Source organism: Aquila chrysaetos, chromosome 14, assembly GCF_900496995.4.
Source record: "Aquila chrysaetos chrysaetos chromosome 14, bAquChr1.4, whole genome shotgun sequence".
Lineage (NCBI taxonomy): Eukaryota > Metazoa > Chordata > Aves > Accipitriformes > Accipitridae > Aquila > Aquila chrysaetos.
In genome coordinates this window covers 28,499,712-28,621,231 of record NC_044017.1, presented here as the reverse complement: position 1 = coordinate 28,621,231, position 121,520 = coordinate 28,499,712, and the positions used below count along the sequence as shown (strand labels likewise).

The 121,520-nt window shown below is 41.9% G+C and overlaps 2 protein-coding genes across 4 annotated transcripts; one reads left to right on the top strand and one right to left on the bottom strand.

Moving 5' to 3' along the window:
• Positions 1-3,422: 3,422 nt before the first annotated feature.
• Positions 3,423-27,945, bottom strand: WBP4 (WW domain binding protein 4). Its single transcript, XM_030036403.2, has 10 exons — positions 27,884-27,945; positions 21,393-21,465; positions 19,822-19,884; positions 19,600-19,723; positions 18,590-18,811; positions 17,679-17,734; positions 14,526-14,592; positions 12,389-12,549; positions 11,110-11,336; positions 3,423-8,655 (listed from the first exon to the last, which is right to left on the bottom strand). Coding segments are annotated over exons 1-10 (1,203 nt in total). The 5' UTR covers positions 27,886-27,945; the 3' UTR covers positions 3,423-8,447.
• Positions 27,946-28,042: 97 nt separating this feature from the next.
• ELF1 (E74 like ETS transcription factor 1) lies at positions 28,043-120,566 on the top strand. 3 transcript variants are annotated; one of them, XM_041128654.1, is made up of 11 exons: positions 28,043-28,154; positions 33,568-33,664; positions 80,266-80,575; positions 88,290-88,388; positions 88,753-88,927; positions 96,677-96,784; positions 97,398-97,562; positions 102,319-102,402; positions 105,489-105,681; positions 107,338-107,805; positions 119,917-120,566. In XM_041128654.1, the coding sequence occupies exons 3-11, from the start codon at positions 80,504-80,506 to the stop codon at positions 120,542-120,544; spliced, it is 1,992 nt and encodes a 663-aa protein (XP_040984588.1). In that variant the 5' UTR covers positions 28,043-28,154; positions 33,568-33,664; positions 80,266-80,503; the 3' UTR covers positions 120,545-120,566. The 3 variants fall into 3 exon arrangements, with proteins under 3 accessions (XP_040984588.1, XP_040984589.1, XP_040984587.1); XM_041128655.1 differs by lacking the exons at positions 28,043-28,154; positions 33,568-33,664; positions 88,290-88,388 and adding an exon at positions 79,133-79,877 and having other exon boundaries at positions 119,926-120,566; XM_041128653.1 differs by lacking the exons at positions 28,043-28,154; positions 33,568-33,664; positions 80,266-80,575; positions 88,290-88,388 and adding an exon at positions 83,966-84,477 and having other exon boundaries at positions 119,926-120,566.
• The last annotated feature ends 954 nt before the right edge of the window (positions 120,567-121,520 follow it).

Here is a 121,520-nt window from a genome sequence, read left to right as displayed (position 1 = left end):
TTTGTTTTGGGGGTGGGAAATGTTCCTCTCCAGGTGAAAGAACCTAAGCTCCCCAAACACAGTTGAGAATCTGGCCTCACGAACACTACTTATTTTTATCCATTGGTCAGGTGAGCTTCCTAAATGTAGTCCCTCAAAAATAAGTCTGTGTTATGATGCTTTATTTTTTAGGGTGAATATACAAAAGCAAAGGGAGCGATCTCAGGCAAGGGGCCGGAATCTTAAGGGAGAAGCCTGTCAGCTTTCTTCCAGCTATTCTTGGGTCAGCTTAGGGTGGGTCTGGACCACATGCTGCAGTGGCCTGTAAAAGTGTTTTGAGTTTCAAATTAAGTTGATGAGATCCTGGAAGGAGTTCAGCAGTGATAACAGGCAGCTCCCTGCTTCTTGGCAGAGAAAACAAGTTCATAGTGTAGATGCATTTTAGCAAATGGCGTAGCTGTGGAATTCAGCGTCTGCCTTGATGTCTTCGGGAGGGCGATCCAGGTATCTACAGAGCACACTCGGCTTTAACAGGACTCGCGTTTGCGTTTTCGCCGAAGCGCGTGCTGTGCAGTACGCTGACAGGCACACGTGCGTAGGCGGTCAGTAGTCGTAGGCAGCGATTCAGGGATGCTCGCCTGTTCAACGTTACACAAAACACGCGAGTGCTCTGCTGAACTGGGCGACTTGCTAGACCACAGTGTTCTCTTTTTTATCCTGCTGCTTCCCAGGGTGTGCTATAAAGCTGCTCTGCACAATCTTTTGCATGTGAAGAATCAATTCATTGCTGCAATTTACGCCTTGTTGTTGATTTATATTTGCACGTTTATTTCGTAATCACAAATGTTGAGAAAAATGTCAGTTATTTTAAGAAAAATAATTATTTCAATATGGAGTTCTTCTAAATGGTGTAGTTTTTACTACTGTACATATAACAAACAACAGTTTTAACCTTATTCAGCTATATTAAGAAAGACAGAATTTGTGCCAGGAAGAAAGCAGCAAAACTATACTCAGTTTCTCAATTCTGGAATTGTTTTTCAATTCTTCTCTGTGTTTGCACATTATTATCAGCAAGCTTCATCTGACAATTTTTTACTTGCTTCCAACACTTTAATTACAAAAGCTTTTGGGTTTTGGTTGGGTTTTTTTTAATTTATAGCTCTATAAGTCAATCAGGAAGCATATTACCATGCAATTTAAGAGTCATTTGCACACTTGAACTTTGACTTCTTGCAGTAAGCGGTTCAGAAAAAAAAACCACCTCCAGGAAGATGGGCAACTCAGCTTGTGCTTAGGCAGTGCTGACAGACTGGCAATAACTGATATGATCAGCTGTAGGAGAGTATCCAGTTAACACGCTTATCCAATTACCATGCTCACTTCTGTGATGCAAACCAACGTATTTTATTAATTATATATCTTGAACAGTATCTTAGACACTTCTCTTACAGAGTTTGCATTTTAAATAATCAGATTCTACTTCTAGGATTAGTTAATGCTTATGAAGTTCTTTACTAAGAAAAACTATTGAAACACTTAAAAATGAGCCTCATTTATTTTACTGGAAGAAAGATAGTCACGTTTTCACTGCTGGACCTTGGGGATATTTGCAATCAATTAATTTTCTGTAGTCCTTCTTTGTTGTTGGTTTTGTGCAGCGTGGTGAGAAAGGGGAAAGCAGAAGGCGGCTCCCCTCTACTCCTAGATTTTGGATGTCCCCAGTGCAAGCATTGAAATTGAGCAGCTAAATCCTTTCTCCCAGCCTGGTCCAGTGCATTCTGAAGGACCTTTGTCTTGTTAAGCTCATCCTGCAGTCGCTCACAGCTGGGTAGGACAGCAAAGTACGGCTATGCTCGGTTATGACGGAGAATTCGATACAGAGCAGACCCGCTTCTACAGGGCATTGCCTGCACCGCTCTGCTTCGCTAAAAGCAGATAGATTTGCTTCTCCTCATTGAGAAAGCATTATCTGAACCTATGTTCTCTCCTAACTTCCAAAATAATATTTGAAGCTGTATTTTCTTCGAAGTTCTTCCACCCCAGCCTTTCTGTGGGACGCAAGAGCTGAGAGATTGCGATGGGGTTTGGCTGTGGGAGGGATGCGGGGTATAACGATGCCGTCTCTGAGGCATTTTCAGGATGGAGTACTCTGAACTTGGGCTCTTCCGTTCCTACAAGCAACCGTGACTCCCAGCAGTGACATCACTAGCAGAAAAAATTACGATTAACAAAGCCCAGGGAGGAAAAGGAAAGGGAAGGCAGCGAACGGCCGCTGGGGACAGCACAACTGGTTGTGGGAGGGCAGAGCAAGAGCAGGTTCATCGGGTAGAAAGAGCCTTCTCCTGCAGCTTCCCAGTTCGTTGCCGAATAGCGTTACAACAAAGAGAACAAAATGCCACCCGTCCGTGCTCGTCATCGTCAACACGCCTAACGGAGCGCCGACGCACGGGCGCGATGTTGCAGCTGGTGCAAAGCACCAACTTCATCTCTCCTCAGCTCCTGTTGACTGACGTGACACAAAGTTCTTGGATCTCTTTCATTCCCCCGCTGGTCTCGAGCGGCAGCGCCTCGCCCAGCAACGAAGGAAACCGGACAAAAGCCGCGCCTGGAAGTAGCCCTTTTTATGACAGTGGAAAGATGGACGCTTACTTAGAGATGGAAAGAACAGCCCTGGTACCTTACCTTCGTCAACAGAACGTACGAGGGAATGCCTCAGAAATCCTGGAACTACAAATGGATTTGTTCACTTGAAGTAGCAAGCTGCTTGTTCTCCTTTAGCTAAAAGGAAGAAATAGCCAAACGCTGTTAGCAACAAAATTTCATAGTCTGGCAGAACTGTTTGCCTGCATCATACCCGATTTTTTTCTAGCTGCTTAGTATAGCTGAATAGTTTTTTCACTTTCTGTAAAAAAAGTTGCCAAAAGATCACGTTGACAAAAAGATTTTTTTCAGTAAAAGAAATGCTATGAAATAATTTACATGCATTCCCCACCTTTTGAAAGTGTGTATCTTTAACTCACAGGGCATTGCTCATCGTTCTTAAGACCAGCAGATACGAAGACTACTGAATCACAATCTGTTATCATCAGAATGTTTATATATTCAGCTACATTCTGAATGTCGCTAAATAGTAACTACAACGAACCTTACCTGAACTCTGTTAAAAATTTTAAAACTAACAATTTTAACCCAGGTCATTTGTTACTCATAATCGATGCACAGAATGAAACAATTTCCAGTAACTGCTTAATGCGCTACTGGAGGGCACCCAGGCACTACAGTGGTGATGACAAAATAAACGTATTTCTTTTACAAAGCATTTCCATATTTACATACCGATTTTGGTTTATATTTACCCCAGACCCCATTTTTAACAGGATACGCACCCGTAGTTCTCTCAGGTTGTCCTAAAACCCTTGAATAGATGAACAACAGTAATATAGATTGTTCAAATGAAAGCTTTATTCAGTATTTTCAGATAAACTCCACTTCAAGAGCTTGCGATATTTTGTAATTGCAACTGAGAAGCTGTTAAAGACAAACCAGATGTTTAACTTTGCAGACAATACTTATGAACTAACACAAGTGCTTTTCAATCACCCCACTGTTCTTCACTGTATCTTCAGTTAAGCAAGCCATTAAAGTCCACTGCCTTCAGCCCATGGCCTGTATAATGCTGTTGTCTGGTTTTCAACATAGACTATTTCTACTTTTACAGGTAAAATCAAACCTGCATTTGCTGACACTCTCTGGGAATCCTCTTGGGCAAATTTAGCCTTTTTCGGATTATTATTTGCAACACTTTTTGCTTTGTACAGAAAGTTTTGTTCAAGCTATATCCCGAAACATTTCACAAAGCTACATTTCTTAATCACACAAACGGTTAACACAATTTCTAAGTTAAATAATTTAGCAGGTAGAAGGTAAGAGGACTTAAGAGGTAGATACAAGAGAGACTGAAGAGGTATGGCTGTCAGCACAGAACCAAAGGGTTGCCGCAGCGGATAGCAGAAGGCATACAGACAGCTTTTGTACCAACAAGCGAAAGGATTTAAGGGCTGCAAACCCCGTAGGAGCAATGGAATGAAATCTGTCTCAGGAAAACGAATTATCAAGGAAAATCAAAAGAGCACATGTAGTCGGTCTTGAAATAGCTTGTACGTTGTTTGAAAATAGGTAAGGCTGTACTTCTTCAGGGCGCGATGCACAGAGGCAGCAGAAGCGCTCGGAACAAGCGGGGATCTGGAGACGCGGTGGCCTACATCAGACGACGTGAAGCTTTCCGAAGATCTCGGTAGAGCAGGGGATAAGGTGAAGGCGGACGCTAGAAACGCGGCACAGCGGTGATATCTAGATTTGCATATATAGGAATACTGGAGGAAGACGGTTTGAGGAAGACAGCAATAATAATAAAAAGTACTAAAAAGGGGAAACACAACTCGAAAAGCAAATCAAGGAAACCAAGCAGCATGAAATAGTTTTTTACTCCCTTTCTGAGATGCCAAAACTTGCACTGAAATAACATCTTTGGGGGGGGGGGGGGGTAGAAAAAAAAGGAGAAATGTGTATATACACGTACGGGTTAGTGAATTTAACTGGGACCCACATCATGACCAGCTGCCCCACCTTCTAAATCTGAATATTGGGACTGGATGATGCTGCAGCACAGATTTTGTCTGAGGGTCAAACAAAAAGCAAATTTTACCCTATTGGGAAAGTCTGGATTTCAATCTACAAATTCCCAGGTGAAGCGTTAAAATTTGGCTTAGCCTAAACACGAACAAGGATTATTCTATAACCTGAGTCAAATCGAGCAGGTCTCTGCACAGCTCCTGGCATAAAAAATGCCCAACAAAATAATTTTCTTTTTTAGTATATGCAATGTGTTTGCCTCTAAAAGCATCACCAACTTCAGGCAGGCCCTACTGTAAAAACACACAAACCAAAGCTAAGCGTCCTGCATGGCGAAGCTGTCTTTCTAAACAGACGAGACAGGTGAAAGATGAGGCAAGGAAAGAAAAACACAGAGCACTGAATTGACTTGCTCAAAACCACACCAAAGGAATCATCAGAAATTGCAATGACTCCCCCTTTCTCTCCGACACTCCTTCTCATATTGCTAATAACGTCTACGACAGCCTATAGAGCCAAGGATGTAGTCCTCACTCCAGGAGCTTGCAATAAAAGCAGGCAAGCAGATAAAAACACGCTGCATGATAGAAAATGGATTAGTCAGAAAACAAAACACTGTTCTTCTGAAAACACTGTTCTTCTGAAACAGTAAAAGGAACATTCCTTTGTCAAAAGCCAGCGCAGCCCAAGGAAGGATTAGCAGATGAGGAGCGTAACTGTGCTAATACCTAGAGGATTCCTACCGCAAATTCCAAAGGCAGAAGATTTTGCAGGGAGATAGCACAGAAGGGAGAGAGATCTGTGCAGAACAGATGTCCTGAAAAAGCAGCGTCTGCCTTAAATCTCACACAAGACAGTATTTTTGTATAGAAGAGAAAATATTTGGATTAGATACACAATAAGGAAATTGAGTGACAGCATGGTGCAAAATTAAACAGTGGCTTTGGATATATCAAATTTGATTCAACTGGCCCGTGTTATAATTTACACTTACAGACAAAGAATAGACTGGTCTCTCCTCAAACTGACTTTCAGAGGTAGTGGGGAGCAAAGCACTGTATTTATTTGTGAAATGCAGGCTTTAGAAGTCACATCAGCAAAAGCAAGCGTATGATATTGACACCAACCTTACTAGCAGTGAACAAAGATACATTTAATCTTTTTTCCTAATGTTTTGGTTTGTCTGTTTAACACAGTACTTGACAAAGACCTTTGGTTCATATTACAACAGCAGCTCCTCAAGGAAACAAGTTTCGAACACTTTTATTTTCAGATGTTTTTAAACATCTGCTCGAGCAATTTAGTTACAGGTACCTTAATTCACTGCCTATGACTACTTCAATGTGACAAAACATTTTTAAGGAAAGACGCTAGTATTTTGGGAACCTCACTAGAAAAGGAAAGATGTCCTCCTCAGAGGATATTAAAAGCAGAGCCTACAAAAGAACTATACTACTGTGTAAAACTGTACTAATAAACAATAAAATCATTTTACAGAGATCGTAAAGAAATGTATCTACTTTAGGCTTGGCGTGACAGAAGCAGGATGAGTACAGCAGTACAAAACAAATCTGTAAGAAAAAAACCCTGGGCTTGAACGGAAAGCGGGATCAGCTGTTAACTCAGCAGTTGGCAATGGCAAAGGAGTAGAAAGGGCTAGTTGTACTGGGAAATCACAGGGCACCCATGGCAGACAGCATGATGCAGTCATGTGAAAGGCAAATGTGGTTTAGGGATGTATCAAGAGTTATTTCCAATACACTAAGGAAGTATTATTAGTGACATCACGCGTGGCCTTAATCTTCCTTGAACATAGAGTCAAGGCAAACTCGGGCTGGAATGGATGAAGAGAAGTGCTGGCGGAGCACTGAAGGTCCTGTGATTTCAAAGAGAAAAGACACAATGGATTCAAGGGGAAGAAAAGCTACTTAGCTGAAGGGTAATATTTGTGTAAATTGGGAGGAAATGAGTGTAAACTGGTCACAAACACAGCGAGGCTTCAAGTTAGAACAGGCTCCTAGCTGCTGGAGTAGTGTTCAACTAAGAGTAAGAACAAAACCTGAAAAACCTGTTTTTTAAGAAACCCGACAACCTCTCCACAGCACAAAGGACATTTCTCTTCTAGCCTTGCATGTGAGGTCTTTCATGTGGAGTACAGGTTGCACATTCCTGCATCTATGACCGTGAGAGCATCCAGCACACTATCCTGCATCTCTAAATGATAATCCAGAGCTAGGTATTACAGGAAACTTTCAAATTTCTCAAAACAAACATCAGAAGAAATACAACCCCGATGAAGCCAAAGAAACACATGGGATTAAATACAATACTTAACTCTCTTCTTAACACAGAGAAAAAGTCACAGAATGGAAAAACAGACTTCAGTTTCCTTTGTAATGCATGATAAACCAGATTCCCTGTCTTGCACTCCTTTTGCCACTGATCTGACAGATTAACAGTCATTTTCTCAATAAAGTTCAAACTCAGCAGTTACCAACTCTGTTTTGCTGTAGCTGCACTCTGACAACTGTCTTAACTGCACCCTCTGTTTTTGACTGAGACTCTCTCCTGAACAAAACACTGTGAACTTTAGGAACAGAGACATATTTTTTAACGGAGTCATGATTTGAACCTTTATGGTCCACTGTTTGATACCTAGAGAAGCAAGGAGCGTAGCTATGTTCTTACGCAGCCAAAGAATCTTGATGATGCTGAATGCAGACCAATCCCACCAAGTGAAGAAATCAAATCTACAATCCTTAAGAAAATGTCCAAGCCATCTTGGACAGTACAGCCATCAGCTCTACTTGTCCCTCTTTTGTTTTCCTCTCCTATGGTACTTCAATACACTTAGCCCCTCTCAGCTTAGTGAACACTGCAACTACTCAATACACTCCTATAATCAACAGACAGAACCCATCAACCTCAAAAAGCGTGCTGTATGCTGTAGCAGGGCCAGGTCTTTGGAATATTTTTTCATGAAAACATCAGGCAACTGCTTTTTTACAGGGAAAGAGACAAAAAGAAAACAAAACCAAAAAAAAAACCAAGCAAACCCCTGACACGTAAAAAGAAGGAAAAATTCAAGTAGAGAAACAATAAAGCATAATCGAACAGGAAGACACCATAGAAAGATCTACTCCAACAGGGGGTGGCTCTGGTGCTGTTATTAAAAGTTAAAATTCATCAGGTTTAAAAATTCTGCAGGGGTTTAATACATTTATCATGCATGTACACAAATAATTTTCAGAACGTCATTTGGACTGAGTGGCACTGATGTGACTAACTCCTCTAAAAACAGCTTTCAAATTGAAATGTTGGCAGTCTCACCACCTACTCTTTTGCAAGCGATTAGCCAAGGGTTAGTAAGCACAGTATTTTTACTCATTAGTTGGGAAACTACTCCACATAAACAATCTTGGGGGATGATTTTACTCTCTAGTACATGCCACTGATCCAGTTCCTCTGTAAAAATAAAAGGTCTGCATCATTTTTGCCGGATTAAGGATTACGACATTCTCCCATACTTAGAAAAGGAGTAAAAAACCTTATGCAATGTATTTGAAACAGCATACACAGAGCAAATCGAACTTAGATGGCATGGTTAAAATAAAAAATAAATGTATTTACAATATTGCATAAGTAATATAACACAAACTTCCATTCCACAATCAATCACATCAAAATAAAATAAAAAAATATTACAACTCACATATTTTAATACCTATAAATCCTTAATTTCTATCCAACATTTTCTTTATAAAAGCCTGTTTAAAATATTAAACTTTTGATTCACTCTAGCTTAAACAGAATCTAAAATGATTTGTTAAGTATTACTGATCACTTAGTCTTTGTCTTAGGTTTCTAGATTTTCCATTTTCAAATTTCCTCTTTTTAAATGTTGGCACCCCTTCTGTCAGGTCTCCAAGGGAGGTGACTGTCTTCTCTTTAAATATCACTGTTGCATCTTCTGGAACCTCTAGCACCGGCGGCGGTAGATTGTCACTCTCTGTACTAGGAAGCTCCAGGTCCACTTTTTCACTGAGAAGAGAGGAAAACATAAAAGGGTTAATCTACATGGAGAAAACAACACGGTGTACTGCAGACAGTAACATCCATATTTAATTGTCAAAGCAGCTTTGAGCTAGATGCAGTCTTCTAGCCAAGATCATTATCGTGACAGCGATCAAGAAAAAAAAAAAACCATGTTCTTTGTTTCTTCTGTGTGGGCTGCCGTAAAAAGTAAAAAACTAAGACCCCATTCTGTACAGAGCTTATAGCGTGGCCCTGGCACTCATCATGTAAATAGTCCTGCAAAAGACAACAGGGCTGCATGTGTGTAAATTTATGAATGTTGAAAGACAGTAGTCAGTGAGTAATTAGCAATGGTTCACTGCCCAAAAGCTATTGAGTAGTTTTCCACTAGCGTCCATCCTTGAGGGTCTGCACAACAGAACAGAGAACAGGCTTACTGAATCAGCCAGTGACCCCAAGTTGGGAGTACAGGACCACAGCTAATACTGATCTGAACAAATCAAAGACATCGTCTCAAAGTGACCAATCGGTTTTAAGGGGTCAACAGCAAAACACTGTGTTCTACAAGAATAACCTGTGGCACAAACATGCAATGGAGGAGAACCGAACAGTTCGCAGAAAATGATCTAAACCACAACTCCATCAGGAACCCAACCAGCATAACACTGCTGCAAAGAGATACACTTTGTATTCCTGGCCAATCCGTACAAGAAATCTTGCAGTACTACTGAGTGTGAGTCTGACGTCAGCTCGTGTACTATACCTAGTTTCAGGTCCTGTGCTTCAAGGAAGATGTCGATCAGCTCAAGCACACAAACAAGAGTCACGAGAATTATTCCAAGTCAAGCAAGTCAAGAAAATGTGACTGTTGCAGTATCCCGAAACCGTAAACTTCCTGAAAGCAGTTGGCACTGTGCCTAGTCTCAATTTAAAGTAAATAATGAACAACTGCATTTGTCTTATTTACATGTGTGTTTATCTCAAGCCTGTATATTAATGTACACACTGATAAATAAGGTTCAGTAGCTGAAAGCACTTTTTGTTGGACAGTGCTTTCCAAAAACCTGAAAGAATTTATCAGCTCTGGAGTCAAGGAGTGGTTAGCTGGTCCAATACAGGAGGCGTTATGTGAACATCATCATCTCCAAGGAAGTATATCAGTGCTTAATTTAGTCGAACAGTGTCAAAACTCTATCTCCTGAATAATTTAGAACTGAAATGCTGGAGAATGGGGTGAGTATGCGGGAGAAGACTGTTTTCATTCTCTGAAACCTAATTTCTCCAGACTCCTAGAGGGCCCCACAACAAGAAACTGGCCATAAAAGACAGCATGCTTCACAAAAAAATGAGCCATCTCAGGCATTATGCAGCAAAACAAAACAAAACAAACTTCCTGATCAAATGCATGTCATGAAAACATCTGCAGTACATCAGTTGGACGTGGGAGAGAGAGATGGCTTCCAGATTTAAAATTGGCATTAACTAGATTACATGTTTTGTCTTTCATCTCCTTAGTTAAATCATTACAGAAGGTGTCTCCCGCCACATTGTAAGAGCCTCCAGGACTTACCCGTAGTGACAGCAGAAAAGGTTGTAGTAGATTTTGTTTTGGTTTTGCTTGACTTTGTTTTGAAATGAGGGAAATTAGGGAACAAGAAAAACAGTTGAACCAGAAGTCTTTTACTGCAATACTGGATGAAAGCAAGACAAAAAATTTGAAGTGTCTTCTAGGCTGCATCCTTCAAGCGAACAGTTAGAGTTAGTACAACACCACAAAGTGCGAAATAACTCACTGTTTGTGGAAGTAACTCAGCCAAACATACCAGGCTTAGGTAGAAATTGCTCAGAGTCTAAAAAAGCATACTCATTATGTCAGCAACTACTGATTAATTCAAAGCAATGCTAACGCAGTACGATCAAGATAAGGTTGCTGGTGGTCCTAGAAGATCAAGATAGATCTTGAACTCCAGGCAGACTTAGCCCAACTGATTACTCATCAGAAAGAAACAGAATTTAGCCTGGAAGCTGGAGGCTCTGAGAAAGCTGCCTGTGCCATTCCAAGACTGGAAGCAGTTCAAAAAAGAGTCACAAGAGCTCCAGAGGCAGCTGAACCAGGTTGTTGAAGGAGACAATGTTAAGAAACATAAGCTTAGAGTAACTACATTTAAATAGTTGATACTCAGGCTCTGAGAAAAATGACGGATGACAACGATCCTTTAAATCACCTAATTTACTTTGTACTCATGGTGAACTTCCACACTAAAACCAAAACGCCACCACTATCCGCCATGGAGAGCTATTACTTAAAATAGTCACTGTTGAAAGAACTGTATTTGGGCTACGTTTCCATGCACTGCTGTGCTAATTCTGCCAGAATTCAGAAGCAAAAGCTTGAGCTCTTGAAAACAAGTATTCTGGAAACAAGTATTATGAAACTAACTATGATAAAAAGATCCTCACCATGGTTCTTCATCTTCTTCTTCTTCTTCTTTAACTGCTTTCCATTTTCCATAAGGGTTGGTCTTGTTAGGTGCATCACTAGAGGTTTCTTGGGAAGCTGATGTACTGTCCTCTTTATCAACAGTTTCTGCTGGCTTAACTTCTCGCCATTTCCCATAAGGACTTAACTTTTTAGCTCTGGGAGATTTTTTCCCTTCCTCTGATTCTTCACCATTATCTCCTTTCCTCTAAAGAGGAAAAAACCCACCTTAAGCAAAAATGCCTAAATAAAAACACAATGTAGCTTTATTTTACATCTTTTATTTACTCTTATCTACTATTCATACTTTTCAACCAAGAGTAACTTGAAGCAATAAAGTCATATTGTAATAAAATCTTTAAATTTTTCTCCTTGAGCTTTCACCACATACAGAGTTGAAAAAAAATCTTAAACGTTACAAAAAATTAAAGTTCGAAAATCCCATCTATCAAGGCTGAAGTTAGCAAGGAGTAGCCAATACAAACTTACTTAAAAACAAAGCTTAGCATGTCTTAAAGAAAAAAAAAAGGCAGGGAGAGCAAAAATTCACATACGGCTTTCTGTGCATGCAGATACACACACTTTACAGCTAATACCTGGTAGTAGTTTATAATGATGCACAGTGATACAAAAATATATATTTTAGAATTAACACCTGTCCATTAATACATTTTATATTTAAACTCCCTCTGCCTGTTCTGAACTACCAGTTTCAGAAAAACCATCTGACCCAACCACAGCCATAATCACACCCTTTATCTTAAGTTTTAAATCTGAAGACAAAAATATATAATCAATGCAGATTTTGTACCATGTGCTGCCAATGTTTTTCTCAATTAATAAGGAAACTACAACCATGTCATATTCAGTCAAAAGCATTCCCTAAAGGTCTCTTGGCAGTTACATTTACCAATGAAGGTTTGAAGTCGTCCTCACACTGAAATCCAGACCATTTTGTGGGTTATTTCAGCAAGATGACAGTGACTTTTCTCAGAGAACATGACATTTCGTGGAGAATTCAAGCTACTTCTGGTGGGCTGAAGGAAAGATCATGCTTTCTATTCTGGAACAGTGCCACTAATGGGCTAAATAACTAAATAAAGATTCATTTTACTTTCAAACAAGTGCAAACTTCTACTTTCAGTCATACAGTTTAACCTCATTACAATGAGTACAGCCTATCACAAGAGATAAAAGACAAATCATCTTACGCTAGAAAATTAATACTGTATGTAAAATAAATCTGAAGAGAAAACTTACCTTGAAATTTGTTTCTGAACTCTGTGCTTCATTTTCGCTGTCTTCTGATTCTGATTCAGACGCTTTGGAATCCGTTTCTGCAAGCTCTTCAGAATGCTTGTCACGTTGACTCTTCTCGTTTGAAGATGAAACAAAACCATCCGGTTTCTCCCATGTGGATACTGTCCAAGATATTTGAACAACCACATTATTTATGTTTCCAATTCTGATCTGTTATTGCTTTGACAACATTACCTTTCAGGAGCAGTGCTGCCTTATGCAAAAATACAGCAAATAATTTAGCACAAGGCTTTTGCCTTTGGTACATTTCTAATAATAAACATAAACAGAAAGATAACATTTCACTTCCTAGCAGAGATAGTCATGACAGCTGAGTTCACTGTTGAGAAAGCTTGTCTTAATTAGCGCTTTAAGAAAAATATCACGCACAGCAAACTGCGGTCCACAAGACTGTGGTCCCTCTCATCCTCACACAGGACAGACAAATTGCCCTCTCGAGGTGTCCACTTGATTTGGGTTGCCCATTGATTACAAAGACAGGATAACGTAAAGAACAATAACTGCAAGCCTCAGCAGTCCAGGCAGATAAACCCCTTCCCCGTGCTACTTGGCTTGGTAACATTAGGTCTCTAATTGAAGAGCTGTCACGCAAACAAGGAAATACAAACATCAATCTGAAAAGACCTGAGAGTATGTACAGGATATGACCTCATTTTCAATTAAAAGGTAGTATTTCAGTAAATATACTGAGAAGAAATATTTAAGTAAAAGTTGACTCAATGGTCTTAAAACTGATTTTAGTAACACTAAGGCAAAAGTACACCAACTTTCAATCTATAATTTTATATAAGCTTTCAAATGTAATAAAACTACTATTTTTCCAATTATTTTGCCTACTGCCAAAGAAATCCCTAACTGAAAACAACACTTAACAGGTATGTGCCTAAATGTATCTTGAAGAAGTAAAGGTGTAAGAAACTGGCAATGACTGACTTTGCATGAACAGAACAGTCTCTTAAGGGTACTGCTGTCACCTAGCTTTAGACCAGGAACAGAGAAGGTTCACTTTCCTAGGTGCCACACACAGCCAGTGGAGTAAGGTGCAGCCTTCCAAAGCATGACTCGCAGGGCTAAGCCTGGACATATCCGTCTCCTAAGTTACGTGCCTGAGGTGAGACACTACGACTATTTCCCTCGGTTAAAAATTTGTCTTGCCTTCAGAGGATGGGATTAGCGTTACAGAACTGACAAGTAATTTTCAAGCATTTCCAAGACACTTACAGTTCTATAAAAGTAAGGGATCACTTTAAAATCTCACAAGCCAAAATTTTACCAAATATGATGATTACAAAGACATTCTTCATGTGTCCATGAAGAACTTTAAAAAACACCACAACCAAAGGCATAAAATGTATCTGAACTTAGAAGGCAATGGTTAAAAATAACCAGCGTCTCCTCTCCCTTTCAAAAGAAGAAATCACAAATCATTTGGGCAGGGGAGCGGCATGTCAAAAAACTGAAAGGTTTTGGGTTTTTTTCTATTCTTGGCATCGTTAGGAATGCCACTTCATACCCAACAGCAGAAGGAAAACTAATAGCCAGCATAAAATCACCTCTCTCCAGAGAGGCATCATTGACCTTAAAATGATTCAAACAGATTTAGAAAACAGATGTCTGTTCTGAGGGACTTACCACAAAGTTCCCCATCTAGGGAAAAAAAAGGAGTAAAAGAAGTAGGAGGTAAAATTCTGCACTCTCTTATCAATGCTATGTTAGCAAGAGGCAAAGTTTAGGACATTCTCATACAGTCCTACATACCTGTCAAAACAAAGTCCTGCCCCTTTCTGGTTTCCAAACTATAATTTCAATATATATGTAGAAAAGAAGAACCCATAGTTTAGAGTTGTAAGTTGAATGTGTAAAAAAACCTATCAAGCTCAAATGTATACACACTGACAATACAGCTATAAAGCCAGCACTGACTTAAGCAGCAAGTATATTTCAACTAAGCTAGCAGCTTAAAAAAATACAAAACTTAGTAATGGCCTTAAAATGCAGTTATTTGCAAAACAAAATGCTTCTCTGAAAACCCTCTCTTCTGAAACAAGAGCTTAACTGGAAAACAAGCTCTCCTTACCTCCTGTTTGCGTGTTATAGTAATAGGTATGACCATCTTCAGTGACACCTTCTACCCACTCTGCTGCCTAAGAAAAAGATACAGGAGCTAATTAAAAAAAGTTTTAAGGATCAGTCAAAGCATCACTTATAAGACTATTCAACCCTTGAGTATTTTTTGTTTGTGATAATTTTACTCTTTTAAAGCTTGAACCCCTAAAGTTGTTAGAAAACATTCCCTTCGACTCAAATGAGACTGAATTGCTTAACTTAAAATGTTGCAAATGCACATACACAATTTTTTTCAAAAAGTGGGTAATTAGTATGAGGCAGTATAGTAAATGCTGCCACATGGTTCAAATTATTATATAGGCCATTATTTTACACGTTTTTTATTTTCCAAAAGTAATCACCCCTGAGGTTGTAATTTCCTGTTTGTGTCACTGTCTTTAGTAGAGATTGATAAAAAATTCCTCTGGAAGACTCAGGGTTTTGTGAGGGCTACAGAAAACTCATACCAATAAATACTATCACAAATTAAACATAAACAAACAAAAAAACCCTTCTAAAATTTATCGCAAAATGGATTTTCACCCAAAATAATTGAAGAATCAAACTTTGCAGGAAAGCATGCCAATGAATTTACTTCTTTAGTAAAGCATCAATTTCAACAAAGCACCGTTCGTCCCTCCTGATTAATAAATACATATGAAATGTGGCAGAAGTTGCTGGTATGTCTTTGTGGATGTGTAATTAAACTAAAGATGTTTTGCAGAATCAGCCACAGCTAGATAATCAGTCATTACCCACAACTTAACATCTTAAGAATCTGATTTTCATCAACACTTACACATAGAACTACTTCACTGCTCCTTAAGTGAACAAATACTGCCTGCTCCCCTGTATTAGGCAGAAGATCTATGCAGATTCACCATACATTATTTTTGCATTAATAAATGTCTGTGTGTGTGTATACAGACACATACACATATAGATAGGCTTTTGCACACATACCTATACGTTTGCTTAATACTCTATTAAAACTTTGTTGTTTTTTTAAAAAACACAACAAAATCAGAAGTTAAAGTTCTCACACTCGCTCTGTAAACAGGAAAAATTCTAACAGTAGGTTCAGAGCAGACAAAGGCAAGAAAGCCTTCAATGAGCAAGTTTCCTCAAGGTTTAGCTCTCAAAAGTTTCAGTGTGCTACTGTCAACAAAAGAAGCAAAAGGAATATTTATTTTATGTAAGCAGAAAAAGGACAAAATCCTAGTCTTAAGTAGAACCTAACCTTTTTGTTAGAGTTAGATCCGGAGCATTTTATATCTGGTTCTTAGAGGTTTTCAGCAGGTATTTGATGCTAGGCACACTGAGTATCCTACTAGATAAATGCTAACAACCATGATGTCAATCTAACTAAAGTTATAGGTAGTCTTCAACATGCCTTTTCGTTACTCTGTTATCTCCACCTCTTCGGAAGTCTGAGCAGCAAGCTAACGTGCTGTAAAACAAGGAGGGCCTGTGAATTCACTCACGCTTGCACTACATATTGCAAGCACGCCCTTTAATTTCTGGGCAGTGAGTCCTCGTTAAGAGATCTGGAATGTTCCCAATATCTTTAGTTCAGACTAAATAAGGGAGCAATCAAATGCTTGTTTATAGCAATAGCGAAAATAACTCAAGACACCACAAAGTCACCGAGCAGGGTGAGGGAGGAATGGCAAAATATGGCTATGTGGCATCAGAGAGATATCCATGGCTGAAGGTCTGCGTTTATCATATAGCTGAGATGAGCTAACTTCAAATTGTTGCCAAGAAGGGAGCTCCTTCTCTCCTCCAACTGTTCTCTCTGCACCAGCATTTCTCTGATTAGCCAGAGAGCTGACAGCAAGGAAATAAGCCTACAAAACACTAACCTAAACTCTGATGTCTTCACTCCCTGAACTAGTTCACTGTCAGGGCAAATATGCACCAAGGACCATGAAGATTAGTCACAGGACCATCTCCTTCAGTGGAAGGCTACAGTAAGACTGGCTTATAAATATTGCAAAGCTACGCCTTGACTGAAAAGATAAAGTTGAAGTGCTGGTTAACAAGTTGTGCAAAACCACAGGATAAAGGAATCAGAAAGCCAGAGTAGCATGTGATGGGCAGCTCTGACATGAAGTGTGCAGTCTCTCAGGAATGAGCACTGGATGGAAAAAGACTGCATTTTGGAGATAAAACACTGCCTTAACAAGAGATGGAATACAGGCAACACTTCACGTACACTTTGTGAATTAATTCAATTGCCTAAAAATATGCACAATTATAACCACTTCCTCCTCTGACTGTATAAGTAAACCAGTACCAAGCATAGGCTACCTTCTGAGATGCAACAACATAGAGCTACAGGATGTTAAACACTCTGGAAAAGCCAGTTATTTTTGATCTCTAACATAAAATCCAACATTAGCATGCAAAACTGACTTTAAATCATACTGTACATATGACACCTATCGTGAAAATGGGAAAACATAACATCACTTCACAGGAGTGTTGTAAAAATCCTATTTTTAATGTTGTGAAGCACAAAAATCCTGGAGTGGTAAGTATCAGGTGAAAGCCCATTAATAATAAGAAGAAAGCTTTCTGTCTTTGGACTATAGTGCAAGTTTTCCCGTGCCTTAAATAAGAAAGTAAAGTAATATGCTAAAAGGTTGCTTGCACATCGGTTCCATGACCTTAAGAAACACAGGAAAAAGACAAATTATCACATAACTGTATCTTAAAGCAAACACAAAAAATAGGCACTCTTTTTTAACTATCTGACAATGCAATCTCAATGTTTCCTAAGATAAAGGAGTCTTAACTATTTCAAATGTATAAGATTTAATTTTTTTAATTACATTTCATTCACAAAAGGTTTCAATTTTATGTGCTGAAGTATAAAAACACAACCACCACTATCACTTCTCTACCCTTGATAAACAAATTAGCCAAAAAAGATTTGTAAAGTAAAATTTCAGGTTTCATCAAGTCTATCATAAAACATTCTATATATTCAAATTATGTTTTCCTAAGTTTACTAAGAGCAATTTATCTTCTGCAATCAGAAGACTTGCAAATTGCCTAGCTTATTTCTGATAAATGTTTACAAGGACAAAGAAAAGTATGAACAACATTATTTGATTACCGTTTGTGAGTTTTGAGAGTTGCCTTGGAATCCTTTAGGTTTCTCCCACTGTGATTCTTAAAAAACAAAAACATATTTCACCCATCATTCAATCCTGTTTATGTTTAATAATCTTTAGAAAAAACAGATCTAAAGGGTTATGACACTGGTGTGTGCACACATGAAAACAACTAATATAGATACACCTCAAAGGAATATAAATCATCCTCGATCAAACTATGGTATGAACAATAAACCAAAGTATCATAATTACAGTTGGCTTTACCAGGACTAACCACCTTCCAGACTCCATTAAACTATGGCTGATACACAGATACTGGACTTTTGGTACAAAAAAGGTGTTGGTTGCTTTTTTTTAAAGGGTAGCATAGGCCAGAAGAAACTAAACACACACAAGATTTTTACCTGTTGGAAGTTATCTTGTATGAGGAAAGACTATGGTAAATACTAATGTAAATCCTTAAATTTATAAGAAACAGTTTGTAATATTCTCATTAATCATAAAAGAGGGTTGCTTTTATGCTCTGAAGTAGATCATAACACATCGTTCCTGAACAGAAGTCAGTCATTTAGGTAAATCTGGTAAATGTGGAAAGAAACAATCAGACACCAATCCATAACTGCTCTTATTTACTTGGACACAATCAATTTATTTCACATTCCTGATCAGAAAGCTTCTTTAGGAAGAACACAGCTATCTTTTGTATACTTAACCTTTGAAAGGCTAAACATTTCCAGAAACTGTGGAATTACTGCATTCTTCCATTATTAACAAACAGCAAGACCCCTCTGAAGTTCTGGATTCCTAAGTCTTGAATGTTAAACATCAAAACTCCATCTAATTGTTCCCAGTTTAATAATTTTCATGTATACACAATTTATATCTGTATTTGCTCCTCACTAGGTTTTACCTCCTGTTCTTGTGTTGTAGTAATATGTATAGCCTTCGGGAGAAAATCCTTGCACCCACTCCTTCGTTTCAATTTTTGGTGGCATTGAGGTGTCCTGAGGTGTCTTTTTTTTCTTTTCTTTCTTTTCCTTCTTTTCCTTCTTCTCTTTCTTTTCTTTCTTTCCTTTAGTTTCCACTGTGTTACTCTGAGTTTTACTCTGTGTCGAACTGGGACCTACATCATCTTAAAGAAAATAATACTCCCTTTTTAAAAAAGAGTAATAACCTGAGTTTAAATATTAGTCACTCTTGAGCAATAGCAAATAGGAAATTTTGCTCCTATGAGTATTTTCACTCATTAGTATTACACTCGTAGCAGGTAAACTTAAAAGATTATATTCAAAGCATCTTGCATTGTAGCAATACTATATTGTCCTAAGAAAGGCTAAATATCAAAAGATGAGTAACATAAAGAGAAAAACTGGAAGGACCAACGAGCTCTAACTAAACAACAACAAAAACTAAAAGAGTTATGAAAAAGATAGCTTCTACAGGAGCTTGAAACTACAAACTTTTTTTAAAGGATAATATGTCTTCATGTGGACAGAACAAAGGTACTTGCTGAACCGCAAGCTGCGTAGGAGATTCTCATCTCCACTGTTTGACACCAGTGGGAACCCAAACTCTCCTACTCAATAGGTACTTTTGTCTCCAACTGGCAAAAATGAAACATAAACTAAGGGAAGCTGCACTGCTGATTCAAAGCACCATGTGTTACCACATTGTTTAATTTTTCTACTCCAAATTGTATTGTTCCATGGACCAGAGGACAGCGTAGCCGAAAACATTCTGTACTGCAACTTCCTACTACAGGCAATTTGCAGACTCCTTTTTTTTGTTTCTTTTTTTAAATGAGCAAACACAATCCTGGAGGCCTCCTCTCATGTTCCTAAAACCTAATTTAAGAAAAAACTTTCCTACTCAATATTCTTTCAATTCTGTCTTTAATCTTTTGGCAGCTATATGAACTACCTGGCTTAATTCCAAGCCTTTTCAAATCCTCTTGATAGGCTTTCATTGCAGCCTCCTCCATTGCTGCAAATTCTTTTGACATGTTTTCTTCTTCTTTTGCTTTTTCCAAACTTTTCTTTTTAATCTAAAACAAAACAAAAAACCCAAGAGAATAAATTAAACAAGTCTGATAATGAAAGAGATTAAAAATAAGCATTCATGCAAATAAGATATTTGAGTTACCTCACTAATTCTTTTTGCCACATTTTCTTTATGATTCTTTCCTCTTTCATGAAACTCAATGCTCTTCAAAGCGAGAAAAAACCAAGAAAAATAATACGTATTATACAATTTTAATTCAGTTAATTTTAGCTAGTTAAAATCTAGTTAGACTAAACTTAGCTGAACAAGCCTAAATGTAACCTGTTCTGAAAACACTTACAGCAAACACTACAGCTATAAAATGGCTATAGGAATTCAGGGACACTGAGAAACATTCAACATCAAAATTATGAAAAATCAGTAACACTCCAAAATGGTATCATAAAATTTCATAGTCTGTATTTGTAAGATTTAAAATTTTCAAATAATACTGTCCAGCACACATATTAGAGACAAGTAACAGGGAATCTGGGCTCCCTCTCCATGCTATCCTTCCAAGTATCATCCCTTGATTTTTTTTTTTTACCCTCTCTGTTTTCATGCAAACTTTTAAAAACCATATGGCTTATTTAGTGTTCCAAATATTAGCTATGGTCCTTAATTAGATTATGCTATGCTCCACAAATATCCCATGAACTTAAACTAGTATGCAGGTCCACAGATCTGAGAGAGAGAGAAAGAGAGAGGAAAAAGCAAAGTGGGAGAGTTGGGTAACTAAGGACGACAGAACAGTCCCCAAGCCAAAAAGCTGCCAGAAAGAGTGAAGCTAGTAGGAACTGGAAGGAGTTCAGAAGCTCCACAGGTACAACAGTGGAAGTCCTCATGTGGTTCTCACAAAAAACATCTGAACTCGTTTAGGTGTGCAGATGTTAGGTCACTAAGCCTGATGTAGTAACCCTAGAATTTCCTTGCATGAACCGATGTGCAGAGGATGCACATCCAGGGGATGATTCATCTCATTTAAAGACAGACTTTATAATTTACCCAAATCCCCGCCTTTAACGTGTATTTCTCTTCACTGACTACAAGAAACCTAAACCAATTAGCTCACACGTGTCATTCCGAACTGCAGGTATCTAACCGTAAGCCAGATGAAACACAGCTCCAGGAGCTCCCCTGGCATTGAGTCAGGAATGCAAAACTTCTTTCTAAGTAAGAAACCAATGGGTCTAGTAGTCTGCAAAAGGCATCTGCAAGTCAGAAACACCTTTCTGTAACCCACTAACGTTTCTGTGGGCTGTGTGAAATGAAAGAAACCTGCTTTAAATGCTTATAGTGCTGGCTGTACCAGGCCTACCATATATAAACAGTATGTATGCCAGGTTTTGCTTTCTACTTGTGTATGAAGGCTAGGAACAGGCACAGACAAAGTTTCAAGACAGATCAAATGTTAAGTTACAGAACCTGAAGAAAAAGCAGGGTCAGGTATTTCAGTTCTTATCTGTACTGCCAAATAGAACAGCACACACCATCTTGTACGCAGGTATGTGGCTCTCACATAATATATTTTAAATATCACAAGTATTACAAAGGCATTTTTTAAAAGCAAATTTCATGCATCAATAGATTATTATCAAAAGTGATGTTAAAAGCCTGTAATTCAAATTCCTAGTACTTCAAAATCATTGACATAGTATGGTAGACCATCGTACAGGTCTGTTGTCTGCTATCCAGCACTTGCAGTAATCGCAGAATTTTTTTGGCTGAGATTTCCAGTAATCGGCCCTGGGGAGAGAAAAAAAAAAGATGTATAATCTGAAACAATAGTCAAAGCCACAGGTTTTTTTATACATATATAGCTTCAGAAACTAAATTTAGTCTTCTTTGGGAGATTGAGTCCTAAGAGTTTGGTTTTCTTTTTCTTTTTTTTTTTTTAAAACAAAGTATGGGGAGCAAGCAAGAGTAGCTATATTAACTACTGTGTCCCATAAAGCACAGTCCAGTATTGGGACTGTGCCCATCTGACCCCCAAAGACTGCAAAATTTTTACAATGGAGGTGATGCTACAAGAACCAGAAATAAAAGACAAAGCAAGCCAGAGATAAACAAGTAGCTCTAGATACCCTACTTAAACACAGAACTGTCAGACACATGCAACTTGCACTATTTTTCATAAAAATGCATACAATAAATGTTTCTAAGTGTAAAACTTTAGATTTAATGTCGAATTCCACTTTGGATACTGTACACAGTGAGCTTAGCAACACAAAGGTGCCATTCTGGACAACATGAGCTACTGTGGGGAACCCTAGAACAGACTCTGACCTGCGGGGTCACAGACACAGCAGTAAATTGCTTGGATGTTTCAGCGTAAAAAAGTATTTCTGAACCATGCAATTTTGGGAAGTTGCATATGTGTGAGGAAACTTGGGGAAAACTCTTCAGAGCCAAAAAGTTGGTACATAAGTGTATTTAACAATAAGACAAACAACCTCTCTAATGGCTGTTTCCTCATCAAAACCCGCTTTCTAATGCCAGATGAGGCTTGTGCAGAAATAATTTCCTTTCTCATTGGCTTGCAGCTACAGAAGCAATGCTTTGGTTCAACAGAACACATTCCGGCAACAGACTTCTATGTTTTTAAGTTAAAATGAAAAAGAATGAGGGGCGAAAACAAAAACAATTCAAGATTAGACCGAGAATATTAAAAAAGATCAGTCAAAAAATGAATCTGTGCCTTCCATCTGAAGGTCAATGTACAGAGTTCAAGGAAAATACTTCCTGACATTTTTAGTCAATAAAAACAATTCTTCCATGTACGATAGCACCCTCAAACCTTATAATATGTGTAAGCAGAACTCTAGTAACAGCAACAGACCTCATCGACTCAACTCCTAAAATTTAAGCAGATCTCAAAATACGTTCTCCTACCAGTGTTTAATGTAAAAACACAATTTCTAAGAGGCTACGATTGTTTAAAAGTGTAAGTAAGGATATGCTCTGCAAAAATATATCAACCTATAAGCAGTGCTGGGTTAGCAACACGCAGCTTTTCAAGCAACTTTCTGGAAAGCTAGAAAGAAGCAGCTGGGCTTCTCCCAATTTAAACAGAAATCCACTCATCCCTAAATGGTGTACTTTAGAACTGGGTGATTACTTAGTCACACATTTAATTAAAAGGCTTTTTAGATTTATATATCAAAACATACTAGGGCCAAAGCCTGGAAAATTGAACACTCTGGATGGAAAACTAGCTGAGTGGGAGGGAGAAACTCAGAGCTCAGAAATACCTCAAGGCCCTTTTTCCTATTTGAGCTATAGCTCCTAAATTGTTTCTAAATCCTTCGACATCATTTAAGATAAATTTCCAGCTAAAAGCTGGGTTAACCTTCCTAAGGCAATGGACCAATTCTGACAGAAAACATGGAAATTGTAAAAGAGCCTCACTGCATGTTTCAGATGTGCAAGAACGTCTGCATATTTCCAAGTTTAACCTAACGGAGCTAGCTCTTTCTCTTCAACAGAACCAAGCGTAAGTGCTAAAATTAAGACTGTACAGCTGCACCCACCAAAAGTCAAGACCTGAGAGTGTGATGAGCAGTATTTTCACAGCTGTATTTTCCACCAATTTCTTTCCTAAATGCTACCGGACATCACACCTGTCGCAAACCACTGTAGCTACACATAGAGTGATCGTGCTGGAGAACCTGAGGGCACACCTGGGGCTTAAGTACAAATCCAGGTCTTGATGACAGAAGCCTTTTGTCTTCATCTTCTGTTGGTTCTGATAAAGAGTGGATCTGGCTCTCTGTCGTTACATACAAAATAAATGTAAGTGATACTCTGTGCAGAAGACCTGATATCCCGGGAACCTTAAATCCTGCATTTCATGATTAATGAAGTTAATTGTGTAAATTATGGTCCCAATTCTGCAACTTATGACCATGAGGAGTGTTATATGCTGAGTAATTCTCTTAAGGATTTTCCACTTGAGTTCATACCACTCGAAAAAAGAGCAACCTCAGCTGAAATATCCACCGAATAACATCTGCCATTGTAACAACGGTGGAGCCTGCAAAGCACCAACAGTGCTGCAATGAGGGCAAACCAAACCAAAGAGGAGTGTTTGGAAAGGAGCAGCAACTGAAGCGAGACCCCACTCCAGTGACATGCTACAAGTGCTTCACAGGCTCCGGTCACAAACCTGAAAGTTAATCCAGATCGATGACAATGTTTAAGTATGTGTTTATTTTATTAATCTGCCAAACACAGGCTTGAGAGTAGATGCTGTTGAAGTGGTACAGAGGTCTCTTATACTTGAATAAATGCATACAAATCAATGGGAAACAGAGTTATTTTAAAATGTCATTGCAGTCAAAACAGTACAGCTTTTAAGACTCCTCATCTTCTGCCTGCACTTACATCAGTAGAGTTGATTCTTGTTTTCAGCTTTACAGCTGGGCCAACCTGCTAAGGACCAGAAAGCTGACCAGCTAGCCATCGCCACCACAAGTATCTTTTTCCCTTTCACGAAAGCGAAGAGACAGTCCAGAGTGCATCAAGCCTGGCTTATCCAGGTTCGCAGGGTTGAGGTTCAGCACTGTACACATTTACCCAGGTGTGGCTCCCAAACGAGAGCCTGGTGACACGGACCGGGAGAGGTGTGCGAGTTTCACTGCGAAGCTCTACCTCCTGGGAAGGGTTCTGACAAACTCGGCTCAGAGCCTGATTGTCCAGAGCTGGCTGAGCAAGTGAGCTTGGCAACCCGCTAATGGACACCCAGGGAGCAGAGTAGTGCCGATACAGATGGCTATTGAGCAACTTCTGGATAAACTGCTGTAAGGTTTCATCCAGAGTTGGAAATCCTGTACTAACTTGCAAGAAAGTTGTGTCTCCTGAAGAACAGTTATTTTCTTTCAGCTTTTACTGGTCAAACCACTCGGGGCAGAATGTGCAGCAGTTCAGAGGGCTAAAGGGGAAGGAGGGAAAAAGAGGGCATGAACATCAAATTGTTTTCTTGAAACTTTAGTGAAATGACAAACTCTTTGCTGGAAACAGCTGCAGACTGCAAATAATGTCAATGTTAAAACCATTTTCAGATTTTTGAAAGTCATCTAAAACTTCAGAGCGAGTGAGAAGATGGGGAGGAAGAAGTAGCAACTCTGCATTAACAACGCCTGCCACGTTGGCCATTTCAAAAGATATGAAAATGCTGAAACTCAGAGAGAAAACTCCTGAAACTCAGGTATTTTTAGTTTGCATAATTCATTTCTTGAGCCACGAGAATCATGCAGCCTACACTGCAATGACCAGGTTACGAACTCCAGCACTTGAACCCCATATCTGGGAGCACACAAACAAACGGGACAGGTTCTGTCAACGACGTTCAGAAAATAACCTGCAGAGTAACTCCAGCAGTACTGGGGTCCAGGGCCCCAAACTGTCAACCTGTGAGCTGCTTTTTGTCACAACTTACAATATTACTGATGTTTTAACAGGTGGTGCAATCAGCTTTCCTCATATAGAGAAGCTTAAGAAACCCTCACAAAGAAGCTATCTTCAGCTGAGACAGCTTTGCCAAGCTTTACTTTGAGACTGGGCTGGAGGTGTTTGTTCCTAACACATACCAGCCAAAATTAAAAGGGTGGTGGGGTGGTGGTGGTGGAAACAACACAACTGTTTCAGGTGGATCTGAACACAAGAAAAAAAAAAAAAAGAATTTGGCTGTGCAAACAAAATTTAGAAGCATTTGCTTTGAATAGCTCTGTTCTAAAACATCAGACTTGAAATTTGGCAGGGATGCAGGGGGTTTTGTATCAGGGATGTATCTGTCCAAATTATAAGCCTTTGGGGTTAAAAAATATCATACGCATGCTCAGCAGTCTTCTTTGATTCTAATATCTACAACTTCTGAAGACTTGACACAAAGTTAGTATCTTACAGCTTTCTGCAGGTTTGGGCACTGAACAGCTTGCACGTGCATCATCTTCTTGAATACAGGTGTGTGAAGTAAGTAATATATAGACTGAAGTTCTTGACTACACAAGAAAATGAATTCAGAGTAGCTACTGTGTCTGCTCTGTATCAGCCACTCAATAGGACACAGTATTCAGAAATAGTAACAAATTCTATTTGGGAATAGTGTGTACTTCTAAGAAAAGTAATAGGTCTGTAATGGAAAGTAGAAAGAAGAAAAGAAAACAAAAAAAACCACGTATATTTCACAATAGACCCTCCTCCACATGGGAAGCCATTCCAGAACAGCTAATTCTAATTCAAATATCCCAGTATTGCTAAGACCCAAGAAAGCAATGCTAAAATCAGCAGGGAAGAAGGCCAAAAAGGAAAAGGTTTTTTTTGTACCGTGAAGTAGGTCCCAGTGCCATGGCCCTAACAACCCATGCTCCCAAATAATTCACAGCAATTCCATTCATTCATAGTGCACTAATCCTACCCTAATAACTCTTCTTAGATACATAACCTTAATTTTTATTTAAAAAAAAAAGGTATTTAAAAATAAGGACTCAAGGAAACAGCATCCCTGACACACCGAGTACACGGGCCTGTCCTTCTACTTAACCTTAGCTTCTTGGCCTTCTAATATCACACAGAATATACGTCTATATGCGGGCTCCTACAGAGCAGTACTGGATGGGAGTTTCATCCACATGAAACAAGGCAGTTCTCTGAAGGGTTTCATTCTTCTGGCCTTCAAGTCCATTATATTTTTGGCCATCCTTCTGTAAATTCTAATTTACAGCCCGCGTGGCTGCTTCTTTTTATTACTATATTAGCCCCCTCTGAACAACATACCAATCATAATATCCCACAAGACAATCTGAGCAGAGAGCAGAGTCTGCAGAAGCTGCTCAGTCTGACCTGTACTGGTGCTGAAGATCATTTGCGTGTATCTGCTTTGCCAGATCTCTTTTCTGAATTATAAATTATGTAACTTGAAAGGTAATGCTACAAATATTTTTAACAACATACAAGAATGCACAAGACTATCAGGGCAGGCAGCCTTCTGCACGTATGGAGCTCCAATGGACCTCATCTCCCCTAAGTTCAGTTGTCTAAATGGCGAGATATCGAGTTGTCCAAGTTCTCCATGTCAATAGACAGAGACTGTCATCTCTAGTCACTGAGAGAACGCCACTCTTTCCATCCTAAATAGGTATCTGAGTAGGAAATAGGACTCGATAGGTGCGCGTTTCTTCCTTATACAGGGAACCTAAAGCGAACTGCCTGAGTCAGCCTTCTAAAGTTAAATATCTGAAGTCAGGGTATCTACTGAGAGCAGAGGTCTGCTGCTGTAGATGCAGAAGGAGGATATGGGCTATGTCAGGAAGAGCATGATAAGAATTAGAAGAGAGGAAAAAAACCAGCAACATAAATTGGGTCAGGAGACTGTTCAGCTATAATTTTAGCAATAACTAAAATTAAGAACACTGCTGTATGCAGTATCAGTCTGCAAGACAGGCTCACACAACCTAACCATCAAATACTTCCCCACAGAAAGATCTCTAGAGAAATTTTTGATCCGGTTAAGATTTTTTTTTTTTTTTTCAGCACGGAAGTTCGGTTATCTTGAAAAGTAACAGAAACGGGCAAACGCCCCTTAATAGAGAGCAACGCTTGGATTTTTACCCCCCCAAACGTGGTCAGGTACTAACGCAAATTCTCTAATTAAACACTTAAAAGAGGTCGCGACGGCCGGCAAAACCAAGGCTTTTCTTCCGCACCCAGAACCAGAGGCCGCGGTTCGAGGGGGCAGGACGGGACGGACGGACAGACAGACAGACACACACCACCCCCCCCGCGCTGCAGGAGCGAAGCCGCCCGGCGTGTCTGAGAGAGATAAGGGGCGCAAAGCGCAGCAGAAACAAACAACCGGGAGGTTGGGGGGGGGGGGGGACAGGGACACGGGGACACAAGGCCGGGAGCAGAAGGACCGGAGCGAGAGGGAAATAACTCGGTCAGCGAGGGGGGGGTCGCCGGCCGCAGCCCGGCTGCCCCAAGGCCTCCTCACGGCCTGCGGGCATCGGGGCCGGGCCCGTCCCGGCCGCCGGTGTGTCCGTCCCCCCCCCCTCCGCCTTTGCCGGCCCTCCCCGACCCCGGCCCCCAGGGCGAGGCGGGGGGGGGGGGGGCTGTTCGCGGAGCTGCGGCCGGCGCTGCCCGCTCCCTCCCAGCCCCCGGCACTCACATCGCCGCTTCCCCGGCGGCAGCAGCAGCAGCAGCACCGCCGAGCCGAGCCGAGCCGAGCCGCTCCCCGCCAGCCGCGCCGCGCCGCTGGGGCGGGCCGGGGCGGGGAGAGGGAGAGCGGCGACGGGAACCGGGAGGGCTCAATCCGCGCTCTCCTCCTCCCCCGCCCTTCCCCACCTCCTGCCTTCCCCCGCCCCCGGGAGAAGGCGAGCGCTCTGCGGGGAGCCGCTCCGAGAGGGAGAGGAGGGAGAGGAGGCAGCCGCCGCCGCTCGGTGAGTGCCGCTGCCCGCAGGTTGCGGCGAGCCCCGCGCTCGGCGGGGACGGGGAGGCTCCCCGTCGGCGGGGGGGGGGGGGGGTGGTGGTGGTGGGCGAGAGTCCGCGGGTTCGAGCCCCGCCGCCGGCAGCACCCCCGTGCCGGGCTGTTCCTGCCCCGCCGCTGCTGTGGGAGACGGGAGGTGGCGGTGTGTGTGAAGGGGCTCTGCGGGAGGCGGCGGCGGGCCCCGGTGCGCGCCTTCGGGCCGCGGCCAGCGGCGCCTCGTCCCGCCGGACACGCCTGCCAACTTTCTGAAGGAGTTCAGGCAGCGCGTGTGTCGGGGGTGTGTGTGGGGGGGGGTGCGCGGGTGGTGGTGGGGTCCTGCGTGCCGACTTCGTGTCTTCCTCCTCCTCCTCCCTCACCTTCTCCTCCTCACCGTCGTGGTGGTGGGACAGCGGCGGCTCCGCGTTACCGGACCGGACCGGGGCGGGGGGGGGGGGGGGGGGGGAAGCGAGCGCGAGCGCGCGCGGGACGGTTGGCGGCGCGCCCCCCCTGCGCGGGGAGGCCGCGGCGCGTGCGCGCGCTCGCTCCCTCGCTCGCCTGAGGCGGCGGCGGCGGGGGGGGGGCCGGGGCCAAGGGCCAAGGGCCGGCGCCGCTGCGGGACGTGGCGGCGGAGCGGGCCGGGGAGGGGGGGAAAGAAGAAGAGAGGACGGGGACACACACGACAGGGTCGCAGACCGGCGGGCCCGACACGACACGTTGTCGCCCCCGGGGGGGTTGTTCGTGCCTCCGCGTGGCCGGTGAAACCCTTCCTCGGCTGCTTCCACACCCCCCCCCCCCCTCAATAAAACTCGTACCGGGTTTGTATTCCACACGCGCACCCCTCCCGCCACAGCGCTGTGTGACTTCTGTCCCGACGGTGCCGCGAAAAAAAAAAAAAATAATGTTAATTCGCCGACTACAGCTGGCAACCTTTTCGCTGTAGTCACGCACAAGGGTGGAGGAGAAGCCTGCGGAGTGAGTCATGGATTTAAGAGGCCCTCTGGTTGTTTATGGCAAAAACGGGGGGGGGGGGGGCTCGTTCAGCGTGTGGGAAATAAGTGGAATAAGAAGAGCTTAAATCCATAATAAAAGGGTAAGACAGAGGTACCCGTACGTACCAGGCACCCCTGGCCCCAGCTTGCTATCGGGCGGACTTAAAAAGGAGGGGGGGGGGAGTTAATGTTGCTTTTTCCTGAAGGAGGAGTTGTGGTCAGACTGTCATAGCTAACTGCAGTAGTTATGCATTTGTCAGCATTTCCATTATAAGTGTAGTTTTTATGTAGTTTACAACTTGGTTATAAAAATATGCGCTGGGTTGAAGTTTGGTCGACGGCCTCTTCTACAGAAACATCTTCTAAGCAAATTTTGAAATGTTTCTGCTTAGATGCTAAGTGGAAATCCGTGGAAAAGACTGGCTTTTTATGTTTCTCTGAACTTGAAAACTTAGCTGCTTACGCACATGGGCACATTTACAGCTGTTAAGTCCAACTCCCCCCCCCCCCCTTTTGTTAAATTGGGGAAGAGTTTAAAGGCTTGGTCTCTGCAGGCATTGTTCTTTACAAGTTAATTAGTGCAGCAGAGACTCTCTGAAGACTCTCACAAGGTCCCTGCCACCTCGCGTTAGGGCACCCACCTACAGAAGTGACGTGGGGCACCGTGTCTGACCCTCGAGTGCCAGGACAGTTTGAACGCCTCAGCCCTGCGGACAAGAAGCCAGTATATGTTAACTTTGCTCTGTGGGATTTTTTAATTTTTTTTTTTTCCACTGTGTCTGTTCAATTGCTGCTTCTGAGACGGGGAACAAGCACAGTGTTTAAGATAGGTTTCGTTTGTATACCTCTGTATGTTCCCGTATCTGGGTCCTGCGAAACATGCCTGCCACCCAGTGGATGTAGCTGATCTCTATATGCTCTATATTCTATACATTTACTACCTCTCTGCCCAGCCTGACCCTGTCGGTAAGTTTGCAAAGCAAACTGCTCGGGAGCTGTAAAAATGCCGGGCTCATCTGGCCGCCCTGGGCCTGTGTGCAGTGATGGTGTCTGTCGTGATGTGATCAGTGATGGTGTCTGTCGTGACATGATCCGCCACCGTCCTTCCTGGCCAGCTCGGGGGATGAACCAGAGGTGCATCCACCAAGGTGTAGCAGCTCCCCGGCTGGGCAGCAGTGAGAAGAGGTAACGTGAATGAGGCAGACGATTGTATGCAGAGGGAGAGGCAGTTTCATGCCCGAGACGGCTGGAGAATTGGATTTTGCAGCCCCTGCCTTGGCCATGGGATTTCCATGTAAACGTAAAAGTTTTCACACATGAGCTCTTGAGTTTGCTGGGTGCCTGGCCTGAGTCTCTGGGATCTGCCCTGTAGTTATCCTGAACTTGTCCATCTGGAACAAAAGCCAAGGGCTGTTTGCTCTTGACATACAGAAGATGTTTTGTAGGTCTAAGCGTGCCAGAAATACAAGTCTTGAGTGTCAGAATTGCTCTATCACTGTCCGTAGCTTTTTGCTTTAGTCTTTTCATATCTTAGTTTCCCATCCTTAAGAAAACGTGGATAACAGTATCCTTTAACTTATGGATTACTGTAGTGATGAGAACCATAAAAGAACCTGGAAGAAAAGAAATAATTCCCTCTGTGGTTGAAAGTGTGTAGTGATGCTCTAGAGAACAAGGGCAAAAAGAGGAATTTGTGTGTTAATTATAGTAAAGCTTCTATGGGGAAAAAAATGTGACCAGGTCAGTTGCAATTAGAGACTGACCTCCATGCATATAAGCACTAGGAGATGGTTTTAATTACCGTAGGCCACTTAGTTCTAATAATTCCTAAATTCTGCTGTGTTAATCACATTTTTACTACTGCTTTTTGTGTGTAATTTCCTAAGTTTTCTTCCCCTTAGGAAAAGATACGAAAAGCAGATAGGCAGCCTAGGGTAGCGTACTCGTGTCACCATCCTTCATCAGCTGGATTCCTAATGTAATACCTGGGACTCTGCTGTTTGAGCTCACTGTTGAAGATAACCAGCGGTGGGAGGTCGTGGCTGTGGTCTGTGTCGCTGTGAAGACCGGTAGGATGGGGCAGGGAAAGGGCGAGGAGGAGCAGGACTCCTGCTCCTGTCCCAAGTACCTGGTGCCGTCGTGGCCTCCACCAGCCCTTACGTGGACAGCCTGGAGCCTCCTGCCCTACCCTGGCTTAGAGCACGGTTATTTAAGCTGCAGCCCTGTCCTGCACGGGTGCTGGGGGAGAAGTTGCTTATTGCCTTGGGGTTGGCCTGTGTCGTCTGATCAGCATGAGGAGTTGAGAAGAATGTGGACGTGGCCTAGTAAATACCTACTGAAAATGCACAAAGTGCAATTCATCTTTGGACGTTTGACCAAATGCAGGTGGATTTTTCATGGGGGTAGCAAAAGGGGCACCTCCAGTATAGCGTCTCATGGCAGATTTCAGATCTGTCACCGAGAGCTGGAAGGGCACTATACCCTTCCAAGTTTGCCAGAGATTTCTGTTAACACTGAAAAACAGCATTTTCCCTGATCTTGTTCTGAAAGGAGTTGAAGTATTTTGGCTGAGTTCTTCTAATCGCAGTCTGCTTCTTTCTGCACCCATTGCTCAGAGGTAACCTCTACAACACATGGAACAAAATTTAGCCTGAGGCAGACATTGAACTTGGAAAATTTCAACCCAAACAGTCAAAGTCTGGCCAAGTTACAAGCAGCTGGAAGCAGCATCTTGCATTGGAAGTGTTCAGCAACTGCCTAACAGGCAGTGCTACGAGCTTCATCAATACTGTGTATACGTTTATGTACATGGAAATACACTGCTGAATTATAATATTAATTAATAGGTTACCCAGTCGACTAATTGGCAATTACTTTTTTCTGATTTTTTTTTTTTTTTTTAAATAGAGAATCGAACCTAAAACTCTTTGGTTAATCGTGAATGCTTTTCCTTACTCACATTATTCATTGTTGTTTTCCTGGCTGAAAAATTGAAAACTTTAAAGTGGAGCCTCTGAAATAAATGACAAGCCAGGGCCTACTTGTTCTGAGTCTTTCAGAATGACTTAACAATTGTTGAAGACCAATTTACAGTAGAACTAGAGCAAATTGCTTCCCAGCGTTTTGAGTTGTAAAAAACCACATCTCCCAAATTCCTCAGCTATTCATCAACTGTTCTATTGTAGGAGACTCACCCTATATTGTGTCCCTGATATATCTATTAACTCTGCAGTGAAGTGTGAGTTTAAAACAATTGTGCCATGGAGTCACTGTGGAATAAATACCACAAACATTGGCAAAGTTGCTTCATAAATCTTTCTTAGTTTAGAGAGGAACTTAGGCGTGCCTTTCTTCTATGGGAGTGCAGCTGTTTCTTGTGGGGTCCCCTGGGGGCTGGATCTTGGTGTAAGGCTGTTTAATATCATTACATTCACAGTTTTTGTGGTGGTATCTCGTTGTTACCAATAGATAACATGCAGGTTTGTGCGCGTGTGGAACAAGTTACTAGTACGGTGTACTCAATTTTTTTAAATGGTCAGTGTCCAGCAGAAGGCATTTTTCATGCAGCCACATACAAAGGAACCAGCAATGCAGTTGCGCCAGCAGGATAGGAGACTGTCTTCGAATTGGTGATTTGAAAGAAGGCTTAAGAATTTGTGTGGAGAATCATCTCAACAGGGGTTTTCATTGTAATGCAGTGACTGAAGCGCGGTCTTTGGCTGTATAGCAATATAAATATTGCACAGAAATAGGAACGTACGTGGCATTAGTAAGATCACGGGAATTCCGTGTCTGGTTTTGCTGCTCACGCGTGAGGAAGGATGTGAAATATTAGTAAGAGCACAGTGGCAAAAATGATCCAGGGTTTGGAAACCAAGCTTCACAATGCAGGGTGCACAGAGTTTATTCAGCTCTGAAGAGACTGAGGGGAAATGATGCCCATATATATTGTACGTATGTGTAAGGAAAATGCATGATATTTACTTGACCCTACTGAGACATCCAGTGTCCAGGGGATGAGGTTAGGTATGTTGTACCTTTAAATAGTAAGCAGCAACAAGGGCAATAACGCACTGTAACGGATTTGCTGTTGCTGGGAGTGTTCAAAGTGAGGTGGGGTTTCCTTCTCAAAGATGTGCTTTGGCTTGGTTCCAGTGCCTGTAGAAGGGAGAAGGATTGTGCTTCTGTTCACCTGCATTCTTCCCTAGATTGAGAAAACAAGATTATTTGTAGCGCGTTCTGTGTATTGTAGCACATGTTGCTACCTTGGACAAGATTATAATACAATGTCATGCTTCAGAACTTGGCTGGTTTTCTCTTGGGTCAGGAGGACCATTTTTTCTTGGTTCCTAATTTGACTTCTGGGATTATGACTAATTATTGTGTACTTTCCTCCAGAGCATCAACATCTGGTGGCAGCTGGAGATAGCATATTGGATACTCACCTTCTTCACTTGCTGCTCTCTATCAGTACAGAGTCCCCTCATATCCCCAGGTTGGTGTACTGTCTTTCTTTGCTCAGGATACTGACAGCTATATTCAGGGATGAGGAAATTTCCCCTGCCATTAGATAGGCAAGGATGTTGCTCGCCGTTCAGAAGTCAGCCGCTGAGGGCTTGCGGTACCTGCAAGCCTGTTCTCCCCTTAACCACCTCTCTGTCCTTTGGGCATGCCTCTCCTGCCGCCAGATCTCCTGCTGCGAGCAGACACCACAGACAGGGACGGGGGCACGTGTGCATATGGCTTGGCAGCATAGCACCCCTGGCAGTCACTAAAACAACAGAAGTTATGGCAGTGAAATGATTTTGTAACCTGAAACACATGACTGACTGCTCGAATCAAGTTGAAGCATTACCTGACTGACTGCTTGAATCAAGTTGAAGCATTACCTGCAGTGCACCTTTTCAGGCAGCTTTACAATAAAGCTGAAGGGTTAATTTGGCCTGGGAATGGCACTTGAGCCTAGATAGTTATGAGAAGATGTTTTAGAATTCCATAGTTCATTCTTTTTTTACGCGGTGTGCAAAAGAATGCCAGGGTCTGATGTTCAAGATTTCACACAGTGGTTTTGATTTGGGCTTTTCCATTCACACTTTAAAATATCCTATGAGTGTTTTAAGGTAACAAATTGCATTTTCTATACAGGATGACATTGCTGGACATTTTCGTGTTGAGAAGAACTGAAACTTGAGGAGCCTAAGTTCTTGTAAATCAGTATCTCTAGACTTCTCAAAAATATGCATATGAGTATTTCCGCTTACTTGGAAATACTTAAGCACTAAAGTACTCCTCTCAAACATGATTTCTAAAAACACTTACCTCAGCTGCCTTATTGAGATATGCATGTTTGAGAAAATAATGACAGTACAGCCTTCTGGGGTTTGGCCCATATGCCTATTGCTATGTTCATTGGAGTTAATGATAATGCGCTATTGATTTCTAGGAGGTACAGGATCCAACTAACTAACAAAGTACTAATTGCATTGGATGTTTTCAGTTTTTAAGAGCTTTAGTTAGGTTACTGAATAATTTCTTCTCAGAAAATGGCAAAATCAAAGAATCAACAGTAAATTTTGAATCCTATTTTAATGTTCCAGTAGTTAGATGAAACTTGGGTTGATATGGGGGTGCTAATGAGTATCGCCACATGATGTTTGCTTTGGAAGTGCAGTCAGGGGTTGTAGTTTGCCACCTCGTGACATCCTACTGTGTTCGTCATATTTAGTGAGTTTTATTCCTTGGCTGGCTGTGAAGTGAAACAGTGTTTTAGTCTGAGATTAAAATTTACAAAATTGTTAAGTGACCTATGTCCATCTCGGGGGCATATCAAATTTGAACATAGTACTATTAAATAGCTGAGCTATATAACTGACTGACTGTATGCCTAACAGCACAAATTGTGTGTTTGTAGGATAATTATGCACCCAGACAACCAAATTAACGAAGGCTAGAAATAGTAGTAGGACTGTGTTCTCTGCCAGGTTTAGTTTACCCTTCACCAGTGCCAAACGTAACTATAATCAGGATAGTCAAGAGTTAGGTGTTTTTATCGAATGTATTATTCTGTACCTGCTGTGTGTGTGCAAACTTCCCATGTAGTCCCTAATCCAGCACATCTGTGGCCAGTGAAAAGGTAATTTTGCCTGCTCCCCAGAATTAGTTTAATTTCCTTCTTTTATTTATGTGTGTATACAGAAGTATCTTTTTTCTTGTTAAAACCTGCTATTTCAGATTCATCCGCGTGCTCTAGGCAGTGAGATGTTCTGGTCTTTTTTCCTCCATTAACGTAATAGTGACGTTAAGCAGTTACAGTGTCTGAAGTACCTGGTGATACAGGCATCAGCGAAATTTAATGAGGTGTTTCAGCTTGCTTGACCTTGTTCTGTGACTCGTTTATGTGTCATGTATTCAGGTAGGAAACTGAGCACGCTCTAAGTCCTGGCAGAAGGTTGCTCACACAGTATCTGCTGCTGCAGCTTCTGTTTCAACATCTGCTGCTGCTCGGAGAGACACTGCCGCTGTGTCATTTCCAGCAGCTCAGCTCGTGCGTTAAGTGTGTATCGGATGCTTTTGGGGTCTGCTTAGGCTCTTCGGGTGGGGACGCGAGCTGGTAGTTGAGAAGTGGAACTGCTGGTGGGAAAGTTGTAGGATTCTGCAACTTGCTGCAGACCTTCAGAGACCTTTTTTGGGCAAGGGGGATTTAACAGCATCCTGGCATCTGTTCTCTGCTTTCTAATTTTGTTAAGAGGGGAAGTTCAGTGAGAAATTGCAGGGTCTCATATTGATCAAGGTCTGACATTGGTCAAGAGGATTACAGCAGATACGTTTGTTTTGAGGGAAACTGAAAGAGTGCACTTTGTCACCCGTTTAAACTGTTGAAGAGGTGAGGAGGTTATGCTGCCCTGAGGCACAGGATTTGATATTTTCTTTAAGATAACTGACAGGGGAAGTGGTATTGTGGGTAAAAGGACAGCAAGACTAGTCAGAAAAAGTATGGCGACAGTACTTAGTGTTCATATACTGCTGTAGGAACACTGACTGATCAACATGTCATGATAATAATGTGTTACCTAAGGAACAATAAATCTCTAGGAAAAGAGCATAGTCCAATGCATTTCAGAAACTTCATTATTTTGGGGGAGATCAACTGATTTATTAAACATAAAAAATGTGCAAACTGAGTAACTAAGTACAGATGACTGATTTAATTCATGCATTAAAATATGTTTCCCCTCGAGCCTAAGGAAGACTGTTCCTTGTCTTCATGCAGCCATTTGTGCTGAGTGAAATGACAGTGACAGACAGAGAGCTCCAACTTCTCGGCCTGGACCCTGGGCCTCCTCCTTCCCTTTGTGGTTCCTGGGTTGCAGATCAATGCAACAGAAATGAAGCTGCTACCAAGCTCCAGAAGAAAGTCCAGTGCTTGAATATTTCTAGCAGTAATTTCTCCAAACACCTTCAGGCAGTTCTTGCACAGTGCTTTTTCTTGCTCTCCCTGCATGTGCCCCCTTGCATGTGCCAGACAGCACCATCTAATGAAATGGCTGACATTTAATTGATATGGATCCCAACTGCAGACAATCATCTTCTAAGTAAAATGTTGGGCCTGAGGGACAGCTGTGCAGGTTAAAGGCATCAGCTTTTTCACACTGTCGCTGGAAGTGGCGGTTTGCACAGGCATCCCAAGGAGGAACAGGGCTGTGGCATGTGTAAGAAGTACAGGCTGCTTGGTCTCCATGCCCGTGGCTACTATGGCTGCCTCTCTTCTCCATCAGTCACCCCGCCACCCCAGCAGCTTGTCACTTACCTTATGCCACCATTTACTGTCCCCCTGACCTGCCAGCTGAACACAGGAACCCTTCTGTTTCTGCCAAAATGATTTTGCCTAACTTACGCGGTTTAAACAGTAGATTTATTTCAGTCAAAATGGACTGGGGAGCTTAGGTGGCAAAGCTGAGGCAGTTTCTGGTAACTGTACTGAGAAGCTGCTGGGGTGTGGGTTGAGGAAATTAGTGGCGTGTTAATGGAGATAATGGAAACGAGATGTGTCTGCAGTCTATTGAACTGTAAACCTTTCTCCAGCCTTGTGCTGGCAGACTTGTGCCAGCATTTTACTTTTATGTTTCCTCCTGGGAGAGGGGAATTATACCCACGTGTAATTGTGAGCAGAGAATAGGTCCCCAAGAACCTGTTTATCTCCACTGAAGTAGCAGTGCTGAGCATTTTTTCTTAGGTATTTGGGTATCTTTGTGCTCTGTGCAGCTCTCTTCCACTGGGTGTCTTTTCAAGTGAAACCTTCATCTTGAGCCATCCAAAACAAACCTTTGGGTTTTTTTTTTAGGTTTTCCTAGTTGAACAAATTTTATGAGTTAACAGATTTAGTCTTTAGGGTTTGTAAAAATTTTACTAAGGCTTTTTCAAATTCAGTTTTCAAATGTTAACACAGTCTAGTAAAACTTTTCAACCATTATAGGTGTAATATTTTAATGAACGAATGAACTGGTTTCTGATCATAAATGTACTGCAGCCAAGATGGTGAGAGCCAGAAATATACTTTTATATTCTTGGCAAATGACCGTTTGTGAAAATTTTCCAGGGCACATCTATTGATGTTAAATAGTTTTCATGTCCTTGTGATCAAATTTACTGGTATACTTTTATCATTATTGTACTCTTTCGGGAGGCAAGAGGGTGATTGTGTCATTATGAACCTCATCCGAGGTGAATTACTGCAAATACATTGAAGTCTGATCTAGCTACTTGCTTTTTGCCTCTGGACGTCGTTTCTGGAGTGGTCTGAAACAGAGGTCAGACAGCTGAATGGTCACAGCATGTTTTCAGGATGTTTTTTGCTTAAGAGATCTCTTGTGTGTTTTCTGTGAAAACCAATACGCTAACTTCTGTAGATGATGTGTTTTGTCCCTCTGAAATAAAAGCTGCATCAGAAATGGGGGTTTGTAGTCTCTGTTTTATCATTGCTGTGTGACTAGCAGCAACTCATTTCATGTTTTCCTGAAGAAAAAAAAGGTAGTTGTAGAGAGAATTGCCTTTATTGTGGAGAATTAGTGCTAAATACTGTGTACCTCTTCACATACTTTAAGACTTGGACTAGGTTTCCGGTCTTATGTATTTGCCTCAATACCTGTTGAGAATATTACTTATTTTTCTGAATTCTCTAATCCTCTAGGGCTCATGCATTCTCCCTTTTCTTGTTTCAGATTGATGTCAAGACATGTAGCAACATTAAATATAGTTAGAGACTGCATAGTTCATTGGAGCTTCTGGTTTATGACGTGGTGGACAACCATATCAACCCACCCCTTTTTTTTTCTTTTTTTTTTTTTTTTTTTTTTTTGGAGGTAGAGAAGGATCTGTTACATACATGTTTAGATTTAAGCTTCCATTCTGTATATTTTATTGTCAGTCGTCTTATTATAGGTGTTTCAATAGGCACAGTATTTGTGCAGGTGTGGTTTAAGGGAGAAAATGCATAATTGTGGTTCTTTTGTATAGCACTGCGTTCATGTTTGCAGAATGCCTTTTAGCAGAGGAAGCTATTCTAAATGGGAAGTATTAGGAAAACCACTGAATTTGGATACTGTGTTAAAGAAATTGGAGGACTGATGTGAGAAGATGGCTTTATGAACACTGTCACTTTTTTGTATGTGTGCTCCCTCTTTCTTATCCAGTCAGGTTTCTAAATCATGTCTTTCAATTTGTTAGCAAACTGAAGACAAGTAGAAATAAAAATCATAAAGGTGGTTTTTCACCATTCCAGGGAAAATCCTTCCTTGGGATTACTTGTTTTATCTGCCAGAAAAATATCTTACTTACCAGTTCCAGATAAGCAGGGGAGGAGATGACAATTGTACGTGGATTCTGACTGGAACATGGTCACAGCTTGGGTGGCTTAAAACCAGCTGTCTCCATGCTTTTGCTCTGTGGAGCCACTGCAATCAAATTGTTCCATCTTTATTCCAAATTGTATCTTGAATGTTCATTCATATGCCTGAAAAATAGGGAGTAGAGCTGGGAATGAAAGAAAATAAAGTAAAACAAATTAGAGAGGGAAGGAAATAGAAGAAGGTAGATCCAAAGTAGTTTTCTTCTAACTGTAAGGATATGAGCCAGGGAAATGAGATGCAGAAGAAATAGTCCCGCTGATAAAATTGCAATAATTTAAACTACTATAGGATAACTGGGAGCTAGATCAGTGCTTACAGAAGAATGTTGAGTTGAATTCATTACCCATAGTGGGAAATTTAAATTCCTCTCACCCAGCTTAGTGTGTGGACATTTGTTTACTGAAGAATTTTTTTGTGTCCTTTTTAAGAACAAAGTGTTAGATTTTACTAACTGTGAGAAAAATGGACTCAAGTCTGAACACTGCTACCAAATAATGTTGAGAGCAATCAAAAAACAAGATTTCTTTCCCCTCCTCTCCCAAACATTGTGATAGTGTGACATAGTTTTAAGGATATTAAGAGCATGAAGTGTGGACAGGCAGTTTTTTCACCTAATTAATGATCAGATTTTCTAAGTGAGCGGTAGCCATCAGTGAAGCACCAGAGCTTTCCCGGTTGGGTATGATCAAGAGCTCAAGCTCAAGATCTCCCAGTTCCTTTTAGACAGTCTGCGCTTACTTTCGCCGTGCTTTACAAACAGGGAGGAAGGTACAGAAAGCCCTGAGCAACTCTGTTGTGAGTCAAGTGCTGCTGTTAGCTTGGGATTGGTGCCAGTGATCAGACCCAAGGGGAAAGCGATGGGGAAACTGAGGCATCAAGGCCCAATCAGGGATGTGGGGGAAAAGAGTATATGAATGAGTAGCCTGCCACCAGCTCCATTTTATCTCACTAGTGACGTTTGTTTTTTTTCCCTGAGGATTTCAAGTCTTTATACCTTTGGTGTTTAATAAAAATGAAAATAAATGGATGATGAGGAGACATCTTTTCAGGGCTTGTACAAGCACAGCTAGCAGAAGCATATTTCTCCTCTGCTCAGAGTCGGAGAGATGGTGTGGATGAACAAGTGTTCAAGGTCAGGTTGGATGGGGCTTTGAGCAACCTGATCTAGTGCAGGATGTCCGTGCCCATGGCAGGGGGGTGGACTAGATGATCCTTGAAGGTCCCTTTCAACCTAGACCATTCTATGGTTCTGTGATGTTGGATGGCGTCTCAGAGAGGAGCTTCATAACAAAACTGAACCTGACTGCACCAAAATGCATAGGGGATGGAATACAGAAGTGAAAAGTGTCCAACTGTGGTGTTTCAGATTAACTGAGAGATGTCAGTCCGAGCTCCTCATAATTCCTTTGCAATGTTTTTCTGAATATGACTTCCCAGCACACCAGAAGCTGTGTAGTGTATGTGTAGCTATATAGTGTGTGTATGTATATATACACCATATATATATACACACTATATATATAAATACCATGATCTGGGGAAAAGCCTTGATACTTGGGAGTCAAAACGTTAACAAATTTATAATGGTGTATTTACATCTACCTTAACTATGTTCTGCTTATTTCTCTGTTTGCTTTGTAATAGCATATTTAAGTTATCTTGAGGGTATTGTTCTTCAGTTATGTTCTTGTTTTGGCTTTATTCTTTCAAGTGTCTCTTGGACTGACATTTGACAATATTTGCATAAAATCGAACCTTTGCGGGTCCAAGTCAGGAGAGAGAGGGAAGGATTTCACAGTGTATTTTGACCTTTCCCATAAAATGTATAGGAATTTAGTAACTTGACTTCGGGGATGTTTTGAATACAGCATCAAATGAAGTCATGAGTGGGACTGTCTTATCCTCTCCCCTCCCACTCAATGGATTAAACCTCGCCTAACTCAAGTCTTCTCATCCAGAAATACTGGCATCCAGATCCCATTAAGAGAACTGACTTGGCAGCATTTTTTTGACCATTTTGGATATAGGGGTAAGGGGAATGACCTCATGTTAGTAAATCTCATTCTCTTTCACTAAGACTTGTGTGATTATGCCAGTTATGATATTCTGCAAGGTGGATGGCTGATGGGCAAAGGGGTGAGAGCCTGGTTATAACTTTCTTTAGTTAAGTAGAACTAGGAGGAAGAAGGCCATATATTTACATGTTATATTACACACATGCACGCACACCCACCCCCCCCCCCCCCCCCAATTTTGAGGAATACAGAAGTGTGGAAGAAGACAATGCTTAAGCCAACACAACTACTCAATGGTTATATGCTGTTTTCCCCATTCCTCTGTTTTGTTTTGTCTATGTAGATTAAAAGGTCTTTGCTGTATTAACTTTGGCCTGCAGATTGTCAGCCTTTTCTTTTCTGCCTATAAACATGAATTGTTCCCTGGACATTGTAAGTAAAGAGCCAGGTTTCCTGTGGATTTGTATCCAAAGCATGGTGCTCCCTCCTCCCTGTTTTCATCCCTGTACGGTATCCAGCTGCCATTTCACCTCAAAAATGTAAATGTGCATCTCCTGATGATGCAGGTGGTGTCTTTCCTGTTTGCTGTCTGGTGGTGTTAGTTGCCATTTAATGGTACAAGAGATTTTTCCAATGTGCTGTGTAGTTTTGTTGCATATAATTCCTGCACCTCCAGATCTGACTTCTGCTGGAATGGTGCACAAATGATACAATTGTGTAGTTTTGAAAATGTTCACTGGATAATGTAATTTTCTTGAATAGAATGAAGGGAAATCAGTATATTTTCAGAAAGTAAGTAGAAATAATGTACCTAACCCTGTTAAAATCACCTGGGACCACAACCTGCAGATAGGTTATTTGGGATCTTCTGGGGAAGCAACAGCCTGCTGCATGCAGTTAAGGATTAGCAATAAAGGAATTAAAGGGCGCTTGTTTAGGGTAGGGGAGTTCATTTTCTCATAGAACAGAGAGTAGCAGGGAGTAAGCCGCTCCTAGCTTGTACAAAGCATCGAGGATTCATATCCTAAAACCAACAGGCCTGAGGGTGTGGGCAATTAATGAAGAAAAAAAAAAAGTACTTTTCTTTACTCTTTCTCCTTCCTGAGTGAGATCATTGACCACTGTCTTAAGAAAAGCTGTTTTAATTATTCTGAATATTAAAATTAAATTAGTTTGATGTTACTCTTCAGTAGTGGTTGAAATAAAGGAAGTTTTCTGTGACCACAGTCACAAGTAGTATATTTTTGCTTGATATGCAAAGCTGGAACACATTTCTAGTGTGTCTTGCTAAAAAGGGGGATTATTAAAAATAAAAGTTCAAGAAATAAAATTGGTTACAGAGAAGCAGTGGATGAAACACTCTGAATTTAGGTTACCATCCTAGAATGTGAGCACTCTACCCCAAATTTAGGTCTCTGTCCCTTGATGATAGAAGGAGTTGAAATCATTCCACTCTGGCTAGTGGGATGTTTTCCAGAGCACAGATATCTTTAAAGCTGATGGGCCCTCAGTAAATGCAGGACAAAATGGGTTATAAGGTTAAACATATATACTGACATGCTAAATTGACAATATTAGACTAAAATAATAAACATAAATGTATATATAGTACTTTGAATGGAGCACTGAGAATACTAAGTCTTTATGACAGGTTACTTGAGGAGAATATTGAGCTCCCTCCATTAAATGCATGACCTCTGTTAGTGGAAAGCAGGAGAAAAATCACATCTGTGAAGCTGTGCCTGCCATAATATCCTCTTGTTCTCTTAGCCTCTGGTTCCCGATTCTGTTTTCAGAGCTCCCTAAACCACAGAGTCAAGAAAGATGATTCCTGGGAGGCTGTTGGAAAACATGTTGTAGTAGCAGCAATTCTCTCTGGAACTGAGCCTCTATGCGTGTGTGCAATGGTATCTTCTAGGATACTCCGACTGCCATACCTCGTTTTTATGGGCAAGTGACAATAGTAGAGGCAATGGTTTGGTTTCTTGGAGTGATCCACAGGATTGTAATCGTACAGGATTTGCTGGTAGGACTGCTCACCTGGCCGAAGATGAGCGTAAAGATGCAAGGCTGCTGTTTGTGCAACCTGAAATGTAGCTGAGAGATCAAAATGTCGGTGTTCCAGCAGCCAGTTCACCTTCCCTGCAGCGCCAAGCTCCCAGACACCCCTCCTTTTTGTGTCCTGCAGTCTTTATTTTTTTTCTCTCTTCATGATTTATGTATTTACCAGTTGATTAATGTAGTATGTATTTGGATAAGTAAGCCTGCTACTAAAAGTATTGATTGTTTCCTGAACAAGCAAGTAATCGGGTCGTGTTTCCAGCTAACTGTTCTTTAATAGCCAGTTCTCTATCTGAATGAGTTGTGATGGAAAATGGATTCATTCACATGAGCTTACTTTTTTGCACAACTCTTTTTTTTCTTTTCTTTTTTTTTTCCTCCTGCCTCTCCAAGTTAGCACTTTCATCTTTTCCCATTAATTAGAGCAGCTGGAAGAGCAGTAATAAACACACTTTCCTTTCCTTTGTGTTCACATCCTGAGCAGTGCAGAAATACCCTGTTGCATTCTCATAAGCTTGTAAAATATTTGTGGAACTCTAGCTCAACATTTTTCTAAAAATGATGTTTATGTGGATTTCCTTTAATTCCATAAATTTGGCCTGCATCCGTACAGGGAGTTGGCAGAAGTGTGCAAGGTAGCCAGTATGGCCTGCGTAGGGTGGCAGGATTGAAAGGACACCAAAACTGGAATAGAAGCGAAGAGTTTTTCATCTGGCTGGAGCAGTGGAAGACCTTGCAGCAACCACCCCAATGTGCATATGCTAGATGCCCTTTGTTACTCTCTGAAACACAAACGTGAATAAATAATTCCCTGGTACTTCTTCAAGATATCAACAATAATTTCCTGTAGCATGGCTGATTTTCTGGGACTGCGCAGTCTCTGTAACCTAACTCTCTAGCCTTTAAAAGAAAATTAATTAAAAAAAAAGCAGCTGCAGAAGTACAGCTTTGGGTCCAGAACTGTCTTGCTAAGGGCGGTGCCTAGCTGTTCTCCCTCAGGAGAGGGTTTGATGGGGAACATTATGATCCCTCCCCCTATCCTCCTGCTCTGTGCAAAGGCCAAACCATAATAGTAATACTAACATTGCTGTGCTGTAACTTCTGTGCATATCTGTGCGCTTGTCTCTGGCTGTACCAAATACTTTGTCTGTGATTAATAGCATTCCTTGCATAGAAACTTCTACAAATCTCAGCTTCATTCTTGATTTGATTTTTATACTGATAAATACAGACATTAAAAAATCCAGTGTGAACGCTGGGTATTTTTTTTCTTCTTCCCAGTATGCACTTATTATTCATGAATGTGTTGCAACATCCAAAAATGTAGTGAGTGACTCACAGAATGAGAAGAGGAAAAATATAGTTATAGCATTTTAATGAGGATTCCTCAGCGAACTACAGAGTGTCCCAGTTAAGAAACCACTGTTTGACTATCTAAAACCCACCCAGGCCTTGCTTTTATGTTCCTTCTGTGTGTATTTGCAACATAGGTTCCCTTGGTATATATTTCTATTAATTCATTTGCCCAATTTTTTTCTTTTTCTGTCTTGTATCGGGGATTACAACATTCCGACATCAAAACAAAACCCGCAGAACAACATGGTTACAAGTAGTTCTGGATTTTATGTTTGTTTTCGTGTGCATGTAAGAAAGGAAAAGAGCAAAGGCTAAGTTTACCGCTACTGGCATAGTAACTTCTCTAATAGTTTCAGATTGAGCTTGTATTCTTAAAAATTATCCTTGCAAGGACTCCAGAGCAAATACAACCATCCTGTTAAAGCAGCACAGCTCTGAAGGAGTATAATAGTGGGGATCCGAAGCTTACCTTGTGGAATGATGTCCAGTGCTGATCTACTTCAAGAATCAATAAAGACTTTCTTTCTGGAAAGACTGTTTCTTATTCTTGGAAAATCTAATCTTTTCTTTCATTTTCATTCATGTTTTTGAATTTTAGCAGTATTTATCAATTTCACTTCATGCCTAGTATTCCCTCACCTTTGTGTCTTTCTTGCACAGTAGGAGGAAACCGCTATTTGCTTAAAAGCTTTGTTTTGAGTACAAATCCATAGATAGGTGACCTAATACTTGACTTTCAACCCAGCTGTACACCCAGGTGATCATTTCCTTTGGAAAGCTAAGGATCCAGCATGATCTTACTGCAGTCAGGATTGTATAGCCTTGTACGGTACTAAAGTATATTGTACTATAAGCCTTGTACGGTAGTAAAGTATATTTTCAAAGAATTTTCAGGGCTGGTACACACACTGTGTGAGAATTTGGGATAAAAATATTGTATTGCTATGCCCCTGCTAGTTCTCTTGGGATATCCAGTAATTATTACCATACAAAAATGAGGTCATTTTGGCTTTGTTTGTTGCAAATATGTTGTAGTGAGGTGTTCTGTACATAAAATAACATTACCTTTACAGTGCATAGCTATCCTTGGGCATTAATTAGAACTACACTATCTTCTGCCTTGTTTCAGAAGCTGTTTCTGTCTTTTCAAGCAGTAAGCTCTTCTAGATGAAAAAAAATATTGAGATAGAGTTACCCATTTGTTGGTATGAAATACATTTCTCTGCCTGTTTACTTCCCATTAGCTGCCATATTTGTTGTAGGGCCCATGCTGGAACAGAGTCTAGAGACGGTATTTAAAGATGTAAGGGATGTTGGTCTTTTTGGATCGGTTTAGTGACTCTGAATGAAGAATTGGGAAGTAGCAAATTCTAAGTGAGTTGGGTTTCATGATGCAGGAGCCTTAACTGTCTGTCTGAATGTGGTTAGTGATAACGTTAGGTGAGGCATGATGATTTCTCCTGTCCGTCACCTGAGAAAACCGGGTAACATTGCATGTATTTTACAAATACTTGCAGATTGTGGTTTAATTCTTTCCATTTCGTGATTTTTGGGGGGTCTAAAGCTCACTGAGGGAAGAAGTATGGCGTATAAATTTGTCCCGTCTTTATTTTGATTTCTTTGTGTGACTGCCTCAGAGCTGTGGGTTTACAAGTGTGACTTCTGTCACACCTACCGGCAGGTGTATTTATAGGATGTTAAATGACTTTAAGTGCACTTTCCAAAACAAACGGGCAAGTAGCGTGCAGAGGGAGGGTGGAACAGAGCTAGCTCAGGTCTGAGATTCATGGGTTAAGCAGCACCTCTGTCCCTTCTCTCTGCCTGTAGCATCCCCCAAGTAAGGTGCCTCAAGGTTTGTTTTTTTTTTCAGCTGTTGTGCAATCATGTGAGTCTTGGAGTGAAAATTTACCATAGTGCTGGCCCAGTCTAATAGTTCATTACCACCCACAGAGGGACATCCTATGTCCTTTGTTGGCAGCACTCATCAGAGTCTTTCTGAGCTGATTCAAGAGCAGCCAGTGCTCCTTACCCACCCCAGTCAGCTTTCTGCCGCAGTCATGTGTTTAATTGGATCGGTGAAAGGCTTAACAGATATCGCATGGACCAGAACTGGTGCAAGGAGAGGATGGGGAGAGAAAAGTGTGGTTGGGGTTAGTAGAGAAGTGTCAGAGAGAAGCTGGAACCTGCAGCTTCTGGCTGAGAGTGGATTGAAGATAATCCTGTATCAGGGCTGTATTTACTACCTGGATTTTTGCAATTCTTTCCCTCTGAAGCTTGTTTGTCAGTAGAAGGGAGGATGTAACCACATTTTAAACCATTCTCAGAAGTACTGAGAAGCATTACTTCTCAGCAGAGGCAAACCCATAACAAAAGGAGGAAGGAAGGAACTTAAAAGAACGAGGAAAAGCAAACTACATAAGTACATTTTCCTAGAGGCTTGTCATCTCTGGGATGTGACCTAGGAATACCTTAGAGGTGATCCAAGAAGAGTTTGTGCAAGGCTGTACAAGGTCAGAGGTTTGTAGCTGTGCGGGATGTTGCTGTGCTGCTGGCAAAGGCAGCCACCTTGCCAAATCTGCCTTCACTAGGAAACACTGGAGGCAAACTTGGAAGCATAAAATGGATGAGGTTAAAGCTGCCTGGTGCTCGGTTGTGAATTCATTTCACTTCACACACCTCTCTTGCCCTTTCTGATACCAAGGCATAATTTCTGGAGGCTTGGGAGTGTCCTGACTGCAGAGTTGTGAAAGGCTCTCCTGTGTATTTTGAAAGAAGATGACATTTACTATCTGAAGGATTCCAATTAAACATAGGACAGGGTACCTTCCCTCCCAGCTTTTGGAAAGAATAGTGGCCTGTTCATATGTGCTTTGTTTACTACCACCTTTCCTTTCCTACAGTTCAACTGAAGTTCAGAAGACCAGCACAGTGAAAAAGTAGACTGTTTTCCCTCAAATTCATTGTGCTCTACTTTCAGCCTATACTCAGCGTGCACTAAAACATCATTGAACTGTACCTTTGAATTGCAAATTAAGAATTTATAGCTGCTTGGGCTGCGCTCCAGGTATCCGAAACCCTGGGTTCCACATTTCTCCTTTGAGATGCTTTTTTACTGAAATCTCTGAAAATGCAAGAGGTTTGTAGACGGCAAACAATTGTCTTAAAAATATCTGAATTGTGATTAAGTTGTTAAATAACACAGTGATGAGAACTTTTCTACACCTAATGTCCTGTAGCAGAGACTTTCTTTGGGGATAGGAGTAAGTTACCTTAAGATCTCCTGATGCAGTTTCTCCATGCATAAATATTTAGGTCATTATGCATCTGGTAGTGTTAGAAACCCACAATAGTTTCAGTCTGTGTTTTATGTGGCACCTACCACAGCGGGAGGTGCCAGTTCACAAATCCAAAGTACCAGGACAGTAACACCATGATAGATATACATTATATTAAAATGTTGTAGCAGTGCTACTACTGTTTCTTGGTGTTGTATACAAGGAGGAAGGAGGGTGCAGGAGTTTGGGTGCTAACTCAAGACTTGGGTGAAGGGAGGTTCAAGTGTTGTCCTTCCATGCACAAACGGCGTGATCTTGGGCACGTCCACTGCTCAGGTGTTCTTCCCTGCCATGCTTGTGAATGGGATTATAAGGATTTCCTTCCTACAGGCATGCCTGAGATTAAATATGTTGCAAAGCTTGAGATACTGGGATCCTAGAAAAACAAATACTAAACAGAAGTTCCTTAAATCAGATTTTTATCCAGTCTTGAGCCAGAGTTTGATGAGGCCCCGAGCCTGTGCGAGTTGACGGTATGTTCCTGAGCTGAGAGCAGGGTGGTGGGATCTCCTCTTGCAATAGTGGAGAGGAGTTACAGCATCTCTAGCTGCTTTAGGAATGGCACCACGGGTTCCCATGTAAATGGGGCCTTGCTAGGCTTCTCATGTGGTGACCTTGTATATAATATAGCCGGAAAATAAAAAACAAAGGGCTTTTAAATCTGAAGTTTCTGCTCTCTTTCCTCTGTCAAAATAATATTTTCTCCTCCCCAACCCCCATCCAAAAACGAAAGCTGATCACAGTCGCAAACCTCCCTTTCAGCCCATTTTTATGAGACTAAAATATATCTGTCCTTCAGGTGGGGCAGCATCCCTCCAGAGCGCATCTCTCCGGTCTGTCTTCAGGTGGCTTCAGAGCCTCATGCCCTCTCTTGTGCAGGCAGGCTGCTGTGGTCCCCTCCTGTGCCTCCTGGGGAAGCATCCCACCCCATCCCATCCCACCCCATCCCATCCCACTCTTGTAGACCTGTAGCTTTCAAAGCCAGTTGAGAAGGAGGGACAGCGATTACCAAACCAGGGTGTGAAAAGAGAAGCGGCTTCCTCGGGGTCCAGCGTGAGGCCAGCAGAAGTGGGAGCCGCATCCAGGCCTCTCCCACCCCAGCCGGTGTGCGGGCCGCTCGGCTGCACTGCTCCCCTCGGGGTGTAATTTGGTATGCGTTTCGCTGGGAGCTGGGGCCAACGGCAACGTGAAAATTGTATTATGCATTATTTATTTATTTGTGCAGCCTTAACTTTTCTGCTGATGGGTTCCACCCTCTGCCGCGCTGTGCGGCTGCACAAATATTTGCTCTGGGAAGCAGTGGGGGGAGTAGCTCGGTGTGAGGAATATGCAGCCAGAGTGGAGCAGAGGGCTAAAGCTGTTTAAATTGGCTTAAGCCATGCTGTTGGTCAGTGTCTAGCTATGTCTTTTGGGCAAACGGTGATCTAAGTTTCAGAGAGATACTCATCCCAGCAATGAGCAAGGTCACTTCTTCTTTAAGCCGAAAATATAATTAGCAAGAAACCTGATACAGTTCCAGGGATTATCATCCACCTGCATTCTCTCTTGCTAAATATGTTTACATTTTACATACGCTTTTAAAAAAATCCTGCTTTCAGATTTAGCTTAGAAACGGCAAAATGTTTGCATAGCTTGTGCTCATACTTCACTACAAAATGATTTTTCAATTTAGTTGATTGCCTGGATAAGACTGTGTTGGTTTTTTCCCCTGTAAAACATAACTGTTAGAGTTTCTTTAATAATTAAAATGGTACTCTCCCTGTGCCAATGTTAGAGTTTCCTTGTAACTGCTGTGCACCTGGGTCAGATTTCTCCCCTCAATGCCCCATGATTTCCAAAGGGTTTTGCAGCACAAGAAACAAATACTTTCGATGCAAGATTGGATTAGAATTAAGTTGTTGGAGAGAGGGAAAAGAGATCTGTTGCGAGAGGTGGAAAATATATAGTGACTAAAATAAATTGCAGTGTTTCCTCCACGTGGTCTTTTTTCAACTGAGCAATACAAATGAAGACATATTTTGATGAAGAGCTGTAGCGAAGCTACTTTAGTAGTGACTTAATTGATACCTTTATGCAGTACATAACAAAAAATGTGCTACTGCTGCTTTTTTCAGATCTTCCGCTAAAGCAGGCTGCAAAATAACATGATAAAATACAGCTAATAAAAATGTACCTGGATAACTGCTCTTTAAACAATAAACTGGGAGCCAATTTTGCCTGAGTGCCACGCAGGTATTATAGGGACTGAATTACTTGGAAGCAAACCCAAAGTTTCCTTCTCGGTTATTAAACATAATCAGCAGTTAGAGATATTAATGTCCATAAAACAATGAGTTTTGCTCAGAGACCAACTTGTGGGACTGCTGTTTAATTATTACTGGGGGGGTTAATGACAGCTGCACTTAATCATATTTGGAATTATTTCAATGTGTTTGCTAGAAGTAGCTTCAGGTTTTTACTCGCGTCTTCGGTGCTCATTGCAAGGTCGCCTCTGCTGCTTTCTTTGTGCCGTGCCTTCCCGTACGGCCAGCGTGCTGCTTCGGGCTCTGTCCTTCTGGAAGTCAGTGGCAAACGAATGCACGTGCCAGCCTGCAAACAGAGCGTGCGCTTACCCTTCCCATAAAACAAGGTGGAAGTAATTCTCTCCTCACCCTCTGTGCCATGTTTTTGAGCTTAAATTTCCGTCAGGCCTTTCGGTGTGCCCGCCGAGTCCGTAGAGCCCGTCCGAAGCGCTTACATTGCCTTCGGCTGTGCGCTGGGTGGCTTTTAGCATGTTGTTTATGAGGCACGACGGTTCGTTTAAAGAACACGCGGAGCGTATCGGAAATTTACTGGGGATCCTTGAGAGCCCCGCTTCCGAGATGCGTGTCCGCGCTTCATTGAACGCTGCACATTATCCCAATTTCCTTGAGCGATTTGGGCCTTCCCAAGTTTCGTGTTTTCCTGTGGTTTAGCATGAGCAAGTCGGCGTTGGGAGAAAACACCAGATGTTCCACAGAAACGCGTTTTGTGTACTTATTTATTCCTCACGGAGTGGGACGTCGCCTGAGGGCTCCTAGGTGCGGGCGCTCCGCCGCGGGCCTCCTCAGCGGCCGGGGCGATGGCGAGGGAGCCCGCCGCCGGCGTGAGCCGGGAGAGCAAAGCCACGCTGGGTCGGGCTCCGCGCACACGACGGGAGACGAAGCCGGGCGCGAAGCCGGCCGGGCGGCCGGCCCCTCTCCGGCCGCCGAGCCGCCCGTTCCCCCAGGCACCCCGTCAGCGCAGCCCGCCGAGCGCAGCGGGGCCGCCGCCACCTGCGGGCCGGGCCCGGCGGAGCGCTGGCCGCCGCCCGGGGCGTGTCGTGTCGTGTCGAGCCGAGCCGCGTCGAGCCGCCCGGCCCCGCGGTGACTCACCGGCCGGGACCGGGGCACCACTTCCCCCCCCCCCCCCCCCCCCCCCGCCCCTCGACAGGAGCCATTTTAGCTGCACGAAGCTGAGGGGCGGCCCGGGCGGCGCCGCAGGCCCCGCGGCGAGGCGGTACGTGCTCCCCGGAGAGGGAAGGGCGGGCGGCCGGGCCGGGCCGGGCCGGGCCGGGGGGGGGACGGCGGCTTTCCCGGGCTGCTGGCCTCTGCCGCCTCGACGTGCGCCTGGAGCAGCTCTCCTCAGCCGGCTGGGGAGGGCTGGGGTGGGGAGGGAACTTGTGGTAAAGTGCGGCACCGGGGCGCGATTGGGAAAAAAAAAACCAAAAAATAAATTGAGCCGCGAGTAAACGCGGCGTTTCGGGGCAGCAGCCCCGTGAGCTGCCTGTAGCTGAGCGCGAAGGGCAGTGCGGCCGCCACCGTGCTTCTCCGAACAGCGCGCTTCGTAGGTGTTACGGCTGATCGGTAATCGTGCTGCGTTTTATAATTTTGTCGCCTTTGAAGCGTGCGGAGGTGTCAGGCAGGCCGCTGCTCCGCTGACTGTACGATAAACCAATTTTATTTATTCCAAAGCTACATTTACCTGGACCCAGTTAGCACGTAGCAGAGCATGGTCCAAAGCGATTCGGGCAAAGTGTTAGCAATCGGGGCTGTGGCTTTGAGCACCTTTGCTCCGCCGTTGGCCCGGCGTGGTCCCGAGCGACTTTAAAATGGCAGGTTTGTTGTTTCAAAGATGGATCGCTCTCTACGCCCGTGACCTTAAATTGCCGTTCTCTTTCTGCCGAAACAAACTCGTTCAGCTGCAGGCACCGAGGTGTCATTTTAAAATAGAGGGAGCTAAGTTGTTTTGAAATGGGCAGGTACTCACCTTTTCCTGAAAATGATTAAGAAACGACAGTAATGGTGATGGTGTACATGGCAGAGGGACAGACCAATTATAAAATGGGCTTAGTGGTGGTTGTAATGGGAGAAGAAAATCCTGGAGGTAATTGCGGTGTGTCAAATTGCTTTTTAAACTTCCAGTGGATGAAAACCACCTTGATTCTCCTAATTATGTACTTCTGAACTCTAGCACAGCATTTTGGAAAAGAGTAAGTGTTTCCACCTTGTTTATAGTTGAACAGAAATGCAGGCTAATATCTTTAGAAGTTTTGTCTGTGTGTATAACTTTGGGCTCTCTATGTCAGTCTTTCAGTTGAGAAATAAAGTTGAATTTGTCTTCCTACTGAGCTCAAACCGGGGACTACTTCCCAGTTTCATTTACCGTATGGAGCCTATATCTGAGAAGTGTAATGGAGTCTTGCTTAATACTGTGATCGGTTGCAGGGGAGGGAGAGAGGGAGGCAACCATTAAGTAAATGGTCATGTTTTGGGTGAGGCTGTGTCTTGTCTTCAGCTCTGCCAGTGTTCACCCACATCTTCCTTCTGCGTCTTACGGTATGGTGTGTTATTTACCATCTTTTGATTGTATGTTTTGTCGTCTTTCTTTCTAAAAGCAACAGTTTTTGAAAGGGTTTGGGAGATATTTTTTTTTTGGTGCATTGTTTCATGTTGAAAAATTCACAGAGAAAATGATAAAACTACAGAGGAACCACTCAGAAAAAAATTGTTTTGAGTTACTGATAGCAGTTTTTTACTGAAAAATTCTTTAAGGTATTTGCACCTTCTTTTTTTTTGTCATGAGTTTTATTTTCAGATCTTAGGGCTGAGGCAACAACTGTCTGCTGTGCTTGCAACTGGCAGAGCGCAAGCTTCCCTTTCCTTACCTCTTTCCTTCCCTTCTTTCTGCTGTACCAGACCCTGTCGAGACATCCAGCCTTAAAAACTTGAGTTATCCTAAGTCGACTTCCAACCTGCAGCTGCTTATCTTGGGCAGAACACTTGTTGTATGCTGAAGGGTAAGTAGCTGCTGCTGCTTTCTCCCGAGCAGGGCTTTGCGGAGCAGCAGTTCCTCTTCGAAGTCAAAGCTGCCATGTTCAGGCTCTCCTGCTGGTGCGCAAGGACTACTCCAGGGCTACGGAAGTATCTGGGGTGCAGTGGTGGAGCTAGGAAAAAGTGATTTGAAAGTCCTCCAAGCCTTACAGATGACAGCTTGGACAGATCTTGTAGAAGGCAGAGAGGTAGATTAGAAGGGACAGAGAAATTGCATTAGTTTTTGTTGATTTTTATAGCTGAAACCTGTGTTTCTGTCCAAAAAAACCCCAACCTCCTGCTTCCCAACCCCTGCCTCCCCAACCCTAAGGCAGGGATCTTTCAGTTTGGATTGAGTTTGTGGTTGTTGAGAGATGAGCCATGGGAGTGGTATCATTAGATGCCAGTTAGCATGAACATTATTTCCAGACCCATGGTTTTACAGAAGTGCCTGTTTTCTAATATGCTCTTTTTTTCATCTGTTGAATATGAGAATTGCCAAATCTGTGATCTTGGCACTCAAATGAGAAAAAAAAAGAATTAAACGTCCAGATTTGAAGAATGTTGTTGGCCTAGTATAGCCTGATGTTTCAGTATTGCTGCAAACTCATACTTCAGTGGTGTGTGTTACTCTTTGGACGCTTCTGTGTATAAAAAAACCCCAGCCATGAGGTGTGTAAGCATACCTTTTTCTCTCTTTTCAGCACAGCTGTATTCAAGGGAGGGGACTACAGTAGGACTGCGTTCGGCAAGCTGATAGAAAAGACTTTGTAAGAAAAACGCAGGATTTCCCTCTATATCAGAGGAGAAGCTTTGATCTCCCAAACAACTTTCACTTATTGCAAGCATTAGCAAAAGTTTCTCAGCTTTAGCTGGCAGATTTTGTTGTTTTCACTGACAGTTTTGGTAACTCTCTGGAGTTCTGTTGGGTGTGCGAGGAGCAGCAAGGACTTTCCCCCGCCAGAGTGATTCTGCACAGGAGCATCAGGAGGTGGAGTTCATGTTTCCAGCCTGGGTTACAGTCCGCTCTGTAAGCGCTGAAACTTTGCTACCATACGCCAGTGATTTACTGTGCTTATCCTTTTAATGCTACCGATGTGCTTTAGAGATTATTTGCTTCCTTAAATCTTACTTAAATGTTGCTTTCTTAAATCTTCCTTAAACGTTCCTTCACAGATAAAGTAGTTGACAGAGACTGTACATACTGAAATTTGAAGTCTTTTGCTTATCAAAAGTCCGCAGCAGCCATGTGAAAGGCTCTAGACATTCTCCCTCTCCTGGCCTGACAAGGCTAATCTGTGTAGAGGTAAAAACGATTTATTCTTCAATATGGGCCTGTCCTGTGGCAAAGCTTCCCACTGTGTCAGCCTTTGTGCTAAAAGGATCCCATTAGATAGGGACTAAAGTTTATGCATTCTTACCTTGATGTGCTTTAGGCCTTAACTACCTACCAGCTATCTTTGGTGATGAATCGGATGGCTAGAGCTCAGGTCATTTATTTGTCCTTAGATCAGTCATCTTGGGTCACGTGTGACTTTGTACTAGGTTCACGTTTGAATGTGAATATTGTAGCCGTTTTGTTAGCCTGGAAAGAACCTCCAATTCTTAAACTTGCATGTAAAAATTCTTTCTTTCTCTATTGGGGGAAAAAATATTACGGTTAAGAAAATCAGCTAGGAATAGGAATACTAAATACATAGGTTGGAAACTGTGGGAAAGGGTTGGTTTTAGGTGGATTGAATGTCACTGTCCACTTCTATAATTAGACATTTTAGTCTATTTCTAGAACACCCTATATTTAACTCATCGTCAACATTTCTGTGTGAATATACCAAATATATTTTTTATTTTGAAGGCAATGTTTTGCGCTTCTTCAGTGGTTACCGTTAGCGTACTAACGGTCTCATCGTTTTATTTGCAAGCTCCTTCCGCATTTGCCTCACTTATCTTCTTGCATGGTAGTCGTTTGACTTCTTAAGTGGGCTCAGTATAAATGTCATCCCACATGAGACAGGGTTTTGGAATTGGAAGAAAGGGGTGAGCTTGGTTGATTCAAATTGTTGCCTACTGTTGAGAGAAAAAAAATGTTAATATATATTGTGGCTGCATATACTCTTTTGTTATTCTGTATGTTCCTCTAGAATTGTGTTTTTCATGGGATCTTTTGAGAGAGTTAATAAAGCTGACAGGTTAGGAGAAAGCTACCTTGCTTTTATGAGCTTTGTATCGAGTCACTTCTGCTGTTCTCCAGTTCCCAGCTATCTCGGTGTTTGTTCAGTTTTATATTGCAGCTAGGGAAAGAAGCAGCAAAACGTGATTGTGAAACTACGGTTACAACTTGTGATACCCAGGGCTGACCGCTGTCAGAAAATTAATGTTTAACTTGCTCTTCCAGCCGGACTCAATTTCAAGTTAAAAGCAGGTTGACAAGGATACTGTTAGTTTTCTCCTCTTTGTGCGTGCTACATGTGCTGCACTAGATAATTTTGGAGCTACCAAGAATAGTTTCCTAAGGATGTGATGGCATGGTTTGTTTTTAGTGGAGGCTGTCTTTCCAACCAGAAGATGACCCTCTTAGGAAGAACTTTCATGAAAACTGTATCTTGAAGGCACCAGGGCTTGCACGTTGTCTGCTGAAGGCAGAATTTTGCCTGACATTGTCCTTGGAGGTGGTGGTTATGTTATCCACTCCCATTCTCTTGGTAAGTTTGCTGTTTTGTGCTGTTATTTCCTTCCCCTTCTCCAGAGCCTCTGTGAACTATTTACTCTCTGTAGCTATTCAAGCTTTGTCACGGTGCCTGTAAATGAAGCATGTGAACGAGGGTATTAGTTATCAAGACAATAATTATGAAGCTTATATGCTGTGGAATGCAAAGGGTGGCAAACCTGCACAAGTTGCAAGAATTTACTTCCCTGTTTCCCGGTGCCTCCGAACCAGCTTGTCGAGAGCTCTGTGAGCTCAGCAAGGGGCTCCAGATGCCCTTGGTGGTGTGCTACTGAGGGCCTGCCGTCCTGTTTTTTTCAAAACAACAACTGACTTTTGTTTATTTCAAAAAGAGAAAAGAAGGAACTGTAGGGAGGAAGTGTCTGTTCGGGGGCTTTTTTTCTTTACAAAGGTGGTTTAGACGTATGAATGAAAATGAAACTTTCTGTGTTGAGAAACAGTCTCAAGTTGGACTGCTAGGGATGGCTTGTGGCATTTTTAAAAATACTGGCCCTTTTTTATTAAAAAAAGTATGTTTCTTTTAGTATCAGCTAAAAGGAACAATGAAATAAGTTGCTTTTGAAGCAACTGAAATACAATTTCAATTTGTCTGATGGAGCTGTAATATAGAAAGCCATTAATTTAGACCATTTAAAAATGGGCTGTGGAGCGATTTCCTGAGAAGAAAACCAAGAAGAAAGTTACTGTTGGTAGAATATTTTCCTTGTGCGCTTCTGAAAGACGTATGTCTAATTGTGAACGCTTGATGTAATACAACATTCTACCGTTTGTTTTTATAAAAAGCTAATTGTCTTTTAATACGGTCCTTCAAATGAGCTGTATTAAATGTTGTTTCAGTGGTAATGGACTAGAAATAATTCTCAACAGTAAGAAATGTTGGAAAACTTTTGCCAAACTACAAGGTAAGAGCTCAGTCTTGCAAATGTTTTGTTTAAAAATAATAGGGATATTTGCAGAAAAGGTTTAATACTTTCAAAGCCACGTAGTTAGAAAGGGAATATTTGGTGTCTAGATTCCGATGTTTGTAATGTTTAAAGCTTCTCTTACGAGTGCCCTGCGTTCAGGTAGACTTAGGAAGCATTTTGTTAATTTTTACTGCCAGGCTTCGTAAACAAGAGAGCTGTGATGACATTTTATTCATGTACTGTGCTTTAAAATGTGTGCACTTGAGAGGAGAGACGGTAGCAGTTAGTAGTTGCAATAGCTAGCTGAGTAAAATAACCGCTGCCCTGAGAGAAAAGACCCAGAACCACTGATCCGTACATGCTGCATGGATGCAGCATGTCTGTGAAAAGAAAAAAAGAAAAAATCAATGGGAAGGTTTGTGGGTTCATTTTTGCTGCCTTATATGAGGAACTCTAGGTGGGGTGAAATCAGGAAAAAAGGAGACTGGAGAAAGCAGCTTGCTTGCTGACAGAGGCTGCCTTGGAAGAACTTGTTACGCCGTCTGTGGTGAACAAGCCTGGTATTTACTAACTAGATGGGAGAACGATGCTAGTGCCTCAGTGCTGTCTCCGCTATCTCCACACACCCTGTGCTTACTTACCCAGTTTACGTGCAGGCTGAAGGTGCTTCAGCCTCACCCCAGCTGCTCGTTTTTACTCCTAAGTGAAGATTGCGTGCTAACCACCCCAGTCCCTTGGTGGCACATCCCGTTAAACCCACACGGCAATGGTTTACGAGGATATGCCCTGAAGCACAGAAGGGAGGTTTGGACCGAGCAAGTTTTACTTGGATAATGAGCTATCCTGGAGGTGATGGGTTGTAAATCCTTAAACAGCTCATTTAGCGTCTGCCCAGGCCCTTAGCTTACCCTTAGCTTCTTGACTCAACAGTAGGCTGCACTAGTTGAGCTAAAGTTGCAATTTAAACTCTGGATGTACATTTTTGTGAGCATATCAACTTGTCTAATTTAAAATGTACCCTTAGTGAAGCAGTTAGGGGTGGGCATGATCGTTCCTGGATGTTTCCATGGCAGGAGCACTCATACAGCTACCTCGGTGCTGCTTGCGGGGTGCCACCCTCATTTTTCCTCACTGACAGCATAGGTTTTTTTCCTAGTGTTTTATTGCCCTCCCCTCCCATCCACAGTCCGAACTGTTTGTGTGAGCAACCCCTTATCTGGTTCAGCCAAGATGAGCCAAGTTGGCAAGTCAGGTGTCCGTGCCATGGGAAGTTGGTGGGCTGGTTGACTGAACCAGGTTAGGGATTGGTTTCGGAGTGGTGGAGCTGTGGAGTTTGTAAGAGCTGGGGTTGAGAAATAAGGGGGAGGACGAAGTAGCAGAGTTGTCCTTGGAAGAGGACTGTTTCCACAGCCAAAGCTTCGACGAAGTGGTAATTAGGACAGTTAACTCTCTCTTACACGTCACATCTAAACTCTCAAAAACGGGTTTTCCAAACGAGTTGTCTGAACACCACAGCTAGATGCTTCTGTTTGAGAGGAAGAGTGTGTTAACTAATAAATCAGGCTTTGCCCCAAATTATGTAGAGGCATAAGTCTCGATAATATAAAATGGGGGAAAAGATGTTTGCTTGTTAGTTGGGGAACATGCGCAAATAAAAGCTTTTGGTGGGGGGAGAAGCTTGGGCTTTTTTGTTCTTTTTCCTTCTGGGAGAAGAAGGGGAAGGAAATGCAGGGATGAGAAGCGCACTGCTGTGTCTTTTTGAAAGAATGTGAACTTCTTGCTTTGTTTAAAAATATTCTAGTTATTCCTGTCTGCTAGATCAGGTTATTGAAATGAAATTACAACCTTTGCTCTGAGCCTGAAACAATACAGGAGGAAAGCAGGTGTTCGGGAAGATTAAACCTCTTACCCCAGCTAGAAAATGTTCAGCTAGAGCTGAAGCTCTAAGGATGCCATATTCTTGGTGAGACTAAAAATGTAAGAACAAGGAAGAATTTTAAAAGTTGATTATGGTCAGTTGCCAAGAGCAATGCCGTGATAAATTATTAACTCATTGCACTGTACTGCCTCGTAGTGCAAACAGAATAGCTGGTTATTGTGCTCTGCTTGGTAAGTCAACACTGTAAAAAATTCCTTGGTTATCTGGAAAATGTCTTCTTTGGGCTGTTTATTAAAGGGACCCCATAGAATTAAAAATCATGTTCCCCTCTGTCAAAGCTGGTTAAAACAAACGGAAATCTGTGAAGGCTGTTTCTTTCTTGCTGTCTGGGGAGCCTGGTCAGTGGGTGTCGATCAGCTCGGTTTCGCTTTTGCTCCTCTCTCTGTAAGGCACTCGGTGAGCTGTGATCCCTCCTACCTCCCCCAAAAACCACACCGTAGCAGTTAGGCTACTAGTTGCAGAGACATGAGACAAGTTGACTCATAGCTGTTCTGCAGGCAAAGCAGTTCTGCGGAGACCATTCCTCCCCTGTTCGCTGTAACCGAGTCGGAGGAAGAAATGCTGGGGACAGGCTGTTCGGAGCATGCGGGTTCCTTGCTGATGCCACGCAGCAGCAGCTTCGAGGAATAAATTTTCAATTTTGTAAGAACTGAGACATCCTGATTTTTGTTTTTCTTTTATAAGTACCACAACATTTACCTTTGCATTTTTGCTTAGAATATACAGAGCTTGAAAACTTAGATGATCTTAAACTGCTTCAAAATAATTTATAAAAGAACACCCCCCACTTTTACTCTAGCGCTATGCTTATGTTACGTTAAATTTTTGGCTAATTTAATACTGTATAGTCAATATAATAGAGATGGTTATGCTTGTAAATACAACTTCTTTGGTGTTGTGCTTATAACTAGTACAATAATAATACACAATGAAAATAAATACATATGAGAATTTTGAAATGTTTGCTGTAATAAAATCTGTAGTTCATTAGCAGTACACAGATGAACTTTCAGGGTTAAAAAGAATATCCAGCTTGAGAGTAAACCATTTCTGGATCAGTGTCAGCATCTGCCACCCCGGTTTTCTTAGGAAAACATTGAATCCTGCCAGTACATGTTGCAAGATATGACCAACGTGACTTACAAACTAAGAAGCAAATCTACAAAAATGCTGTTGGCTACATAGTATTGTTGGAATCTGAGATGGAAAATACTTTTTTTTTTTTCAGTTCTCTTCTAAGTCCTTTTGCCAATCCAGCAAAATTTAGTAAGGTTCAGATCACGCTGCAAGGCTTTTTTGTTCAGAAAGGCTTTTGAGCAACCATTACTTTGTATCTTTTTTTAATTTGTTGGCTGCTTGGGATTACTTGAGTGTTTGTCAAGGGTGGGACTTGTCTTAAGCAGACGACAGAAATGCTGCAGCAGCGAGCTTCTGCTGCAAGTTCTTCCACTGGCTTTCTCTTAGTGTCTGATGGGTCCTGGTTTAGGGCTTTCGCTCTGACTTTCAAGGCATGAAGGGGTCAAGTTCCCGGTGACGTGGAGGGACACAGTCTTGTCTTTTGAAGCACTGGACAGCTGCGGTTCTCTGGGATAACCCAGATGGTCACAGAGCTCCGATGGGAGCACGTGAAAGCTGGGGACAAAGCGTTCTCTGTCAGAGGAACGTGGTTACAGAATAGGTTTCTAGTTGGAAATGAGGAGAATTTGGAGCCTGGTCATTTTCAGAAAATTGCAGACCACTGACTTTGAGACGGCTGTTCTGCTAACAGTGCCAGTCATCATGTGAAGGCATCTTTGTTCCAAACGGTTCTGGAATGGGGTTGAAGAGCACCTTAGGATGGAGAGTATGGTAGGATGGAGAGCATTGGTTCCGTGAAGGGTAAAATGTGCCAGAAACTCCATGAAATCCAATGAAGATTTTTTCGCTGCTTTTAAGTTTATGCAGAAAATGCTCCTAGGCTATAGCAGTAGATGATAGTGTTAAATCTACTAGATATCTACCACTTGATATATTTCCCAACTTAATTACATGAGTGACGTGTCTTCTGTTGTTCTAGTTGGCAGCCCTGCAGATACAGCTCAAAATCGGTTCTCCTCAGTTTTGTACCACTAGTTGGCCATTGGTGGAGGAAGGATACGAGGCCATCTTAATAATTTCTTATCCTACCTGGAAGTATAGTTTTTAGGCTGGCTAAGGAGATGTTTTCAGACAGGTGATATTATGGGGTAATCTAAGACTGAGCAGAAGACTATGTAGAGAGGGGCTGAGTGTAGCATATTGCTTCATATATAGATACCATAGAAATTACAGCTGTGCTGGAGTTTCTGCTTTTCACTGAAATTTGCTGTGTCTAGCAGTTGGTTCTTTGCTTGCTTAAGCTATATTAATTCTTGTGCTTATCCTGCTGGTACTAAACACTTCTTCAGCATTTCAATTTTGCGGTAGACTAGCAGGTGTTACTCTAGGTATTAGTGTTAGAAAAGCCCCGTAGATCATCTAACCTGTCCCCTTTTCTAGGACAGGGTGGTCCCATTAAGTAGACATGCCGGTGCTGTATTTGGCAGTGTGGTTTCTGCCACTGGTTGTGGTTAATTTCTGAAGCGTTCTGCTTGTTTGCTTCTTCACCTACTAAGGCAAGTAACTTGGTTTCTTGGTGGTGTACAAGCCCGTTTGAGGAAGGCCAGACTCTAAAACCTCCAGACTGGCTTGCGTGTTGTCCTGGGCCATGCTGGATGAGAACATGCCACCAGCGTTTTATACCCTGCTTTGGTGGCCTTCTGGGGCCACATTTCAACGTGCTTGGCCTGATGACTTTTCATCCATCCAGCTGACGGGCTTTCTGTGCGTGGGCTTAATTTACTTAATTTTTTTTCTTTTTTTTAGAAGGTGTCACGGCGTTCCTCCCCCTCTCGGAGGAGTTTCTCCCACGTCCCGCGCAGAAGGAGCAGGCGTGCTGGGTGACAAGCGTGCGGAGTGGGGGAGACGTGGCTGTGCAGGCAGGAAACACTCGTCACGGGGTCCTGGTATCTTCGGCTGTGCTTCCTGTCAGTTAAACCACGGGCAGGGGAGCAGATGCACCCAGAGATGACGACTCCGCTGTCTGCCCCGGGCAGTCATTGTGTAGCAGTCTTCCCAAGAGCGTACTTGTGCCCGTACGCTTTTGACTGTTATCCGTCTGAGGCCCTTATTTAGATACCTGAGAGTAAAGATCAGAATTTAATTAGTTCAACAGAAAGCAGTACTTGGAACTCTTGAAGCATGAAGTGTAAAAGAGTAACCATGGGAGTTATCCTAATGCAGTGAGAGCTGAGGTCCAGCGTTTCTTTTTCCACTGCTGCCAGTGTAGTTTTTACATGCATATGAGAAACAGACATATTGGGTGTGAAGTCATGGAATTTCATTAATATCTTTCTGGGCAGATAACTGCCACATTACTTGAGCTGGTGAGTTTTTATTGTAAGATCCTGTGATCTTTGGAGTGATTTTTAAAAAATTATTATTAATTGTTTTCATTTTAATCCACTTGTAGATCTGTGTGTTTCTGAGGCAGCTCTGGCTTTCAGTTAAACAACTTGTTACAAGTGCACAGTAAAAGGCACATAAAACCTTCTATTGTAAAAGACATAATGGTTTTTAAGTAGATCTCATGATTTCTGAAGATAGGCATGTTATTACAACACAGTTAACTTATTGAAGCTAGAACTCTAATAATATCTTCCCCAGCATCAGATTTTAGAGAACCGACTACTCTGCACATCAAAATTATATTAGAACTGAAACTGTGTGGATTCATTTCAGCCTTTTTGCCTGATTGGATGTCCTTTTCTTCCTCATGTGACAGCATAACTCCCATAATATTGGGTTTTTTTCCCTTAACTGTTTATTCGTTGACTAGCCAGCATTGAGTAGAGATGTCTTTGCTGCGTAATGAAATGTTTCAGTACTACATGCTCTTTAAAATAGAGGCTCTCAGCCTGAGGGGCACGTCCTCTGCGTGGGGAAGAGTAGAAGGGTTGTAGGGGCAGTGAGATTGGAAGGGTAAGGGGTTTGGGGTTGGATTTTTTTTTTTTTTTTTTCCTCCTGACTTCTCTTGGGTTATGAAGCACCATGCATCGCACCTTACACGAGGGGTGGGGAGGAGATGGTTCTGCGCTCAGCAGAAGAGCTGCTCTTGCAGAGGCAGGCACCGCTCATAGTTCTCGGCGGTGTCTTGACCCTGAGGGAGCAGCTTCTGGTCCCCCCGGTTTTCCGCAGGGCCAGGAGCCGGCACCACAAGGGCAAAACTCTGCATTTTGCTTCTGCGAAAGGCACCAGCTCTCGCATTTCTAACATAGCTGGGCTGGAAGCCTTTCACAGCGACAGGATGCTTCTGCTGACCTTTTTTTCTTTCAGTTTTGAGCACTGTTTTTCTCAGTACTGTCTTGTTTGGGAGAGGAAAGGTACAAATGAGGTACAACCCTCTGGGGGGAACACACAGTAAAACCTCCAAGAAACTCTGCTTGAAGTCTATGGCATCTTGAAAAAAGGCATAGTGTTGGGGTTTTTTTTTCCCCCATCCACCCACCCACAATTCTGATATTAATTTATTGCATCTGCAATCACAGCAAACCACATTTGGATGGAAACTGAGACTTCACGGAATTAGATCAAATATTAGGCAACAGAAAAGAAGAAAAAGAAAGGAGGCTGGAGGGTAAGAAAAGGGATGGATTAGAATCTATGTAAAGCAACCTCCCCGTGCATTACCTTGTTTATGGTACTAGTATAGGTATCTTCCACTTTGACCTCTGCTTCCTCTTGGTTTTTGTTGTTGGTTTTTTTTTTTTTTTCCTGACTCTGTACAGGTTGAATGTCATGTTGGGAGAGGAGAGTGTAGAAGAGTTAGATAAAATGCTTTTAATCTCTAGCTTCTATGATAATTTGCAAATTTTCGTAACAGAGCTGATGTCTGCTGAGGAGCTCCTTGCATGATGAGGCTGTTGCGCTGTGAGAAAGGCTGGAGTACTTGTTTCAGGCACACCATATGCTTGTTTTCCCAGAGACCTAAATAAAAATGGTCAGAGGGCTGGAACACCTCTCCTATGAAGAAAGGCTGAGAGAGTTGGGGTTGTTCAGCCTGGAGAAGAGAAGGCTCCAGGGAGACCTTATTGCCGACTTTCAATATATAGAGGGGGCTTATAAGAAAGCTGGAGAGAGACTTTTCACCAGCGACTGTAGTGACAGGACAAGGGGCAACCGTTTTAAACTGAAAGAGGGTAGATTTAGATTAGTTGTAAGAAAGTTGTTCACTATGAGGGTGGTGAGACACTGGCACAGGTTGCCCAGAGAGTCTGTGGCTGCCCCATCCCTGGCAGTGTTCAAGGCCAGGTTGGATGGGGCTTTGAGCAACCTGGGCTAGTGGAAGGTGTCCCTGCCCATGGCAGGGGGGTTGGAAGTAGATGATCTTTAAGGTCCCTTCCAACCCAAACCATTCTGTGATTTTATGAATTGAGGCCTGGATCAACTCCTGGGAATGCAGGCAAGTCAGAGAAGTGACTCAAGGAAGGACCTTAATTAGCCTCTGTGGCTGTCCTATAATAGTGGAGAAAAACCATCTGCTCCAGGAGATGCAGCCCACCTTTCCTCCCATTGACTATGGGAGCAACCAAAGTCCTTTCTTATGATGGTGTTTGAGGCTTTTAGAATTATTCTGATTTTAGAGGACTCAATTGTCAGGAAAAATCCTATTTTTGTGGGTCAAAGGAGGAAAAGCTGTCACAGGAGAAAATTGTTTCCTGGTGGTAGAAGCTGTGTGGGTGCATGCCTGCTTGACCCTTCCTCTGTCCATGACACTGTCAGGGTTTGTCTTTTGGGAGGCATGGGTGAACTTGTGCAGTGGCCCTGTTCAGACAGTGTCTGAGCGAGAGGGCAAGTGCACATGTGTGCGTGGGCACATGTTTGCATGTGCATGTTTGCCTGCGTGAATAAGGACGTGGGGTATGGTGGTGTCGTTGCCTTTGAGGCCTGCATAGCAAGAGTGGTCGTCATTTGAGCTGACAAGCTGTATATCAAAATCTTTATGAGCCTGGGTGCTGTAATATCTGTATTATTTGTTCTGTGGAGCTGAGGGGAGGTAGAAAGAGGTCTCCAGGTTCGTGAGCCTGTGGCTGCGGCGAGGTTGCGCTGCTTTCTGTTGCAGTATGAGACCAAGTTGGGCACACTACTCAGCCCGAGGTGTCCGGGCAATTTTGTGTTTTCCCCAGGCAGTTTGGTTCCCCCCACCCGTGCTGCCTTGTTTCCCCCTGCAGCTGGCGAGTCAGGCTGGATCACGGAGCCCTGCGGTAGGGGCTATGGCTGGATGGCACAGGGATGCGCGCAGCAGCCGGGTCTGATGCCCTGTTTAGTTCTGCAAAAGGCACAGGAACTTGAATGATGAAATGAGGAAGAGGTGAGGCTTGAATTTCTCTACACCTGCTTTGTGGGGGCTCTGAAACTTACCAGAATACCCTGATTCTGTAGGTCTTTTCATGTAACACTCATAAATTCTGTGTCTAGTTCATTAGTAGTGAATTCCTGTGTCTCCCAGGAGCAGGTGTGTGCTCATATGAGAACGACTTAGGCTTCAGTGCGAACATTTCCCCAGACGTTACGAAATGAGAAATACTGGCCTGTCCAGACGCTGCCTTCCCTGGAGGGACCTTTGCAGACCCCGCTCCTTTTCTGCATCGCTCTTAAGAGAAATCTTTTTGCCTTTTTATATTAATCTTGTTGGTCTTTAACTCATGTTTCATCACTGTTTGAAACCCCACGGTGGGAATTGCTAGTCTAGCAACAAGTCAGGAGATAATTTATATTCTCTTAATAGCCAAGTTCACTAGTTTGAAATTCCCCAGACAAATAGTCTCCCTTCTTAATCCCACCCCATGCAAATACTTTAGAACATAACATTTAAGCTACACTGATCTGTAAGAAGAAAAATGTACAAATGGCATGGGAATATTCGTTTCTGTCTTATCCTACATAGCTGCAAGTTAATGTATTTATTATTGTAATAACGCTAAGCATCATGAAGCACACACATTTGCAGAATAATCAGAGTGAATACATTGCATTTTAGAGTGCATTAAAATTGGCAGCCTAAAAAGTATTTTAATAATAGCTTGAGTGAATGTTCTTCTCCACTGTAACTGTGTAAGCAGTCTCTTGCCTTGCAGAGGTTTTAAAGGCATGATTTTAGATGGAGTATTCTCTGTTTGGTTCTTTACCTAAGATTTTTTTTCTGCAGACATTTAAGTGAATCAGATCTCTCACATGTTATATCCTGACAGGTGTTCAGTACAGCAGAAGTGTCTGTACTCTTCATGCTCTTAATGCTCCTTCTCCAATTTAGGCAGCCTTCAGCACCTCATTGATTTAACCCAGCAGCAGCTTTTGGGGAAGGGTAATACTGAACAAGTAGGTGAAGGCAATTGTTTTAAAAAACACAGCTTCTCCGCTCAGGAGATGACCACTCTTGCTATGCAGGCTTAAAAGGCAAAGGCACCACCATATTCCACATCCTTGGACTTGGGGGAACAGGTGGATGAAAAGCTGGACGTGAGCTGACAACGTGCGCTCGCAGCCCAGAAAGCCGACCGTGTCCTGGGCTGCATCCCAAGCAGCGTGGGCAGCAGGTCAAGGGAGGGGATTCTGCCCCTCTGCTCCGATCGGATGAGAGCCCACCTGCGGTCCTGCGTCCAGCTCTGGGGTCCTCAGCACGGGACAGACATGGACCTGTTGGAGCGGGTCCGGAGGGGGGACACGAAAACCATCAGAGGGCTGGAGCACCTCTGCTGGGAGGAAAGGCTGAGGGAGTTGGGGTTGTCCACCCTGGAGAAGAGAAGGCGCCGGGGAGACCTTATTGCGGCCTTTCAGTACTTAAAGGGTCTTATAAGAAAGACTGAGAGACTTTTCACTAGGGCCTGTAGTGACAGGACAAGGGGTAATGGTTTTAAACAGAAAGAGGTAGATTAGGTATTAGGAAGAAGTTCTTTACTGTGAGGGTGGTGAGGCACTGGCACAGGTTGCCCAGAGAGGCTGTGGGTGCCCCATCCCTGGCAGTGTTCAAGGCCAGGTTGGATGGGGCTTTGAGCAACCTGGTCTAGTGGAAGGTGTCCCTGCCCATGGCAGGGGGATTGGAAGTAGATGATCTTTAGAGGTCCCTTCCAACCCAAACCGTTCTGTGATTCTGTGAAAACAGCACAACCGTTCAGTGAATGTCTGACTTGGCAAGCACCTGGAACCTGGATGTAGATGATTACCTTTTGAAAAGCTGGCTGAAATGAGACAGACATTTCCAAGAAGGAAATAAGAGAAACGTAGAAGCGTTGACCTCTCAAAACAATATTCTTAAAGTGTATGAAGTGAGTTAATGCTGAAGATGCTAATAGGTGAAAGAAGGAAAGATAATGACAAAGATTGGGAGTGAAAAAAACCAAAACTGTGGTCTCTCTGCAGGGCTGAAGTCATCCTCTCAGGAAGGTTTAGAGATGAGACGATTCTGTTCCTTTTTCTGGGTACAATGGAGGTATATTCAGTGTGTCTAGATTAGACGAGATTATTGGGACAACCTGCACATAGAGCTCTTTGTGCTGTGCGCTCCACGCCCATAAGTAGTTGGCTGTCTAGTAACAAGGTGGTTTGTGTACCAAACAAGTTACAGCGAGAGCCTAGGGTTCAGTGTCTTTTTTTTTTTTTTTTTTTGCTTTGTTTTGTTTTTTGAAGTCCCTCTGGCTATGTAATGCCTTTTCTAACCAAGGCCACATCCCTCCTTGTCTGTGTGTGTGTGTGTTGGTGCTTTCTTAAAGTTGTTTCAAATCTCCAGTTCAGTTTTAAACTAATGTTTTGAGAGTATTTCTTGAGTTCAGAGCAAACTGTTTGGCGGGTGACTTTGCTCCCTTTCCTGCATGCTGCAGAAGAGCTTACTAATTGTGTTTACTTGAACATATTTGGAGTATTTTGTTGCTTCTTGCTTTTCTCTATGGTGAGCTGTGACCAGGAACACTGGTATGAATTAACCGTGCAGAAAGCACATACCAGTTCAGAGTGGTGTCTCATGCTGAGGGAAAACATACAGTTACAGCCTTCTGCCTGTGAATTTAGAAGCTTAGCTCCCTCATTCTATAATTTTCAATAAGTTTAAGTATCTTTTTTGTTAGGCCTATAGATGACACATGAGTTGAAGCTACAATGATCTGTAAAATATGTTACACTAGAAATCAGGCAGAAGAGTTCACCTTAGAAAGGAGTCACAAACCCCATGCCTTGATTTGGGAGACTGTCTTGAAGGTATGGAGTTTGTTTTGGTGCCCCATTTAAAAGAACAAGTCCATCATGGCTTACATGAATTCTTCTCACATGAACGCTGTCTGAGCTACAGTAACGAACCTGATTAAGCCAAAAATAAAGTTGAATGCGCTCATGCTAAAAAAACAAGACAGTTACATTAGAAAAGACAAACAGTGGAAAAAACCCCCAGACTTGTCGGTGCTGGAGGTTAGTGGGAGGGTGTTCATGAAGTCTGACTGACATCTCTGACTTCCCTGTCTGCAACTGTTCCTTATCAATCTGCCCGACTGTAGGTATGGTTTGGTACTTTGCACCTCTTCTTACATTACCTTTAATTCCTGTTTCTACAGGCTTTTTTGAATCAAGTATTTCTGCTTGTGAAATCTTAGGAGGTGTTGTCACTCACTCTTGGGTTGGGCTTTTTTGTTGCTTTTTGGGGTTTTTTGGAATCTGTATGAAAGCTTAGTGCAAACATCAGCTTTGTGATTTTGACAAAGTAGGAGATTTGTCTTAATTTTTCTGAGAGATTTGCTGATGGAGGTGTGTCTCTCCTGTCCCAACCTCATAAATAACTCTCTGGCTGTGTTAGTAATAGTATTGGACTTTCCAAGCCCTTAAAAACAAAAAATTCACAGTACTACTTGTCTTAGTTCACTCATCAAAATATTTCAGAAAGAACTTACAAGAAGAAGTCATCTTGATCGTCGTGGCTGAATGGGTGACAAAAAGGACCCTTGGGGATGTATAAGGAAGGTGCGTGTTGGGGCACCGTATGGGCACTGTGCTGTGTCCGATTACAGACCGGAGAAGACAGGTCACCTCTTGCCTGGTGTGAAAAACCTTACTGAAGAATTCCTGTGGTATAACCATTGGAAATGCATAACTGAGTACTTCATTTCTTATATTTGTGGGTAAAGTTAAATGAGGATCTTTGTGTTGAATAGATTAAAAAGCTTCAGGCACAGCCTGCAAAAAATGTGTTTTAACTGGTAAGCTTTATAAATAAGAAAGACTGAAAATCTATCTTTTACCCACTCATCATCGTTAACCACAATGCTAACTTAAATATAAATGTAAGTGCTCTTCTAAATCCTGAGCTGGAATCTCTCAAAGACCAAAATGTTTGTTTAACACTGTGTTAAGAAAGCAGCTTATAGATGACTGTTAGCTGCTGTGCTTTGTGATACAGGCCGTACTGTTTCTCAACACAAGCCCTCTTAGCCATTTATTTTTTGCTTTGCTTTGATTGGGTCTGTGATTCTTGTCTGAAGGGTTAAAAAGTTACTGAAGTAAAGATTTAGGTTAAAGCAGCATGCAAATAAAACTTTTCTTGCATGTTTCATCTGTGCTGTCTGGGTTAGCTCGCTTGTATGAGTGTAATGGTGTATTAGCTTATACTCTCAGCTTCAGCAAAATGAACCACTTGTCCCAAGAAGGAGGCTGCCTGAAGAACCCTGGGTGAGTTGTAAGAATATGCATATTTATTTGTTGAAACTCTGTTTAATTCCAAGGTGTATGATGTGCGTGTAAGAAAGCAAAGGTACCTGTCCTACAAGAACACTTAAAATACGTTGTGTAGTCCTCTGAAGCGTCACCATGACAGCTGATGTTCAAAGGGAAGGCCACACACCTTGCATAAAGAGAGAAATCGCTGCTACTTTTTTTTCAGCATTGTAGGGTTTAACTCGCCGCTGTCTCGGCTGCAGACCTTAGACTGTGGAAGTAGGATTAGCGGCACGCCCTCCAGAAAGGGAAGGTGAGCTGAAAGCTGTTGGAGAGAAGGTGGAAGAGCCAAGCCCAGGGCAGCACGGCGTCCTGGCTGGGCAGAGGGAAGCCGGTGGCCCTGGGAGGGCCGTGGGCTGGAAGCGGCATCTGCTCGCGCTGCGCCGGTCACGGGCTGGAAACGCGCAGGCCTGCCTCCCGCTCTAGCATCATGGTCTGAAGGGAGGCGAGGAGTGAGGGTAATTAGATGATCTTGGTCCCAGAACGAGCCATTTGGGCTTTCTAAGACCTGCTAAAATAAGCAGCAAGTGCTTCCAGGCCATAGTTCTTGTTGGAGGCAGGAGAAGTCTCTCTGCTGCTGGGTCTCTGGGTTCATTCTTGCAGGCATCTCGGAGCTGCTGTTCTCGGCGTAGCCTGCCCGTGTCCTCCAGTTTGTAAAACGAAATCTCATGCCATCCTGTAGCTGTCAGGTAAGAAGGAAAAACGACTCCTCTGCTGCAGACGTTTTTTAGGTGGTACATTTCGTGTTGGTAGTAAGGGTTAAACATTGAGGGCAACAGGTATAGGCAGACTTAGGTATGTGATATGTGCGACTGTTTTGCAAGGTGCTATAAATGTTGGCTCCCTGTAATCTGATACCAGGGTAGGACAGGCTAACTTAATGAAGGAAAATAGACAGCAATGTAAAAGAACTGGAAATTCAAGTCTAGCTGACTAATACCAGCCTGCTCCAGAGCCTTTCGACTGTTCATATTGCTGACAGCTGACAGCAAATGAGGCAAACAACAGAAACATTGCCTAATCTGTTCTGTGTTCGTACAGATTCTTTAAAGACACTGCAAAGGTAAGAACCTTTACGTTTCTCAACCTGGCAGAGTTGCTGAATGCAGCCTTGAATGTACACATCGTCGACAGGAGTGAAGTACCAAACTGAGGCTTGAAGTCTGTGTGTGTTTGGGAAAGGGGAGACTTCAGCAAGTTCTGTGTGGCTTAGTTTGTGCCCCTTTCTAGTTGGTGCACATCAATTAAATCAAATTCAGATTTCTGAAACTGCTGAAATGCTCAAACATAGAAGTGCAAATCACACAGTATTTTTATGGCTAGAACAGAGTAATTTTGAACTTATTTAAATGTTTTGTTTGTTGTGCTTGACAGTCCAGTTGGAAAAGTTTAAAAATAAATTAATTGCAAAAGGAAAGCCGCAGAATGCTAAAAATTTGTGTTGCAGAAGTTGTAACCAGGATTTTTACTGAGCTTGGTCCTGTAGCATCTTCTGCAGAATGCTGAAAAAGTCCTGTGGGAGTTTAACTCCCTGATCTAGAATTACCGACGCTTGGCTGGAAAAGGTTGCCTGGAATAAGAAACTTTTGACTTGAACCTGATCTCCGCTGGCCTTTTTTTTTTTTTTCATTTTCCCCCTTTAATGTATATATTTTGTGTATATTTACATTCCAGTTTAAAAAAGAAAAATGTCTACGTCGTTGGCCAGCAGATTTTTCTTTGGTAAACTTAACTTTTACCTGCAGGTGATTTAAAAACAATGACTGTGTTACTAATTTGTGGGTAAAGTAATTTTTAGAGAATGGTTGACAGTTTTATATCAGTATTGGGTACAGACTGGCAACTGGTAATTTGTGAAGTTTGGCACCTAGCCAAAGCAATTACATTTAGTTTCCCCTGATCTTTCTTCCTCCCACTGCCACCGCTTCATTCTCTTGTGTGTATGCGTTAATCAAAAGAGCAAAACCTCTCAGGGTCAAGCAGTTCTGCCTCCCGCCACCCTCTTTTGCAAGTTTCCTCATATCCTGTTGTAGCTGTCTTGGAGCTCAGACCTTCAGCTGTCTCTGTACTGAGACCCTTTCCCTTTGAAACCAGTGAGATTTGACTTACCTGCAGCTCTCTTGTTATAGTTGCTTACAGGATTGTGGTCTTAATGCTCCTTAAAAGGTGCTATTAAATGCCAGAAACTACTTGAGGGTGCCTTTTAAAACATTTATTCTGTGTCACTGGAATAATTAATTTGGTTTACAGAAATTTCTGAACTGGATTTGGGATTTTATCAATTTACAGTTTTCTTGGTATCTTTTTTAACCAGCTTTTGGGAATTTTGTGCAATATAAAAAATAGTAAGATATCTTTGATACTGACGTTATTTATTAATGCTGGTAATTTCGTTATCTTACGACAACACATAAACCCAATCCTGGCTCTGCAAATTTACTATTGCATAAAATAGTGTATACTGAGTATTGTAGGAGAGGAAGTAACAAAAGATCTTTTGTTTTCCTTTCTCTCCATAATTAGTATCACTTACCTCTTGATGAGCTAGACTGTGCGGATGCTTGCAGTGTCATATCAAACTTGTAGTCAATCTATTCTGGTTTTGGAGTGTTTAATATATCACTATTTTTCTGGTGGAGAATACATGAGTCCAGAAGTAAGCAGTTACAAAGAAAAAAATTACAGCAAAATCCTACCTGTGGAGATGTGTGGTTGCAATCTGCATTACTGGAGGTTTGTCTTGTGTTATGACAGGTCTTTTCCATTCTGTTTAAAAAGAAATCCTTATGTAATGAGGCTGATTTGGTCTAATTACATCGAGCTGTTTCTAAAACATTTTATAATTTTCCTAAGCTTTTGACTTCTGTCATGTCTGTAGCAAGGAGTTTGAGCAAGTACAACTAGGCTGATGAATTTTTAATTGCTTTCCTTTCATCTTTTCAAAACTAGTTGCTTCTCAACTTAATTGAATGTCTCCTTGTTCTCATTTTATCAACTGGGAATTGTGAACACCTGATTTTTTTCCTTCTCTTTACCAGTAGTGATGAATTAACTACGAAGGCAGAATCAAAGGGCAGATGAAGTTAGTAATTCCCAAGAGTTTTGGACAAGCAAACCACGCTCCCCACCCAGCCCCTGTGTTTACTGGAGGTTAGCATGCATGTGTACCACCATGCAGTAGCAAGAAGAGAAGCAGGTCTTTGCTACTACTGTTTTAAGCTGCTCCTTGGATCCATATTATATTGCTAAACAAGGCCACGCTTTCGGAAATGTTCTTCATAACAAAACCTGATGGTTGTTAGGATAAGAGACCTTTAGGTAGCCCCTCACGGAGAAGTTCTTAGAAAGACTGGCAGTCACGCTGTCGGTCGCCAGGAAGCTCTATGTGTCGGTGTGTTTGTGGCCGATGTTTTTCAGGTGGTGAAGGCCTGACTTGCACGTAGACTTCCCCGCTTTTTGACAGTAACTGTGCACAGATGTTATCTTTGCAAGACCGAGAGGTTAGTGCTGCTGTGTTCCCCAGGCTGGTAGACCGACTGCTGAGTTCTCGCAAGCTTGGCAGACTGTGCGAGCTCCCTATGCGCTGCCTGGGGGACACTGTCCTTTTTAGGGGGGAGGCAGTAAATCTCGTTTGTTTGGCCTTCAGTGGAAGAGGGTATGATCAAGCTAAATACTCTCCCAGCAGTACTGAGGTGGTGATGAGCAATAGCGGGTGGAGGTGACTGAACTGGAAGCAGAGAAGGAGCACTTCTGCATACCCCATTGTTGTATAGGGATGTGGGAGGTTGTGGGCTTTTTGCTTCTTCGGTAGCCAAAACAACTGCACCAAAAGTAAAAAGTCAAGTAAGTAGAAGGGCACGCATTTCATATATTTATTTTGGCGTATACATATGTGTGTGTATGTGCACATACACAAAAATTAGGATAAAGTGCATTTATGTAATTGCAACTGGTACTTGTATGCATGCATCCGCACAGGCATGTAGAGTAGGTGCTATGCAGTGAAGCAACATTACGTGGCTTTTATCTAACTGTAGTTGAAGTAATGCAGCTTATCTGTGAGCTGAGGCTTTAGTAAGCTGAGGCTTTAGTGACCCAAATTCAATCTGAAAAGTTTCAAAGCCCCATGGATAGCCAAGGCTGCTAGGTCATATAACCGCTTCAGAAAATTTACCCTTATCTTCTCTTTTATGTGTCTAATGTGCCAAGAAGTGCAATTTGGGCAGCTGCAAACTGGTGTTTGAATCCACTAAGCGGTTTTGATCGGGGAGGGGGGCAGGCGGGGAGGGAGGGAGGTCCAATTTCTGACACGATTTGGGGAGGAAGGGAGGGCTGGCGTTGTGATGTCCCACCTCCCTAACCTTTTCTTACACCATGCACCCAACCTACAGAAACGCAAGATTCAGTTACTTACTTCTCAGGGGAATGGGGAATCAGAGGAGAGGATTTGGACCCTTGCTTTCCCCTGGAGCGCCCTTCCTCCCTTGCTTAGGGCAAGTTACAGCTAACTGTTCCTGTTGAGTTGGCTCTACTTTGCAAGAACAAACACTTTGCGGAGAGGTGACTAAAACCCAGCATGTCCTTTTTCTTGCCTGATCAGATAGGGAGGCTTGCTCTTTATCTTAGCAGATGTTCAGATACTTTATTCAGAGCTCGAGAGCTTCAGTAGTAGAGTTGGGGAGAGCTTGCCTTGCCTCAATATCTCTTAGCTTGCTGCTTAGGACTGGCCTTTCGGTGGTAGTCTGATCTTCTGTTGCTGCAGCATAAATCAATTATTTACAGTGCTCTATGTCTACGCACCTACACTGATTTGGGGCTACCTTTACACGTTGAGCATGCTGGCAGGAGAGGATACAGATGAAAGAAAGCCTCAACCACACTGTCATTTTCTTCAGATTTCCCAGCAGCGCTCTGCTGCGTTGCTGGGTTTCTGTACAACAGCTGTGTTATATAAATGTGCTAAATAAAAGGGACTTAAAAAGTATCGGGGAACATGGGAGATAGGAAGAGGAAGGTTTTCAAGGGTGGGGGAGTCTGTAAACAGTGCTGGAGCCGTTATTGTTAATAGTCTGGAAAAGAATCTTGCCTCATATTAAATATTCGGGTTAAAAGACATAGTTGCCAAAAAAAAAAAAAAAAAGAAAAGATGAAAATGTGATTTTATTTTTTTGGGGATGCCAAAGAAGAGCTTGTTGCTTGCATTTGTGCTTTCTGCTCTCTTTGGAGTAAACGTGCTTTTATGTGAGTTTAAGGGAAGGGGTAGTTCATTGTACTTCTTTTGTATTGACTGAATTGCGTGCCGATTCCTTTTTTTTTTTTTTTATGCTTGTTTATATTTAACAGATGAACCCTCTTACTCTCTGTCCTCCTTGCTGTATATGTACTGAGAGCCCAGAGCCTGTGGTGACAAAGGCTGGTTTCCAGCCTGGCTGCAAAACAGGGATTTATTGATACCGATGATTTCTTTGTCCTTAACGAAAGCTCAGCAAAGGTCACTCTGTTGACTTTTGTTATGTCAGCTGCTTTTTGCAGTTTCCCCTAGGCAGCGTGGATGCTTTCAGAAGATTTCAGACTGTTCCTTACGCTGTTTCTTTCCTTCCTCGGTGATATACCCTTACCATGTTGTTTTCCTATCTCCTTTAATTTGTGTGAGTGGTTGAAATACTGAGCCTTCAGAAACTTCTTGTGCCAAGTAACATATATTACCTTGTTCTTCTTGCTCGTCATTTTGCCAACTACAGATGCCCCGGGTCTAAGGACGTGGTTCAAAGCCCCCGTTCTGTGCAATTTCTTCATATTACTCAATAGGAATAATCAATCCATGAAGAATGCCACAGTAGACTCTATTGTCAGCATTTATGCTTAGTGTGGACCATAAAGATCATCATGGGTTTGGGATTTCTATGATATGACAACTGTGATACCATTCAGCTTTTCCCCCCTTTTTAAGAAAACCAGACTCTACAATGTATTACTTGCACAGTATCTTAAAAAGACACAGCTCTGCAGAGGGTGGACTGGCTCTGGCTTGATCCATCCTTAACCTCCACTGGTAGAAAGGAGTTAGAAACTTGAGTGAAATGGTGCAATTACCATCCATGTGTTTGTCTGACCTCACCCAGGATGGTTTTCAGTCCTTCAGTCCAAAATTTCCAGGTGATGTCTTTATGCTTCCCTTTCCTCTCATGCACTCTCCTCTTCCTCCCTCATCCAAGGTGATGTTGAGAATGCAGCTTTGCATTTCTGTTCAGTCACAACTTTGACACTTCTAGGCTAGAGCTAATGCTGCAGTCTTAGAAAATCAATGGGAAATTTCAATCGCAAGTCATTTGTCGCCATGCTAAATGAGTTGAGCTGTTTCAGCAGTAGCTTGGGATTCAGATCTGCATTTGAATCTGAAAGCAGCTAAGCTGGTTCTTAATTTTAAATGTACGAATGATCTTACTAATTTCACAAAAAAAGGCAGTGCAGGATGATTACAGTCATCTTTAGTAACCCTAAATGGGACTGGATCCAGTAGCTTGCTGGAGGTATCTGTCAGCTCAGCTGGGGTGCTCTCAGTACCAAGACTTGAGCCTTCCAAGTTTTATAGCTGGGCTTCTTCAGCAAATTTTTGGGTTTGTGCCTGGCACTTTGATGCCTGCTCCACCTGCTCCACTGTGCTGCTGCTGTGTTATTTCAGTGTTCTGCATTACAGTGCTTGAATGCTAAGGCAGTAGGGGCTACACTGGCTCATATTGTCCGGAGTTGAAGGAGAAATTGTGGATTTGTTACTTCCGAGTTGAAGCCTAGTTGCACTATTGCAACTTCACCGTTGGGATCAAAAACGTTGGTTCTGGAGGTATTTCTTAGGAGCTTTATTAAATTGGCTAAATAGGGCTATATACCGTGAAGAGCAGTGGGGAAAAAAGTTGTGATGTCTAGCTGGAAGGAGTCCTCCAATGCATCTTCTGGGATACCAGAGTAGCAGTGTACTAAGGGTTAAATTGGCTGAATGTGCTTTTTGACAGGCTGATTGAGGAGGTTGTTTCTAAATGTTGAAATCAGCAGAGGAGGGGAATTTCCAGAGGGATTGAAATAATTTATTTGTATGTTCAGTTTCAAGTATTAAGCAAAATTAAGATATTTATTTATATTGCTGTGTCTTAATATTGCTTTTCATAATAGGTTTCTACAACAATTAGTAAAAATAAAAGTTATTCTGTAGTTCTGAAAATTTGATGTAAATTTTATGCTAATATATACTGGGTTCCCTTTCTCCCAGGACTATTTGTATGTAGTCAAGCTTATTGTGCATGTGAATACAATTTATGCATTTTATGCTGTTTGCAAATAACTTATTTTCTAATCACAGATGTATGTAAAATCAGGCAGGGGGATAAGTGGCATTATATAGCAAAAACAATAGTCATGTTTGTGTTAGCCTATAGACAGCAGGATCCTGTGATACTTGGAATAATGAAAGCACAGTTTATAAAAATAGATGTGGAGGAAAATATAGCTGGTTTAGAATTGTGCTGACTTCTGTGAAAAGCTGCTCTTGTTTTCTATATGCCAGAGAAAGTGACATGGGTTAAAGGAAAGTACTTTTGCATTATTTTGCCATGCTGTTATTGCCCAGTAGATCATTTGCTATTACCATGTACCGCTAAAGAAGTAATGAAAATTTTCCTGTAAATAATAATAGGGTGCCTGACCTTTATAAGGTTAGATGTAAAGGCTCACTAAAGCCTGTTGACTTACTTGTCTTTGACTTTGGTCATAATGTTATGGTTACATGTTTCTTTTCTTGTAGGAAGAAGGTATGATTTGACTTTATTTATAGATTTCTTGGAGGTTTTGGGGAGAGGGTGTAAGGGGGAAGGACCAGTCTGCTATATAGTCTTATATCACTGTGTCACCCTGGTGCTGAATTGGTAAAACAGCTTTTGAATGTCTGTTCCTGCAACGGTATCAGATGATTAGGAACTTCATGCTACCATAAAGTGTGACTATTCTAAGTAGTGTTTGTGTGGATCCCTTTGGGATCAAATGCATTACGCTGCTGCAGTCTCTTAAATGATATTAAATCGTGATGATTAGTTTTGCATTGAGGGTTTTGTTGGGGGGGGGGTTTAAATAAAAAGTAAGGAAAGATTTCTTTATGGCTTTTAGTAAGTTTGCTGCCACAGCTTTTGGATCTTAGGCATGTAGTGTGCATCTTGGTATCGTAGTGTCTACTGTAAAATATAAATATTGTACAGAATAATGAATGACCTGGCACTAATGGAAGAATATGCCAGTTCCCAATGCATGCAGGGAACTTGTAAGTCTTACGGTGCCTGTACCTCCAATTTTCCTTATACTTCATGAGTTTACTAGGTAGCCTGAGTCTCCAACACTTCATTTATCCTGATTTTACATTGATGCTGTTATTTGTTACTGACCTTAGAAAGTTACTGGACCTTAAGAACTTGTACTCTGTTCATACATGTGGCTTCAATTAGTGTAACGGAGATGATTGTAAGTCCTTGCTGTATTCCGGCTCTGGTTCTCCCTGGACAATTAACTTAACCCCCGTTATAAAATAAGTCTCAATTTGGAAGCTGAGGCGGTTCTCGTATTCACCCAGTAATCCTTTGGAGTGAAGTTACTCTTCACTGATTAGAGGGAATAACTTAAAATACTATTATTTCATCTTATTGGAGAGTTACAATTTATTTCTAGGCAGTAACCAAAATAGAAGCTGTACTTAAATAAATTTCCATATCTGTCCTCTCTTCTGAAAGATCTGGTATGTACCTATTGACATAGATTGACCCACTTCAATCACTGTCTGTAGGAAATATTAAACTGTACATTATATGACTATGTACTTTATTTTCACGCTGGCATACAGGATGGTAGGAGTCTGGGATGGGACACGTTGATCTTAGTCCCGCTGTGCTGGCATGTGTATGTAACTTCTTAATTGTATTCTTACCTTCTAAAAGGCGGGGCCAAATAATTACGTTTAGGGAAGCTACCCAGGATTATGTGGTTGCATGTAATCCTTTCAGTGCTATAGCTCTGCTGAAGTACAGGGAAAGCCTTGTTAACTATTCAGGTCATCCTGCAAAATGGCAAGGGCTGAGGTTGAAGAGTCATGGTTCCAAAGCACATCCTTCTCTGTTCATGCATGTAGCTCTCATTAATGCAAATACCGTCTAGTCAAGGTTGTGGCTGCTCTTATGAGCCCTTTAACAGCTAATTAAAGCACGCTTTGGAAGTTGGGGAGGTTCTCCTGTTTGCATAATCTTGGGTTTCCTGATTTCTTAGAAGGGTAGGATCCAGTGACATAAATACTTGAATGCTCTGCCATCACTACTTAGGAATTTGGGAATACCACAATCTATATGGGAAAAACAGCTGTTACATTTCCTAGAGTGAGGGAGTATGACCCTGTGACATGATCCTCCCTAATTAAATTGCATGGTATTGGGGAGAGGAAGATGCCCTTCATTTTTTCTGAGTTTCAGCCTACTGCAAAAACAAGGTGAAGTTAAACCTCCTGTACGAAGGCAGATGTTAATCCTCGCCAATGGCACTGAAATTGCCCAGAGGCTTTCCTGGGGGTCTCAGTCTAGATGGGTACACGTTAGACCTCTGCCCCTTATACTTCTGTCACAGCAGCCCATAATCAATGGCAGTTTAAAGGATTTTGATCAAAATGCTAGGCACCAAACATTTCTCTTCCTTAAAAACATATGGATTTAAATTCCTAGGCGTCAACTTCCTTAGGTTCCTAATTTTAGACACCTGTTTCTGTTATTGTTTTGAAATGGTAGATTTTTTTATTAATGTATTGGTCACCTCAGTAATATAAAAAGATTACATTTTGTGCTCGCCTTTTTCATCAGAAGTGACATAGCACACCTCTTTGTAAGCTCATGTTAACCATCTTTACCTTTGGTGCTGATGAGTAAATGAAAACGTGGGAGCTGTAGGCATGCATCCCTCCAGTGAAGCTGTTTACATTCCATAGTTTGGGATATAATTTTTTTTCTTTGCTATTGTATCGTGCAGTTTTTTTGCCTGTTCTAATTTGCCATGACGTGGTCAGTGCTGTTTCCTTCCGGCTGCTTGCGAGCCTGTGGTAGAGATAAGGATACGTTTACAGTGCATTTTTAACAAGAAGCTGAAGATCTGCTTCGTGTAGGAACTCGAGGACTCTCTGGATTGTACAAAGAATTTATTTACTGGTTTCATCTGTTTGACACTGTGGGAATCAAGATCTAGAGCATTTTACTTGCAAAATAACGACTTTGCTAAATTTGAACTGTGTGTGAAGAAGAAAGGTGATATACTTGAGATATCCTACAGCTGAGTAGGTCAGTCTGGGTTTTCTGTTTTTACTTTGAATATACCTTAAAGATAAGAGTTACTAATGAATGTGAAAACTGCATATATGAATCAAATGAAAAGATGGATTTTCTTTTTGCTAACTTTTGTAACCTTTTCTTAGTCTCGTGCTTTTTAATATGAAACACTTTGAAACTGATGTCTTACTTCCTGAAACAGTTTTCTTTCTAAGGGAATGAAAATTTGCAGGTATTAACCAGTAAAAGTAATACTTCTGAAGATACAAAGGTGTCTGACTTCCTTGGAGTTAGATACAACTGTTACAGTTAGGAGCAAGCTTTATTGTGACTGCTGCTATTTGAAATAGCTGAAGCAATCATTTCTTAATTACAAATTTTTTATTTTTTCCCTCCACAGTGATAAAGGCTATTGAGGTGGGAAGAACAACTCAAGAAAGGATTTCCCTTGGTTTGTTTCTCTTTGAGAAGAGAAGAGCGCAGGAACACTGATGATCTAAGAAATACGAACACTGATACTTGATTCATTTCATGATCCTGCCCTTCTGCCCAGCTGGACCTCGGTGACGCTCTCTGTTCTTTCATATTCAAGAACACTTTTCTTCTTATGTGGAGCTGAGACCTGGGAATGCGTTATTATGGCAGCAGTTGTACAGCAGAATGAGCTTGTGTTTGAATTTGCCAGCAACGTCATGGAGGATGAGCAGCAGGTATGGGATTGTGTGAGAAACCATATTTGTGCAAGTTGGTGCTAGGAATATTATGAAAACATGAGGAAAAAATGTGTAAAACACAAAAAAGCAAACATTGAGGTCATTATTGTTGCAGCAGATCTTTGTGCTGTTTCAAAAGCTTCCTGTTGCTTCCTGTAACTTGCATGGGCAGAACAGAAATCGGTTGAAATGTTACAATTTCTGCAGTATTGCAGAGACATCCTCCTCTGAAAATGTTTTTCCTGTGTCGCTGATTTGTGCCAGTAGAATCCATCCATTTGTGATGTAGAATTCCCCAAATTCTGGTATTTGAGAATAGTTTTAACTTTCCTAGTGTGCTAGGATAACATTCTGAATAAAAGTAATGGTCACACTACGGATGACTAGAAGGAGCAGTAGGTACCTGCTCACTGCTTTATACGGATTGGTTTCTAAATTGTGTTACTGTATGCTGGCTATACAGAAATAAGCTTCAAAGTAATTCAGATTGGTTTCTTTCACTCTGCAGGGAAAATATGTCTGTTGTTATCTGAGGAGGCTCTCAGTTAGGTGTTGATTATCTAAACCACATCCTGTGAGTCCTGAGGCTTCAGTGAAGGATTTCTATTGTAAAAATCAGGCAGCTTCTCTGTAGGTGGTGTTTTAATAGTAGGGTTTTGCATTTATTAACGAGAAATTAGGTGTCTGGGTACTGTGGAGAGACAGTTTTTAAAGGGCTGAGAAGTGCCACGACAAACTTCCTCTTTTTGTGAATGTGAAAAGCATTTATCCTCCTCTCTTTCAAAAATACTTTTGGCTTTATAATCTTGTCTCTGGGTTTTCTGTATGGCCTAATATCTGGCTGGGTCAGTGGCCTGTTTCTGCTGTCAGAGTCATGCGATCATTTCAATGAACTGAGTGTTGTCTGTCTAAAGTGCTAACTCAGTTTTGGGTGGAACTGGTAATGTAACTTCCTTCCCTGTATTTTTCCAGAGCTTGTGGTAGCCTGGGGATTTAGATATGGGAATTGCACAAACAGAGTTGAAAACGAGCCTTATTTATTACCTCTGTTTGTTGTTTGTCGCTGGCTTTACTTTACAAGCCAATGGGAGAGGGGAGAATTAAGATGGGGAGGGCTACTTCAGTGTGGTTTCTGGAAGAGGTAGTGCAAGCAAACGTGGGTTTGTTCAGTTAGCTATGCGTTCTGTCTCTTGCAATTTCTTCAGATGCTCACCTGAAAAACTTTAAAAATACACTCAACAGGGCAGTAAAACCTCCCTAAACAGAGCTTGCTTCAGCTCCAGAACAAACTCAACCTTGGCGTTTATCTCATAACCCCAATAAATCCTACTCCAGATGAAGCCTAAGGGAAGACGGCATCCCGTAGCATACCCTAAAGGTGATGAAATCAAAGATGCAAAAGGCCAAAGAGGGAGAGTGCATAGCAGAAGGTCCATCGCTGCAAATAGTCAGATGCAAGCTCCTCTTAAATCACTGGGTTGACTCGGCTCAGATGTCAGAGATGCAGGTAGCCAGCTAGCTGGCTGCACAAAGGTAGATCTTAAATACACAGTGGTAGAAAAGGAGTCCTGCATAGGGAAAGATCTGGGAAGCTGGAGCAACATTTAGCTCAAACAAGGATTTATAGTATAACATTAACCCCAAAGATTGCTTATTGCATTTACCTGGTCGATTTGCTTCTTACAACATAGGAACTATTGCTGTTGCTACTCCTGAAGTTTTTAAATTCTGGACAGATTACTTGTATTTAGGGATGGGTTAACACCATTTGTGTACTTTGCAAAAATTTTAGCTCTGGAAGTGCTCTGTGTTGGTCAAAAGCATTTTTTGAGCTTCATCAGTATACAAAAGGTGACATATTTATACACAGGTGTCATTTAACTGATCTTTGGATAATTATTTTTGCAGTACCCCCAAAAGCTGGCACTGCAAGAACTTTGGTACTTTTTTTCTTGTCAAAACTTTGCCTGGAGGCCTGTTGTGCCAAGAGTTGTCAGGACATGGAACAGCTGCGGGGAAAGATTTGGGGTCTAGATGGTAGCTACGCTCAGTATTTCAGGGAAGTCATAATTCATGGCTATTTTTTAATTTTTTTTTTTTTTTAAGTCTTAGTTAAACAACCATAAATTATGAACAGTCCATTTGCAAATGTAAGCATTCAGCCAGTGGCAGACGCCAATGGGAGGGACTCGATCACGTGGCCCCGTGTGAACGGGAAAGGCTCTCTCTTATCAGCTTTATCCTTTTCAGTTTAGAAAATAGGATTTTTAATTTTTTTTTTCTTGGAGGGTTCATTTATCGCATTGTGCATGTATGGTGAGGAAGAGATGGGATGAAAATGTTCCCTTCTCAAAATTACGAGGATAAGTGGCTTGCACTAATGCTTCTGATAACCTGGCTGCTGCTATGTGTCAGAGGTCATGGTTAAATAGATGGTTTGTCTTTTTTTTCCCCCTCTCTTTTTTTTTTTTTTTTTTTTTTTTTTTTTTTTTTTGAGTGAGAGAGAGAGACTGCACACATAAGGCTTTGGCTGAGTCAGTGCCGCTGCCTAAAATGGCTTTTCTTCAGGTCTGCAGCTTCTCCTCTCAAAGTCTTTCATTTAGCCCTTCGTTAACTTACAGTTAACGTGATAACTGATCAGGACATTCTTGATTTAAAAAGCTGAATAAAAGCAGTCACAGAGGCTGGATCCATACTAGGAAGTTTTAAATGGTGCTAGGGACATGCTGAATCATCGCAACCATTAAATTACTAGCAGGGTCCCCAGCATGACTGCTCTGTGCCAACTGGCACTCTCAAGTGGCTCTGAAGCATGAGTAACCTGTGCCCGAAGACACCTCTGTCTCTCTGAGGGATGTTTCTCTCTTCCCCCCTTCTGAGGAAGAGGGGTCCAAGCCCTTAGTTTGGGCTGTGATTTCTGCACCATCTTCTCATGCCTTGGTTTACTCTTCCACGCTCCGTGGTGTTGCTGTGGGCTTTCTGAAACATTAAGTCACCTGGTCAAGGCCAAGGTGTACATTTTTTTGGCTATTTCCAGCTCCTGCAGAAAGTCCTCCCCCCCTTATCCACTTGCGGTTTTACAAAGACTTTAAGGAAATGATTGTGAGGTCTGTAATGAGGTTGTCTCCCCCAGGAAAGCAAGTGGTATTTATCTGCTTCCAGCATCCCTCTGTGAAACTTGGTAATTTCTCAGATGCTGGCCGTGGGAACGCCTTTAAAGTCAAGAGGCTGCCTTTGCTGTTGGCACAGGAACCTTCAGCAAGAGAAAACCGAAGCCCATTTTTCTAGTCACCAAAGTCACTTTGCCTAGTTTCGTTTAGGTTTTTTTTTTTTTAAATAAATGGCCAACTGGATTGCAAGTCTAAATTCTGTTGCTCTGTTAAAAAAAACAGCTTTTTTTCACTGAGGTTTCTTTCTTTTTTCTTTTTCTTCCCTATGTAGCTTTTCCCTGCTCCTATCTATTGCATGCCTTTCTTCCCACTGATCTCTTACACAAAATTTATTACACACCAGTTAGAAGCTAGTCACCATATTCCTGGGACAAGTTTTCTTCTTTAGAGGACTTGTAGTATGAGAAGGCAGTACCTCCAGAGCAGAAGAAATCCCCTTCCTTATTTTCCATTTCCACAACCAGGATGGTGTTTTGATCTTCTGTCAGTTAGTGACAGCTGATGAGAAAATTCTCAGAGAAAAAAAGAAACACCTTGTCAGCATGTCAAACACCCAAGAAGAATTTGAGAGCAGGAGGGAAGATTGCTGCCTTTGGCCCCCGGAGGAGGGCAGGGTTCAGTTTTCAGGGGGTCATGGAGCATGACCGATGCTTTCAGGGACCTGTTCGTGGGACCTTCCATGGACTTCAGCATCTGTCTGAAGCTTTGCACTCCTCCAGATTGTTAAAGGTTGGTCTATAGGACTGGTTTGTAGATAAGCTACAGTGAGGAATTCGGTGTCTAAGACTTGGGAAGATTTTAGCAGTAGCTCAACTCCTTCATATGTCCAGCAGACACAGGAGGTGGGTTGAAGCCAAGCCAAAGCTTTGGCATAGCTAGGGTGTCACATTTTAACTATATTTTGCATGAGAAAGATGCAGCAGCAGAAGTAGGCAAAAGGAAAAAATACACAAATTGTTTTTCTATGGATTTATGTATTGATTTCTTGAAAATCATTGTTGACACGTTAATTTGGGACTGGTTTTTTAATTTTGGGATACTTTGCACTCTTCCTTTTTGTTAGTGCATATAGAGCCACCTTTGTATTAGAAATAAATTATTTTGTGATCTTGCTAGTAGAGAAATAATTTGTCTTAATCAAATCACTACCTTCTAGTCCTTAATTTAATCTTTTCCCTGTGTGTAATTCTCATTACACACTAGCATCAAGGGGAGCCGTAGTAAACAAGGGCTCTTCTGCAGTTCTAAATGTGTAAAAAGTTATTCCTGAGTCTTAAAACAACAGAGCTACAGGAAGCTTTAGCTTGGCTCTCAATTGGGATTCAGGCACTTTCAGTGAAGTCAAGAACATGATAGAAGAACCGAGGTGAGCTTTTGCATTTCAACAGTCATATATACATCAGCATACATTAGTAGTAGCTTTTAAAACTGAATGAAATCATAACCAATTGCAAATATTGTACAAAAAAGTGATGATGGTTTCTGCAAAAATGCATTTCAAATTAGATTTGTGTGCAGTTGCATGAATGCTTTTCTCTCTGAAAGCATATTACATATTTGTTCCAGCCTTTGCTTTTTCACAGCCGTGGCAGGAAAGAAATTCCACATATTGTACCTCCGTAAGGTATGAGTTGGAAGCAGGTGTAACAATGGTTTTAAAATAAAAGGCCACAAGAAGTGCTATTTACTCTGACTATTCCAGTTCAAGGCTGTTATTAATTTAAAGAAAACCACATTTAAAGTGTCTTACCACAAGTGAATGCTTTTCTGTTCTTTTCTTGTCTTTTGGAAGTGTAGTGTGTCAGCAACGGTCCAGTGCCGAGTTCAAGTGACGAGGTATTCCCCTGCCATGGGTTTCTCTGCCTGTGGACAGACACAGTGACCGTGTCGGAATATGTGTATGATGGTTGTTTCTAGACATGGTCAAAATACAGTTTAACCTTGCAGAGCAGATCACATCTGATCATACCGATCAAACCAACTGCTGCTGCAATGCGTGACAGCAGCACTATTCAGTACCACGGGAAACATTTCGGTTAGTGGGGAAGCGTGTTTCGGTAACACATGGCTGCTTGGGCTTTTGTAATTAGGTTTCACAGCAGAGTGACGAGTAGGTTGTAATATAAATAGGGCTTTGAGAAACTGAGCTGAAAACATGTGACAATTGGTTGGTTTTATCTGTGTTTCATTTATTATTCTGAAACAGTTTTTTATGACTGGTCCCCACTAAAGAATAACAGCAGAGCTGGAGGTGGTTTTGCCTCTTGGAGGCCAAGTCAGTGACCCGAGCGTCAGTCATTAGAGAAGCATGGTGCTGAGCCAGAGTAATTTTTTTATCCAGAAGAAGCTAACACGAGGCTTATCCTAAGCACAGGCAACTCAATATCAACATATCTACAGATGCTGCAGCTATCGAGCTGGCGCCGCGGCAGAAGCGGGGAGGAAGACGTGGCGGGGAGGCAGCTGGCCATTTGCCGATGGGGGTGTAGGAGACGGGCACCTACGTCAAAGAGACACCCCAACGCCTCCACCCTTTCACAGTCAACGGAGAGGAATAGGTGTTTTTGGGGCATGATTCATCCGATCGTAGCACAGGAACCTAAAACTGGACAGGGACACTGTGCCCTAGAAATACCCATTTCTCTCTGTTGGCTTTGAAGGAAACCTGGAGTTCCCAGCTCAGGTCCAAGTGCCTGCACCACAGCTGTCTGAAGTTAGGCGAGATGAACTTCACCCTTAGTGTCTATGAACTAGAGCAGGATGAGAAGACTGAAGTCTTCTTACGTGCATCTTCCCTACCTAAAATCCATAGTTTTTATCTGCTCAGTAGAATACTGAACTGGTACTTGGAAAACATGTACTCTTCCTGCTTGCAGGTGACAGGAGCCTGGGTGGAGTGATGTAGTCCTTTTTTTTTTTTTTAATGTAGTTACATATATCGGTGTACAATCTATGTAACTTACATCCCAAAAGCTATATACTGTGTCATATTACTGAAATTGAGGTATTTAAACTATTTTTAGAGCATGAATTATATCTCAGTAATGAGGCTGTAATGCACCGTCTTCCTTCTAGTTTATGGAAAATATTGTTGAAAATAAACCCTTTTTTTAATGCATACAGTATTTTCTTCTTTTTTTACAGTGCTTTATCTTTTTAATTGATATGGCTTTTTTTTAGTGAAATCTGTCTGTTTATTCTTGCCTGGAAGCAAATAGAATCAGGCATGTTGGGGTCAGTAAACAAACAGGATGTACAATGTGAACACGATTCTTTCTGAGGAGGAGCAGGGACCTGTTGGCCACCAATGATTCTTGGTTTCTCAGCCCCGGCAAAATGCAACCTTGGATAGAGGTGGCCGCAAAGGTATGGGGAAGCAGCTGTCCCATTGCTTGACTCGATACATACCCATCATCTGGCAACATCATTGCACAAGAGGGCTCTAATTGGTCTGCCCTTTGTTCGTTTTTATTGATCTCCTACCATGTTATTCTATTTTGAAGCTAATGTTTGGTAGAGTAGGTAGGTTATTTGTTGGTTTTTTTGCTTTTGGTTTTGTTGGGTTTTTTTGTTTAGCAGACTGGCCATGATAATAGCCCATAGAAATATTAGTTTTGTTTCTTAATTCTTCCTATTTTCCTGACTGCCCTTTACCACAGTTGTTGAGACATGTTTTACAAAACACAGAGCAAATTAAAGTGGTAATTACTGTCTTTTAAAACTTCTAATTGCACTTTCTACTTTCAGTATTTACATTCCAGACTCTTCCCTAGGAGAGGCTTACTCCCGTAGCCGTTGTCTGTGTTGAGCCAATAGCTCTGATAGCATTTTCCATGGGTGGCGGTGTGTGTAGTGGCAAGACTGTGTGACATGAGCAATCCCTAAGCAAGCTCATAATCATATGGTTGTGTTTTTTTTCTTGTGTGGTTAAATAAAAAACCTGCTTGATCCATGCATATCTGTGATCTTCTGTGGAGGGTGAGACCAAATGTACATATACTGGGTTTCTCAGAAACGTGTTTTAGCAACTGTTTGTTTGTATTCTTTTTTTTTTTTTTTTTTAAGCTTGCCACATTCATAATGTGATTTATTTTTATAGTGAGAGAACCTTAGAGTTACACTAGACTTTCTTTGAGCCTGCTCTGCTATCATCAGCTATGACTTTCTTCCTGCAAATGACATTTTAAAAGACTCGCTTTGGAAAATACTGTGTCTGTAGTAAATGGTATTTTCTGAAAACCTCTTCCTGTTGAATGGTTGCCTTTGCAGAGAGTGTGCATCTTATTATTTATTACTACCAGTCAGCTTGATTTCTGTTTTCCCAGCTGCCTCTTTTTTTTCTGTATCTGATGCAAAATAACCATCGAGACAGAAGGGTGACGCCTGAAAGCAGACTTAGGAAGGAAAGCGGGGAGGAAGTAATGTCAAGTGACTAAAGCCATAAGAATTAGGGAAAGTATTACGGCACGTATATCAAGCACTCCCTCTTACACCCCTTGCTCTTGTAGCAAGTGTCCTCTAAAATAGTGATCTTCAACCAGGGTCTCATGGGAAACTTGGTGCCTGTGAGAGCTGCGTCCAGTCCTGACAGCCACAGGACTCCCTCACCCCCAGCTTGGTGGGAAGAGCAGAACATTAAGGTACTTGCAGCAAGTTGCTTGCCCAGTATTATTGCCAGCAAAGTTTAGCATTTACTGTGCTGTGCCACTCCTCTGTATTGTCAGCTTTTATGCTGCAGAATGATGTCGTGGGAGTCTGGTATTACCTACTGGAGTGAAGTCAATGTATTAGATACTACAGTGAGATTCTGCCTCTGGCCCGTAATGGGACACTGCTGCTACTTGGTTTTATATGATTTTAAAAATCACCTTGTTATTTGGTACTCCCTCCTGTACTCATCTTCAAGTGATGGAGTATAGGTCTGCTGAAGTATCAATCAGTAAGTGGTTAGATTGGATGTAGTCTAACTACCATTATTGTAATTATTTTTTTTCTACCCCCCAGCTTGGCGATCCATCTATTTTCCCTGCTGTCATCGTGGAGCATGTTCCTAGCGCGGACCTTCTACATAACTACTCTGGCTTAACCTGTGTGGATGAACCTAGTGACATGATCACTGAGAGCTCTCTGGACGTCGCAGAAGAGCAAATCATAGAAGATGATGATATCACCCTCACAGGTTGGCAATAAAAACATTTCTGTGTCATGTTTTTGCACCAAGATGGCTGTGGCTAATGGTGGAAAAAAGCTTGATGACAAAAACCAACGGGAAACAAAATTACAGTAGTATTGAATGCTGTTAATTCTGTACAAGACAGAGAAGACGTCATTAATACTATTAGCAGGTGGCTTGCAATCCCAGCTGCACAGCTGGTAATGGTCAAGAGTTTCATCCATCAATAGAGAAAAAGACAGGGTCCTGCTCAAAGTACCAACGAGATTTTTCTTTGCTCTTTGTAGGACTTGTTTGCTGTTATTTAATGGTTGGTACGTACCTAAGTAAATGTACATACCAAAAAGCAGGAATATGTGGCTTGAGTAGACGTACTGCTTTTAGCTTCCTGAGGGTATACAATTAGCCATAAAATGTGCACGTTATTGTGACTAACTGATGTAAGTATTCTCAGCATAGTATTCGTTTTGGACCTCTAATAATGATTAATGCCTAAAATGCAGATGTTCTGTGTAAATTCTGTTAGAAAGGTAGCCCGAAACACAAAAAAATTCTCAAGAGGAAAGCTCAGATATGTGTCACATATTTTAAAAAACAACCCCTCACTGAACACACGTATTTGAAGCATTTTTGCAGAACAAGTCTGAAAGGTGGGGTAGGTATTTCGCAGAGAGAGGATCTGTTTCTGCATCTTCTTTCAGCCATTAGGCTGCACACCTGGACTGTCTCCAGGCCTGGAGACAGCTTGCTGGTTTCAATCATGCTTTTGACATTTCCAAAGGCATACTCTGATACAATCTTTTACCACCAAAAGCAAAAGCAAAACTCAACAAAACTTGACATCAGGAACAGTTCACAGAGTAAATTGACATGAGCTGTTCTCAGTAAATGGTTTTATCTGATAAAAATGACTCCTTTTTTTTCTTAGTAGTGAATTATCTGTGAACAGACTGTGACCGTACAAATAAGTTAGCTGATTATTCAAGAAGGTTTTACATACTTAAACATTATTTCAAGTTGAGACCTCTTGCCAAGTATTCACTTGCTATTCATATTAATTATTCACACTGCAACTGGCATTTCCTCAGTGTGTTACTTAAGCACCACTTAATGCGGCTGTGTGAATTTTTCATAGTGGATTGCTTTTATGAATCCATATTCACTGTCATATATTGTGCGTGAATTTTTACTTGCATGAGTAATTGTGAAACTCCACTTTTGTGAATGCTCTTGTTAACGTTTTTTTTGTTGCTGGTCACATGAGAAGGGTTTGCAGATTGCTGCCAGAGACTGAAAATATGTAATCCTTGTAACCGATGGTGTCCAAGGGTTTCTGGGATACTTTGGAGGCAGACAAGTATGGTATTGTTCCCATCATCCATTGTAGTTCAAGCAGTCTGCTTTTCTTTAAAGGTAAAGTCCTTAGAAAACCAGAGCTGCCACTTCGCAGAGATTATTGTTGTGAAGGAGATGTTAACTAATTACCTGTTCCACACTCTCCATCCCGCTAGCTACTGTGCATGCTGTGAGCTTTCCTTGGAAAGGAAAGCGGACGAGCCCCGGCCGGGCAGGGACCAGCACCGCTGCTGAAAGCTCCTGCTCGGGATGCATGGCGGGCAGCACTGGCAGCTCAGCCCCCGGTTTCTGGCAGAATTTTCAGGCAGAATTCGGGGGCCCAGGGGTGCGAAGGCATCCCACAGGAGGTGAGGAGGGGACACTGGGGAAGGAGCACCCCGTCACCTCCCTGACTGCTGCAGGCAAGCGTCAGCTGCAGCCGCAGCTGCCCGCTTGCGCTGCAAGGCTGCTGCTGCGGAAGAGACGCGGTTCAAGCAAGGCTTGCCGTAGGCTGCCTCTGAAATGGGGCTAATTGTAACTGAAATTTCCCACCTACTCGATTTTTCAGCTGCTTTTCTTTCCTCCCTTCTTTGAAGTTCCCTTCTTGATTTTTTTCCGTGGGGCGTGTTTGGTCTCAACAGTGAAATGCGTTGTTTTGCTCTTTGAAGTTTGTACCAGTCTTCTCAGTCACTTCCATGTTATGCCTTTGAGAGAGGATCAGACATTATGAAGATTGTACTAATTCCACGTTAAAATATTCGTAAGACTGAAGTTTACAGCAAAACGAAACTGAAACCATCATCATTTGTGACTAAACGTTACTGAGAAATGGCTGCTTAATATGCAGGATTTGGTTTTTTTTAAAGTTACCAGTTTTTCAGTACTGTTTTATGACTCTGTCATACATTAAGTTTCTGTCTTCTCCTGAACTAACAGAAATTAGCAGTAGGTCTGCTGAAACTGAAGCAAATAGTTTTTAGGGATCTATCTGCAGAATGATGGACACTGGTAGTTTTTTCCATCTATAGGATGTAGCTTCAGCCCTTCAAAACCACAGCTATCACACATTGGTGATTACTTACTGTAGTAGGAATTATAACCTGCAGAAAACTGTAACAGCATCTGCTTCACATGAAACCCTGCTGAAAGATGGCTAACATCCAGCTTTTTAGTTAGGTTAATGCTCATGCTGTAATTTTTTTTATAATGAATAGGCAGACCTGCCTTATCGCCCTCCTCTTTAAAAGCACTTTTCCCTGCAAAAACTGTGATGGCAATTTATATGGTCAGTTTGTTGCCAATATTACGGGTTTTTAAATGATTAACCATCATGTAGTAAACGGTGATTAACAAAGTAAATTGGAGCATTTGGCTTTGAATGAAGTTTTATCTCTAAAGGGAATATTGGATTATTTTTTTTTTCTCTGAAAAATACAGGGGATAACGTTTGTGCAGAATAAATTCTACGCCAACTTGTCAGATGGTACAATTTGCTATACTTTATGTACCTTATTAATGTGACTAATTATGGTTATAAGGTGCACAGGAAGGAGGAACTAATGGGATTATGTAACTTCCCGAAAACATTTTTTAATTGTTATTATTATTATGTTTTTTTAACTTTGCCATCTCTGGCCAGTTTAATTTAGAAAAATAACAGTTAATCAAACTGTCATTTTGTGGTTCACCTGTTCTGCTGTTGTTTTCATGGGATCAGGGTAGCGGCTGCACTGAAGACAGTTTGGGGGGGATCAGAGACGAAGGACAGAAAATTTGTGCTTAGATGCCCTGTACCATAGTCTGAATAGGGAGCATGGAAGTGTGCATTTTCACAGATCAATAACGGTGCTTAATAACCAGTTCAGAATTTATTTTACAGCATTTCGAAGTTCGGTAGCATTTGGCTTGTACATTCAGTGAAGCTCTAGCGTTCGTGGCACAAGCCAAGCTGGTCAGGTAGGAGAATGAAGGCAAAGAGATGTTAGGTACTGCAGTCCTGCACAAACCCAGCGTCTTCGGTGATTGTTTGTGATGCTACAAAGAAGTTGAAAGGAGTGGTTAGGTGGAAACTGAACTTCATAGTGTTAATCCGTGAGGATTTTGAGTTAACGAGATGCCAGTTGTAAAAACAACGGGTACAGTTTCAATTACTTTGTAAAGAAATTACTCACTGCTGCACGTAGCATCTGGTTAAAAACAGTGAGGTTTTTTTCATATAGCTCCCCAGTGAGATAATTTTCTTTACAAATTCTAAAGCCTTATTTAAAAAAGAAGATGAAGGGTGATGTGTAGGTCTCCTGAAATACCTGTGTTCTTAAGCTCGGGTTTTCCACTGTCGATTAACAGTCAACTCAGACTTGATACTAAAAAGCAATTGCTTAAATTTAACAGCCAGCTATTCTGCAGAAGGGGGCTATGTCCATGCTTAATGGTTCTCTTTCTACTTTTAGCAACTTTAGATTTCTTCCGACGTTATTTTGAGGCTCTGCCGTCCCTGTTTTTGTCTATAGTAAAACCAGCAGTGAATTTAAACACAGCTGTGACTAGCACAGCCCTTATATTGGCCCAGAGAAGGACTCACGTTGTACACTATACGGAGCTGCCGGCCACCAGCGAAGCAACAGGAGCAGGACAGGATCGTTGAAAGCGGTGTAAAGCTTTCAAAAAAGACGTTAGGCAGGAGTAGGGAAAGCAGGACTTTGGACTGAGGCGGGGAACTTCCAGCGTGAGGCATAGTTTCTTCCTGCGCCAGGTGAGAAGAGCAGAAAGCTGTGTTTGGGCAAGCCTTGCGCTAACGGCGAGTGCTGATTCATAGGGAACCTCAATTCACAGTAACTGGGCTGTAATTGGCATGCAGATACAGAGGCTTACATTTGTGGCTTACTCGGATAAACAAGAACTTGTAGAGTACCCTGAGAAAAAAAATGAAGTTACTTTTGGGTGTGGTTTTCCCTTCCCCCATCCCTTTTTTCTTTTTCCTCCCTTCCCCCATCCCTTTTTTCTTTTTCTTCCTCTCCCCCGTTTTGACTCTCCCCCGTTTTTCCTCTCCCCCTTTTTTTCTTTTTCCTCTCCCCCTTTTTCCCTCTTTTTTTCCTTTTTTTTTAAAGTTTCTACCATTTAAGATAACATTTGAAATCTGATGCTTCTCAGATATGACCTCCCCCACCACCATTCTTTCAGCTCTGACTTTGCCAAAGTGTAACAAATGAGCTATTTCATCCCAATTCTTCTTAAATCTGTGACTGTATCATAACTGCCAGTGATAGGAATACCATTCTGCAACATTAGGAGAAAAACTAAAATAACAGACACCAATTTGCCTTTGGTGGTTGAGTTGGTTATCTCCAAGCACTGTCTCAAGTGGAGTGATGCGAATTAGGATCCTGCTGCTAGTAGGACAGAGAGGTGTCCCTCCATCTCTTCTGTGTGGTGCTCCACACGTTGTTTGTGTTAGCTCTTGAGTTCTTGGAATTCAACTTGCTAACCCAGAAATACCCCAAAAACTTCTTTCAGCCATTTTATAAAACTAAATTGTCTAGCTGTGTGATCAAAAAACCGTGAAGCCTGGCTTCTGTTAAGTCACAGGAGTTTGGATCATGAACCAGGGGCAGAGTTGGGAGGAAGAACCACAGCCCTTGTTTTTTCAGCAACAGGGAAATACTAATTTGGCTCAAACCACCTTGTGAAGTCATCTTCTAAGAGGCTTGAAGGGTGTTAGCATGCACATTAAGGTAGTTAAGAAACTTACTTTTGCCATTCTGTGTCTGTGGATAGACAGATAGTTGGCGCTCCTTATAGTTTTTGTGAGCATCAAATTATATTAATTTCTACATTTATGTTATTTATATGACTATTAAAAGTTCCTTTGATTAGTCTTCGGTATGGATGGTCGATCTCTAGCCACACGGTATAACAGCGATGTAAAGCTGGAGTCCTCTGCCTCGCCTGCTGTTATTCCGAGTGAAGAATTGACTGCTCCATCACCTCAGCACCTGAAAGCAAGCAGGCGGGTTTGCTCCTTGTACGGCTCTCGCCAGGGAAGGAGCAAACAGCGGCTGCTCCCTCCTCCCCGCCTGCAGCACTGAGAACCCGGGGATACCACTGCTGGCTTTTAAATTGTATGTAGCAGCGTAAACCAGCCCTGCTCAATGGCTGTGGCTGAGCTGGATCGTGGCGGGTTACCTTTGTTTCCATTCAAACAACGCCAGAACTGGTGACAGCTGCTTTGGCAGTGCTGTGTGCCTATATTTAGGGTGACATCCTTATCGTGGTCTTCGTTATGCTGGTAGATGGTATGGAAAGTTCCCATCCAGATAAAACTTACAACCAGAAGCGATCAAGTCGGCACTGCCAGGCCAAGCGCGAGCGTGCCTGCAGACCATGGGCTGCCCTCGGTTCTGTCTCCTCCTCAGCTGGCCAGACATTCCCTAGGGATGCTGTTTGGCTCCCGGGGCTGAGATGCTCTGGGGCTGAGCTCTTGAGCCTGCAAGCTGCACAACAAAAGTGTCAGCGGTTTGCTGCCCCTTCTCACTTTATGGCTTCCCAAGCCAGGACCTTAGTCCATACTCACTACCTCCCCTTTTCTCTTCACGCTGTCCTCTTCCCCAGCTCTGCATTTCTCATTTCTTAAGCCTGTTTGGAGATGTCAGCCAGAAGGTGCAGATCCTTAACTGTCTGAATGTCTGTGCAAGATGTGGGGTGAAGGGGGTCCTGTAGACAACAGGGTGAGTTGCTGTGTGGGTCAGGGGTTCCCAACACCCGTCTGCTTTATTCTGTCTTAGCCTGAGCCTCTGACACTTGGGGCATGGTAGGACTAAGGTCAAGGAAAAATCCAGAAGGTAAGGAGGCTTCTCCTGAGCTCGATGCGCTGCCTGTAAATCACAGCTGAGTGGAGGAGGTAGGGCTGATGTGTGAATGTATGCACTTGTCTTTGACCTCTCCTAATAATAGGATTGCTGAAGCTGTAAACATTTGGGGTGAAACTGGGGATTTTTTGCTTGGTTGGTTTTTTAATCGTGTGATTGTTTAGTGCTAGTGAGCCGGGCACTTTGTTGTTACTGTGGTATTTTGATTTTTTTCTTCTTTAAAGTATAGAAATTCTGGCATAAACCTGTTGCTTTTATGCGAAGAAGAGATGTTGCAAGGTCATTGTGTTGTGTTTTATGGTGCATTTTTGCTTGCTCTGTCAGTCAGTCTGTCTGGTTTTTTTCTTTATTTGTTTTTTTGTGACTGCCCCACCCCAAATTCCTCAAAGCTAAACAGGGAGAGAGGGTGTGAAGCTGACTCATGACCAGACTGAGAAAGTAACTGAGGTTCATTGGTGTCCTAGGGAGGGGAATACTAATGCAGCCCTTTGTACGGCTTTGATAGATGCAGGTGAATTCCCCAGCGTAGCTTCAAATTTGTGTTAATGGATGAGGCAGCCTGGCCTGTGCATTTCCATCCAACAAAGAGTAATTTCTAAAAGAACGTGCTAAACAGTTCTACAGGTTTACGGTACCAGGTGCTGGAACTAACATCTAACTTGTTAGGCATGCTACAATTATTTTGAAAAAAATCCTTTTTTTTTTTTCAAAGGTAAGGTAAGGTACTCCTCCAGTCAAACCAATATCATCTTCTTGGACAGTTGTTATTTTGCAAAATGATATTTCATTGGATTTTTTTGGTGCATAGCTTCAGATGACCTTAATTATAAATTAATGCTCAAGAGCTTTGGATTTGTCTAATGACCACCCTCATGAGATTGCTGAGAGATTGTCTAGTAGTCAAAGTTTTTGAAAAGTTTGCCAGCCCTCTGTATTGTTTTTCATGTGTTACGTTTGCTTTCCACTGTGTTCCTGGAGCCTGCAGTGTTAGCCCTACCTGTAATACCCATGGATTTGAATGGTTTAGGATTCAGTTACACCTTCAGATCATATGCTCTGTAATGGAACCTGTGGAATATTTTCCTTTCTGTCCTCCAGGCTAAATAACAGGATATTTTTGGTGAACATCTCTTAATTATGGAATTCACTTCTTTTGGTCCACCATAAGAAGAAATTAGGTTTGCTTTTTTTAAAGGATACTGTCTGGAATATTGTTTGTGGTAGTGATACTTCTTAGGGTTCATGAGTATTGTGTTTTACTGCATGTGCTTGATCAGCAAAGAGAGGGGTTAGAAAGATGAGGCAGAAACAAAGGGTTTGTGTTGGTTTTGTTATTTTTTAAATACATACAATCTGAAAAATGTACTGAATAAATTAAATAAATAAATATTTCAGTGTGCGTTTTTTCCCCAGCTAACCTGTTACTACTCATCTAGTAGAAGACAGTGTTTACCACTTTTTTTTTTTCTAGAAATGAAATAGGAATAAATACCATGTTAAGCTTTAAGTCCAGTTTGTATCTTGTTAAGAATTAATTTTTCTCTCTTGCTTTTAGTCGAAGCATCTTGTCATAATGGAGATGAAACAATGGAAACAATCGAGGCTGCTGAAGCACTTCTCAATATGGACTCCCCTGGTCCTATGTTGGATGAAAAAAGAATAAGTAAGTTTTTTATGAAAGCAAATCCAGTCTGTATTTGCCTTGTTTATTTGTGAAAGAAGGAGGGATTCAGTGCAGCATGGTTGCATGGAATTGGTAAGATTATTTTGCTTCCAGGTAGCCTTTACGTACATAGTTTGGATATCAGAAATACAGTGCTGTATGCAATGAAGGATTTCATTGCCATGCCAGAGTTGAACAGGCAAGGAAAGAATCGAAAATGACAGAGGGAAGGTATGAGTGAAGTCGGGTAGTTTAGATTGCAGTGTTTTGTTTGGCTGATAGAGGATTAGTCTGTTTATGTTGCCAAGATAAAAGAATATACACTTACATCTGCAGATTGCTTTAAATGTGAATAAAAATGCGTGATCACCAAATAATTGCGCTTTTTGAGGGAGTGGGTTTTATCATTATATTGTTCTATTTTAATAGTGCTTCTGCTTCTGTAAAACGTTGTTGGCGCATATATTCCATTATGAGCTAGTCTTCTCTCCCATGAAGGCCTTAAGTGTCATAGTTTTATTTTATTCTGTGTTTAAATTTTTGCTGTAAAAAAATAGCTTTTCAAAGTCCTTGTGGTTGTGTGAAAATACTCCTCTTGTCCCTTTTCCTTAAGCAACTATGTTTGGCGCAACTGAAGATGATGATATGGTGGCTCCTATTACACACGTGTCAGTCACGCTTGATGGGATCCCTGAGGTGGTGGAAGTTCACCAAGCGCCAGACCCTTACGCTGAATCACCAGAGACTCCAGAATTTGAACAACCAAAGAAGAAAAAAGGTAAGATGCTACTGGAGAACAGCGGCGTGGAGTAGGAGAGCACTGGGTGGCATGCTCGCCTTCCCTGTGGGTGTCTGGAACCATTCTGGGTGTCAGCCCAAAATAACTGAGTGGGCTCAGCTAGACATACAGAGAAAGCGTTCTTTTACTGGGTAGTGTGAGCACAAATACTGGTGCTTAGATACTAATGGTGTTGGAGAAGTAGCAATGATGGCTTATCCCATGGGAAACGTGAATCTCTGCTTGTTCCTATTTATAATTTCTTCCTCAGAGCAGAACTGCAATACAAGCTATAGAGCTTTTGTAACTGTGAATCCTGAAGTACTTTAATTAGCTCTTATTTAGCTTCAACTTAAGATACTTGATCTGTTCAGAATATGGGATGAGAATGAGGAGGGTTTTTTAGCTTTTCTTAAATTTGAATGGTTTAATTTTACATTTTTTTAAATAGCTGCATGCTATAGTAAGTGTTAGTCCCATTTGCGGTAGGTAACATTTACACAGTGTCCACTGAGTGATGTCCCATTAGATTCAGTGCTGTGCCAGAGTAATGAAGTGGTGTTAGACCTTCTGCTCCTGTTTTCCCACCCTGATTGAGTGTGGACCCCACCAGAGGTCCTGAAGCTGATGTCTGCGGTGGAAAAGAGTCATGCAGTGCAGGCAGATGTGAGGTGCTGTGGCAACAAACTTAAAAAAAGGAAAAATAAACCAAGAGAGTTACATTTCTGGAACTAATCCTAGGGCTGACTCAGAGCATGAGTACTTTGACAGGTTCCCCTGTGCAATAAAAGCCTTCCAGAACAGGGCTCCTGCTACCCAGCCATACTCCTGCTGAATGAGAGTGCATTTTTGCTGCTACTTTTGCTGCTACTTCCAAATGTTGGGAGTCATTATGTGTGAGAGAGAGCACATCGGCCTCTGGAGATCTTGGGGAAGCCTCCTGAGCCCTGTGTGTGTCACAGGGTCTGGTAGGGATGGGTGTGGGTCGGGAAGTCTCTGATTCCTGTAAGAAAGCTGAACTGAAACTGCTGTGGAGGAGAGCTTTGCCAGCAGCTGCCCGGCGAGTGCTGCTGGGGAAATTACCGTGCTGTGTGCACTACTGTGAGATAAGCAACTATAAGAGGATTTTAAACTGTTTTTTTGGTTTTGTTCTTTTCTTTTCTTCTTCTTTTTAATGTTGGCTGCTATGTGGGTCAAAACAAGGGGCTGCTGTCTGCCAGACATTGAACTTCTTTGGCTTGATGCTTTCATACCCTCTTTTGTGTTGTGCTTCTGCTTACTCCCACTCCTTCCTCCTCCCTAGCTGTAGGTTAGAAAACCAGTTGCTTCACAGCAAACGTGTTTGGTTTTGACAGTTACATCAGATAGAACAAATACTAGAAAAGATGCATCAGCTTAGTGTTAACACTAACTACTAGTTTTCAATGAAGTTGAGACTTCGTGAAGTAGATGGTATGGTCTGAGTGATGTTGAAGTATTACTTCAAAATGTCAAGGGATTTGTAAGGCATTGGTGTACAACAATTGCTGCAAAATCGTATAAATTTTGTAGTGCACTTTAGGATGACGTGCAGTGTGTGGGTGGGGTTCTTTTGGGTTTGTGTTGTTTTTTTTTAAAGTGCAAACTGTTTCCCTTACTTTGGTCAGTTTTGTGGCACGGCAAAGGACTGCGGTCATTTTGTCTTATTCACACCGCTCATGATTTTATAGACTTCTAGCATATATAACCCATAAGCTACATTTACAGGGTTGCATTGTGCAGAGCATTGCCAGCTAACTGAGCCAGAATGGCACTGCCACGTGGAGCTCCTCCAAGGAAATGTTCTGCAGAAGTGATTTCACTTCCTTTCCTTGTGGGCCTTACTGCTGCAGTAGGAGAGCTGTATCCAGCCATCTGCTCAACTCCAAACTCATGATCAGCATGATGTTTGTACTCGTGAATGTCTGAGCACTGAGCTGTCGAACTACGGATCAGAAAGACAGGAAAAACAAAGGGATGTCAGAGAAAGAAACTTGGAAATTTGCTGTACTAATACCTTCACTCCCCTTCTTGCTATGGGAGGTATCTGGCAACAGGTGGTCACATAAGTTATATAGACGTTATATTTTAGATATATACTGTTTATTATGTTTTTACATACTTTTTTTTTTTAAACAAAACCCACTGAAAACAGTGCAAGAAAATGTATTGAACTTTCTCTGGTGTGGTGTAAAATATTTAATCAGGATGAGCATCTCGCTGTCTAAATATCACATTAATGTGTAACATAAATTTCTAACTTGAAGTGTTTTTGCAACCATGGAAATAGGAAAGTGGAAACACCAATTATAAAGTCAATTGGCTATACAAAATTACGGTAGTTCCCCATAAGGCTTAGCTCTTTCACATTCTTCATTCTTCCTCTTTGTAAAATTCTCTCCTAAAAAGGAATTTAGTGATGTGCTCTGAAAGGTAACAAATTCATGCTCTATTGAACCAAAGGAGGAAGCGTGCTAATGCTTAATGTGCTTTCAGAAAATATCTTCTTTTAAACAAAGGAAACATATCTTGTATGTCTCTGTTAACTGTCTTTTTGATGGTATCAGTCAGTGCCTGGAGATTATAGCTCACAGTATAGTCTAAAACCATCAGCTTAAGTATCTCTAGCCCAGATACAGAGCAGTAACTTCAATACCTTTCTGTAAACAAGTTTCACATTCTTCACTGATTTCTAATTTTGTATGGGTTTCTGATAGAGGATTGCCCAAATAGAATGTCCTGAAGTAGTCTAGGCTGAAGTAAGAAAGCCTAGAATTGCTGTAGCAGTAGTATTCATATTTAGTAGCCTAGGTTATCTCTAATCAGATGTGCATAAATGGTATGTGATCGCAGTAGTTCAGTCATGACCTAATTGAGCCCTCATCCACTTCATTTTCTTCTAAGACCTGATCTCATTTGGACACAAGGTAATTAATGATATCAAAATCACACTCCCCACTCCTTAATTTACACTTGTACAAGAGGGGAAACAAGATGAGCACCCAACAGAGTCTTCCTATGACACAGCTCTAAGGGGAGAAAAGCACTTAGTCAAAGTTACCCTGAGGGACTTCTTGCGCAGTAGAAGCTGATCTAGACAAGAGTAACTTCATCTAGACATTTTAGGGAAAACAGACATTCCTGCAGCCAGTAATGGTGAGTGGAACAAAGCTGCTAAAAAACGTACTCCAGTATTTCTTTATCCTTTTATATGCTGATATATTAAAAAACCAGTATTGTAGAATTTCCTCCCTCCCATCTCCATTCAAATCAAGGAAGACATTACTGGCCAAGACGATGGCTGAACTTTGTGTCCCATCCCCAGTCATGAATCCTGTCTGAATGGAAGCAAGAAAATTAGAGGATTCCAGGCATTACTAAAGTTTCCTCACTGTAGCACTCTCAATTAGCTATCCCTCCTCCCCCATGACCTATCAAAAAAAGAGAAAGAAAAAGGTGCAAAAGGTGGACTTAGCAAGACTGCTAATGTCAAAAGGTGAGTGCTCAAGCCAGTGTTTCTTACGACTTCTTTATAGGTACTGGGAAGCGTAGAACAAAGCAGACGGTGCAGGCGGGCACTGAGCTGTTTTTTTCAGAGCTAGTGAAAAACCCTCACTCATACTCTGCAGCAGAGCCGTTTCCTTACTAAAACAGCCCGTAAAAACAAAACCAAAAGTGGAACGTCATAGTCTATGGGATTGCACAGGCCTGTTAGTCTTGCCTCCTTAGAACATAAACTCTTTGGAAATGCAATAAATAGAGAAAAAGAAAAATACTTTCATTTAGATCTTTAATTATGACAATATGTTATTTGGACTAGAAGTATGTTTCTCTGGGTCTTATGTCTGCTTGGTCTATTCTGCCTCTCAAAAGAGCAAAGGTAGTACATGAATAATTTAGGTATTGTCAGTGTACTAAGCGGTCGCTGCAAAACCTGATAAGAGAAATTTTTATTTCATAACAAAGTTATGAAGGTTTCTGATTAATTACATTACCTGTAAAAGCTGCCATTGCAGGGAGTGAGAACTAATAAAGGAATAAGTTCAAGGTTTTATATTGAAAAATACTTCAGCATGGCTTGTATTTCTTTACTCCACTTATGTTTAGGTAGTTGATTTCTCAACATTTTCAAACGAATGCTCTTCGTTCTTGTCATCAGTTGTAACTAACTACTTCCTTTCAGTCTTCCTCACTGGGTAGAGCCACCGTGCTTATGACTAAAACCTGGTGTTTTTTCAGAGCCTGTTACTGGTTCTACTGGTCTTAACAAACAAACAAGTGACTTTCCTTTACCTGTAGCCACTGTTGAGAAAGGTGTAAAAGACAATAGGACTGAAAAATGTTTTCTTCACATGTCCACGACATGTGTGAACAAGATAGCGCTCTGTATTTTATCTAGCTTTTCCTGTTTAAACTCTTGCTTACAGTTAATAGCTCATTCTTCTCATCTCATCTGTTTTAAGTGCTCTTAAGAGTACCTAAAAAGCCACAGAAATTTCCAAGGTACGTGGACTTTGGAAAAGTGATCATAATCTTAACTAGAAGTACCCTAAGAGCATAGGGGGTCCAGTCCTGCTGTAGAAATTGAAAAAGTTCAGCATAGAACTGAGCTCCTAACTTAGTACAAATTGAATCCTCTCTGAATTGGGGAAACAAATCTCTTCCCTTTTTAGGTCCTTGGTCTTTTTTATTTCCCTTTTTTTTAAGCTACTGTTGACTTACTGGTGGTTTATTTCAGGGAAGAAGCCGAAACCGTCTCGTCCCGAGTCCCCTACTACAACTCCAAACATATCTGTGAAAAAGAAAAACAAAGATGGAAAGGGTAAGTCAGTTGTCACTGAAGTTTTTAAAAGAACATTGTTTCTGAGGGACCTGTGAAAAGAGAAAGTTCACTAGTTCTCTTGTGATGTAAAACCAGGTCTTCTGCTCAGGGGTGGTTAACATCTCATCTGAAGGCAAAAAAAAAATTATCGCACAAGATATCTTGGTGAAATACCCAGTTCCTAGGGAGAATAACGTATTTGTCACTTAGTTGCAAGGGTTCTTAGAAACAATTCAACCCCCTGCAGAGGCTGCTGCGTTTTGAATGAAGTCTTGGGGAGCGCTTTGCATTGTATTAGTGTTTCGTGGGCTGTGGTTATTTTGACAGATGATCTTTGAAAACGTTTTCCATCTGTGTGTGTCTTAATTCTGCATGAGGAGCTAATCAAAGCTGCCACTTGGCAGCAGGAAGTACCAAGCCCTGAATTTTGAGGGAAGTCATAACGCAGCTTGAAGACTTGGGCAGAAAACTTGGGGTTTTGTTACTTCTTTCATTGCTCCTGTGTTTAAAAGGAAAAAAGAAAATAAATACCACATAACTGATACAATAAATCATATCCTCCAGACTGAACTGTTCAGTAGTGCCCGTCACTTTTGTCAACAATTCTGTTGCTTTGCTGTTGGGTCCGGCACCCACACCCGTGCCCAGGCTGGCGTTTGAGTGTCAGCCTGCTGCTGCGGCCCCCACCGAGTTCTGCTGCGCTGGAGAGCTGGGAGCTGGAAACGAGCCTCCCCTCCGTCACCCCAAGTGCCTGCACGCACGCCTGGGGACTGATGTGCTTGCGTGTGTGCAGTACTTGCCCGGACAGAAGCCCAGCCAAATGGGGAAGGTGGTGGCATAAGAATGTCAGACTCTCTTGAAATCAGAAAAATTGCTACACTGACAAATGAGTATTTTTTTTTTTCTTTGGAAGAGGTATTTTCTGCAATAACTGGGAAAAAAAATGTGTTAGCAAGCAATAAATATTTAACAGGTTAATGCCAGCAATTTTGAGTATGCATTGTTGCTTTTTCTAAAAATTAAAACCTGATTTTTAAGTGAAAATGAAAAAGAAGTATCAGAGGAACCTCCAAGTTGTGCTCCAATAAAATAATAGAAAATATCCAAGCAGCTAGCCACAAAATTAAAAGGAGAAAGAGTCTAATGCTTCTGTCAATAATAGCAAGGATACACCATATTTCACATTTGTCCATTGTTACAAAATTGCGAATTCAGAAAGAATTAAAAAGGAGTGTGTTCCCTGAAACCACTGCCTGTTACGAAAAAAGCTACAACAAAACCATTTGTTTTGCATTTTGAGGAACATAGAATTGAAGTAAGAGGGATAATAATATAACTGGCCATGGCAAGGAAGCAGCTAGAAAATTGTGAGAGTTGCCTGTGTCTCAGTATCCACAGTGTTCCCCTACGGGGAACATGTATGCTAAAATACCAAGCCCTCCATATAATTATTTGATGCGATGCATTGAGAAAACTGTGCTTTCTTTGTATTTCTTCTTGGGCTGTGACTCAGAGGAGGTTAAAAATTCTGCCTGTGAGTAAAGCAGACGTGGTTTTTGCAGACAGTCCTCTTCACAGTGATTTTCGGTGGCTAAGCAGTGACAAATTTTCAGATTGCCCTGATGCAGCTGAGCATTTTTAGTCTAGACTAGAACAAAAGTACCCTGGATTAGATGGTGAGTGGCTGGGAATGCTTTCACTCCTGGCTGACACTGTGTCATGCCTAAGCAGTTTTAACCTTTGCCTTCAGGGTATCGGAAGGCAAACAGGCTGGCGTTTTATGTGAGCTGGGAGACATTTATTGCAGAGGCAGTGTTTTTTTCTCTAGGGATGCTCACTTTTCAAGTTTCCACCTGCTGAAGGAGCTGCTAACGTTTTGTACTGCCAGTGCTGATGACTTTGCTGAATATTTGCAAAATATAGATTATAATACAGTAGTATGGGAGTTTTAATTTGTAAGACACCTCCTCTTGTTGAAAAAAGTTTAGACTGGTGGTTATTAAAGTTGAAAAAACTGCCGGCTTAAATTGAAGCTAAGAAAAGGGATCCTGTCACATTCTGATGCACTGGGCGTAATTTTTTGTGAAACTTAAGAAATCTGCACATGCTGTCCTTCCTGTGTTTTTGCACGGCTACTTGTGGGAGGTGATACTTTCATACAAGAAATTTTTTCTTCCTTTCTCAAACTAACAACATATCACTAAGAAGCTTATGTGCAGCTTCAAGTGTCCAAAAGAACATCAGACCCCAAAAGCCTTAAAAAAAAAAAAACAGGGAAAAGGGTCTCATTAGTTATATGAGTTTAGACTCCTTAAATGTGCTTTTGGAAAAAAAGAGTATACAAATTTTGTAGTAGTTTTAAGTATTCACAATCTGTGATTTTAATACTCTTTCTTTATATGTGGTAAACACCGAACAGGTGTGATGGATTTCCATATATAAGTGTTTGTGCCTGCTTGTTTGTAAAATGAAATTTGAATGTTGTCTATCAGCAAGTGCAAGCGCTCACTGGATTTAAAAAAAAAAAAAAAAACCTCTTTCTGAACTTTATTCTTTAAGGTTTGCCTGCCTCAGCATATGCCACTGACTGCCCCATATAAATCTAATTGTTAAAAGTAAGGATTTTGTTTAGCCTTTTAAAGGATTGTAACACTCGCCTCAATTCAGCAAAGTATTTAAGCAAGGGCTTAATTTCCAGCATTTTCAGAGGATGGACCTGAACATGTTCCTATTTGAGGTAAAGCAATAGTGACTGCTTCTGTAACTGGATTAGGCAGGAGGGAAGTGTACTCATAGGTGACTAATGCTGAGTTTGGTGGTTGGAATGGCGTGGCTGTGGGTTGACTGGTACCTGACGCTGTAGGTTACAGACAATAGCTAGGGTGTTTGGGCACCTAGATTGCAGTAACTAACAAGAATCGCTTCCCGTGCCCTTCCATCACTATTTCCTAGTCTTGATGATATATTATAGTGTATTCATAAAGATACCAGCCTCTTAATTTTTAGATTATTTACATCATTAATAAAATACGGTTAACTAATATTTTTTTCTTTTTTTCCTGTGTCCTGAAATACTTTTATTTTAGGAAATACAATTTATCTCTGGGAGTTCTTACTAGCACTGCTCCAGGACAAAGCTACATGCCCTAAATACATCAAATGGACTCAAAGAGAGAAGGGCATTTTCAAACTGGTAGATTCCAAGGCTGTGTCCAGGTTGTGGGGAAAACACAAAAACAAACCTGACATGAATTATGAAACAATGGGTAGAGCTCTCAGGTATGTGCATTTTTAATAATAGACTGTTTATGTTGCCTTAGTGTTTGCATGTGTTAAATGCCTCATCTAATTTGTATAACAACAGAAGAGAGTTTGTATTCTATCAATTTGTGAAATGAAGATGTTATTTCAGCAAAATAAATAAGCTAATGTCATGCTTTAACCCCAACCAGCAGCTAAATACCATGTATCCGCTCGCTCACTCCTCCCTGCTCCTAGTGGGATGGGGAGGAGAATTGGAAAAAAAAAGTAAAACTTGTGGATTGAGATAAGAACGGTTTCATAACTAAAAGAAAATAAAATATAATAACATCAACAACAATAATAAAATATAACAATAATAATACTTGTAATGAAAAGGAATATAGCAAAAAAAAGAGATAAATTAGACCCAAGGAAAGAGAAGTGATGCACAATGCTCACCACCCGCTGACCGATGCCTGAGCAGTGATCCACCCCTCCTGGCCAACTTCCCCCAGTTTTTATACTGAGCGTGACGTTCTATGGTCTGGAATATCCCTTTGGCTAGTTGGGGTCAGCTTGCCTGGCTGTGCTCCCTCCCAGCTTCTTGTGCACCTGCTCGCTGGCAGAGCATGGGAAACTTGAAGAATCCTTAACTTAGGATAAACACTACTTAGCAACAACCAGAACACTGCACCGTACCAGCTACTAGGAAGAAAATTAATTCTATCCCAGCCAAAACCGGGACAGCTAACTAAAAGTAACCCTTACTAACCTCAGCCCCACATCAGCCACCTTCAGTCTCAGCTCAGGCATTTTCAGGGCTGCTGCAAAAACTGCATCTTCACAGTCAGCCCCAAAGTAAGGGACTGAAGATTCCAAGTGAGGCAAGCCTTTTACATAAAATTTGAATCACTTTTCTCAAAAAAATCCTAAATTCAGTTGTATTAGTGAAATTATTTCTACTTGTTGCAAATGATCCTGTTTCCAGTGCAAGATACAGTTTTAGAATTCAGGTGTGGTTGCGCTTCTCTGAACTTGAACATACAGACAGTTTTGAAACATCTTATCATGTCCCTCTGCCTATCGGGCTGGGATTCTTCTCATACATAAAAGACTTTGCAAAATAAGCAGACATTCATGAAGCTTCAGTCTTATCTGCTGACTGATAATTGTCCAACTGAGCAGCTGTGCATTTCTTTTCATTTCCCTTCACCCCTCACCTCTGTGTGCGTAATTTCAAATTGTCGTATTAATTTGTAAATATAACAGAAGTAGTGCTCTCCTGTCCTATTCCCTTTGCTTTGTTGTAGCTAAAATGTCTGTCCGTGCTCACTGGTGAATAAACATTAATTTGGGTAACTGGAAGAACTGTATGAGTCAGGAGGAGAATTACAAGTTTCATGCAACTTTTAAAGAGTATGAGTTGATAGCAGAGCTGCCAAGTCACGGAGTTCTCTCTTAAGAGTTATCTGAGGTTGAAATTAAAAGGTGGCAAGAAATACCAGTAAAAGAAAGTTGTTTGAGAAAAAAATACGCTACTAAATTGGCCACTCCTTTATAATGAAGAAACTAGGCACTTAAAATATTGTTTACTTGTTAATGCTGGTCTTATTTTCTGGGGGGGTTTTGCCTTTTTTTTTTTTTTTCCCCCGAAAAACACTGTGTAACTTGATGTGTGTACACTTTAAACAGATACTATTACCAAAGAGGAATACTGGCTAAAGTAGAAGGTCAGCGCCTAGTATATCAATTTAAAGAAATGCCAAAAGATCTCATCTATATAGATGATGAAGATGCAAGCCCTAGCACTGAATCATCAGATTCAACTCTGCTCTCAACTCCTGTGGCCAATAGAAACCAGTCGAGCAGAACTAGAGCATCTGCAAACGTGGGAACAAAGGGAGGATCAACCACAGTGCTAAAAACAGGAAACTCAAAGCCTGCTAAGCTGAAGGAGCACGTAGAAGTTGTACAGCAGCAGACACCTGGCTTGACTTCAGAAGTTTTGAGGACAATGCAATCTCCGCAGCCAGTACATCCCACTCAGCTTTTTCGGACAGTTCACGTAATGCAGCCATTGCAGTCCCTCACAGAAGGACATGCAGCTGTAACCAGTAATGTTCCGGATGAAACGTTAAATCCCTCGGTTCAGAATATAAGGTAAGAAAACGTGAAGAAAATAAATGTATGAATAATAATAAATTCACTGGATGATGGCTAGATAGACTAGATTTTTTTGTTTTGCTTCAAAAAAATGCTCGTCTCCCAGTTCTGTTGAAGTAAAACAGTGTCTTTGTGGCTGATCCTAGGAATTGGGAGTTACTATAGCATACCGCGACGTGTATGCTCGTAAATGCTCTGCCTTTGGTGGAGGGAAGCACATCTTTCCTGCAGTATTAGGCCTCATGCAAATCCTTTAGAGAGGAAAAATACACAACTTCTCTTTAAAATTGGTGTCATCAGTTCTGTCCCGCAGCAAAGGCAGTGTTTTCATGGCTCTGCTTTTTCATTGACTATTAGGTGTCTTTGCTTTTGAATTATACATGGTGTGTCTGCATGATCCCTTCAAAAAGATTTTCCTTCTTGCTTCTTAATTTTTCTTCTTAAGAATTTTTTGTCATCTCTTTCATCTTTTGTATTGTCCCCAGTTACAACACGGGAAAGCTCGGTGTTACCTACTCTAGAATTTTGCTGCTGTTACAAGAGCATGTTCTTTTGACTTTAGAAAACAATTAACGGAATAATCTCATGGGAGCTGCGTATCTGCAGACTATTTTGGGAGACAGTCGTGCTTCCACGCGTCATTTGTAAGTCAACTGGCTAACACTACACAGCATCTAAGCATCATGACTCCTTTGCACCTACCTGTTGGTAGCAGCATCCTAATTGAAGAGACTTTGAAAACAGTCACTTAAAGCCTGGTTTTACCCTAGCCTGAGGCGTCCCCTGATGGAGTTTGTTCATCTCCACTGACTACAAAAGACCTAAACCAAATAAATGTTCTTGTAATCTAGGCCTCTCACAGGAATGTCAGAGTTGTATGTGGTGATTCTGGATCTTAAAGCTGTTTCAGGAAAGCTTCAGGATATAATTCAGGAGGTGCACATTCTTAATGAATTATGAACATCACCTTTTTTTGAGATTTGCTGTGTTAACATCACCGTTACAGTCGTTATAATTTTGTGCCACAAAATGGCAATAATGGTATTTCCTGCTCCTTTCCTCTATTCTTTCCTTTGAAAACTACATCCAAAGCCACCAATAGATTTGGAGTGGTACTGACTATCTGTGGCTAACCATGCAATTTTGTCAGAGAGAAGTAAGTAATGACACTAATGAGACCAAATAATTTCTTCATTTCCAAAGAACAAGTTTTGCTCTCTCACCTCTGCTACTAGAGGGATGCTGTAAAAGCTAGTCAGTTATTAAAACTCCACTTATATAAAAGGAAAATCCAGAATAGCAGTAACAGCTAGGTTTTTCAGAAGAACTGAAACTCTTTAGAACATCCTCCATTGACTGATATAATAGAATCAATAAGAAACACTTTAGGAGATAACCAAGTAGTTGAGGAGGCTGAAGATTTATATATAGGAAATGACAAAACTAAGACTGCAGCTTCAATGAAGAAAAAAGGTTATATTATCTGTTCTTTCATTGGGGTAAAAAAAACCCCAAACTTTAAAATTATCCCTGGACTTCCTAGTTTGAATCCTGTTGGGTTGGTTTTTTTTAATTTCCTTAAAAATTATGAAATGTTTTCATTCATGCTGCAATATGAAAAATTCACACTGAAAAGGGAAATTCACTGGTTAGTAAAGGCTGCAAGGGAATAAATACATTGGGCCATGAAAACAAAAATATTTTTCATAGTTACTGGTAGGCACTGTGAAACAAACTGGAAAGAGTTACCATTTTGAAGTAGACAATATCTGTTTTCATTTGTCTTTTAATTCTAAAATGCATGATTTGAAATAAAATTGTGTCTTGCTTATTGTTCTAACCAACTAGAATTAGTTCAAGATGCACATAGGAGAGGGAAGGGTTATATTTGATCAGAAGTTTATATGAAAGATAATTATGAAGAATTTGACCCCCCAGAAAAGAACCCATTTTGGAATTCATTTAGAAAATTAATAAAAATTGCATCAAGGTGATGTCTTGTAAGTTTTTAAAGCTTAGGAATGAAGCTACTCTGTACAGTGCAATCCTTTGATTTCAGTGTTGATGAAGGATTTAATTACTTGTAAAAGTTGACAAGGGCAATACAGTAAAAGGAAACAAGTACAGACATAATTGAAGCTATACAGTACCATTTAAGTCAGTAGAATAATGCTATTAAACATTAATAGGGGGAAAGTTCAGCAATTTGCACCCTTAAATAGCTCTAGGCTAGACCTACACTAGATTATGTATCAAAACCAATATCAATAGTACAGATGGTATAAAAAATGGTAACAACAAACAGAAGTATCTGTAAGACCTAATAAGGCAGGCAGGCAAGAAGTCCAGCCTAACATTTGGAAAGCTGCTCAGTGACATTATGACATCCAATTATTGCATTATGGTATTTCACAATTTGACCTTGGGCAATAAGCTAAGGGGGAAAAAGTAGCAGAAATGATGCATGTGTGAAGTTTGACTGAAGTAAAAGCCTTAAAATTAGAATTCTGTATTGCATTGGTTCTAATCCATTGTTTGTAATTTAAATTATTCCACAAAGTCTTCAATTGCACTTTCCTTAGCCAAGATGACGAAGTGTCTCAGATGAAGGAAAAAAAACCCACCCATCAGATCTTTATTCAGTACAGTATGTAATTGCTGCATGGTATAGAAGTATTGCTAATTAAGAAAGAATGCACTAAGGTGTCTGAGCAGTTAGAGTGAAAATAAAAACTACAACCCAGATTTTTTTGGTGTGCTTTTAACCCGGATGGGCCAAGCTGCAAACCAAGGTGCTGATGAGTCCTGTGCAGTAGTCACTGCTCATTCCAGGCTCTAAAAATACAATTTATGACAGATACATTTCTGCTCAGTTTTGAATTGTAAACTTCGAATAGTTTGGTGAGGTAGAATGGCACACTGGATTTTGGGTTGGTTTGCTCAAACAGCTGTAAATCTCCAGCAGTTGAATGTGTTTGCGTACACATTCTGAATTGCTGCAGTGGGGCTTCCGTAAGGGTTGAGATGAATGGTCTACGTGATTTGAAAATGTACAGCAGGTACGATTGCCATTATAGAGTAAGAGCTGACAGACCTTCTGATGTGCGCACACTCTTTGTAGGGGTGTGGTTAGATTCACTTTATAGTAGTTTTATAAGGAAGCGTGAGGACAAATAGCAACACTGGTTGCCAGTTGGTGTTCAGAGGTTGGGGCATGTAGGTAGTCAAGGGCGTTTGGGCGAAATGGCAACCAGGGTTTGGGAATGATCCTCAGAAGGTTTTCTGATGCATACTGGTTAGTGGTTGGGCTCTGCCTTGAAGCGTGAACGTCTTGGACCCATGTAATCTGTCTTATGCAATGTAGCTTCTGAAGTTTTATTCATATAAATGTTCTTCTCTCTTCTTCATGGAAATAAATGGTCTTCCCTCTGCAGCAATTTACTTGTGTTGTGAGAAGAAAAAAAATATAGGGAAAATATTGAGGATTTTTGAGGTCAAAACAATTGGCTTCTTAACACTTAACAGTATCCTTTAGAGGAAAAAGTCTGAACGTGCATCTTCTCTGCTGAGGGACTTGGTAAAAGAATCATATTTGAAGAATGTTGTGAAGGGCTTGCGTCACCATCCCTCCCCTGCGCTAGGCAGCATTGCCTGGTAAAGTCTAGTCCCAGAGCATCCCTGGGAGAGCGTGGCAGCTGTTCCCCAGGGCTTCTTTGCATTTCTCAAAGAAATGGGCATGCCAGTGGAAGTCAGGGGTTGGTTCTTCACAGGAGACAGGCAGTGCCTTCCTTTATAGCTGCACAAAGCTCATGCAGAGTTTTGTGTACTTTGAGGGGAGGGTCATGTCTTAGTCTGAAGCAGAAGGGTCTTGGCTTTTGGGTGGCTTCTGACGGGCTTTTTATACAAGTTTTGGTGCTGCTGTATGCAGGGGAGACAAGGAGAAGTGTTGCTTGCTAGGGACAGATGCCTCAGTGCCTAAACAGAAAGGCTGTGATGTGGTGCTAACCCAAGCTTGGGAAACAGGGCAGGAGTAGGGTCAGGTCATGCAAACTGGTTTTTGCTGATGAGGGAAGACATCTAGTATCTGCAGTGGGAATATTCAGAATTGCAAACTTACTGCTGTTCTGCAGGTCTAACCGCTGTGGCTCGATGGATGCAAGCATTGCAGTCTTCAGTCGTGTAACTGGGAGCTGAATTTGGCAGCACATCTTTCCAGTGATAAGGCAAAAATGGCTCTGTGAATGAGCATTTTATTTCTAACTTTTTCCAATGAGCCAGCTTTTTTAGGGAAGAAAAAAAAAGTCTCTGTGAATTTAGTGCTTGTAAAATTGTTCTGTTTAAACCAGAATAACTGACACAGGTTAACCAGAATACCTGGTTTATTGGGGTAATTATGTTTTAGCTTGGAATTCAGAGGCACCGAAGCATCACAGAATCATAGAATGGTTTGGGTTGGAAGGGACCTCTAAAGATCATCTAGTTCCAACCCCCCTGCTATGAGCAGGGACACCTTCCACTAGACCAGGTTGCTCAAAGCCCCATCCAACCTGGCCTTGGACACTGCCAGGGATGGGGCAGCCACAGCCTCTCTGGGCAACCTGTGCCAGTGCCTCAGCACCCTCACGGTGAAGAACTTCTTCCTTACATCTAATCTAAATCTACCCTCTCTCAGTTTAAAGCCATTACCCCTTGTCCTGTCACTACAGTTGCTGGTGAAAAGTCTCTCTCCAGCTTTCTTATAAGCCCCCTCTATATACTGAAAGGCAGCAATAAGGTCTCCCTGAAGCCTTCTCTTCTCCAGGTTGAACAACCCCAACTCTCTCAGCCTTTCTTCATAGGAGAGGTGTTCCAGCCCTGTGATTAATTTTTGTGGCCCTCCTCTGGATTTGCTCCAACAGGTCCATGTCCTTCTTATGGTGGAGGCCCCAGAGCTGAACGCAGTACTGCAGGTGGGGTCTCACGAGAGCAGAGTAGAGGGAGAGAATCACCTCCCTCGACCTGCTGGTCACGCTGCTTTTGATGCAGCCCAGGATACAGTTGGCTTTCTGGGCTGTGAACACACATTGCTGGGTCATGTTGAGCTTCTCATCAACCAACACCCCCAAGTCCTTCTCCTCAGGGCTGCTCTCAATGCATTCTCTTCCCAGCCTGTATTTGTGCTTGGGATTGCCCTGACCCATGTGCAGGACCTTGCACTTGGCCTTGTTGAACTTCATGAGGTTCGCACGGACCCACCTCTCAAGCCTGTGAAGGTCCCTCTGGATGACATCCCTTCCCTCCAGTGTGTCGACCGCACCACACAGCTTGATGTCATTGGCAAACTTGCTGAGGGTGCCCTCAATCCCACTGTCCATGTCGCCGACAAAGGTGTTAAGCAGCGCTGGTCCCAGTGCCGACCCCTGAGGAACACCACTTGTCACTGGTCTCCACTTGGACATTGAGCCAGTAGGCCTGGGATTCAGCTCCATGTGCATTGAGTCATTCTGAGCGTAAAGGGCATCCTTTCTATTGCTCCGGAAAGTGTACGTCTCCTGTAAGACTAGGGACTTACTGGTCTAGGACATTGTACAGGGCTCTAAGGTGCCTACATTTGGGCAATTAAATTTCTCCCTTAAATGACTAGGGCTGCAGATAAAGAAAGATGCATTTTCATTTACCTGTAGTCTAGAGTAGTAGTGATTTAAGGTGGAGTGTCTTCTGGATGGAGTGAAAAGAGGTTTTCATGTTATTCACGGTTCAGAGAAGATCATATTGTGAGTAATTTAAAATTATATGTCTCTATTTGTTATTGACTGTGTGGGACACGGCTGAATCTTCTAGCTGGCAGCTCTGTATACCAAGAAACTTGCAATTAGCTGGCTGCTGACAGATCCTGTGCAATGCTTTAGCAGACTTCAGGTTTTAAACAGAATGTTTCTATCAAAATGCAGTTTATTGTTTCTTTTCTGTATTTTCAAGTTGTCATTGTGATAGCTTGGACAGAGCATGTTAGAAGACCAGTATCCTGACTCTGTTCTGTAGCTGGGGGAAAAGCTAATACAGACCACAGAGGACCAGTGGAATATGCTTTGTGTGTTCACTTCTGAACTGGAGAACTGCTACATGATGAATCAGCCCCAGCTTTCATCTTGACCTTTTTGCAACCTTTGGGGTAGAAAACATTGCAGTAATTCATCCTGAAGGTGACACAAGCGTGGACTACAGTGGCAAGATCCTCATTCAAGAGGAGAAGGAAGTAGCTGAAGGTGAATCGTGTTTTTTCTGGGCATGAGCATTCTCTGTAAGAACAGTGATGAAGCCAACAATATGCCAACACGGTGGATTGTCCTGATTAGCAGAGGGAATTACCTTTGAAAGTCATGTCTACCCCAAGCAAACACATAGGCTTTCTGCTGTTGTTCCATAATCTGTTTCTGTGTCCAGGCTGTGATGTTTCGGTGGTCTGACTGCAGCTATGCTGATGCTGAAAAATAGACAGATTTGTCTAGCATGAGTTTATCAACTCTGAAAATGTGATTACAGCTGCTGTTTCAAATGAAGTGTCTGTACCTTGTGCCACGTATAGACGTTAGCTTGTGTATGTGCAGTGAATGTCACCATTATGTTCTGTAATGATACTTTACACCGTATTTATATTGGTTTTGCTCGAGCTTGCATAACTACACAGACACAGGGAGGCAGTCTGGCACTGTCCTTTTGAGATTTTGCATTGACCATCTGCTTTCAGTTCTCTTTCCCTGAATAAGAATGAGAGTCAAATCTGCACCATGTCAGCTAATTTTGTAGCCCTTCACTCCTCTGCCGTTCCTACAGGTATGCTGAATAAAAACCATCATAGGTGTCAGTCTCGGTAAAGAGCTCACTAGGGCTCCCTGGGACTTGTTGGGCAACATGAGCGAAGGAATACAATACCAGCTGAGGAGTTGTAGATAATCGGAAACAACTCCTGGCTAATATTTGGAAGGCCTTACTTTGATCAGCTGGCATCAGTGCTCACGCTTTGCTTCTGTTTGCAGTTAGACAGTAGGTCTTCCGCCAGTGCAACAAATGGGTCTTCATGCTCCAAAGGCAGGCCTGCAGTAGAAGCTCTGCAGCGCACTGACTAGCAGATACCGTTGTATCTGGCTCACCGCTGGCTCACTGCTGTAGCCTTCCCCAAAGGAAGAGAGGCAGGTAATTGTTGCAAAGAGCTGATCTCTGTCATCTCTTATGTGAAGGCTTGACTGCATTTCAAGTTTCAGGATGGTGAAGAAAGTGCCGTCCCTGCGGGAGGTGTTGGTCAGAAATAGGCTGATGTGATCTCAATAGACTTCTACAAGAAACTCTCATTTAGCTTGCAACAGGGTGTGTTTCTCAGAACACATTTACAATAGGGACAACTTCCATCACAGCAAAGAGTTTGGTTATGACCAAACATTTTGATTTGATTTTCCTGCAAGCTGAGAAGACCTTTTCTTAAGCCGAGTTCTGATTTAATTTCTGTGGTAGGTCAGAAGGTGGCTGCTTACAGCAGAAGGGACTTCAGAGTCATCTAGACAGATTAATTTTGTTTCTGCGCAATGAGAAGCTATCTACAGGAGCTCTCTTTACATGTCTTTGGCACTGTCGAAAGTGGTGAAGTTTCTGCAGGTCTCTGTTAGTAGCAAAGTTTCTGAGTTTTAATTCAGGTGAATGTGCAGTTTTGAAAAATTCTGGAAAGAAGAATGTAAGACCACATGGGTCAGTAACAAGGACACCAGACTTGAGAGTTGAGTCCTCTGTCTCCGTCCTCCTGACGTAAGAGATTATCTTGTCCAGGCAAAGAGCTAGACAAGAACAGGCAAGTTCTGCCCTCCCTTCGGAGGAGGCTGTGTTCAGACTGGGCATGGAGGCATCAAGTGCCTTTCTGCCTCTCGTGGACATCTCCCCCTAGACTGCTTAGCAGCTCCTGTCTGGGTGACTTGGGCTGTAGAAGGGCCAGTGGCTATGAGGCAGTAGGCTGGGGCGAAGTATTGACAAGATTGTTGGTGACTGAGGATCACGTACAGGAGTGCAGCTCTGGGGCAGTTTGCAGTGACGTTGCATTTTGGCTGATGCTTCCTATAGTCACTCAAAAGAGATTGCCTCTTGACTCAGGCATCTGAAGTGGTTCTAACAAGCACATCCCACCCCTTCACCTCCCTCGCTCTTCCTAGCTTGACTGAATGAGTTGTTTGCAACCAGTCAGTTGAACAAATGGGGAAAGTCCCTGGAAGTCTGCCCGTTTATCTCAAGGCCATCGTTTCCCCTATAGCTGTAGGTTGAACAATGTGTATGTTGGGGAGGGAATTCTCCTCTGTTACCTCTCTCTATGTATTTCTTCAAACTGCCTTGTTTCGTTTTCTTACTGTGCTGTGAAATACTTTGTTTACCTTGGATTATAGCTTCAATTTTTTTTTTTTTTTTTTGGTATCTTCTCCCTTTCACCATTCCATAAATTTCACATAAATTGCCATGAATAAACTTGTTTTTCTTGCCTGTCACTTACTGTTTGCTTTATCACTAGTTACCTCTTGATGAGCTAATATGATATTGCACAATTCTAGGCTGTTAACAGTATCAAATGGACCAAGAAATAGATGATCATTTTCTGCCGAGCTAAAATGACTTCAGAATTTTTGTCATTCTTTTCTCAGTTGTAACCAGATTGTTTTATGGCAGCATTTCCTTTTCATCACTGTTGCTCAATGTTCTTGTTCTTTTTGTAACCTCAGCAGGAACTTTTAAAGTAATCACCCAATAGATTTGTACCTTAAGAGTAGGAAGGCCATTAGGAAATTGACAGTGAAATTCAGAAACACAGCAAAATACACAGTTCAAAGCACCTAAAATAACGTAGCCCAGTGTTACAGATCACCTTAAGCTGTATGTACTTTTTTTTTTTTAACACAGGCAAAACGATTAACCAAACCTGTATTTTTTTTCAATGATATTCAAGGCACATAGTTTGAGCAGATAGATTTTTAGTTTGTAAACAGACACAGTTGTCTGTAGTCTTACCAATTAAGGCAAATGTCTTGCTTGGCCACCATTAGCGTAAATAACAATGTGTATTTATGGTGCTGTGCGCTACTTAATCCTGTGCTTGTACAGACATCTGCTGCATGCTTTTCCCTGTAGCAAGTTCACACTGTGTGTGTGTGTATACATATATGTGTATATACATGTTTATATATGTGTGTATCATATATATGTATCTTGACTGATGGAGAAGATAGAGCACCTGGAGTAAACTATTAGTCACCGTATGATGTACAGGTATGGGACTTGCTTTCAGGAGAAATAAAATGGCGTAACATCAATATGCAAATAACTAATTATAGTGTGCTGAGACAAACGGTCTGGTTTGGTCCTGTCAGAGCTGTTGCTCCTAGTGCTTTGAAGAATACCTTCTGCACTGATTAGATCCAGTTCACACTTTTTTGAGGTTGTCCTTTACAGCTATTTAGCAGCTAGAAGCTTTTATTTTTACTATTTTGTTTTAAAACAAAAAAGCCAAAGAACAAGAAAGTAGCTTCAAAGTAATACTTGGATGGCATACCAGCACAGGCTAGCAGCTTCAGCTGCTGCTTTCAAAACTGCAACTACTGAGTTGATCTTAATCCTTCAGGCTCAAGTAAGTTTCCTCATGGATTAAAGAGCTGGCTTGGTATCTGGTTGGATACTTTTAATGCTTTTCTGATGGCAAGTGTCACTTGTCTTTCCTTCTTAGCTGTTCCACTTGCATTGCTGGTCTCTGTAGACTTTCCTGGATTGAGCTGTATCTGTGTGACGTTTTGATTTTACTGCAAGTTTGTTTAACTGTAGGTAGTTTACTTTTTTATTATTATTTTTTTAAAAAGCTAGTGGATGCCCGCATCCTGTTACTGAGACAGACATTTGTTATTTTCCTATAAAGGTCCCAGGGGAATTGCTGGGGGGGGAAGAGTGAGCACTGATAACCCTTAGCAGACTTGGTGTGAGCCTTGGTGCTGTCATTCTGACCCTTGCACTTTAAGCTCGGTTGTTGGTATTTGCTGTGCAGCACCAAGTTCTCCAGAAGTTGGAAAGAAAGAAGCGATCACTCTAGCTGGTGCTTCGCCTCCAGCCAGCTCCCATTTCCATGAGCTTCTTCCTTGGGCTGTCTCCAGTTGTGTGAAACAGGAGCTCAAAATTGACTCTGGTGTCATTTGCATCAAATTTTGTGTCCCACAAATTATTATGGCCTCTGTGATGAGACCTGCGTGGGAGCCTCATGAGCAAGGATTTGGATTTGTTTTGCTATAGCAGCATTCCTGGGTACTGCAGTCTTCTTTCTTGTGAGGAAGAAAAAGCTACACGTGCAGATTTTGTTCCTTCTATTACCAAGCCACATAGGAGGTGGGGAAAAGATTGCAGGCAGCAGGGGCTGGCAGCTGGAGGATGCTCCGGGAGTACTGATGTGCTCTGAGCCTGACACCAGCTGGGTTACTGGAGCTGCTCTTGCTGGAGCAATCTTTGGAGCTCAGCTAGAGACCTTTCCCAGAGGACTGAGCTGAAAGGGGCCTGGGAAATCCTCTGCAAATATTCCTTCACTTGTCTCTGCTGCTGCATTAAGAAAGGGGGGGATGCACCACCCTGTGTGTTTGGAGTACCGCCAGCAGCAGCATCTGCATCCACATTGCCCCATAGCTTCAGCATCACGTGAGTCCTGCTTTGGTAAGCTTTTTGTTGTAGCTGGGGTAGCCAGAGCATGGTTTTAAATTGAAGTTTTGAATATCCTGAGTTTGATCTGACTGGTCAGTAGCTAAACGCTGGCAAGTAGGATTTCACAGAGCTTTAAGAAATAGGTACTACATGGGTAGAAGGACTATAGAAAGGAGGACATTCCATAGTAGATGTATAGTAGGCAACCCTTACAGCATATTGGAGGACCAGTCTTCAGAAGGAAGAGCATGCAGTATTGTGCATGGACTTGAAAGTACAAATGCTGACAGTAAATCGCTTTCCATCTGAAGTGATTTCAGCAGGGATAGAAATAAGCTAGGATAAGGCAGGAGATGGTTATTTTTGTTTTCAGTCAGTGTCGAATATGTTCAAGAAAAGACAAGGGAGAGCTTAAGACTAAAAAGGGGGATGAGGGCAGGCAGGAGAAAGCAGGAAGGTTGGAGAGAACTTTGCAGGAGAAGCAGAAGGAAAGAGAAAGATTGTCAGAGACTACGTGGCACGGTGGGCTGGAGCTAGCTGTGGGAGGGTGTCAAAGCAGTTACCCTTGCCTTCCTCTTTCCCTCCCCTGAAAATCGTTTGCTTCACCAGGAGAATGTTGTGGTTTGGGGTTTTTTGTTTGTTTTGGTTATATTTGCATGACTGGAGTGTATGCATTTCAGCCGTGTCTCTAAGTCACCATTGTCCATTGTAGTCGTTGTGTACTTTAGCAATATGGCTGTTAATCCTCTAACATTGCCCTCTCAGCTGTACCGCTATAGAAAGCAATGTGGTACACAAGTCTGTGAGCCTGCAACTGATGGAATCATTCCTAATTTAAACTGATGTTTTGGGAGCAAATTCTGTTGAGTTGCTTCACGAGAAGGCGCGTACAAGCCTGGCAGACAGAGAACTGTGTGTCCTGTGAGTCTGAGAAGGTCCTGACCAGACTCACTGTCACAGTGCAGATACTTTTGCATGTAGGTAAAAGTATATACAGATGTCAGGAGAACTGAGGCCTGATTTACAAATTATTTAGGCTCATGACTTATGAATTACTTAGGGTGCCTCGTGAAATTGATGGCAGATATGTAGCGGGTCATGCTCGTGATGTTGGTTGATGCTCGAGAAGGAGATCTCGGATGCGATTCCCAGGTTTTCTGATGAACTGCTGAACGACTCAAAGGCAGGCTGTACAGTTTGGGAATGATAGTGGTGTTCATGCAGAGTACCTTTACTTTGGGAACTGTGTTGCTGAATTCAGGGGTCAGGTCCAGTTCTTGTTTTATTAGGAGAGCGACTGCTACCTCTTCTGGAACCGCTGAGTAAATGAAATGTTTATGATGCCAAGTGATTTTTCAGTAGTAAATCTATGATTATTTTTCAAAACTCAACGTGGAAGTGTTCTGACCCTATAATCTTCTCTAATTTTAATAGGACTTTACAGACTCCAACCCAAGTTCCAGTGGTTGTTTCACCTGGAAATCAGCAGCTGCATGCTGTAACACTCCAGACGGTGCCTCTTACTACAGTGATAGCCAGCACAGATCCAGCCGCAGCAACAACGCCCCAAAAATTCATTTTACAAGCCATTCCTACTTCACAATCTATGACGGTTCTTAAAGAAAACGTCATGCTACAGTCTCAGAAGCCAGTCTCGCCTCCTTCCTCAATTGTGCTGAGCCCAGCACAAGTTCAGCAGGTGCTCACCAGCAGCGTGCAGACAATTTGCAATGGAACAGTCAACATGGCTTCGTCTCCATCCTTCAGTGCCACTACCCCCGTGGTAACGTTTTCGCCTAGCAGCTCACAGGTGGTAGCGCATCCATCGGGCACGGTGATCACTTCGGTTATTAAAGCACCAGAAACGAAACAGATTGGCGTACAAGGTGTGGTAAAAGAAGAAGACAGTGACAAATTAGATGATACTGAGCAGTCGGAGCAGAGATTCCAGCAGCAACCGTTTGTGATGGTAGTGTCCAGTTCGAATGGTTTCCCATCTAACGTGCAAGTGAAGCAGGAAAATGAGCCATTGGAACCCAATTCATATCAATAAATTTAAAAAAAAAAAAAAAAAAGACCCTGTGGATGATTATTTTCATAAATGTGATGGGACCTTTTCAGTTATGTATATATGAGTTGATTCTGAAGCAAGATTTTGCAAAGCTACTTAATTTCTGCATTTAATTGTTAGAATTCATGCTTTAGAATGGATTTTGATTTTCTGTTAATTGCTAAATGTTATCATATAAATAAAGTTATCTATTACTCATGTTTCAAAGTACAGGCGTGAAGGAACATGCTTTTTATGCTATGAAGACTTTCTCCTGAGGTTGTTGGCCAAAGTTTCAAACTTCTTTCTTACTGTACGTTTTCAGTCTATTGACAATTTACATTGCAGTAACGTTATTATAACCTTTTCTGTTTAATCCGTACATGTATCATTTAACTTTTGAAGCAACAGTTACTTTAGTGGGACATTTTCATTCCATGTGTATGAGTTTTTTATGATCAATTATCTGTTTCATACTGGTGAATTACACCAGTTTTAGACTTTGATAACCAGGTATTCTCTTGCATTTTTTTGCAGCACAAGCTCTTGTGTGTGCAAAATTGAATATACACTCCTATTGAGAGTACACAAAACATTTATTCCAGTAATGGACAATGCCCTGTTGGTATTTTATATAAAAACATCAGATATATTTAATTACAGAAGCTAACGGCATCATTACAGGTGCAAACGTCTCATGCCATTTTGCGACTATGAAGCTTAACAATCTTGCTTTCTACTTCAGATTAATTTGTAAGGGGGGAGGGAAACAAAATATATACAGTTTATGCAGGTATTTGGAGATTAATACTGCTAAGAGTTCTTTTTTGATTGTAAATAATGTACATTCAATGTCACAGGGAAGTTTTTTCAGCTAATTTGTTTCCATACAAATTTTTGATAGATGCAAATAAGATCATTATGTTTAGAGGTCTAATGTTATATGTATTCATATTACAGAGTGAATTTGTATTTAAAG

Coding starts and splice junctions, on each gene's coding strand:
- WBP4 (XM_030036403.2), bottom strand. Junction 19,724..19,821: donor TGGCAAAAAGAATTAGTGAG/GTAACTCAAATA, acceptor GTTTTGTTTTAG/ATTAAAAAGAAAAGTTTGGA. Junction 8,656..11,109: donor GAAGAAGATGAAGAACCATG/GTGAGGATCTTT, acceptor CTCTCTTCTCAG/TGAAAAAGTGGACCTGGAGC.
- ELF1 (XM_041128653.1), top strand. CDS start 84,250: ATGAGAAAATTCTCAGAGAAAAAAAGAAACACCTTGTCAGCATGTCAA. Junction 96,785..97,397: donor GTTGGATGAAAAAAGAATAA/GTAAGTTTTTTA, acceptor CTTTTCCTTAAG/CAACTATGTTTGGCGCAACT. Junction 105,682..107,337: donor ACAATGGGTAGAGCTCTCAG/GTATGTGCATTT, acceptor CACTTTAAACAG/ATACTATTACCAAAGAGGAA.